The sequence below is a fragment of the Podarcis muralis genome, chromosome 8 (genome assembly GCF_964188315.1).
Source record: "Podarcis muralis chromosome 8, rPodMur119.hap1.1, whole genome shotgun sequence".
Lineage (NCBI taxonomy): Eukaryota > Metazoa > Chordata > Lepidosauria > Squamata > Lacertidae > Podarcis > Podarcis muralis.
This window is the reverse complement of record NC_135662.1, coordinates 41,402,690-41,546,868: the sequence shown is the minus strand read 5'-3', so window position 1 is coordinate 41,546,868 and position 144,179 is coordinate 41,402,690. Positions and strand designations below refer to the sequence as shown.

The 144,179-nt window shown below is 41.4% G+C and overlaps 2 protein-coding genes across 7 annotated transcripts in view; one reads left to right on the top strand and one right to left on the bottom strand.

Moving 5' to 3' along the window:
- The window catches only part of ASXL3 (ASXL transcriptional regulator 3), a 100,725-nt gene extending 88,315 nt beyond the window's left edge, over positions 1-12,410 (top strand). For all 4 annotated transcript variants that reach the window (XM_028737062.2, XM_077933066.1, XM_077933067.1 and 1 more), the window contains 2 exons: positions 1-1,417; positions 2,211-12,410. The exon at positions 1-1,417 is cut by the window's left edge and continues 492 nt beyond it. In XM_028737062.2, coding sequence (XP_028592895.2) covers positions 1-1,417; positions 2,211-5,858 — 5,065 coding nt within the window. In that variant the 3' untranslated portion in view covers positions 5,859-12,410. The remainder of the gene's footprint in view (positions 1,418-2,210) is intronic.
- Positions 12,411-36,410: 24,000 nt separating this feature from the next.
- NOL4 (nucleolar protein 4) lies at positions 36,411-143,958 on the bottom strand. 3 transcript variants are annotated; one of them, XM_028737061.2, is made up of 11 exons: positions 141,902-143,958; positions 108,751-108,900; positions 101,451-101,562; positions 99,935-100,047; positions 95,784-95,916; positions 71,205-71,488; positions 58,075-58,254; positions 57,172-57,363; positions 47,228-47,341; positions 42,165-42,345; positions 36,411-38,363 (listed from the first exon to the last, which is right to left on the bottom strand). In XM_028737061.2, exons 1-11 carry the CDS (start codon positions 142,184-142,186, stop codon positions 38,170-38,172), a joined length of 1,938 nt encoding a protein of 645 aa, XP_028592894.2. In that variant the 5' UTR covers positions 142,187-143,958; the 3' UTR covers positions 36,411-38,169. The 3 variants fall into 3 exon arrangements, with proteins under 3 accessions (XP_028592894.2, XP_077789191.1, XP_077789190.1); XM_077933065.1 differs by lacking the exon at positions 141,902-143,958 and adding an exon at positions 141,061-141,189; XM_077933064.1 differs by lacking the exon at positions 57,172-57,363.
- Positions 143,959-144,179: the final 221 nt, after the last annotated feature.

Genomic DNA, 144,179 nt, shown 5'->3' with positions numbered 1-144,179 from the left:
TCAGCTGGAAAACAGTTTATCACCTTCCCAGTCCGCTTCATCTGCAAACTCTCTCAGTAATATGGAAGAAAAGGATCTGGAATGTGCAAAAGACCTAAGTCCTCATGGAAAATATTCCCCTGTCCTCAATGGTTCTTTATTCACTGGTGGAAGTGTTGCTGTACATATGGAGCTGCAAAGTGACCCTGATGAACAGTCTTCTGAAAATGCTTGTATTTCTGAAAATTCATTTTCCTCTGAAAGTCCAGAGGAACCATGTGCCAGTATTGCATCTCCTGGAGGTGACACACAGTCAACTTCAGAGGAACCTTGCACACCAGTATCTCTGGAAACAGCATGCTCATCTGACATTTCTTGCACTGAAAACACTGAAGCTGATAGTCAACAAAAACCTATTGATGATCATCTAAATACATCTTTAATATCTGAAGTATCTCCCATGCCTGCCTCACCTGTAACCTCAGAAGCATCTCTGATGTCAAATTTGCCTCTGACTTCAGAGCCATCACCAGTTTCCAATTTACCTTTACCATCAGAAACCTCACCAATGTCTGATGTGCCCTTAACATCTGAAACCTCCTCAGTGTCTTCTGTCCTTCTAGCTTCTGAAACATCTCATTCGAATAGTCTGTTGTTACCTTTGGAAACATCTCCGCTTTCAGATTCGCCAATGAGTGAAAGATTTAGTCAGCAGAGAAAATCACCATGTTCATCTGAAGAATCCCTGTCACCACTGAAAGAAGAAGTGTCTACCATTGCTAATAATTCTCAAGAAGACGACCTTGCTTCACAACAGAAACAGATCCCAGGTGTACCTGAAGCCATGAAAGCTGTCACACCTGAGGCTTCAGCAGTGGAAGAGTCCCAGTCTAGAAACATTACTAACCAACCATGTAGATCACATACCGAAATAGAAAAATCTTTCATTTCTTCTGTGGCAGAACACACTTCTCCAGAAGTGATAAAAATTAGAAATCATGGTGCTCTACAAAGAACTGAAAAGAAAAGTACTGTCTCTCAGCTAGAAGTTTCTGTTCTAACAGAAACAGCAGGATGCAAAAATACTGAATCTCTTCCATCTAAATCACATGATAAAATATATACCTCATCCTCATCAGAAAAGTTGTTCTCGGAAGTGGGTAGAAGTAAGTCTCACAAACTTCAAGGGACTGCACAGAGTCGGTTTGAAAGTTCTTATTCAACAAAGTCATCAGAGCCTACAAAGTCGCCTGAAGTAAGAGGAGAAAATAGGGACCTGGAAATTCCAAAGAGGAAGACTGCTGAACACCATGGTTTTGGAATCTGCAAAGAGAAGCGAGCGAGAATTGAAGATGACCAGGTACATCGTAATACATCAGCAAGTTCATCTGAGAGGGAAGCACCACCCAGAGAAGAGCCCAGAGTCCCACCTCTTAAGGTAAACTGATAGGGGAACATTTAATGAAACAAAATTGACAGATAAAGGTTTCTGCGGAGTATACTGGATTTTAGGTAGGATTGCCATACATCCCTGGACATCCTTGGAATACCGTGGTTGAAAGCAGTGTGCAGGTGGAAATTAGCAAGGTGTCCTGGAAAATCCAGGCATATGGCAAAAGCTCAACTTGCCCGCCCCCCAAAAAATCTCAAAAACTTTTGTGTCTGGATTTTCACTTTTTGAAATATGGCAACCCTAATTTTAGGTAATTCAATAGAACAATTCCAGCTAGTGAATTCTTTCTTCTATAAGTTTATATTTAAAGCTGAAGATAAAAAAAATAAGTAACCAGCACACAGAGGAACAGTGATTCCAGCAACATTTTAATGGTCTGGTACACTGTATGTAGATTGAGGTCCCTGCACCCACCCTAGACTAGACTAACAAATCTGTGTCAGTTTTGTGCTCAGTTTCATAGGTGTGTTTGGTCCCAATTTTGGTGGCTTTTTTTAAAGCACTAAAAGTTTACATTTCCCCATAAACATGCGTTCTTGTATGCATTTTCCCTGCAAAACACACATCTTTGTACCCATTTATTGGACCAAAACTTCATCAAAAAAATTGGAGAAGCAGATAGTTCCCAGTCATCTGGGATTTATACATCCAGGTCTGGCAAAGAGGTCTGCTTCACTTTAAAATAAAGACAAAATTAATTTGTCCTCCATTCCTACAGTATTTAATAAATGTATGTACGTATGTATGACAGTTCTTTTTTTTTATTGTTTCCTTTTAGATCCAGCTTTCCAAAATAGGCCCCCCTTTTATCATCAAGAGCCAGCCTGCTTCCAAACCAGAACCAAGGGCTTCTACAAGTACATCAGCCAGCAGTGGGAGGAACACAGGGGCTCGAACCCTTGCAGACATCAAAGCAAGAGCCCAACAAGCTAGAGCTCAGAGGGAGGCAGCTGCTGCAGCAGCAGTTGCAGCAGCAGCAAGCATTGTCTCTGGAGGTTTAGGGAGCCCCTGTGAAGGGGGGAAGACCAGGACATTGGCCCACATCAAGGAACAGACCAAGGCCAAACTGTTTGCAAAGCACCAAGCGAGAGCCCACTTGCTTCAGAACAACAAAGAAGCCAAGTCTCAGCATGCCTCTAAGGAAGGTCCATCGGCCCTGGAGATCTCTGCTTCTTCTGAAACAAAGATTGAAGGTTCTACTGGTGTAATTATAGTTAATCCCAACTGCAGGTCTCCTAGCAACAAGTCTGTTCACCTTCGTGAAGCTACTGCTGTACTGCAGCAGTCGCTTAACGCCCCTACTTTACCAGAAACTAGTACTGACATCTCTGTTCACAATTCTGATGAAAATATATCTGTTTCTCATTTGTGTGAGAAAATGCTTTCATCTACCTCTACAGAAAGTAACAGTGTGTCAGTGCTATATAATAAAAATTCAGTTCCCATGTCTGTGTGTAGCACTACTATGTCGGGAGCAATTAAGGAACTTCCCTTTGCAGGCTCTCTGGATAAGTCCTCTGTTTCCATGTCTGTTGAAAGCACGGATGCAAAACCTTGCAATGTCAACATGCTGAAATCCATCCAGGGAGCTGACACTCCATGCATTGCCATCATGCCAAAATGTGTTGAGAACCCCACTGCACCAACCACAGTAGACAGCACCATCTTGTCCAATTCCATAGATGAGAAACGGTTGCCAAGCAACAATGCAAACAGTGCCATTTCCAGCCAGTACACCAGTGTGCCAGCTTCCTCCATTGCAAGTAATTTGCCAAATCACCTGGTTGGCAGCTCTGTTCTGATTCCTCCTGTGGGATCTACAAATAGATACTCTGATAAGATAGCCATAACTGGATGCGGTGACCCTACTTCTTTGTCAAATAGTAGTTCCGTTAGGGCAGCTTTACATTGCAGCGAGACACTTCCAGTAGTGGATTCTGTTGGCAGGACTTCCATTTCAGTGTTTGCCAGTAATATGATGACAGTAAGTTCTTACGAGAACTCCACCAAAATGAGTGCTGATGCTATGGAGAGAAAGTCTGGAGTGAGAAGCCGATTAGATCTATCTGGTAAATCTTCAGTGGGTTATGCACAGGCACCCATGAATAGATCTATACCTTGCAAAGTCATTGTTGACCACACAACAACAACAATGAACTCAAACTTGTCACTGGGTATTTCTGTTGAAAACTCAGAAAACAGCACAGATATGCAGAGCAGGCCTCTTAGGACAGAAACTGCCTCACAAAATATAGCATGTCCTCAAGTGTCTGTGATAAGCAGGCCAGAGCTGCTTACTAATGAAAATCTGGAGCACAGCACTGGCTTTAATACTGTTACAGGAAAGCAAGAGGGCAAACGTTTGCAAGCACCATGTACCAGTCTTCGAGAAGTGCCTCTCATGCCTCAAGATAAACGACTTGAAGCCGTTCCTCCCAGCCAAGGCTTTTCAGAACAGTTACGTGGCCCATTGGCTTTCAAAAGTGAATCAGACAATGTCTGTGCCAACCCATATAACCCTACTAGGAGAATCTGTTGGAATGATGATGAGGCAATGAGCACTGACCAGTCTGTGGTCAGTCATCTTAATCCAAATAAGCATAAAGAATATACCGAGCAAAACTGTTTAAAAAATGTCAAAACGGAGCCTTTGGGTTTTGCACATCTAAATGAGATGCATTCGAGGAATATTGTGACAAGCATCACCATGCCTGTTAAGTCGGAAGCGAATGAATCTGACAAATGTTTTCGGATGGACACGGAAGATTTTGCAAGGCCCGAAATGCCTCTCCAGGGTGCAGAAATAGCCACTAGTGCACAGCCAACACAAAACTCCAAGACATCTGTTACAGATTCCATGGAAAACTCTTTGTCCTTGACAACAGAAACACTAAAAAGAGTTACAAGTGCTGGAAGCTCTAGCTGCCGTTTGTCTTCAGTGGAAGCCAACAATCCGCTGGTGACACAGTTATTGCAAGGCAACCTGCCACTGGAGAAAGTGTTGCCACAGCCCAGGTTAGGAGCCAAGCTAGAAATTAACAGGCTTCCCTTGCCTTTGCAAGCTACCTCAGTATGCAAATCGGTGACATCTGAGAGGAATGCAATTGAAAACACTTCCAGTTCTCCAAATACAGATGGCAGAGGATTTACAGCAGCCACCATAGCCCCACTGCAAATCAGGAAGCGTGAGAACCACCCCAAAAAGAGGATGGCTAGAACAGCGGGGGAGGTTAAGTGTGAGCCTGGGAAGCCATCAATGGATGCAGTGGGTCCCTGTATCATCAATTCCAGCATGGGCCAACTTGGGCACGGCCAGCTGTTTAAACAAGAGTGGTCCGGCAAGCATGCCATTCAAAGCAGAATTGCACATAGCCCAGAGATCAAGCAGCAGAAGAGGCCTCTGCCCTCGTGCAGTTTCCAGCAGAACTTATTTAACATTGACAAAAATGGCAGCTTCCATGCAGAAGCAGGTACCTCACACAGGCAGCATTTCTACCAAATGCCAATGGCTGCAAGAGGCCCTGTTCCTACCACCGCTTTGATGCAGGCGACACTGAAGGCCCCATCTGGCTGCAGCACCTTTGCATTCAGCAGGCACCTAGAGCAGAAGGTTTTGGGAGAGGTCAACATGTCTGCAGCACCTCACCAACTGAGGCTGGCGAGTGTTTTTTCCCCCAACGTTCAAATTAAGGAAGGTGATGACATTTCTAGTGCCTCACAGACTCTGCAGAGTAAAACATTAGCGCATCCTCCTCCCCCTCTGCCCCCACCTCCTCCCCCTCCGCCACCCCCACCGCCCCCTCCTCTTCCCAGTGCAGAAGCTCCATCTGATCACAAACAACCGGCAGTTACCATGGAAACCACAAAAAGACTTAGTTGGCCTCAGCCGGCAAGCATCTGTAGCAATATAAAATCTGAACCCGTTTCTTTTGAGGAAGGTTTAAGCAGCAGCTGTGAGCTGGGCATGAAACAAGCATCTTATGATCAGAGCGAAGTAAAAGAACAGTTGAAAGCCTTTGCGTTGAAAAATGCCGACTTCCCTTCCTATTTACTTTCTGAGCCGCAGAAGCCTTTTGCCCAATTAACTGCTCAGAAAATACAGACTCAGCAGCAGCAGCAGCAGCAGCTCTGCGGAAATTACCCTACGATACACTTTGGTAGCACAAGCTTCAAAAGGGCAGCATCTGCAATTGAAAAATCTATCGGAATTTTAGGAAGTAGTTCAAATACAGCCCCGAGCCTATCTATTCAGAACACTCAGATTCCGGTTCAGAAATTTGCTGACAGCAGCAGTGCAGATGAGCTGGAACTGAAATGCTCTTGCAGGCTGAAAGCCATGATAGTGTGCAAAGGCTGTGGAGCCTTCTGCCATGATGACTGCATAGGTCCTTCAAAATTGTGTGTAGCCTGTTTAGTGGTTCGGTAGGATCCAAAGTAGAGATGCAGTATCCCTGGTTAGCAGTGGGGAAGGCAAAGGCAAGAAAAGGAGGAACTGGAATATTTTGGGCCATTTTGTATCTGGATACAAAATGTTTCTGGCGAAGCTTTGTTGAGAAATGAGTTATACCTGCTTGCATGGCTCATCCTAGTGAGAATGACCCCTTGGAGTAACGTGCACAAAAAAAGTTAAAACATACCACACTTTCGTTAAAGTACTTTGATAAAGTAAAGCAAAAAAAATTATGCATTTTCATTTCTATTTATGTGCACAAAGTGCTGAACATTATTTTTCCCCATGTATAAATGTAACATATTCTTCCAGTAAAAGAATTACGAGATCCATAATTCTCCAAATTTCTGTGCATGGAACAGTGCAAGAATACAGGAGAACACTAATCGACGAAGAAGAGACAACGAGCAGGAGGAATAATATTCTGCTATCACTAGCAGGCCATTATAGCTACTGCAACTTGGCAGTTTTTGTAACAATTACATTCCTGAAGCCACAGTTGCCAACCATGGTTGACTTAATACTTAGCAAAAAAAAAAAGGGGGGGGGAATGAGACACTTTGGTAATTTTGGTCCCTTTAGGCTGCTGTACTGAAGGAAAATTTATTTAAGCCAAGTGTTGAGGGTTACCTGTAACAAATTGGAGTTTGCATGATTTTAGAAGTTTGGAAGTGGAGGGTGGGGTGGGCAGGGCAGAGAAAGAATAACTACAATGATTATAATATATTAATCCATTTATCTTCCCCAAACCTCATCTATCAATTTATCCTGAAGGGAGATACTCAACTTATATGCATATATGGACCATATTATGTAAGCATCAAGCATGTTCTGAGCAATATCATTTCAATAGCCTAAAACTAAGTCTTCTTTGATTCTCTGTGTAGATCCAAAAAAAAGCAAAAATAATAATGTGTGATTTACAGACCTTTTAAATATGTTTACATCTTGATATATTTTTAAATATTTTACTAAATTTACTTGTAATCACTTTTTTGTGTGTTAGAGAGTTCACACCACAAATATTTTGTAGGATGGCTAGAGGAATGAAGAGATTTTAAAGGGATACTGCATCTTTTAGCTCTCAGTATTGTATTTAGTAGTGGTTTATGTTGATAGTTATATTTGAGACATATTGGCCACCAAACTAGGGGAGAAGAGCTGAGGCAAATTGCTTACTTCTCTTTATGAATAAGGAAAATATTTTAAAGGGATACAAATGTGGAGTTTGGCAAGAGGAGATTACTGGTTATCTTGAAAATGGTTTTTCTTTCTTACCATGGAGAAATATGTCATTCATACCCACACAGTATAAACTTACTGACCTAATGCCTGGCTGTCCATGCAAGAAAATTGACAATTCCTTTCTACTCCTCATGACAGATTTATAATGGCAAGGTGCTGCACTAAATTCTGCCCAGAACAAATATTTTAAAATTTGAAATAAATTGTGCTACATTTATGTTTTATTCCAAAGTATTAATTTAGTAAGGGAAATAAAACTAATATAAAATTAAGACATACTTTTCTGTTTTGCATGAGTTTAACTTTTGTTACTAAAGAATAAATTAAACTTTTCAGGCATATCTGCATGTTAGTGAGGTTCAGCTGTTTAGAAATTGTATTTATTTTCTTATCGGACCGCATTGAACATGAATATCTGCCATTCCCCTATTTTTATTTTTATTAAATAAACTGGAATAGGCAGGGCTTAACATTCCTTAAACCAGAGGTTGTATGGTTTGACTAGATTCCTGTTTTGTTTTCCTAGCAAGACCAACAGATTGTCTTGACACTCTTCAATATGAAAGGAATAGATAATCATAATTGCCTTACTGGAACTGGCAAAGTAACAGAATAGTGTAAATCAAAAGCACTCATTTGTAAGAGATAAATAATATGCAGATTTTCAGCACTTTCAGGTACCCTTGAAGAGATTTTGCCTCCAAAATGCCTATTTTAAAAGCATGTTTTTGTAATGTTCAAAATAGATGGCTAAATGGGGCCTTTGTTAAACATGCATGTGCTTGCATATTTAGTTAAAATTTAGAAGATTTTAACATTAGAATTGTGATATCCTAGTTAAATGCAGTGGATGAAATCCCAGTTCCAGTAAATTCCTAGGAGCGGTGGAGCAAAGGTCTACTTACTGTCTATCTTTTAACAAAATAACCATGGGCATCAGCTTTTAACTAGAATGTCTTCTACCTGTCCTAAGGATTGTCAACTCTAAAGAAAGAAGGAAAATTTACTGTGAAAATATACCACAGGAAATCTGGACACCATTCAGTGAAAGTTAAGCACTTAAAGCTACAATCCTATGCATTCTAACATGAGAGTAAACCCAACTTAATTTATTGAGGATTACATCCAAGTAAACCTACACAGGTCTCTTAGACTTACATGGAATTTTGACTACATCCTTTGTTGATCTATGCTGTGGCTAGCCTAATATTGAAAGGAGTTGCACGTTAATTATAATGTTGAAATAAGGACCAGGATGGACAAGACTCCAGCAGATGTCTTCATTTAAAACCTAGATGCTCCTCAATTATACAGAGGTCTGCTTTGGGGGCAGGAAAAGTGGCACATGTGTAAGGAGCTCTCAACCCTCCCCTGGTTCTGCTTCTTACCTTCCCATAGCCTCTGCTTCCAGGCTTACTTAACCAGAAATGCCTAGCTAGGAGAAAGGTGCTTCAGTGCATGTGTGCTTGGGAGACGAGCAGACAAAGGAAGTTTTAGCATTCCTCCCTACTGTGCCCCTTTGGCAGATAAAACACCTCTGCTTTCTGCACAACTGCAGTAAATCTGGCTCTATATACACAGATTTGCTGCTGTTGAATCTAGTTTGGCACAAAAGATATGGCTAATGACAGAAAATTTACTCCTCTCTTTGGGACTGCATGGATGCATGTGTGAAGGTAGGGTGGCTGTAGTTGGTTTACTTAGCATATGAGAAAGTGTTCTTTAAAAAAAAAGGCATGAGACAAAATGGTGCTAGACATTATTACATGTTTTTCAAAACTTCTCCCTAGTGGAGATTAAGCCACTATTCCCTGATGATCCACCTAGAACTCATTTGGCTTACTATTTAGAAACACCTGATGGTGGCAGTAGTGGTTTATAATATATATTTTATCTAGAAGAAAACAAATATTCTGTTAACTTTTTGTTATTCTGGCCTTCCTTCTCATTTCTGCCAAAATTTCAATAGCACTGGACTCTCCCGCTATCAGGCTGTTTGTGGCATGACGTTTGAAAGGTTTTATGCATTGGATCTGAGATGGGATGAGACCTCAAAAACTCACAACTGTGCATAAAAGCTATGTTTGGGTATGCCTGCATGAGCACCTTTTGCCACATTTTATTTCAGATCGTCCCAGTATTTAACCTTTATTCATTTCTTTTATGTATATGGATCCTTCCCCTCAGAATTATGGGCTCTTAAAGCAAAATTTAAAAAGAATACATGCAGCAATTCACACACCTCATTTTAAAACAATGAACAAAAACAAATGAGGTGGGAGGTGGGAATGACAGGCTGTCCCTGAAATGTTGAGGTGGCATGAGAAGGAATGGTATGTGAGAGTTGCCCAAGGTTAAGTAAATAAAAGAGTTCAGCTCATTAATTAGATACTTAGAGCTGATCAAGATGTTGATGCAGCTACCTAGCTCCCCTCAATTAACTGGCAGTGCTCACACTAGCCTCCTTGAGTATGCAGTGTAACATCAGAGAAGAGACTCCTGGAAGACTGAACCTCCATCTTCATAATTAGAAGAGGGAGGAAATCAAGATGGATTTTCTCTCATTGCAGAGGAGGACTAGAGATCTTCCTTGAGTCCTCTCCCCAGATGTAACACTGCTCAGCTGAGTAGGTAGTTTGCGTGAGGTTAGTTGGCTTCATTAACATCTCCATCAACTCTACAAGTCATTTAGCAATTCATACCAGTGCTGCACTGAATGTTAAGTTTGTTGTTTTTATGGAAAAAGTTGCTGTTTTGAGGTGAGGGGAGAATATATGTGGGGGAAAACCTTATTGTCCAGTCTTCTGCATATATTTTAATTCCTGTTCAAAGCTATTGTTTCCCCATCTGCTGCTGCTGCTTTCATCCTTTTTTTTTTTTTTTTTTTGTACTTGAAAGGACTTGGGTGATGCCAGCTAGTCAGAAATGTTACAGTGAATACTAGAATATCATGGTGCCATGTAGGCAATCAGATTTGGCTACTGGGTGATGCCACTGGGGGCAAAGATATTGTCCTCCCATATCCAGGCCTCTAATCATTGCAGTTGAAAGAATCACAGAATTGTAGAGTTGGAATGAACCACACAAGTCATCTAGTCCAACCCCCTAAAATGCAGGATTTTTTTTGCCTAAGGTGGGGCTCAAGTCTATGAGCCTGAGATTAGGAGTCTCATGCTCTACCGACTGAGTTATCCAATACTTTTACTCCTATCTAGCTCAAGTTATGCAAAGGGTGCATTTTGTGGGAGGAAATGATCACAAAATTTCCCATCCCATTCCAGTGTGGCACTAGTTTACAGGACAATACATATGAGCAACATGTTCACATCTTTAAATATCTGTGCACCTGCATACCCAATCCAGTTTGGGTTCTGAAGCACATGTCTATGGCCATTCAGGTACACATTTATGTCACTCATACTTTACAGGGGGTGAAAAGGCACTTGCCACATAAAATGTTGAGCTTCTGACTTTCACTTGAAGAAGCCAGGAAGAGGAGCCCTAACCAAGAATAAACTGAGATTGCTGTTTTCCATGACTGCAAAAATGAGCTTAGTGCAAAAATATCATGTATTAACCATTATGGGGAATGAAGTTTTTTTGGTAAATACCCACAAAGTTTTTTTCACCTTCATTTCAGCACTTTTTGAAGGAGAGAATCTTCCTCCTTGTGTTCCTCTATGTACTCTCATATATTTTACACATATCCCAGAAATCTGTACGTAATGGTGGGGCATTTGCTGTGTGCATTTTGTGTTCCTACAAAGAGTTTTCTAAACTGAAATACCCTTGTCCTGTTATGGACATAATGTAAAGATTTGGTGAAGGAGGCAATCCCCAATTTTGCATTCCATTTACCTGCTATGGTGTAGTGCATGAAATTAATCTGGGGGGAAGGTTGAGCCATAAAGCAAAGATGTATTCCTCTGTATTATAAATCTCCCTCTAAAAGTGGTATGTGTTGTCAGGGTGAGTTACTGAATTCTATTTCAGAACCATGGAATTTCTTGCTCAGTTTCTTCTAAACTGGTGCATATGGTGCTTTATAATGCAGTTTCTAAAGTGAAATTACCTTATGCTGCAGCCCTTATAAACACGCGCACAATTTCAGAGAAGTTGTTATAGTCTCTGGTTTTGCATAGTATGATGAAGGCCCAGGATCAACACTCAAAACAGCTAAAAAAAATGGCACCTAATGGGATCATCTTAGCTCACGTATGTCAGGCCATGTTAGACACTGAATGACTCTGGGTGGCAGCTTCAGTTCTCTACAACACTGGGGGAAAGGCCAGCAACACTTTTTCCAGTGGATTATCATGGACCTGTGTAGCTAAATGTTTCTGAATCTAAGGGGGAAATCCTGTCGTCTTCAGTCATCATGCTTCGTCATTGTAAAACCAACAAAATAGTATTTTTTGTCTAATTTAAAGGAGCTGCTTCTTTTATAGCACATATTTCGCTTTGTACTATATTTGATAGTTAAAAGATAACTTAGCTTGTAGAATACTTTGTTGTATTTGTACTGTTCATGAATGTTACAAGAAAAGTGCTTTACTTTGTTGCCATAATTCTCTTGTACTGCTGTAAAATTTATTCTTTCCTGCTTTACAAAAACCTAAATCAATTGCCATTTTTGGTACCGGGTTTTGTATATGTTATTATTATTTTTTTAATTTTGTCAGTATTTGGAATGTTTACATCTCTTTGACACTAGCCATTCAATGCCTTTTTTAGGGTAGTATTTCTCCTGCCCATGATAACAGCAATGTGAAATCAACCCATATCTGTCTTGCATGAAGAACATACATTGTGTGTGTGATAGGAAATCCCTACCATGCATAGATATTTTTCATCTGCATAAAGAAAAATAAAACCTCCTTTCAGTCCTCTACCAAAGAAAAAGAAAACTATTCCTATAGGACAAGTTCTTCAAATTCTCAGAAGGGGGAGCAGTTGATTTCAATGGCATTGCTATAGTTTACTTGTTATGCTTGCTTTATTACCTGACTAAATGTGACTGAGTGGGGGGAAAGTTTTAACTTTTTCTTTTTGTTTTTAAGAGGCAGTGTTTGGTTTAGAATTCAGGGATCATGCTCTCTCATCAATGGTGCTGTTTGTCTTTCTTTTTTAAAAAGAAAACCATTTGTTGCATACAAAAGTAAGCAAATGAAAATATTTGTTTTGTCTACATGATTGCTCTTTACCCTCCCAGTCCCCTGAAAATAACAATTTGGGCTTCAATATTGAAATATTCTAAAGAAAATAAAAACAAAAATAAATATAGTTTGTTTGTTTCCCTTGCCTTTATATAGTGTGCTATATGAAAACAAGCTCTTCATTGTATATGAGGAAGATAGAAACCATAAAAGGGGGGAAATATGCACATTTTCAAACTGGTAATCATTTGCATCTATGTTGTACAAACTATTTTTCTCCTGTTCTCAAAAACAGCCCCAAATTAACTTGTGCTGTAAAATGACGGCACACGAAATGGATCTACGTACCTATACAAAATGAATTGAAATGTGAAGTCGTCACATCCACACAGATTTAAGGTCACTTAGATATATGCTGAGGAATATATTGGAGAACATCCAGTAAAATAACACCAGTGTTCGCGCTCTCTCTCTCTCTCTCTCTCTCTCTCTGTGTGTGTGTGTGTGTGTGAGAGAGAGAGAGAGAGAGAGAGAGAGCGAGAGAGAGCTCTTCAATGTGTGACTTTGGCTGTTCAGCCAGTCATGCTGTGTGCCAGTAGAAATCCCATTCAAAATGTCACTAGGGAGATCATCACACAATTATGATGGAGATTGCAACAGTGGCCCAAGCCTGCTCTCAACACTAGGCAACATCTCTACTGTACTTCAAAATCTGCTGCTGGTGGTGGTGGCGAAAACTCACCAGCCAGCACAGTAGTTCCTTTAATATTAGCTATTAAATTAGAACTGGGGAGCGGAAGACGTTTTTGAGGAAGACATTGAAGCCTGAAGGTTTCTCCCCAAAATTAATTCACATACCTTCACATATGTGCTACATACAATCATTAAAGCAAATGGTTTGCAGAAAGAGTCAAGCAACACTAAAACCAACTCCTAAAAGTTATTAATAAGACAGCCAGTGTCAATTAAAGCATTGATTTAATTTCCAGAGGCCTATAGAAACAAACAATGAAGAACTTCTGAAAAGGCATTTCTAAGCCTTGGGGCTATCACGGAGAAGGCTCCTCTCGCTCTCTCAATTCTTCTAAACGAGCACATCTTAACATGCAGGGAAGCTCATATAAGAGGAGGAGTTGGATTTACTTACATGTCCCAGGCCACAAGGAATATTACAGCCAGCACAATGAATTGTGCTTAGAAACTATAGTGGTACCTCTGGTTACAAACTTAATTCGTTCCAGAGGTCCATTCTTACATCTGAAACTGTACTTAACCTGAGGTACCACTTTAGCTAATGGGGGCTCCCGCTGCCGCTGCACAATTTCTGTTCTCCTCCTGAGGTAAAGTTCTTAACCCAAGGTACTACTTCTGGGTTAGCGGAGTCTGTAACCCGAAGTGTTTGTAACCCGAGGTGTTTGTAACCCGAGGTGCCACTGTATTTGGCAGCCAGTGCACCTGTCACAATATAGGTTGGGCATGCTGTCACCTTCCCCTCATGGCATCAGGAGAATTGCATCTGCTGAAGTATTCCTATTGTTTTGAAGATATTGGAAATACTTGATCCTGCTAGTTACAAATTTATAGATAATACCCTCCTCTCTCAGAATGGAACACATATTGCTTCTTTAGCATACAGGTAGGATTTCCAAGGATTACCAGGCCCAAACCCTGAGAGACTAATTTAAAAACTACATAGAAGTCAGGTGCCATTTTCCTCAGCTTTGCAATGTGATGATGGGAAAAGCCACACGTGAAATTCTCCCTTCTGTGCAATTATTAGATACATGGAAGCTTTCAGAGGAATCCTAGAAAACAACAATCCTTCAGTGACAAGGGGAAGGGCCCACGTTTATTTGAACTGACCAACCATCATAGGATGGAAGGAGGAAGAGGAGCAAATTGTGGGCTACTCTGCTTAAGGCAGCCTCACTCCAATGAAGGAAACAAACGTGGTTTGGTGGACTGCAGCAGTGGCCTTGAGATCTACTTTAGTAGGAACTGGCTACTCCAAAGGCAAAACCCACTGCTACATGGGATAGGGCAACACTGACCTCTCAAATAGCAGCCTTAGGATTCTTTATGTTTATTGTTTTGCATATTTATAGATAACAGAAAAGCAAGCACATAAATTCGGGAGTGAGGAACTTATGGTCCTCCAGTTGTTGGACACCCAAATTCCCTTTAGCCCCTGCCAATTATGCAACAGGGATAGAGGGAGCTGTAGTCCAATAACATCTGGCACAGATGAACACATAAAAACCAAGGTATCCAGAAAATCAGGGTAGAATCATATTCTCCTAAAATATCAACAAACTCACAAAGCTGATAAGTCACATCATTAGAAATGATAAAGTTCCATTATTTTCCAGGACTTTCCATTTCTGCTCCAATAGCAAAATAACCTAAATACAATGAGAGGCTGAAAATCTTATCACTTCGGACCTACTAAAAACACTGGGAGGGTTTAAGCATATGTTCAGGCAGCAATCATATGTAAGCCTCATTGAACATAATGGGACTCACTTCTGAGTAAACAAACATGGGGTTGAATAATTCTCCCATTTTAAAATCAATTCAACTTAAAAGTGCTTAACTGCTTGGACTGTGTACATTGTTATCCATTGCTATAGCATGGTGGTCTCTGCTCCACTAACAAAAATGGATCAGCTTGTAAGAAAATAATTTTGTTTGCCTACATGGAAGTTAACTAAAATTTGTCCATTTTATTATTATACTAACATTATTATTCAGCCAGTGTTCGTTTAAGACATTTATATATCATTCACATTTCTAAGCATTGTACATCAAAACAGCAACAAAAATGACAGAATAAAAACTATTATAAAATGTAGCACTACTTTAAAATGTCTGCTGGAACAAGTCTTAGGGCTTATCCATACACTTTCATGCATTCCATGCATGATCTGTGCTTTAAAGCTCTATATTTCTAAGTGCCTCCCCCTCTTTTCTCTCTCTCCAGAGCTTTCCGTGTGAAAAATCTGCTCTTTAAAGCTGAATCTGAGCAAACAGTAATCCATAGAAAACCTGAATTGATGTTTGTGCAATTGAGTGCTAAAGAGCAGGTTTTCTTAGGGAGAACTCCAGAGCAAAAGAAAGAAGAGGAAGAAAAGCACCTACAGACATGGAGCTTTAAAGCACAGACTTGTACCTGGAAAGAGTGGGGCAAAAGGAAAGTGTGGATACTGCTTTAGACATGCATCTGAAGTTCAGCAAGGAGGGCACCTGTTTACTCTCGAGAAGAAGTTGCACAGACTTGGGTCTACAACAATGAATGCCCAGCTCCCATTAGCTATGCATTGTGCATTGATCCATGGGGGACCACCAACAGAGACTCCCGCAAATATCTCATTGATTGGGGAGGGATATAAGGGATCCGGCAGTCCTAAAAATATCATGGACTCAAGTTGCTAAGGTAACTTATAAGCAGCCAATGCAAGCTTATGTGCTGAGGATAGTCCCCATCAGCTGTCTAGCCACAGCATTTTGTACCAGATGGAGTATCCCAACCAGGAAGCGTTCTAAATTTACGTTGGCAGGACTAAGGTAAAGTCAATGGTATAATATATATTAATGAGGTAGAATAAAAGGAGAAATTGAATTAAATGGACATATAAGAATACGCAGGAATTATGGGAAAATTGAAAGAGGGAAGGGGAAGGAGGGAAGTGGTTGAATGTACAGTGGTAACTCAGGTTACAGACGCTTCAGGTTACAGACTCCGCTAACCCAGGTTAAGAACTTTGCTTCAGGATGAGAACAGAAATCATGCGGTGGTGGTGCGGTGGCAGCGGGAGGCCTGATTAGCTGAAGTGGTATCTCAGGTTAAGAACAGTTTCAGGTTAAGAACGGACCTCCAGAATGAATTAAGTTCTTAACCCAAGGTACCACTGTATTGCATTAATGAGAGATATGGATGTGGAAATATATATTTGAAAATTATAATACAAATTATTCAAAAAAAGAGGAAGTGTTCTAAACGTAAGTTTCTGTTTTTCAAGTGTTTACATTATGGTCAGCTATGCAGTTTAAGAATAGAGAATACTCCCCTCCCCTTTTTTTACATAGCAAGTGCAAGATTACTTGTTGTGGCTGTGTGGCAACAAGCTCAGAAAATGATTCCCTAGTCCATCTACATGCTTGTACATGAAGGTGGGTGGAGCTTTGAAGAAGAATAGGGATGCAGTGGGATGGTTTTGAGGCCAAGAATGAAATAATAAAGTGAGACTGGTATTTGTTTAAGTCCAAACAGACTGAGGTATAATCCTTGTTTTATTACTACCACAGCCCCCCAGTTCTGTGATTCCACTGGAAAAAGTGTTATTTCTCTCCCATCAGAAGGAGGCAAACCTGGCCTTTGCTGGACAACAGTGAAGTCAGTTTGTGTTGTTCTGGTCTTTTAATATGAGGCAGGTTTCCAGTATATTTGAAAACCAAGCCGGCTGGGTTCCAACAGTACTATTTCTTTTTTTTCATAAATAGCTGTTCTTTTGTCTACCCTGAAATATTCCCTGTTAGCTAGAATGGATGATAGGTTCTGAACCAGCTGTTTGCCAATATAAAAATACACTTTCTAAGGGCCAAATTGTATGTGAGGAGGGTGTTTTTTGTTCCCATGGTTGTCTTGTTCACGTATAGAGTGAGAGGAGAGAGAACAGAAGATCACATTTTTACTTGAAAAGGATTTTGTGGATGGTGGGGAGCTTTCCATTTTACTTCCCTACACTCCATCACCCCCAGGCATTTTTCCAGCAACCCAGCTCTGAGGGAAATGCCTGAAATAACAAACTGGGGAGATAAGGAGTATGTGTGGAATTTGTTCTGTTCACCCATGATGTAAAAATTAATCACTCCATATACGAATGAAGTAGGCATGTGAATAAACAAACATGGCTGCCCTCATCACATCCAATCTGGCTCTCAGTTAAGTAGGCTAATATTGAATTAGAATAGCATTTTATATCTTGAATAATGTATATACACTGACAGAAAAGCTTGGTGACTTTGAAATCACTGTATAATTTCCAACTTGAAATAAAGATCAGACACTAATCTTCTGGGGAACCACTTTTATGTGTCAAGTTAGCCAATAATTAATGAATAATTTAAAATTCATACCAGGCTTAGAGGATTGAAGCTGCCTAAGATGGAAATTAAGGGGGAAATTGAATTGGGTGTATTAGGGCATCCTCCTCCCACCCCACAATTTCTGCCGTTTCTGGCAGGAATTCCCAAGGCAATATGCTGACTTTGTCTTTGCAAGCTGTAAAAGGCATCTGAGTTAGCCCTAACTAGAGGAATCTTGGCTCATTTTAGCTCTTTCAAGACTACTGCCTCAATCTTTAATCCTCCTTTGAGAAAATGTGTAGATTTAAAACACCAAAGAATGAATTCTGTATTATAATTGCAAACACATCTGATTTTACCATTATCCAAGCTATAAAATTAATGGAGTTAGAGGAATGGAAGGGGAAATAGCCTAAGAATGACAGGGTATCCTGTCAAATAGCCTGGAAAACGAAATGTTACATTAGGGGTTTTTTTTAGCATAACAAGTTGTAGCTAAATATTCTTTCTGACCCACTGCCCAGTCTGAATGTTATTGCATGTGAAAGTTCATTATATTGTAACAGGAACAGATAATCCATGCTATTATAGGAAAAGAGAGCAGAGTAGTTTGCCGCCCTTAAAACGTTTATACTCTCCACCAGTTTTGATCATAAGTGCACATTTAAAACTTTTATTGATTAATCTCATCTAATGTATCAACTTTGTTCTGCTTTTTATCCACTGGGAATGCCCTGTGTGGCACTAATAATAGCATGTGTGCTGTCTCAAACACATTAATTTAAATTATCTTTATGCTTGTTTGAATGTTAATCAATTGAGGCTTGACATTCGTATTTTGCCATAGAAATAACTAATCAATATGGCCTGGTATTATTGACTGGATTGTTTCTAGTGTTGAGAGCATGAATATCAATATAAAAGGATCTATTCAAATATCTAGCTGAAAGCATGAAGATTTCAACTCAGTGTGCTAAGTGATGAGGAGGATATTAAAAAAGAAAATCCAGAAGGAATTACAGGTGGTTTGATTCTCTCTTTGAAGCAAAAATGGGAATATTGCTCTGTGGGCTGTCTTCTGGATAATGTAACTTTTAATTCTTACTTTATTTTTTAAAGAGCAACTGGATTTAAATGCATTCACAATTGCTAGTGTACAGATCTCAAGTATGGCTTTCCTCCAGCTGTAAAACTATGCTTCATGCTCCGGAACTGGGGGGCGGAGAGCAGGCGGGGGCGGGGCTGGCACGCATCATGGGGGCGTGGTGCGCTGCCTGCAGGGGCGGGGCACCCAGTGCGAGCAGGGGGGCAGCCGCGATGGCACCCTGCCGGGAGCTGTGCATTCCCCCCGCACACCTCTTCCTCCGCCAGTGACTATGCCCTGTCTTCAGCAAAGGAACCCATCCAATTTGTAAGGACAGGATATCACACAACAGGCCGTGGGTTGAGGCTAATGCGGCTATGTGGCTAAAGAGGATTCATTCTCCTAGAAAAGCACAACAGCCTGCATGGCTTCTCAAAACTGTTCCTTCTACTTGAGTGATTCAGCTGAACTGGAGAATCCCATGGAAGTTTGGAAGGTTAGGCACACCAGAAAGCCGCAATACAAATCTCAGTTGAATAACTGCAGGGCCCCCACTTCCATTTCTCCTATCTAGAACTTCTGCATGGATCCATATTCATTAAAGTTTATTATGATTCACAGACTGAAACAGACACAAATGGTCTGCAAGAAGGACCTATAGGGAGGTCTTTGAGTCATAGGTTAGATAGCAAGGAAGGGCTTCACATCTTTACTGGTGAGGAAAATTATGTGAGCAGTGACATGCAGAAAGTTGTATAATTTTACTGTCTTTCTTCATATCTCTTACAATTATCATTTAATTTTCCTTGGCTGTCTTGAAACAGGCCTCTTAAATTTCACTTTATCGCTTTTTTTCTTCTCTTTTCTGAATTGGTGATCCATTTTATATTTCTATAACGATTTTCTGGCTGATATTACTACTGATTTCCTGCTGCAATTCTATTCCCTTTCCCAACAGTTAAAAAAAGGTTTTTCAGTTCTGCTTTTCTTGTTTCTATTATTATGCTTTGTGGGGGGATGGGGTGGTAGGCTGTATGCCTGAGCTCCCTTCTAATTTCTGAATCCAGCACGGATTCAAATCTTGGAATAGCCAGGCTAGCTTCCTGGTGAAGTAATGGCCGAAGTATGGGTTGCTAAAGTTCCAAAATAAGTGACTCAGTGCCAGAGGGCTAATGGGCAGCACCCCCTCTCTCAACCTGTTGGTAGTTATAAAGACAAAGGCCAGAGCTGAGGTGTGTAAGCTAGAAGTTAGAAGAAAAGCTGCAGGCTGGGAAGCCAGAAAGATAATCATGCCTGATTTCTGTTTGGGTGTTAATGCTGTGAGCCCTTCCATTGTAGGCTCAGGTGGTGTGCAACACTATAATAATACTAAGTTGCTTACTATGTTTACAGTGATAATTATACCAATGCGCATGTTCCAAGAGCACAGGTTCCTTTTGTACATGAGAAACAACAGGACTCACCAGATTCATTATTTATTTGCTATCCAACCTTTCTCCCAGTGTAGGACCCAAGGTGTATCACAGCATAAATGAAAACAGATGCAAACTAGAGCGATCTTTGACTTCTGAGAGCAGCACAAACAACTTGACTGAAACAATGTACAGTGGTACCTCGGGTTACATATGCTTCAGGTTACATACACTTCAGGTTACAGACTCCGCTAACCCAGAAATATTACCTCAGGTTAAGAACTTTGCTTCAGGATGAGAACAGAAATCGTGCAGCGGTGGCGCGGCGGCAGCGGGAAGCCCCATTAGCTAAAGTGGTGCTTCAGGTTAAGAACAGTTTCAGGTTAAGTACAGACCTCCGGAACGAATTAAGTACTTAACCTGAGATACCACTGTACTGGTTCTCTGGATGAGAATCTCTTGGGCTTTTTTGCAGAATAGCATATCTAACCTCCCACTCAGGCTTTGCATCCCAAAGTGAAATCATTTTCTCCTGTTCTTCTCATGTGGCCTGCTAGCCAGAGGACTTGTGGGCTTGCTACTTAGAGAGGAAGTACTCAACAGTTTCCATCTTAAGCAGGTTGCAATTGAAAATTCAACATGGTAACCTGTTGGAAAACTTCCTGGAAGTGAAGATCCAGGTTTTACTCTTTACTCCAGGGTTTTCACTCTTTAGTGAGAGAATCCTAGCGGAGATTTAACATAGCAAAACATGCAACAAAGAAAGGCATGGAAAAATTGGCTTTAAAAAATAGCGTTTTCCAGTAAATTCCAAAGTACCCCACTTTAGAATCTCCTTCCAAAGTTTCCAACTGGGGGGCACACAGCTAGGCCACAGGTGTGGTAAGTTATAAAAATGGCTTACTTACAAACGCTTCAGAGGTCAGGTTCGGGTGCTCTTCCATACAGCAGTCAGAAAAGATGCGCAGACAGTAAAATGTTGCGTGGTTGCAGACTGGTAAAAGTTCCTAAACTATTGGTATAGGAAAATGCTAGTTTCAGACTCCATTCTTGTCTGAAGCAAAAGAGGCTGGTTAAGGCTATGTGGCTGGAGGGAGCAGCTCGGGAATCCTCACACCTGTGGACCAGGGAACAGCTGCTTGATTGCCCAGTTCCTCCCAAGTTGAGGGGAAGTGACATAGGCTAAGCCTAGTAGAACAGCTTACTCTATGGTATTAACCCCTTCATGCATTAATAAGATTAAAGCATGCTGGTTATGTGAGGATGGTTTAGCCTACAGAAACAACAGAAGGGGAGGAAAGGAATAGAAGGAGTGAGTTGGAGAAGAATGTACTGTTATTTCAGTTATACACAGGGGGAACTCACAGGAACTCAGTCCCGGCACCTCTCAGGTGAGTGCCAAGAGAACAAGGGAGGTGTTGAGTTCCAGCACCTTTTAAAAAAAAGAAAAATAGCACTGCTCACGACAATAAGGCAAGTTTAAAACCCTGCACCCACCAACATTCTAAAGAAATGCCCCCTGAGAATGAAGCAGAAACACTGAAAGCTCTTTTAACAAGGAATAAAACTTCTGTGAAATTGCAAGACAAATTTTCTAACCTGCTTCTAACCATATATTGACACTAGCTAGATCACTCTCCCACTTGTTTAACACACTCCATGATAAAGAACAAATAATATCCACCAGAGTATTGGATTGTGTTTTTATAGGTATGTCTTACTCAGAATATTTAACACTTGTCTCCTGTTACATATAGAGTTGCTAAGGATTAAACAATCTGTAAGAAGGAATAGGGCGGTGCATTAGTAAAGCAATTATATTTCAAATAATATAGCTCCTACGTTTTCTGTAATGCTTAATGTTACAAGATTGTTTTATATATCATTCAACCAGGAGCTAGCAAGCAGGGATTAGCATGTATCCGTCTAGCAGATAACCTTTTTCTTATTGCATCTACTGCAGATTTTTGCACCCTTTGAAGGATCAGTTTTCAGGCACTGGGCAAGGTGGGCTTAATCTGACATTTCTAATATTCTGAAGGAATCACAGTTTTATTCTCAGCAAAGCTCAGATGCCTTTATGTGGCTCTGAAATTTCACAAGGTGGTTCTCAATGCAATGCTAAAGCAGCAGGTTTTTGGGGAGCAGATCTTAATCTGATGCAAGTGAGTGTTTCTTGTTTTGTTGACTTCAGTGCCGATTTAATTTATGTTGTCTAAAATCCAAGGCTTTCGCCTGCTTTGCTTTTATGTAATAATATCTTTCTGGCAACATTTCAAATTTCTACACTGTGAGCCTGTGTGGTGTAGTGGCCCAGACTAGGAGCTGAGAGACCAGGGTTTGAATCTCCATTCAGCCATTAACCTCACTAGGTGACCAGTCACTGTCTCTTAGCCCAGCCTACCTCACAAGGTTGTCGTGGGGATTAAATGGGGGGGGGGACAACGTATGCCACTTTGAGCTCCTTGGAGAAACAGGTGGGATATAAATGATAATAGTGATAACTAAAAATAAGCAAGGATCCTCATGAAGATTTGCAGCTAAATATTGTTTCTGTCCTTATTACCATTTCAGCCTTCGTGTGTGTGTGTGTGTGTGTGTGTGTGTGTAATAGCAGGTGGAATTGGCCATAATGCAGAATTCTAATTAGTGGTGTTTTCACTTCTCTTGCCTGAATAGGCTTCTCTCAAGAGAGAGGCAGGGAAAATCATAGCAGAGAAAGGACAAATCAATGCTGATAGACTCCTACTAATCCCTGAGGCCATTGTGTGCTAGGGCAGGGAAGCAGAGTTACCTGGCTGTCACCTGTTTGGTAGAGAGTGAGGTCAGGGTTTGTTCAAGCAGGTGCAGAAGCTGTTGTTTACTTAGCAAGGTTAGCAGCTGCTGGCTCAGAGCAATTAAATAATATGTTCAGGAGGAGGTTGCCAGGTGCCGGCTGTCCTGTATGTTATGACAAGCAGGCCAAAATTTCATGTAAACACCTGCCAGCATCCCAGACAAACCTCAGTTAACGGACTGTTATGTACCTGCCATTAAACCATTTGTGGGTTTAGCTGACAGCTTTGTGAGTTCACTGGCTGTCATGTCAAAAGTTTCAAAGATAAGATATGCAGTGAAGGGTTTCCTTATTTTTCAACAGGTGTGAGAGGAGAATGTTTTTGAAATCCCATGGTAATTGTAGACTTTGCCATTTCAGTGTGATGAAGACAGATGTTCAGCTGGTTTGAGCCAGCCAAACACCATTAACTGGGGTGGAACGACAACAGTTTACACCATCTCTAAGGCTCTCAGCCATTTTCTTAATTTTTGTTCTACTAAGATCAATTTCTCCGCGCCCCCCCAAAACATATGCAGACCAGATATTGTTTCTTACTGCTTCATCGTTCTCCAAATGCTCACATTTTAAGACAAAGTCTCTTAGCCCCAGCTGCTCATCTGGATTATGAGGTAAATTGTGGCACTGAGTTCAAGCACTTATTTCTGAAATGATGTAAGTAAAGTGCTTTGAACATTAAAAAAGTAATTAATAACACTCATCAAGCCTTAAAAAGGGATAACAACAATAAGACTACCCCTCCACTTGTGAACCTTTTGCTTTGCATTTCACTTTTTAAAAGATTGTGTAAATAGCAATACAGCTATTTATTTATTACAATTATTCTCTCCACTGAAAGGCTATCGCCTTCCTTAATTAAATATGAAAGTAGTAGGAATCCATGAGTTGGGGTGGATCTGTGGAGCTACTCTCCCCACACTGATGTGGCTGCAGCTTACCTGGATGGGGAAGTGGGGTGTCAGTGGCATGTCTGTGTGGGTGCACCAGCAGAGCCACTACAGTGCACCCCCACATCCTTGACCTTGCCTCTATTCTGCCTGCCACCTCAGCTCCATCTGAGGAAAGCTGAGGTGGCACCAGTGTCAGGAGAGTGCCTTCACAGTTCTGCCTCACACAGCCTATGCCCACTTTGGTTTCTCATTGGGGATTATTGGGACTATTTTGCAAAGGCTGTTAGTATAGTTGGAGTAGACATTCACTGATCATCCAGATCAACCCTGATAAATCCAGTTTAAGGTTATACACCCATGAAAGCAAATCAAAGCTGTGATTCCTCAGCCTAAATCAGAGGAAGATCACTTACATTCCACCAAATGAGCAGGACTTCTGCTGATTAGCTCTTCAGGGATTTGTGATTTCATGCATTTCATTTTACACATCCTTACCAAATAGCTGCTTTGTAGCTTCTTTTATCAGACTAGAAAACCTGATTAAAAACTTTAGATAGGCACACAGATTATGCAATTCCCCCCACTCCCAGATACAGATGTCACCAAAAGCTCAAAAGAATTGGAGCTAACAGTTGAAGTCTTAACTATTCACACAGGCCTTTGGTCACCATATTGCTGAATGCATATTCTGACTTTATTTATGCTGATATGTTTTACAGTGGTACCTCAGGTTACATACGCTTCAGGTTACAGACGCTTCAGGTTACAGACTCCGCTAACCCAGAAATAGTACCTCGGGTTAAGAACTTTGCTTCAGGATGAGAACAGAAATCTTGCAGCAGTGGCACAGTGGCAGCAGGAGGCCCCATTAGCTAAAGTGGCACTTCAGGTTAAGAACAGTTTCAGGTTAAGAATGGACCTCCGGAACAAATTAACTACTTAACCCGAGGTACCACTGTATTGATAATGTGATTGTATTTTAGTGACATAGTATCTCACTTCGGTAGTGAAAAGTGGGTAATAAATTTCATAAATAATCAAACAAATATGAACTGTGTTAAGACTGAGGCCATTAGCCTAAAGACTCATTGTGCTTTGTCTCCTGGCAGTCTGGGGGCTTGCCCAACAGATTCAGAGACAGAGCACTTTCTATTAAGGAGGAAAAGCCTGACAAAGAGAATGTAGTTGCTCTGAAAACCTTGATTTATTCCTGTGGGCAACACCAAGGGAAACTTTGACTCCTATTCATTATCACTCCACATCACCCACAGTAGGAACTCAAACCACCACTTGTAAATTATTGCTATAAAATATACAAAGCTTACTATGAGACAGAAATCTATGTGTGTCACTGAAAAACTTCATTAAATACAAACCCAAATTATATGCTGATATAATTCGCAACAGCATTGGAACAGTTAGAGTGCCATACCTGGCTCTTTACTGTCTCCATAAATGTTTATAACAGCCTAAAGGCTGCTCTGCACTCTGCCAGATAATTGTTCTCAAGGGGGACACCCACCAGCTAAGAAGAAATGGAGCACAATAAAGTGTATTTGGCTACAGCTCCTCAATCCCAGCCCAGCTCCTATGCTGGATGAGTTGCATGGCTCGTTGGTCTAGGGGTACTGATTCTCGCTTAGGGCACGAGAGGTCTCGGGTTCAAATCCCAGACGGGCCCTACCTTTGGGTGGGTGTCGCTGAGGTCTGAACCACTGAGCTTCTTGGGCTTGCTGATCAGAAGGTTGGTGGTTCGAATCCCCAAGATGGGTGAGCTCCCGTTCTCTGTCCCAGCTCCTGCCAACCTACCAGTTCAAAAGCAGTGCAATTAGATAAATAGGTACCGCTGTGGTGGGAAGGTAAACAGCATTTCTGTGTGCTCTGGTTTCTGTCACCGTGTCCCGTTGCACCAGAAGCAGTTTAGTCATGCTGACCACATGACCTGGAAAGCTGTCTGCAGACAAACGCCGGCTCCCTTGGCCTGAAAAGAGAGATGAACATTGCAACCCCATAGTTGCCTTTCACTGGGCTTAACCATCCAGGGGTCCTTTGCCTTTACCATGGAGAAGTAGCTGATAGGAGTAGAAGATAATTTTGTGACATATGCTACTTAAACATACCAGACTGTTTTTACCACACCAATTATAGAAAATGTCTTTGGTTGCCATTCATTCCAGCAAGACACATTTGATTTCAACATTTGATGCAGATATTCATTATGTATACTGTTGCTGTTTGCACAATCTTTGGATGTACTAATGTGACACAACTGCTGTCTCCTGAATATATTCAGCCACTGCTGTTTGGGTGGCCTGTTTTAGCTCAGTGTAGTGATAGTTATTCACCAGAATCTGAAATCCAGCAAAGACTATGAATCTAGCACCACAAATTTAAAGCCAGGTGCCCCCAAAGCAATTTGCAGTCCATAAACAGATGTCATGGACTGGTTGGATGCAGAGGAAATGGTGGGCGGAACCAGCTGGGGAACCCCCAAGGGAAGAAGGCTCAGAGCCCAGGGAGTGGTGGTGGGACGATGATGAGTTGTCAGAGGAAGAAGACTGGGAGGAGGAGGTGTTGGAAGCTGAAGAAGTAACAAGGTTTGGTGGGAAAGGAGAATCTGTGGCAGAGAGAAGCCCAGAAGCAGAAGCAAGAGAGTGGGATGAGGGTGGCCGGGAAGGCTAGCGAGGAAGCACGCGTGTCTCCCCCTCCTGTCCTACCTGGTCTCCAAGGACCCAGAGAGGCATGAAGCTGGAGGAGCAGAGACAGGCACACAGGCGCAGTCTCAGATTGCTTGGGAAAACCCTGGGAGAGGAGGGAACTTGTGCAGGGAATTTATGGGGGCCTTCAGTCTCCATAACTGCCTAAAAGGGCAATTCTTCATTAGGTCTGGCACTCCTTTGCAGATCCTGTTTTATCGAATAAAGAGTTAACTTTACCTACTCCATGTGATTTACTGCTGGCTCGCTCCTGACAACAGATTGTGGAGGTCCAGATTTTTGGTATTTGGCATTGGGAGATTTCAAATCCATGACCTTAGTTACAAAACAAGTATGCTCATGCAAATTGGAATAATCTTTTTCTGTCTCCTTCAATGAAAGACCACTTTTAAAACCCGAAATCATGTAAAGAGATGGTGAATGTATATAAATAAACCTAATGACCTATGGATTTTCCAAGAGGGGAATTGATTTCTTGCATGTATTTATTATTTCGTATTAAAAGCACTTTTATACCACTCTGAATTTTCCAGAAAATACCAAAGAGGTTCCCACACAGCATATTTCAACAGATCTTAGCAATAATATCACAGTAACCAAAGACAATAGGAACCAGAGCTAGCAGACTTTAGAAAGCTTAGGTAAATGGATACATTTTAATTTTATGGTGGAAACACTTCACCTGGGGTGCCAGCCTAATTTCAGTACAGAGAGCATTCCACCTGATGGGTACTGGAATGGAAAAGGCCCTTTTCTGGAAGAACTCCACAAAACTAACATTTGTTTGTGAGGCAGCAGGAGTATTCAAACATGCAAAATATAAAGTCTGGAGAGTTATATTTTAGGAACGGTTTTCATTTGCAATGAGTTGTCTAAGAGCAGGTTAAACAAGCATTTAATCCATGAATTCAGTCCTTGATGTAGGAAACTTCAATTCTGGGTGTATGTACAATGCCGCCTATCACTGGAGATGAGCTTGGGTATCCTCTGACAATGACTCCTGGTTCCAGGGGTTGGAGAGTTAGGTATGATGACCCATGAGATCCTTTTGGCTTCCTGCTTTTTCTAGTTCTGTGACATTAATTATACACTACTGAGGATTTAGTCTTCTTACAGTCACACCACTTGACCTTGTTGTTGGCATCTGTCTGTCTCAAGAGACAATGGAGTGTGCCTCAAGGGGCTAAACTGAAATACTGTGGTAGCAGCTCCAAAGTGGCCTCCCTGGGATGCAAGCCTGAGCAATGTGTATGCATGCCCTGGGCTGCCCAGGCAACAAACTTGACCTGTTCCACAGATAAAAAGGTGTGTCTCTGAGTTCTGCATAGAGCAGCAAGCAGTCCAATATATATTTACCATCAAAGTTCATATGATCCAGTGCAAATTATGTTTTGCAGAGCTCTAAGGAAAAAATGCAAAAGGGTTTCTTTTGAAATATCTAGGGAAGAAAACGTGAGGTAAAGAGACAGTGCTTCCAATGCACAATTTACACAGCTAAAATGATCTTTGGCACTGTGACCAAAATCACCTTTCTATGTAAATGTTGCATACCCTGCTTCTGCCACCTTAGCTACAAAAGAGATGTACAACTGTCAGCTTCAAGAATGGCATGAAACGTGTCCGCTCTCTGTTGAGCGACTTGGCAAACTTAGGCTGTCATTTTCACTTCATACATTTGAGCATGGGCATTTCATTTTAGAAGGAAGGAAGCTCTACTCCTAATTGTGAGAGAAACTCTCTGTAGGAAGGATGGAAATTGGACAATCAAAGAAAATTGGCCTTTCAGCGCTGAGGAGGTCAAATCTGAAACTTTTCTTGGAGGTTTGTATTCTCGTGGTTGATTGAAATGTGTGATGTTTCAGAAGGAAACGTCAGTTCCACTCTACTATATGTTTATTTGTAGATGTACAGCAAAAAACAAAATGAAACAAAAAAAGCCATCACTGGCAGGTGTAAAAGCTAGCCATCAGAGAATAACAGCATGTCTGACAGCAAGTCCTGCTAGAAGTTAAAATGAAAGGAGAGGCTGCTGGTTGTTAGCTGTTGCAATGTTCCTCTGGGGCATCTAAAATGGGCTATAGTTTTGGTAGAACACGGTCCTATCATCAGGAGCAGATGAGGACCTCTGCCAAGAGCAATCTGCTCCTCTGCTGACAGCTTGCTCTTGCTGGAAGCAAGAGAGCAAGACAAGAGGGTGTCAGAGAGAAAAGAGGTGACCTGACCTACTTTTGGCTCTGGCCCCACCCATTGCCACCAGGCAGACCCTGAAAGGAAGTGGCATCTTTGCAGAATTTTTTGCCCCATTGCAGACTGAAATTTGATCAAGTTTGAGCTGAACCTCAAATCCCAGATCTGTTGCGAATGTACTGAAAAGCTCTAAAAAAGTGACAATTTCAAGTCTGTATCCTTATTTTTCAAGGGCAGTTTCACCTTTTACACATTTAGGCAGAACTGTTTAACGGCAATAATACCACAGAACTAGTCCCACATGTCCACAATCTTCCATGTTTGTTCATGTGATGGAAGTCTAAAGACAAGTTGCTCACTTCAAACATATATATATATGTGCAGGTCATGTTTGCAACAGGTCACAGAGCATAGGGGACATCTGGCTTGACAGCAGTACATATAAAAAGGATCTAAGGGTCTCAGTAGATTACAAGCTTAATGTGAGTCAACAGAAGCATAGTGCTCAAATCAAGGGAAGTAATGGTACTGCTCTATTCTGCCTTGGTCAGACCCCACCTGGAATACTGTGTCCAGTTCTGGGCACAGCAGTTTAAGGAGTATATCAACAAGCTGGAACATGGACAGAGGAGGGTGACCCAGATGATCAACAGTCTGAAAACAGCCTTACGAGGAATGGTTGAGGGAGTTGGGTCTATTTAGCCTGGGAAAGAGGTGATATGATAGCCATATTCAAGTATCTAAAGGGCTGATTTCTGCTGCTCCAGAGGGTGGTACCCTAACCAATGGATTCAAATTACAAGAAAGGAGATTACCACTAAACACCAGAAACAGGAAGAGCTGTTTGGCAGTGGAACGGAATACCTCAGAAGATGGTGGACTCACCTTCATTGGAGAATTTAAAATAGAGGTTGGATAGCCATCTGTCAGGAACACTTTAGCTGTGATTCCTAAATTGCAGGAGGTTGAACCAGTTTACCTTGGGGTCCCTTGCAATTCTACAGTTCTATGATTCTTGTTTGGCTAAAGCAAGCCACACTGTTGCGTGCATTTGGCATCAAGGACAAAGAGGAAGGAAGATCAAGCTTCTTACCATGTGATTTTGATTCAAGTTCTGCTCAGTTCATTCATGTTGTCTTGTCATTTCCATGGATCAAAGATTGTTAGTCTTATTTCAGTATCTGTTCTATGCACAGCCTCTTGGTTAGCATCTCTCTGGCCTCAGATGCCCCAAATCACCACTCTTCTCCAGGTCTTGGACACTGGCCTCACTGCTTTCAATGAAATTGTGCTAAAGCCAGCTAGGTGCTCAGCACCATCTTGCTTATTATGATGCAACTGTGATGTCACAAGGTGTCATCTCCATAGCAACACTCCTGAAACTCAGGAGAAAGTTATGAGAAAGTTGATCAAAGCATAAAATGAAATTGGCCTTAGCTCTATCTTTCTTAGCTGCCTGTCAAGTCAAAAGTAATTTTAATTTTAAAATGAAGTCTTGCCAAACCTGTCATTTGAAAATCAACATTTTGCTATCAGATGTCAAGTTTTGAAGCCAAAATCCGATTGTGTCTTTAAACTTGAAATGTGATGGAATCTGATTGAATGTTTCTTTGAACCAGCTCAACAGAGCAAGGCCAAGAGCACATGTCATGTAAGTTAATACTGGCTTTTGCTCTGAAACTCTAATATAGATGATTAGTATGAATACTGAAAGTGGTACCACAACCCTGTGATTTTAAAAAAGAGAGGCCACCTTCCTCTGCAGCTGCAAATATTTCTTTTTCTTCCCATTTGCCAAGTAGTATACAGTTTAGGTCAGCTTTTGTAAGATAGATTTCCTTTAGATGTGCAAAGTTGGGTCTTTTTATATTACTATTTTATTTTATTGGGTTTTATAAACAAGAATATTTTATTGTGCTATTTTTGTGATATACAAATGACATGAGAAAACTTGGTATACTTATCTGCAAATTTGGGTCTTTGAGAACCTGTCACCCCACATTTACAGGAGAAGAAGGAATGGGAGAGAATCTTGCTTCAAATGAGTCTACTTCTGCATTTGCCTTTGCTCCAGATTAATTTGCCCTTACGGTTCTTTCAGTAGCTTTCTTTTTCATAAATTACCCCTAGCAAGCCAATTCTTGGTGGACTAGTTTGGCTCATTCTGTTTACCAGAACTGCCATCTTTAGATAAAATAATACTCAGAAACCCCAGTAATTCAGTTATGCATATAATCATTGCTTATGTTGCGTTGTGTGAGTCATTTTCATTAAGCTAATCCTATTCTTTTGTATGGGATTTGCTTTGCTTTGAGTGTTTCAATAGTCTGTCTGTCTCTGCTTATATTCAAGTTATACACTGTAAATATGTTCAAATATTCCAGTCCACTGGAAGTCTTCTGAGACTCTTCCATTCAAAGGAAACCTGAGTAAATGCTACACCTCTAAAACCTTTCACTGCTTGGGAAAGGTTCTTTTGTTGGCATGTGTCTATCTCGAGAAACTGGAGTGCACCTCCGGGGGCAAAGTCAAACCACTGGAGAATCACAGCACTTGCTGTGGCTGCCGCCTCCCACATTGTTTTTGCTGCATTAGTAGCACTGAAGTGACCTCTCTGGGGCAGAAGCCTCGACAGCATGTATGAAAATCCTGGGCTACCCAGACCAGAAGACCTCCTCCACCTCCCCCAGCTTTGCTGATGTGATCCAAAAGAGAGCAGAGCAATATATTTGGCACCACCTTGGCTGCAGGAGTTGCTGGAAGGAGGCGTACAAGATGCCATCTAACCATCTCAGGGGCTCCACTTTGGCTTTGTGTAAAGTTTGCTCCTTAGTCATATCTTCTCCCAAAGTTGTCCCACAAGGCAGCAGGTATGCATTTTTCCCTCAAGATTTATTCCTGAAGCCTTTTTCACAAATGAATTTAGCTGCAAGGCAGTGGAGGTTTAGGATCAATATTCCTTCTCCTTCCCAGGTTGATGAGCCCCATCTGCCCCTCATTTCCCTCTACAGCTTGTGCTTCTTGAGCCTTGGACCCACTGTTTGCCTCATCTGCTCAATCTGCCAGAGCCTGTCTTTGCATGTCCCAAAAACACTGAAGGCTTGAGACCCATCGTCCACCCTCACCTGGTTTTAGTCCACCAGTCAAAGCCGTTTCCTGAGTGTGGCCAGTGATGCATGCTGACAACTTCTAGGAGCCACAGGTGAGAGCTGAGTGCAGGGTGGGGGTGGACTAACTACCCTATCTAGTCCAGCATCCTGTTCACACAGTGGCCAGCCAGATGCCAGCCAGATAACATGAATGTAATAGTACTTTCCTTACTTGTATTCCTTGGCAACTGGCATTCAGAGATGCACCACCTCCGACAATTGAGGGCGTGCATAGCCATTATCACTGGCAGCAATTGACAGCCTTGTCCTCCATGTCTATGAGAATCCTGGATATGAGAAGCAGTGTTGAAAGATTAAGAAAGAACATTCAGATAGTCACATAACTTCTGTCACTGTTAAAACTCAGTGTCATGGTACTTGAGACAATTCAGGCCTGCCCACACACCTGTCACTCAATGAAATGTTTTCGAGTGACTGTCCACATTTGCCAAGGGGAAATGTCATACTGGCAGCAGATTCCAGAGTAGGCATCACATAATCAGTTTATTAACACTGTGCAGAAAGTGGGTTTCCTGGAGTCTCACGACAGAATTAAGAGAGGCATGCCTTTTTATTTATGCCAGGTGGCTTTCAGACATACACATAGCAGAACTTGCTCATCCTTCTCAAAGTCTGCAACTGAAAGGGGGATGAGCAGCTTCCACCACCAGAAAGATAAAAAGGAAAGCATCTGGTGGGGTGATTTATTTGCTTCCACTAGGTCTCTGACCAGGACATGGGGAAGGAAAGCTCCAGCTACCCCTCCCTGGCTGGAGGAACCAAGAGTTAGAGATTCTTCATCACGAAGTAAACAACATCTGACCCAGCCCTTATGACCCTTTATGCATTTGAAGGGGTTCTACATGATCAAGCGGGAGTGGGATTATGCCACTGGCTGCACCTTTTAGGGTCACATTGATTGGCCCCTCCAGTGGTGTCCAAATATTAGACATGAATGTCTGTATTTGGGGTCTGTGGGGAGCTATACACATAGATTTCTAGGATTCTTTCACTGCAGACGTCCATGCTTAATTCATTAGTGCCGAAGGTGGAGCTACACAATATTGAGAGCAGGACAAGCATTGCAGCACCACTGCCCCTTAATCATGTGGAGAGCATTGGTCTTTGAAGAATTTAAAAAAATCTTCCTTCCATTCATTTTTCCCCTTGGCAAAGGCAGAAGAAGCCAGTCTGTTTCTCCCAAAACTTTTCCTTCACATGCCTCTTCAGTTTTTACCTTCTCTTGCCACTAACAAGTCTCTCCACCTCATTAAATGCCTCTGGGTGGGACTTAATTGGTCACCTAGGGTACAGGACCCCAGGCTGTCACCAGTTAAGAAAGCTACAGGTACACCACATATGCCAGGAGCTGCTGAAAAGACATTGGTTACACAGAACTAATCATGTAGAACTTCACAAAATGGCGCTTTACTTGACTTCAGTAGGCAGTGGAATAACTGGCCAGAGATTTCTTGCAGTATAATTGGCATATGACTGACCTTTGGAAATGCACAGAACATAACTTTAAATAAACATCTAGAAGTATCCAATGAAAGTATAATAGAACAAAGATTGTTCCAGCCAGTCAGACATTACACACACACACACACACATACACACACACACACACACACACAAAGATTGCAGGGAGCCAGAATTTCTGTCTTTGCATTTGTCTTCACTGTATAGTAGATTCCTGTGCCTGGACTAACTTTCTCAGGAAGGCAGTATGAGGAACAGAAGCAAGAACTCAGATGTGAAATTGCTGATCTGCTTCTTGGGAAACAGAAATTTAGTCCTCCTGTTTTGATTCATTGAAGGCTGAAAGAAAGGCATGAGAGTTTTTTTTACATAGAATTGCTAGAGAGAAAGCAGAGGAGCAGAATCATTTCTGTTTGTTTAGGTATGGATATCAGCAATTATTTCAAAAAGCAGAAGACAACAACTGAGACCTGGACACATTCTGGAGATACTGCTTCATCAGACATTGTGTAAGTAGCACCTAACGTGTCTGCCTCAAAAAAACACAAAAATGTCCAGACTCAGTGCATAAGAACATCTTAACTGAAATTGCTGAGGCAGTTACAGGGACAGTACAACTTGGATGACAGGAAAAGCTGGATATAGAGAACTACATTATCAAGAACAAATACTCTTATCAGTGTGTTAAAATTTGAGGGGCTGGCACAATACTGGACCTGCACAGAAAGTTATGATTTCAGGCACAATAGTATGGGTCCAAGAGCTTTTCACCATGCACTACTTATAAAATATTTTCCTTGGCTAACATGCTGTGTTGTTTTGGAAAGACCAGTACGTCATTATTGCACTTCGTTTCTGCAGCCAGTGGTTTGAGGGGCACAGGGCACACACATTACCAAAGTCTGCACCAAGCACAAAGACTTCTATGAAAGTGCAAGATAGCACTCACAAAGTAGATGGCATAATGGGCCACATGACGATACAGAACATGTCCATTGTACAGCAAGCACGAGAGAGGAAAATAAACAGAAGCTGTACTCTATAACATCAAACATTGTGTACTGTGAGTTGCACGACCTTGCTCTTCATTGTAAGATTGCTACTACAGATAAAAAAGATAGACGTTTTATAGTTGCATGTCGAGGCAAGGTATTAATTTTTAAAAACTGAAACTGGGGTAGAACATTCTAAGTACTTTAATACCACATAGGGACATTCATCAAATCAAGCTCCCCCCCCCCCCATTGCATCTGCAGATTGGAGAAAAAACATCAGCTGCCCAATTTCTTCTTGTCACAAAGCTGCTAAAGGCACGTACAGGAGCAGTTGACGACACTACCGCAGAAATGGGTAGAGACAAAATTTGATTAGATTTGCTATTCTTCATTGAAGGGCATGGCACCATTTTATGTCAAACCATTGTATTCTGAATTATAAAAAAACACACTATTTCCCAGCTGAGACACATACCTTTATTATCTTCTGATACTGTAAAGAGAAAATAATATGATGTCAACAATAATGCAAGGGGTAAGCTGTACGCCCAGGGGAAGATCTGCATTAGCCTCAGTGCTCTCCTTTGCCTCTTGTTAGAAGATAAGAGCCCTAGTGGAGGAAGCCAAAGCCTCATCTTGCCCAGCATCCTTTTCTCTCAGTGTCTAGTCAGATACCTATGGGAAGCTGGCAAATAGAACCTGAGCACAACAGCACTTGTCCTCCCTCCATAGCACTCTTTTTTTATACACTGGTAACTTAGAGGCATAAGCACTTTGCAGGCCAGTCACCTGGAGAAGAAAGTGGGCTTCTTGTTGCAAACAATGGTTAGTGCACACATGGCAGAAGGAAAGCTTGAGACAGAAGAGGTTCTCATTGAGCCTTATGCTCATACATCTCTGTGATGTGTAGCTCATCCCAAAGCATAGAGTTGCTTCCTACTGATTTTCCATTCTTGGTTATGTGGCTAAGTTAGAGAATGTAACTTGACTGCTGCAAATGTAGAATAGGATACAGTGGTACCTCGGGTTAAGTACTTAATTCGTTCCAGAGGTATGTTCTTAACCTGAAACTGTTCTTAACCTGAAGCACCACTTTAGCTAATGGGCCTCCCACTGCTGCCACGCCGCCGGAGCACGATTTCTGTTCTCATCCTGAAGCAAAGTTCTTAACCTGAAGCACTATTTCAGGGTTAGCGGAGTCTGTAACCTGAAGCGTATGTAACCTGAAGTGTATGTAACCCGAGGTACCACTGTATTTTACATAAGGAGGCCAAATAATGTGGATTTATCATTTGTGATGCAGCTACCAGTGGCAGTGTGCTTTTTGATAAGTTAGTTTACCTTTCTGATTTATGATGTTCTGCTCACGATTGGCAGAGGCCTTCCTTTGCTCACCAGATGTACTCACCGATCCACTCTTTCTCAGGGTCTTGCGTTTGCAAGTGATCACTGTCGCAGGGGTCTGGAGAGAATTGTGCTGCTGTATGTTTCTGGACTGGGATGCAGGTGTCGCCGTGGTCTAAACCACAGAGCCTAGGGCTTGCCGATCAGAAGGTCAGTGGTTCAAATCCCCGTTACGGGGTGAGCTCCCATTGCTCAGTCCCTGCTCCTGCCAACCTAGCAGTTCAAAAGCACAAAGTGCAAGTAGATAAATAGATACCGCTCCGGTGGGAAGGTAAACGGCGTTTCCGTGCGCTGCTCTGGTTCATCAGAAGCGGCTTTGTCATGCTGGCCACATGACCTGGAAAAACTGTCTGTGGACAAACGTCGGCTCCTTCGACCAGTAAAGCGAGATGAGCGCCACAACCCCAGAGTTGTCCGCAACTGGACTTAACTGTCAGGGGTCCTTTACCTTTACCTATATTTGTAGACAAAGCTCAGGAAAGTTTCAGCTTACCGCGAATGGCCAAAATATTGCTGCATCCCTAACATGGTAAAGGAACAGCCAGCAGGGACCAGGATGCTGGGAGTGTGTTATAAATGCATATTGCAGCAAAGCTCCTTACACCACGCTCTTGGCATATAGAAGGGGAACTCAAAATAGCCAGATTGAGTGGTCTTGACCTCAGCTAAAATGTAGACAAGATTGGCTGCAAGATTTATGCCAAACATGCCTCTAAATAGTACTTAACTAACCACTTTATCCACTCAGACACATATTTCTTTAGTGATTTTATCCAACTTCTCATCTAAATTGAATTTTAAACTGCAGCTTCCTGTTTTAGAAGACAACAGTGTTCAGAAAATATTAACCTTTCAGTATGCTAAAACATGGTTGCACAGGCCTGTATTGAAACACAGATGTTTGTTTATTTACCCAAACAAAAACAGAGGAATTTTTCCCAGCCCTCTTTTTTAAAAAATTTCATTTAAATTTGTGAACTCAAAGTCCACAACTTAAAAGAAAGATTTGTGTATTTAGATATCTCCAAAACACTCATTTCAATAGGCTTTTTCACATTGATATTCACCAACAGTATCACAAAAGTTGTTTTTTTAAAACATAACTGTAAGCAACAGTAATTCTAGAAACACTAAAGGGAAAAAAGCATAGCAATGTCCACAGTTACAAGAAAAAGTGCACATTACTTTGTCACAATCACAGTCATTACTTGAAAAACTATATGTAACAAGTAGATAGAAAATATCACTGATGCCTTAAACTCATTGTCAAAAACCAAATTACATAAAAATTGTACACAAAATAAGGCAAATTCAGGAATGCACAAGGAACTTGTTATTTAACAAAAACTAAACATCAGAACAGATATTACAATAAGCAAGAACTAAAATACTTCTCTCTAAATACATAAAAAATAAGCTTTCCTTAGCGCACAACAAAAACACAATTGATGTGTATTTGACATCATAAAATAAGAAATTAGGGGTTGGGGAAATCAGGAGAAGGGGACTTTGCTTAAGTGGCAGCTGCATCCTTTACAATTTTTGTACAGTTTTTAGTTCAGTGTTAACATTATAAAATCACATCAGAAGTGTCAATGGCCCTTTTCAGTTATGTATTCATTTAAAAAGAAATAAAGAAATAAATACACACAAGAGTGCAAATTTTCCGATTGTCACTTGCAACCTCTTCACATTCAATCATCTACATCCATTCACTACTAGAAGGACTTGTACAAGACAGCAGCAGCAGCAATCCTGGAGTTAAGTGAGCTAGCTTGTAGGAAACCACTTTTAAAAAAGAAATTTTTTAAAAATGATATGTCTTTTTAAAAACAACCCTCACATCTTTATTAATTGCTAATAAAGCTGCAACTCATTATGAAATGGAGGCAAAAATGGTTTTAAGTTCAGGAAATGTCTACTTCCTTTGGAAGTCACTCCAGAGATATTTACGTATATTGGGATCCACCAGGGAATGGGCTGCCCAGCACAAAAAGGTACTCGCTGTGGAACAGATGTGGATTGGAGCGGGGGACAGAGATTTCAGAGAAGAGGACTTAACAATAACTCCTCAAAACATTATTTGAAAAATCAGTGAAAAATTTACCAAAGTAAAAATGATCAATTTAGAATGAGAACCAACATTTTTGTCTTGTTTTTTTTCTATAAAAATTACATTTTCTTTAAAATACAAGATCCTTTTCATTGCAATTGCATCCTGTTAACAACAGGGCATTTGGCAACATTTTGCCATATAATGCAGCTTTGAGTCCACTGAGTCAATAGCACATTCCACTAATATTGCACTTGGATTTTGGACCAATTTTGAACCCCCAGCATCTTCTACTTCCATCCGTGTTAGAACGAGTTTAGCATTTCTAGCCACTTTTTGCTGTTGATGCTGATACACAAAAACAAACAAACATAAAGCAATAGGCTGGATATATTAAAAATACCTCAGAGATATCAGAGGTCCAAGTTCACTTGAAGAACCCTAACACACCAAGAACATCAAGAACAATGTGGCATTATGGTAATCAACTCGTCAACAAGACTGTGCAGTAATTGAAAGATCTGCTCTGGGAGATCAAAATGTCATTAGTGGAAATTCTGTGATAAAACTAGGTCAGCAGGATGCTGATGTCTCAGTTCTGCTGCAAAATAAGGTTTTCCAGTTCATCTGCAGAACGCAATAAAAATGCAGCTGATTCTCGGTATCCCGCAACCAGTTGCCGTACTGCATTAATTTCAGTTGGACTCAGCTGAGGTCTGGAGCTGCTACTGCTGGAAGATCCAGAAGTGGTTGCTAACTGTCTTTTCATACTGAGATCAGTTGGACCTGCAATTGACAAATGGAAGCTGGTGAAACATCAGGCGATCCTAATCGTGACTTGCTACTTGCTAGACACATCTCAGTAAGAGACCAAATGTACAAGCAAAAAGGGACAAACATGGCTTATGGTGCAGTTGTGTACATGCGTGGTAAGAGACAATTTGACAAAGGACTGAAGGTTAAAATTAGTGACTGCTTGATTGGCGCACTTATTGTGTTAACTTACAGTATTCCATAATAAATTTGTTAGTCTTAAAACCTTAAAATAGCCATGCTAGTCCATCAAGACTTTGCTCATTTTGTTGCAGTGGACTAGCATGGCTACTCCTCTGTAAATGGCAATTGGTGACTTGTTTCATTAGTTCATATATTAGTTTATTTAGCTTTTACATGAATACCCAACCTTACTGTTACAATTCTGTTATCAAAGTGATGATGCTAATGTGGTTGTGTACAAAACGGTCTTCTAGTTCCAGAAGTCTCAATGTTCAAACCATAAATAGAAGGCAACAAAGCAAACGTGCATATATGCAGGGGGATTCTTGTCTGGAGGGGGTATCGTCATACCCAAGAACAAACTTAAGTAATGCACCCCACATCATTGTCACTGCTCTTACTGCTTACATAGCACCAAAGTAAATGGCAGTGTATAGACAGACACTTGCTCCCTTCCACCCTTAGCCCACACTCACCCACTGTATTCTGAGCCAGAGGGCGTATGATGCCGCATTTATGAAGACAATGGGGTCTCAGCCTGACGAGTGCCTATATAGAAGAATGCCTGGAAACCCTATGTAAACTATTTAGAGCTTTCCATAGGCACAATGGGATATGATGTGAATCATCATAATAACAAAGGCAATGTCAAATAGATAGCATCCAGAGGATTGTTACAGGGTCCCCAGTTTCATCAAGCAGTAAATTTCTGGGCCAACCTCAGGGAATGCAGTTTTCTGGAGTCTTACAAAATAGCCCCACGTGGCTTCTAGTATATCTGCCTGTGATTTGTGTTTTGAGAATGTAAAGCAGTTTTTATTTTTGCATGGTTTGCATTTATTGTTTTTTATTTTAAAAATACTCCCCTCTCAAATGCGAGTTTTGACACAAAAGTAGAAATATGGGGCACCTGCAAAATCTGTTCTAGGGAATCTTCCTACCCTTCGGTGCAAATTTTGAGGGTGCACACACAAACAGCATTGGATACAACCCATAGTAATTTGCCTCTGCCTTACTTTCTTGGTGTTTGTGTGTGTGTATGTGGTTGCTGGCCTTGAGATCATTTAAGTCAATAATGATGACACATGGCTCTCAATGACACTTGAATTTATTTCCCCTTGATATTTGGTACATGTGTATGGGTGTGCAGGCAGAAAACTTTGTTGTAGCTGGCGGCATAGGGTAAAAAATCTGTAGCTCTATCAACTTCAAAAGTCACCAGCTGCCAGTGTTTGTTGCACATTTTTGTGAGTCAGCATTGCTTGCTCTCTCATGCGTACAGAAGTACAGTTTCTTCTAGAGCAGCAAATTAAACCTGATGTTAAAAAATCTTCCCTGTCACATCATTTCCAATGCTCACTGGATATCATTTCTCTAGCCATCAGTGAGGTGACTCAGTCAGTCATTTATTTTGTAACTTGTAACTGACTATGGTTTATGGATTCATTTAAGTTGCATAGACATCACATATTTTTGGAAGCTAAGTAGTTCTTGTTTTAACTAAATCATTCAAAATGCTACAAGCACTGCGAATCTCCTCCAAGAGCTAGACGTTCATTTATCATATTAGCTGCTGAGTAAATCTGACATTAAATACACTGCTGGACAAATGACTTGCAAGATTTAACATGAGGTAGTTATTGCCTCATAAATTACTCATTGGCAGCATCAATTACTTAGAATTCTAAAATGCAGGTCAGATATATGATACGGCAGCTTATTTCACTGATCAAAGCACTGATGGCTCATGAGTGGCAAAGCCATATGTGAGTTATTTCTGCAATAACCCACCTCAGCTCCTAGAATGGGACACCCAGTTGGATACTTAATAGTCTGTTGGAGACAATAGGCCCTGGTAAATCCAACCATTACCTTTAAGTTGATCATTAATATTATAGACAATAATTTATAACAGCAATAGATAATTCTAAAAAGTGCAAGGCTGTCTAGACACTGTGATAAGATGTAAAATAACTTTTTGGTTCTGGGAATTAACTGTGGCCAGGATCCAAAGAACCATGAAACTAGATTCATAAACTAGGGACCATTTACACCTTTCTTTAAAACAAGGGGGGAAAGCAGACCCCTATATTGAAAAAGGTGCATGTTGCTTATGTGTTCTACTTTCAGCTGAAAATGTTAGACAAGCAGGTGTTTGGGTTCACCTCCTGTCAGATGCTTTCAGGGTGCTTTGGGAATCGCAACCACCACCTTTCACTGTGTCTATGGAGAAGAATACAGGAAGATTCCACTCACTGCATTGCTGTTAATATCTTTGCAGGCCTGGCCAGGCTAGGAAGAACCGTAATAAAACTGGCACATTTCTTCCTCTTCTCAGCAGGGGCTGGGTTAAGCAGCTCCTATCACGCCTCCACTTAAAACCACAGTGTCCTGAGCTGCTTTTCATTAAAATTTGCGTAGTATGTATACTTTGTGTTTTCTTTTTAATCAGTTTCTCAATTAATGGATTAATTATAATCAGTAAAGCTGAAAAAATGATTTTTAAACTCTGTGCTTTTATTTTATTTTGAAACCAGCGTAATTATGGTACCTATAGTTTAAGAATACTAACAGTTACAGTATCCATTATCAAATTACACTGCCACTCATTTGTAATCCTTAGAGATGAAATTTTATTAATAAGTGTTGCCTTAGTGTTATAGTTGTTTTTACCAGTTGAAACAATGGTCTAATACATTTGTCTTTCTCCATTGGGACTGCAGTGCTAAGCATAATTGATGGGAAGGAAGTTCCATTAAACTAACTGCTCACTTCTGAATAAACATGTATGAGGATCAGGATGAAATACAGCAGTCATTCCAATAAATTGCTGCTTCAACTATTAGGCCTGGGAGACCAGGGTTCAAATTCCCATTCAGCTATGAAGCTCACTGTCTGACCTCAGGCAAGTAACTCTTGGCCTAACCTATTTCATAGGGTTGTTGTGGAGATTAAATGAGGAGAGGAAGAACCAGGTATGCTACATTTGAGCTCCTTGGAGAAAAAGGTGGGCTATAATGCAAATAACCACCACAAGGGGATTATAATCACTTATATTTGATCCTGTGCCAATCAGGCCTACGTCTTCATGATGCTCTCTGTGTGTGAAGTATTAATGAAAGCATACAAACAAGCCCTTTAAGGTGACTTTTCTCCATAAGTGGAACTCCCTGCTCCATGAGTTCCAAAAGAATCGAAACATCTTCTGGGAGCAATGCTTATCCTTTTCAATTTGATGTGAGTGAGCAGTGCATTCTTTTATGTGCATGCTTATTCTAAATACCAGTATATCCAATATCTTTAAGCTAGTACTCTCAATCCTGCATTATATAGAGATAGTTTTTTTCTCTCAGAGAAGGAATGGCTGGTTAAAATCATCTGAAGTAATTTGTGCCCATTAAGATTGTATTAGCACAGGAGTATTTAAGTCCACAGATATGGAATATATTGGATAATTGATAGTCTGTAACAAAAACATGCAATGTTTTTCATCTTAAACACTGCCAGGATTGGGCAGGGGGGGGGGGGGAGAGAGATTCATGCATGCAAATATAGATGCAGAAATCTGGTAAAAAAATAAATAAAACTCACCGCTGGTAGAAGCATCGCTGAGATTTAGCAAACCTCCTCCTAACCCTCTGTAACTATGGTAACTGTAGGTCCCATTTCCATTTATGTACAACACCTCCTGTGTGCTGGAAACAGCTGATGTTGAGTAAGTGACCTGGGTTGGTTCCTGTTTATATGGTTTGTCAGCTGGAGCAGTCTCATCCTGCAAGAACAATGGTTCAGCGGACAGTGTCAAATCATTGCTGCATTTTTCTCCTTGAATGAAGAAGACATTATATTGTTATTCAATAGACTTTCCTTGCACTACTTTGAAAACAGGTTAAAGGAAATGTGAAACAAGCACATACAAGTTTTTTAATTGACACTTTTATCTGTCGGAAAGAAAACATGAGAACTCTGGCAGGTTATAGATGTCTTATAGCAGAAATTGTCACTTATGGGTGTAGCTACAGTATAGTCAGCTCTATTCAGCCTATCAATACCCACAATCTTTGCTCTAAAAAGCAATAGTGGAGAATCTCTGGCTTGTGGGCCTAATTGAACCCAGCAGGATTCCTAATTTGGCCTGCAAGGCTGTTTTCCACAAGCCCCACCTGCCTGCCCTGTACCTGATAAGTCATATGATGTGGTTCTATGTTGAAAGTGGACTTTGCAGACATTGACCAGTGACACTTTGCCCATGTGGTTTGATTTCAAACTGAACAGGCAAAGGAAGGTTTGCAGGCATCACCAATCAGCTGATTGTTGGTGCCTGCAAAGCACTGTGCATTTGTTCGTACAAACTGATTTCAAAACCACATAGGCAAAGGAAAATGCTTCACCTGGTGATGTCAGGTGGCTGACATGGGGTAGACTCACTCCCGCCCCATCAAATTGGCCTGTAGGAAGGATTCTAGGGAAGTCAGAATTCAGCCCACCAATCCAGTTCCCCACTCCTGCTCTATGTTTTGTGTCATGGGAAACTCAGCTCTAAATGCAGATATAAGTGGTAGGCAAAGAAAATATATATATTATATTATTTTTTGCTGGAAGAATCAATTGAGATTCTTTCAATAAGCAAAAATTACTTTGGCAGCTAGAAAGTTCATCCCCATGGGTGCTAGGAAGTGGTAGAAAATAACGGTAGGAAAGTCATCATAGAATCATGGGTCTGTAAGGAACATGAAATGATCTGGCCCTCATGCCCTGTGACACACCAATTTGCTATCAGGGTTCATTGAATTTGTGAAGAGACTATGTGGGCTGGATCACACCTCCTTGCCCCCCACATTCAGCTGTATGTTTTCTGTGCCTGACGAAGGGCAAGAGTTCCCATCTCACTAAGGGCAATTCTCTACATTCTCCTACTCCCTCTTCCACGTGTTCATTGAATGTGGAAAGGCTCTTTCTAACGCCCGTAGAGATGGACCTCATGGTTCCGTATGTTATAAACATAAAGCTGGAGTGTATAAAATCCACCATGTCTTGAAAGCTTTGCACTTTAAGACTTCTTAAGGAGTGTATCTTCCTGTATAAACCCACTCACCAGTTGGTCTTGTTAGCAGGCCTTACTGTCTGTGACATCTTGGAGGCAGTTTTGGACAGTAGTAGCTCAAAATTGGGCTCTTTCAGCAACCACCCTATATTTTTCTCTTCCCTAAGGAGGTGGGTAACCAACCTCTGATGGTTTTTTGAAAGTGGAGTAAAGGCTTCTGTCAAGTTTTGGTAAACAATAATGCCATCAGTATTATTTTCTATGGTGGGTTATAGTCTGATATTGTTGCATTACAGTTGCATTCCATTGGTGGTGCCACTACTGGGGGCTGCTTGGTTGGCACTGATCTGTGACAGGGCCTTTTCAGTGGTGTCTCCCTAGTTGTATAATGCCCTCCCTAGTGAGGTGCACCTGTCTCTATCATTATTAGCTTTCAGGAGGATTTAGAAAGCATTCCTGTTTACCCAGATATTTGGTTGCTGAAGTATTGTTTTTGGCAACTCTGAGATCACTGCATGTGCTAAATTATACAGTAGTAATAATATGCTCCCTTTTCATATTTTTACAGTAATCAGCAAACAATGCAACTTACATAAGTATTATTTTTATTGAGATTTGGGTTCCCTGTAAGGGGAAGGCTGGTGCCATCTGTTTCTGCTTCCTGAACTAAGACTATGCAGGCAACACATAGCAACTATCATTGCCATCATTCAAATTTCTCTTCATACATATATGCATATTTTTACTTTGTTAAAAGGAACTATTTCCTCCCTCATGAAAACAGCATAACACCACACAAGAGAACAGCTCCTAATGGCATAACAGCTACACTGATTTCCAGATGTGACCTGAGGCTTTTTTTGAATTTACAGTTTGATATTTTTAATACACAGGGATGCGAATCTATTATCTCCATAGCAAAATTCCAATATGCTTACAACGACACCATCCTTTGTAAGTTCACCATTCTGACTGTCAGCTGATCATAATAAATTATGCACTTGCATGTGTTTGTGTGAATGTGCATTTGTGGATTAACACACCTGCCTGTATTTTTGGACTTTCATTGGGAGCATGGCTATGAACTCTCCTTGCACATATGGCTATAGGGCTGTCATTAGGAGCTCCTGCACTTAAAAAACTACCACTAAACCACAGGGAGTCATAGAAATGTGGAATAGACAAAATGCACCATCAAGTCCAACTTCCTGCCTAAACCCAACCTTATCAAAGATCACTCACCCTATTTTTTTATATCCTTGAATATGTGGCAGGAAGGATATGTGGTAACATTTAAGAGGTCTTCCATCAATTCTCTGGCCACAGTGAGTGCATACACCATCCTAAGCTAATTGCATCAATAACAGTCTAACCTGCTCTAAAAGATCTAAAGTAATTTGTTGCATAGTTTAATTTTGAATCTGTTCTATTAACAGCTGAATGAAATCTTTTAGATTCTATTTTAGATTCCAGAATAGACTCCCCACTCAATATCATTAGAGGAAGTGTGGTGTATTGTTTTGGAAAGTCAAAAAAGAGACACTGTATTTAGGAATTCTAAAGAAAGCACATCAGGTGCAAGAATTGAACTGGAAGGATGCATTTTTCATGTAGGTGGGAATGCATATCCTCTTCCAGTTCCATCAAGTATTGCATATTACTAGCTGTGTATAACTGGGACAGGATTGGGGGTATTCTGTTTAGTGTTTCAGTCTCATTGGACGGGGTCATTTTTTGCACATAAACTAGTAAAAATATCTTGACACAATCTTGTGTTTTTCATTAGTTTTAATTCTTCTGGGCTTGACCTAGTTTAAATTTTATGAGCAATAAACTTGAAAGCTCAAATTACGGAATAGTGTTTTGGCATATCATAGTGGCCAAGAATTCCTTTCAATTTCAATAAGGTTATAGAGTTGATGTGATCAGTAGAGATGGAAATTTTTATTTCTAAACAGGGACTAGATGCTGTTTGGCTCTTGTTTTGGTTCATTAAACCCCATTAACACTAAGTGTTCTGAGATCATTATCTGCTCCCAGAATAAAAATGCATTAACCCCACAGTATCGTGAGGCAGTTAAACTGAATAACTCAGTATATTTTGACCCATGTAAAATCTGCCCCACCCCACCCCACCCCCTCTTTTTTTCGAGGAGCCAACATAAATTGAGTTTTCCAGGCAAAATCATACTTGTTCTGGTTGCAGTGCAAACTTTATCTCAGGCAATTAGCCCACTTGTACTCATAAGTCTGGAGGTCTAGTGGTTTTCTCTTCTCATTTTCTATCAAACTAGAAGTAGGTAGGGGTGTGCCATAGTCCTGGCCTCATGGCAGCATACCAGGTCCCCTGCAAAGGTGTGTCTGCACCATCCCAGTACATGATAGCAATGCTTATGCTAGGAAGGCAGGCCTAGAGTGCCACCCCTCCTCACTGGCTGCTGCTATATCAAGCATAGCAAGATTTACTAAGGCATCTTCAAACAGGCGTTATACTGTGTTGTAATGGCACCCTGATTGTGTGTCAGCACCCTCAAGCCAAACCCCCCCCCCCCCATTAGAATAAAGATTCCGTTCCGGAGCCCTGTTTGCATCCTGAAGCGAATGCAATCCGCGTCTGCACATCTGCGCGTGTCACGATTCGCCGCTTCTGTGCATGCGCATGATGTCATTTTGAGCATCTACGCATGTGTGAGCAGCGAAACCTGGAACTAACGCTTTCCGTTACTTCCGGGTCACCGCGGAGCGTAACCTGAAAACACTCAACCCGAAGCTACTTCAACCCGAGGTATGACTGTACATTACTTCTCATATTACTGAAGAAGGCCATATTCCTTCAGAACAGAGGGAACTGGGGAAAAATAGTCCCCCATGCTTTTGGACACGAACAGAACTCCATCAATCACAAGACTGGGTCTAACTCATTATGAATTATGTAATTTTGAGGGGAAAGGGATTTAAGATACAGTATTGCTGAAAATATCCTTGAACTGTTCTAAACAGAAATAACTCTTTAGAATTACTGGATTGCTACAATTGCAAAAGTACATATGCACATTTGAGAGTTTTATTCTTAATAATGCTGTACATTATTATTGCTATATTATAGTTGTCCACTATGTAAGTTTGTGATTAACAAAAAATATATACCTGTTTGTAAGAAAACCTCTAAGAGGTTTACAAAAATATAAAACAAAACATTAAAATTCTTGATGAAAACAGTTAAAAACTGGTATTTATAAACATCAAAAGATGAACATTATAAAATTAATTAACAGTTCATATAAATTTTTTAAAATTTATTCTACCTTTTTATATAAAGTATGATCAGTATGAAGGCTGGAGGCAGATCTGATATAAAGAAGAGCTCACAGCATGTTCTTCAGCCATGCTACACGTTGGCATTCACAATTAAACTGACAGCTGAGCATGCCAGAAAACAAACATTTTGAAGCCCATCTGCCTTGCTACCACTTTCTGCTCTCTCTGCAGCCGCTATGGAGAACCTCTTATCTCTCCACAGAACACATTTTACAAAGTCTGTGATTATTGCTTGATCAGTCCACTGAGTCCTGGGTATGGATCATGAGACTTTCACCCCCCACGCCCATACCTGCTGTCGATCCAAGCGCATTCTTTTCGCAGCATTTCTGCTTTCGCTTTCACAGGCTGAAGCCAGGATACTCTCCGCTACTGCTGAAGTAAGGTGTGAGGGAATAGGCCGTGACTATGAAAGAGAGAGAGAGAGAAAGAGAAAGAAAGAAAGAAAGGGAGAAAGGGAATAATAAGAATTACAAGGATCATCGCCAGGTCAACAACAGTGCTTACAAGCAGCACATAGACTGGAGAGTTGGTTCATTGAAATGTATTTTGTTTCAACACAAAGTGGAAATGGAGGTTATCAAGATGAAAAATGAAAACTAGTTAGAAACGAAAGCTGCAGTTCAGCCACTGATCCTCAACTACATCCTTCCACCAATATTGTACGTGGGTATTCGTAAGCCGGGGTGGTTAACCCCATTTGGGTGGCCTTCCAGCCCTACTCAACAAAGTTTCCTATTTTCCCAACACCTCACTGATTTTGGCAGCAGCCAGGAAAGCAGGGAATTCAAGCAGACACAGTGCTGAGGTAGCTGCATATGGCCTTGGGGCCAAAAAAGGTTTAGCCATCCCTACTCTTAAGGATGCATTTTGAAGAAACACTAGTATATTCCCATGACAGACAAGATCTGGTGTAATATAGTGGATATGAGACTGAGCTATGAATTTGGGAGCTCCTGGTTAAAATTTCACCTCTGCCATGAACTCACCAGGTGGCCTTTGGTAAGTTATTCTCTCTTAGCCTCAGCCACCCACCCTCTGAATTATGGGTGGCACAACTACTGACTTACCTTTCAGTCTTGTTGTAAGCATTACAGCTGGATGATGAATGTGAAGTGAACACTTGTAAGTGCTATGGAAGCACTGGGCAGGATTCACCTAACCAGCGGCAGAAGCCCTGCACCAGGACTTCCAGTTGTGAAACAGGGCTTTCTTTTCCCCTTCTTCTTCCCTCATATGTCCCCTGAAATTGCCTTGGGATGTGTGTGTGTCATGAGAACCCACAGAGTGGTGTGCCAGGGAAGAAGAGATGGTATATTTTCATCTGGCAAGCTGGAATGCTTACAACAGACGGAACAACTGGAAGAGCACAATGCTGAATTTGGCCCATTATAGCAACATGCCTGATTTGAGTCTTATTTCATAATCATATTGGAATTGAAGAGCATGCTGTCCTTTTTACTTGAATGCATATCAAAGCATTCTCACATATTCTTTGTATGTATTTTACCTGGAGAGTTGTAATGATGACAGCCTTAGTGTTTAAGCAGTATGTAATGTTTATTCACCTACTTGATTGTGAATTTCCCCATCTTCAAAAGAATTAACCCCCCCCAAAGAAAAAAAATTAAGGGTGTGCATTAGTACTAGTCATCTTTATTATCATTCCACTATTGACTTGACTGATATACTTGACTGATAATCTACCTAGCCTGCTTTTACTTCTAAAAATGATCTATACAATCTACACATTCTCTGTTGTTTTATTTATTTATTTAAAGTGTACTGTTTGATTTTTGCTCAGTTAGCAACCCTGCAAACATAAACCTATGCTGAGCATACAGGACATAAATTAAGTAAAGAAATACAAACTCAGAATAAATAGTCTTAGATAAATACTCTCTTTTTTGTTTATTCGTGCAATTATATTTGGTTTGACAATACTTATATTTTGTACTATTGATCTTCAGTCACCCCTAAGCCATCCAGTGAAATACTCAATGTAGACCCATTGCCTCACAAATGACACTGTCTTATATCTGCTACTTGCATTTCACAAAAGAGTCAGTTTTCACATTAAAATGTAAATAACTGATCCAAAGGGCACTGAAATGTGTCTGAACCATTCCATTCACTTAAGTAGTGTTTAAATTATCTGTTGGACATAAATGATGGTAAATCAATAATCAAAATTACACTTAACTATTGAACATGATGTATAAATAAGATATTGTTTAAAATAATAATAATAATAATAATAATAATAATAATAATAATAATAATAATAATAGAAGACTCAATTTGTAATAAGCTGGAGATGTTGGAAGTGTACAATCACGACTGCTTATCAAAGTTTGGGACAGTAAATACTGTAAATAGAGGAAATTGGTTTCACAAATACAATATGTGAGATAAGAATCAGTCCAAATTAAATACTCTTAAGGCTCTTTGAGGCATACTCATTTAAATTGAAGCTTAATCCACCTTGGGCTGGATTGTGTGCTAAATAATTCTATATTTTAAATACAAATATTACACTATATTGCAATATGGTGAAGTGCAGGTAAGAAATCTGATGTAGTAGTAGTATTGGTAGCTACCCTTTTATTTCTGCTTTAAATTTAAACAGGACAGATGAGTTTTCAATTTTTTTGTATTTCAATTTTATTCTATAACTTTGAAAGATTTTTATTTTTTAAAATTAGAGCAGATGTTTCAGAGGGAAAGTCCATGTATTCCCCCGTAAAAAATCTATCAGTTTTACAGCATCTGTTGAAATGTTGTGCATATAGGGAAACATACAGTTGTACTCTCTACTTTAGTTCATTACTTTCATTTAAAATGAAGATGGTCAATAACAGTTCAGTCTTATATGTTCGACATGCTCCCAGGTTTGTATGTATGGGAGTGCAGCCTATAGTAGATTTGAGCACCCTCATGGCACCCTCCAGCTTCTTACTGTCAATGCCCATCACAAATATCAGCCTTGAGCATTGTAAACTGACGCTGGAATCCAGTCTCAAAGAACATATGACTCTGGTGGCTGATCACGATTTTACTGTGTTTTATTTTCTGATATTACATTGTAGTGGAAGCACAGTAAATCATGTGTTGCACCCTTCAAATGATGTTGTTTCATGCTGAGTCCACTAAACAGTATTTTAATTTTTTTAAAAAACCCAAATAATACTATAAGAAAGCTGATACTTTGATTCATCCAACGACATCTATTTGCATCAAAGGATCATTAAATAATATACCAAAAGTAACACAGATGAAACAAACAGTTATAGCCAATTTGACAGAAGGTCACTCAAGAATCTAAGTAGAATGGCACACATACAAAATTATAAAAATGCTGTAAACTGGGTATTTGTTTCAGGGAATTTCCTGCTCCCCCTAAAAAGAATCAATATTGCCTGGTGTTGTAGGGTCAGTCTGAGCGTCTAAATCTGTTCATTTGGCAGTGGTAATTACTTCCAAGTAAAAATACTTGAGATTGGGATGTAAGAATTTTTTATATAAAAGTCTCTTAAGTGGCAGCCAGGGAAACGTCTATAAAACATTTTCTTATTTCCAAAGGCATAAGGGAAAATACATAGATACAACTGACCTTAGATTGCAATAAAATGATTACATATAGGGCACCCATTGGTTGATGTGCTGCACATCAGACGCTAGTTTTAATAGCGAAACCTATATGGCATGTGTTACCTCATTTGCTTGAATGTATAAAATCATCAGCAAATTTCTACAAGTCATACTAAGCATTTCTTTTTCAGTTCTATATGTAAATGTGCTTGTGTCCAAACAGCACCATCCACTTCAAAGCAGTATTTCTACTACATGTATATTTGGGATCTAAACCTTCTCTCAAACCGCCAACATGTTCTTCAAAGGAACATTTTGTCCTTAAAATGCAGATATTTAGTGATTCTAGTTATGGAATACACAGTGGATCTTCTGTTTTATGCATAACAAGTACAACTTCAAAGGTCTAATAAAATACTTTGTCAATGAAACCAGAATACCTCAAGCAGAACATGAATATACTCACCAACATCTTGTTACAGAATTAAGACTGAAAAAGGATTCTTGAGAATAGAGGCATATTAAAACACTCTCTCATACTGTAAAGCATGCAATGTAAAGTAGCACAATGCGCATGTTTGAGCAACATTCTGCATTACAAACTGAAGAACAGCACTGCACTCTGTTGGATGTCCTGATATTGTTCTAATGTAATAAGCTCTCATATCCCCGGTAAATATATAAAAGGATTTGTCATTTTAAGACTTGCAGCAGCACTGCATTTTGACATCAGTTGTAATGCTTTTCATTCATTCTTGTCTGAGAATAAATGGAAGAAGCAAAATTTCAGTAACTGTTGGCAAAACCAGACAGGGAGTGGAGGGATGGATGAGGCACAATAGGTTATAGCATTATTTTGATGGAGGACCTACAATGCAAATTAATTAGAGAATACACGTTTAATTTTCAAAAAAAGAAATTTAGTTTAATGCACAATCCACTTTGCTTACAATTCTAATGTTCTCATTCCAGACAGTATTCTACTTATAATAGACCAAAGGGTGGGTGGGTGTCTATTTGCCACAGACATCATGTTTAGCACAATTATCTACGCTCTATATGATGTACAGCAGCAATAATTGCCCAAGATTACCATACAGCCAAAAAATGTAGTTACAGAAGGAAAAGAGGCAATAAACACATGTAGACCAATTAGTAATCTCTTTCCTGCTGCTGTGCATGTACATAATGCCAAATCCTGTCCCAATATATTCTTGCCTCAGTGAAATGAGTAGGGTGACTTGTAAAAGTAAAGACATACACAATCTGACAGGGCAAGGGCTGGATAATATGCCAGGTATATCTCCTGAGATTTGTGCTTTAGGATTTCATAATACGTTGATGTGATCTTTTCATGAGACAGATGTTCAGACAAGGCTGGTGGTTTGTAAAGGCAGGGAAGTGTGAAGAAGGGCTTGGCAAGCAGCCATCGTCAACAGGTAAATGAATGCAGAATACTGTATATATGGAGAAGGTTTGTATTGTTAACTGAGTCTTCCCAAGGCAAGCCAGAAGTCACATGTTCCTCATGGTTTCATTAAGTTAAATGAGATTTAGGTACAGCCTTGGGTAAAAGTGTTTGAGTGCATGCATGTGCTCTCTCTCTCTCTCTCTCTCTCTCACACACACACACACACACACACACACAAATGCACAGTTTGAAGTGAGTATGAATTTACGTTAGGCTGATATGTATTTTCCTCATCTCAGGAACAGCTCTGTCAAACTGTTGTGTTTCTGTTGTTGGTTGAGGAAAGGAAAGATCTACTAAGATGTTTGCCTTTTATTACCCAACAAATAGGACACCTGTAGCTGTACTGAGGCTGTGTTCTTTGTTGACTTTGTGTGAAACTATTTCAAGGTGGTATGGAAGCCCTTATCTCAGAAATTAGTTAACTCCTAGTATTGCCTACAGTTTCTATATTATCAATACTAGTGTGTTTTTTCTTAGAAGAGATTCATATAGATGATGGTCATCAGATATGAATGTGTGAACATGACATTCTTTTTTTAGGCAGGAAATTATAGCAGCAACAAAACTTTAAAGATACTTAGAGCAGATGTCATCCAAAAGGCACATTTTTTGTCATTTTCCCCATCAACTGCCTTAATTATTTCCTGTGAGATGGGCAGATACTAATGAGAAAGAAGGCCTTTAGTTAAGAACTCTCTTCCAGATGTCCCCCTGCAGGGGAAGAATAATGAGGCTATTATCTGAAGGCCAGATCTTATTTACCAGTTCAGAATAAGTTGCAGAATCCCCTCTTTTTTAGTATTACAAAATAATTTCTCCCTGGTGACCTGAAGATTTCAGGATCATTCTTTGATAGAGAATGTTTGAACTCTAGGCTGCTTATTGAAATGTGCTTTTGAAGAAAGAGTGAAAGGTTGAAGTTGCATTATTTGTTTTGAATTCTGTTCCTGAGACAGAACAGGAACAGATGAACACATTTTCTTTCTCAGAGCAACCATATATTTATCACCAATATCTGAATGGATATGGTAGCAAGATATTTCAGGCACAGAAACTGCAATTCCTTAATAACTATTAGAAGAATGATAAATAAAACTCTGCTAGGAATCTTTGACCAAAATAGTCTGATTAATATGTTAATGTAGGTTGCCTCTTCTTAAAAAGAAAAAAAAAGTTTGGACATATAAAACTCAACCTTCCAAGACCGCAACAACCAGGCCTTTGTCTAATGAAGCAATTTATGGCCTTTTAAACTGGGGCGGGGGTTTTGTTTTTACAGTTATGTATTTTTGTGTTTTTATATTATAAACTGCCCTGTGATCCCTGGATGGACGGTATAGAAATTTAATTAATTATCATTATAATAATGAGAAAGCCATGCACACTATGGCCAGTACTAGCCCCAATATTTGGTCCATTATGGAACTTGCTACTGCTTACCAAAGGAGTGGCTAATCCCCAGTTTGGGGCACTGATCAATTCCCCAAACAACCACCCCCAAATTTGGCAGAAGCAACAAAAAGTATAAAAGTAAAGACAGTAAAGCCCAGTGCACTAATGGGAGTGCAAGTTGACCCCTGCCTGGTCATTAGATTAATAGTTTGCTGAATGGTGAGGGAACTATAAGTTATTTCATCTCAGCCGATCTGCATGGGTCAACTGAGAAAGGAACCATCGCTGGTCTATCATGATGATCTGAAACCTGTGCTTTGACAAATGGTTCTGCAGGTTTGTTTCATTTCTTCAGATAGTTTTTGCATCCATTTTCATTGTGATCCTAATGGTGCCGTTCAAAATAAAAGCAGTATGATAACCTGTTGCTGTGTTATATACATTGACACCCAAAGAAATTGCTTCAGAATTTACATTATTTTATCCCTATTGTATTTCATAAACTAAAAGAAAGATGTATATTTTTCTACTACACTTGGTATACATGATATGGTTTGAGGTAAATCAGAGCACTTCCACTAATTAATATATTTACATCTTCCAGAGCGTCAAGTCATGGTGGTTGTTCCATAATTACACCTGAAATGCTACATGTCCTATAAACAATTTTAATTGTTCTGATATTTTCAGAAAGATTTATCAACTGAATCATGTGAAAAGTTGAATTTATGCCCAGACCTCTGTAGAAATTTCACTGTAACGCCTTACTACCATAATGATACAGTGATATAGTCACCATTCCGGCGTTTTAAGTGATATTAAATAAGCAGTTAAACAACTTTGCTCCTTGTATTCTAATTACCTTTCAGTTATGCCATTACAGTGAAACAAATTTAGATTACAATCTAGATAGCACCAGACATTTCAAAATGATATGTTTTACAAGCATGGAGGCCATTTAATTCTTTATTTCTTCATATTGACATATATTAATCATCAGGATTTGAAACAAGCTTTAGCTGATGAAATGTAATAACAAGTGAAAAGAAATACTATTCCTGTTTGTCTTTGCAGCACTGCCAAATCTATCAAATTGAAACTGACCTATGCAGACGGTTTGTGTAGTGCCCTTCAAATAATAAGCCCCTCAAGCAAACCACCAAAAAGTCTTTATGAAACCTAGAGAGTCTACGGAGGCCATGTTCACATATCACGCCAAGACATAAACTTCCACAGCACGGGGAAGAGGAGCAAAGTTACCCAATCAGCTTATAAGCCATGGTATAGGGCTTACTGAACATGGTCTCTCTGTCCTGACAGCAAATGCCTCAGGATGCAGCGAATGTGTGTTCAAACTAGGTTTCACTACCATTTAGAATGTCTGCCCATCTTCATCTTTCAAACTGGAAGTGACCATTCACATTCTATTCCACTAGTCTATCTTAAGGGAAGGACCATATTTCAATGCATCTTGCTTATAGAAGGTGCCAAATTCAATCCCTACCATCTCCGGTTAAAAGAACTTCAGACAATATGATCATGAAAAACCTCTGTGAAGCGTCATGGAGAGCCACTGCCAATCAGAGTAGACGATTCCGAGCTAGATAAACCAAAGGTCTAACTCTGGTTTCTCATACAGTCTCCACTGTTGAGGATCTGGTCTCTCAGCCTCATTTGCAACTGCTACTGTTATGCAATGATGCTGCTGAAATAAGGAACGTAAGACAGGGAGGTGTACACTCTGCTCAGGAGAAGACTTTGCTTGCTTTCACTCAACTATGGCAACAGCTTTTGGACACAGCTACTTCCACATGCATGAGGGAAGGAGATTAGTCCTGTGTTTTCATGGGGCAACAGCAGACCTGAAAAACTTGCTACCCCTACATGCTTTTTTATTTGGACAGGTATGTAGAGATATAAACAAGCACAGGCCTTTTTGGGATCATTCATGTTAGTAATTGTTCAGTGATGTGAACATGTGTATGAAATTTGGTCATATAAGACAGGAAAAATATTACTTCTTTGTAAATATATATGTATTATACTCCATCTGTACCGATATTAGAGCAGTGTATAAAGTTGTGAGATAAAATTAATCAAAGTTACCAAGATGAGACAGTTGCACAAAGACTTTTCATTTTATAAATAACTTAATTCAAATAAAACAAATGTAAAACTACACTATTTACTAGACTTCAATAATATATTGCCCGTCAAATATTTCAAAACACAATATAACTCAACAATCAGATTTTCAAAATCCGATATTTTTTCATGGTCTCTGCTCCCTTTCAATCTATAGTTCCCTTGTTCATAAGCTGACTTGACTTGCATCAATTGTACAAATAGGACTTCCTGCATTTTCACTTTTGTCCTAAGCTAGTGATTTCAGCAGATGTCGCAATTGGTTTTGAACACAGTCATTTAAGGTTCTGGAACAATGAATGGACATCAGAAGGAAGGAAGGAAAGGAGGAAGGAAGGAAAGAAGGAAGGAAGGAAGGAGCGACAAAATATAGACTGATTTATTGCTTTTATATAAAATACGGTTTTTTGGATGTATTTCTTAAAATGATATTTAAAAGGTAGATGATGTTTGAAAGTTATGAAAGGAAGGGTCTGAGGTTTGTTTTAGGACTTTTAATGGAAATGCTGGGATAATTTTCACAGGAGTTCTTCTTTTCTACTATAATGGGAAAGGATGCGTGTGGTGTGGTATTTTAACATTTAGTTGGTGTTTGATCATGGCAGCAAAAAAATGGTGTGTGTTTTTCATTTTTCTTTCACTTTCTTTGAGAAATTAGAAAGGTTAAAAAAGCTCCCCATGATATTAATGTTGCAATTAAGAAATGATCCCTTAAAATCTTAATCCTATAAAGCAAAACTTTATTTAGTAAATTTATATCCTGCCTTTCCTCCCAAAGGAGCCCAGGGTGACAAACAATGAGTAATTTTAAACAATTTTGAAAATGCTGAAAGCATATTAATTTGATCCTAAGTGTTTTTCTATAGTCTTACATTGCTTAGGCTACATTGATTTGGTAAAATGCCAAATGTAAGTGTGATTGTAGCATAAGCACCATTAAAAGCAGTTTTCGTGTCTCTGACAAATGTTGTAGTAATTATGACAACAGGGCAACAATTAATACGCCCATTCCAAAATATAGAAAGATTCCCTTGCTATATTGACTCACCCACCACTAATGGCTGGACCCATGATTCTCGCTGCTGCATCATGAAATATGTGCAGATCCCTGACGGCATGATCAGATCTGTCAGCTTGGAATGTGTATATCATATGCTTGGGAGGAAGGCCTAGATTGACTAGACTGACATTCCATCCTAAAGATAATCAGTAGGTAGCCATGTATACATGGCATGTCCAGTTTCACGTATGCATCCCACTACTACCAATGTGTACCTGTAGATTCAGGCCACTATATCATGTCTATAGGAGTCAGAATGATGACCCCGCAAAAATAAACAAGCATTATTTCTCTTTTGCTTGTTCCTTTACATCTCGAGGAGCTCTTCATTTTTTAAAATGAATTTCTATTTGAAATAACTGCAAACTGCATTTTTGAAGGCATTTCAAATGCACTGGAGAAAGGGAGGGGGGATCCAGGTAATATGAAAGGAGGAAGAATAACCTCTGACCTGACATTACCAAAAATACAAATAAAAAGAGACACTAAGATGAAAACAAAATAGTGTCATGGATTTACATATGGGGTTTTTGATGGAAACTAGGGCTGGGGGTTTTTTTAGATCAAAACTCACCATCTCAAAACCACTCCTTTTCATCCGCCTGCAGGACTTGAGGTAAGTACGTATACGCTTTCTGGCACGCTCTTGGTACTCAGGGAATTGTCGCCTGCATGAGTCAATGATAGCCTGGATCTTTTCTTTGGGCTGCTTAGAGATTGGGACCATTCGGTCCAAGTTTTCATCTACAAACAGCCTGACAAACATCTGTTGGCAAGAGGGAGACAGAGGAGAAGGTTTTGGAGGGGTGGTGTTCTCTTCTCTTTCTAAGCTTCCTGGCTCAGTTACAGAGAGGAAGACATTTTCTTTATTTTTATTTTTCTTTATTTACACAGTGAAGAGCTTTGTAATGGAAAGTCAGAAATGCTAAGCAAGCAAGGATTTTGTTTTAGGATTGACAAAAAAGAAGACAAGAAAAGATTAGGCTGTAGTGTATAGAAATTGTGAGGGAAATAAAACACAGATTGTGAAAATAGGCACTGTTTTCATGTCTGTTATTAACAATGCAGTAGGATGCCTACATTGTTATACTGAACTGCGTCTCTTACTCTTCCCCTGCTGTGAGCAATTTTTGCGTACGTTGTCATGCAAAATTATACAAATCTGGAAAATAATAGAAAATAGCTGGCCGCTGGAATACACTCCTGGAACTACACTGCAGCCCCCTAGTCCCTACTGCTGCTGTCCACTGAGCAAACATGCACACACACACAAAACACACAACTGAGGTAAATATACGTTAAACCTCTAAATCTGGTGAACTGGTGTCTGTTTCCAAGTGTTTCAATGTGTGCGGAGGGAGGGAGGTCCCCCTTCTAATAAAGTTAGTGTACCTCTTTTACTGCCACATATACCCATAATAAATGCCACAAATAAGGAAATAAAATTCTGAAGGGCATAAAGCTCCATGTAACTCACATTAAAAGCTTTCAGACGCTCCGCTTCTACGCCATCCGACTCATTGGCCTTCTCAGCATCTTCGTGTTCATCATGATCATCCTCGTCCTCTTCTCCACGGTTCAGGGAGAGGTCTTCTGCACCTCTGTCCATGCTTTCATTCTTGCCAGAATCATAGCTTGAATAGCTATGGGCAGGTGACTAGGAATAAAGGAAGCCATTTTGTAAAACGTGTCTGAGGAAATCACCTGCTTCAACCTCAACAAATCCTTGCCTTCTCTACATACTAACAGATTCCCCAAATGGACTTTCTTGAATAGAAATTGTGTTCAAGAACTCTTTGTATGGGGCTTTAGAGTAAGGCAGCACGTACCAGTAATTGTACAGTTCATAAGTAATTCTTTTTTTAAAAAAAAAGCACAATTTAGCCATAACATTCACTTCAGAAGTTGGGAAGAAGAGAGCCGATGTGATCCAATGGACAGGATGATTAATTTGGACTTGTTAAGAACTAAGTTTAATATTCCAGTTCTGCCATGGAATCAGAGTCCAGCCTAAGGTAAAACAGTATCTGGGAATTCTTCTTATAGCCAGTTGCTCTTATTCTTGTTTGATGGATTTACCTTCAAAATATATTCAAAATTTATACATGCCTGTGCTCTTCATAACTGTCATGATACGCCTGCATTTCATGTTCATGAAAAGGGTCCTTATTACAATACATACTATAAAAATGGCATTCCAGTTACATTTAGCGCACTCTCTCTCTCTTTCCCCTCCTATATAATAAAAGTGAAAAGTGCCTCAGATGTCTTCATTTCAGCTGCAATTTCCTCTACATGACTGCAAAGTTTAGAGTTAATATTTCATTTTCTGCGAAGTTAAATAGTTGTGATGTTGAACAAACATTCTTTTTCTTAAACAGGTGTGTGTAAAACAAAGAGAAATCTTTTCATAAGTAACTTCCCATCATGTTCAGTTAACCAACTATATCGTGGAGAAAACTGACTTATAAGTAGTATTTCTATGCTAATCCAATTTCACATGGTGTTTTCTTTTAGTATATAGAATAGTTTGTTTTGATAGCTTTCCCAGAATACTAATACGTGTGTGTGTGTGTGTGTGTGTGTGTGTGTGTGTGTGTGTACCAATTACATACATGAAAAAAACAAGGCAGAAAGAAGAGAAGCCATTCAATATTTCAATTGCTAATGACAATGCACACTTATTTAAGTTTCTGTAAACTACACTTAATTCTGGAAATTGTAACATGCAGATTGATCCTTTCATTTTACCAAATTCACCAACAACTGTAAATACTATAAGTTTTGTCACCTTCAAATTGCCAACAGTGTATATTTGTGTAACACTTGTAGTTGTTTAAATTGACTGTTTTAGTTTTCTCTTTACCGCATATATGTATTTTTATATACAAAGCAATATAGAAATATCCTTAATAAAACAAATGTTTAAAGTTGTGAGAGAGAAAAAGTAAAACATTTTGTTTTCTCTGCAATGCTTTTCATTCATCAGGATTCATAATTTCCTCTAGGATGGAATCAATAGCTTGCTGGATAAATCACATGTGTCCATTTCATTAAACAATTACTCACTCAGAGTGCCCAAAACTTGGCAACTACCAACAGAATCAGATACTACAGTTTTCCCCTAACAGATTTAGATTTTGGATGGAACTCTTTCTGTATATTTTGCACAGCAACCCAATACAAGCCAAAACACACATTCAATTCTATCAATATAGCTAAAAGATGCATATGTACCAATTGATGTGTTTAGAGAACATATAAAGTGGCTGCATCTCTGCCAGTTTATGAGATATGAACATCTGCGTGGGTAAGTTGCGATGATGTACAACCAAGATGAAGGATCTCCACTGCAGATCTGTGATTTGGGAATGGAACCACCTCTGGAAGGCTGTGCTGGAGTCTCACTGTGACTAACTTGTATTGGGCCTATTTGTATTGTACAGTACTGCGCCATTCCGTTAGTTGGAGGTATGATGCAACTTCTCAGCCCTCCTCCCATTTCTTGCTGCTCAAAGGCAAGAATAGGAGGCACAGAAACAGATTAAGTAAAGAGATTTTTTTTAAAAAAAAAAAAGTAGAGAATACTTGGCATCTGGAAATGAGGAGACTCTAAGTGCTCAGAATGGGATGGGTAGACAGGTTGTGGGTGGAGAGAAACAGGCCATAAAAACCATTCAGTTCTTTGCTCTTTTTGCCTCTTTGCATTTCATTTTTTTAACCTTCTTTCTCACAGAATCATAGAATTGTCCGAGGTGGGGCTCAAACTCACAACCCTAAGATTAAAAGTCTCATGCTTAACTGACTAAACTATCATGTTTTCCTTCTGTTCCAATTTCTAGCCTTTAACCAGTTATCAGCATTGTGTCTGCTCTGCATCCTCCTCCTGAACAGCAGAAAGTGAACTATGCCGAATCAGAATAACAGGAGGTAGTTCTCCTAGTTTTGTTTACACTAAAACACAAATGGATATGGGGAGCCTGAAGGAATGTGAGATTTTACTTGCTTACACCTTCCTAAGACTAATAACTGGAAGCACTATTTTTGTTTGTTAAACTTCAGTACTCAGTTGGAATCCATACAGGTGCTGGTAATGCAACAGGTTTATTAAACAGGCTGACCAGATGGAAGTGAGGCCAGCAAACCTACAGGTGTACCTTATTATAATGCAATCCATATCTGCTCATATGGCTTCTTCTACACAGCTATTAAAGGTAAAGGTTCTCTGGCCTCTTTTGCTTCAAGCCACCTTAAGGGGAATATACATTTGCCTGTCACAGCTTGAAATAAACAAGCAGGATTTTGCCTGGTCAAAGGGAAAAGTAGGGAGGAGTCCAGAGGCTTAAAGAGTGCTGCACAGTCAAAAGAGGATCATTAAACAGATCTTATATAATATACAATGAACAGTTTGGATTTTACAATTGATTTCTCTAACAGTGTAATCCTCGAGGGTTTGGATTAGTTTGCCTTTTGGCCAATTCCGTTTGTATATTCTTGGGTAAACAGTATCTACTGACAGCAAAAGACAACATTTCTTTGATAATATCTTGGTATATATTACTGTCAAAATAAATTCATGGGGAGAGGTTTTGTATGAAATATACTGAAATGCTTATTTATCTACTACAGTATCTACTTCTGTGTAATATTGACTTGTACAGCCTTCTGCTACATGTTTTGGAAAGTGGTTTGTTCGTCTGTCTCTCTGTTCTCTATGCATGACTGTTCCTGAGGTGGAAGAGAGAGCTTTTGCCTACATTTGGGAGCCATCAGGCACCATTTTGAACCAAGGTGTCAGACTTAAGTGTTCCACACTACACCAATTTGGGTGCCTTGGGAGATTTTGATGCCCGGTTTGTTCTGACAGCTCCCAAGATTGAGAATCAAGGTTTGGTCTATGCTTGGATACCATTGTGAGCCATTCTGTAGGCATCCCAAGATGCAAGTCCAAGCCAAGGTGGTCTCTGGTCTCTTAAGCAGACCTCAGCTTTTGTGGCTGGAGTCTGGGTTGTGGGTCCAGTGTGTCCTTGTGTGGTGAGTACGAGCACCTTTTTCCCCCTAGGTTTTTTATAAGGTTTTTTAAAACCCTAATTAAACATTGACTAAACCCAAATTGATTAGGGGCCGGCTATGGTCTAGTGTTATTGGGTCGGTTTGGGGCCCTGGGGCAGGGGGCAAGACTACACATAGCCTTGAGAGTAACAAATTACACCATCCATTCATAAATCTCAATAATTTTTTGTTTCTTAATTTTCCTGGGCAGACACTTCCAGCTTGTATTAATATAAATTACCGTACCCTGAAAATGTGCCCCTTTATTTTTCCAGAAATGTCTGATAATGCAATTTTTTTGAGTGTCTTCTCATTTTTATGCAGAGCACAATATAACACAGGACTGAAGCATAATCTTTCCATATTTATTTAATATAATTTCACTTCACAGCTTGATCGAAGGCCAGAAAAGCTAAAGTGATGGTTATATAAAATTTGTTCAAGGCATGAAATAACTCTTTCATGAAACTGATTTGATAGGGGGATTTTTTTAAAAAGACTTTTTTTGACTAACACAAATCCTCTAGGAAAAGCAATATGACTGCATTTGAGTGTGTTTTCATCAAGGCCAACAGGTATCCAGAGCTTCCTTGCATGTCTAGTCATGTGATATTAGAAGCAACCAGGATTTTTAATTACACACAATTCTCTAGTGAAGAACAATGGGTAACTACTAATTTAATCTTTGTCCCTTTCACATTGGATGGCCAGTGTTCAAATCTGTATTCTGTGTGATACAAGATAATAGCTGGCTACAACATTATCTCAAACTATAAACACGTGTATGCATATTTCAGTTTAAAATTTCTACCAATTATATTTTACATAAAGACCTTTTCATGGAACTCATTAAGGCAATTTCCAGGGAGTATCCATCTGCAATGGTGAGTGTTATTATTTGCACTCATAGCAAAGTGAATGGCCCTATACCAACCAGTATGGCCGCAAAGCACCTTTCTTCTTTCTGAATACAGAAGGGATATATTAGGTTTGCAGAAAAATACTAGAACTGCACATGGAACAGCGCAGTGCAGAGTGCAAGCACAGTCCCATCTCCAGCGACAGAACATGGAATCTCCAAGCAGCTGCCAAAGTCCCAACTCCCTAGTAGGCAAACCAGTGCTGACACTTGTGTTGAGCACAGTGAAAACGTTATGTTAGCTGCAAGTTCTCTGCTGCTTGCTTCTCTTAGCGATACTATTTCAAGTGTTTTACTGTATTTGCATACCCTCCAACTGTCCTGAAATTGCTGGGACCATCCTTGAGGAATTATGGGTTCTTATTTTGTCATGGAGAGTTCAGATTTAAGCTGCTCTTAAAGGGGCAATGGACTTGCATCTAGCTTTAATGGCCCCTTTAAGAGTAGCTTGGCTCCCCATCTTGTATCCACACCCATTGATATGTTTTGCATCAGGGAATTTTGCAGCCCAGGTTTGAGTGCACACATCGGTGTTGTAGGGTGTGTGTGAGTGAAGGTGTTTCCATAGCCAACAGCACCTAGCAGGAGAAGAGAAGAGCTTCTCCACAGATCCCTCACCTAATTAGAAAATTTTGGTTCTAATCTTAGTATTTGCCTTACATCAACAGTTTTATTATTCTTTCAAAACCTTGCTGCCCCAGTTCCAAGTAATACATTTTCTAAATTCTTGCAGATTCTGAAATGTTAGCCTCAGATTCCTTTTCAGTCATGCTTTACCAACTGCTTCTTTCTCCTTTGCTTATGAATTTTAAAAACCACTACATTTTTCTTCTTCCATAGTTCTACACAGACTAAACCAAAACCTGACTGCAAGAAAGCCCAAAGCAAATCTCTCAGTGACATCAGTGGGAATAACAGAAGACCCCCATCAGTCTCATGCACCAGCAAAGTAAATAATTCTCATTTCATTCTGCTTTTTTACTCTTCATACAAAACTCTTTTACATTAAAAAGAAGACATGAAACAAATGGCTCCAGGGTCACATATTTGTCCTCAGGCCATTTTATGCAAAACTAATGAATTTTTGTTTCTGTACATTTTTGCCATTGGCTAAAATGTTCCTTTTTAAATAGGGGTGGGGGGAGCTTTTTGGTTGACACATAATTCATTGCAACTGCCAATTACTGATGGGTACCGGGAAAAATGTTATGTTAACAGACAAATTTGTATAATCTTCTAAAAGACACAGTTTCTGTGTAGTAATATGCAGCACAATTTTAAGAGCATGTTTACTCTGAAGCAAGTCCCTCTGAGCTCAATGGGATTTACTGCAGACTTCATTTCTCAAATATATCACCAAGGGCTATGAATCATTTTTATCTTGTTGCTCTATTAATTTTGTGATTTGTTTTAATTGGAATATGGTCCTTAACAGTTTGGAAAACTGTCTTTATAGGGGGTGTGAGTAGCTTAACTCCTTTCATAAGAAAGGCCAGGAAAGAAAATATATATCCACTCTCAGTTAAATAATTCAATTGGTAGTTTAACAAATATATATGAATGTATGCATAGTTTTGGAATTCTCCCAGTACTAATTTGAACACAAATTAATAAGGGAAATTAGACAAATAAAGCAATGCTCAAATCATATTTTAACTGAGATTAATGGTTAGACTGCTCCCTGTAAAGTCCACAATCACATAGTGGTGGACCTTGACGTCTCAAATTTGAGTGGTGCCATGTGTGATGCTAAAATCCAGTGCCACCCCCCATCTTCTGTTGTATGTCATAGTTGTGGTGCCTCCTCAGATGCCCCAGAAGCTCTGTGCCCGGTGTGACCACACTAGTTGCATTCCCCTAGATCCACCTTTGCAATCCCAACAAGCTTATGCATTCAGGTGGGTCAGCTACTTTCCTTGTGCGTATAGCTCCTTTATTATTTTAACAAAATGCATAAGTCTTGTTCACACTGTTAATAGTGCACAGAGCAAGATAATAGCATTACTGGTATCAACCCCCCCCCCCCCATTTACAGTGGTAGCCTGTAAGCAGTGGCGTATTTATCTACTCACACTGGTACACTTTCTAACTGCTAGGTTGGCAGAAGCTGGGACAAAGCAACGGGAGCTCACCCCATCGCATGGATTCAAACTGCCAAAAATATGACCGCTGTATGTATGAGGAGAAGGATTGTACCTCGATCCTAAAAAGATATTCCTAAAAAGCTATTTAACAGAGATGGAATTGGGATCTAAGAACATCACAGGAAGCAGGTTAGTCCCCATAAACCATTCATAGGTGAACACATGTGCATAATTAGTTTGCTTAAGAAAACAGATTATGGCAAGTAAAACAGATTATGGCAAGCTTGTTTGTAGTCTGAAACTGTTCTTTTTTTCCTCTCTTTTTTTGTTTTTTTGCATCATTAACTCTCAGTGCCCCTTCAGCATAATGGTAGCATTTATGATGTAGTCCATTAAGCTACATTTTGGTATCTTGAAATGGTTTCAGGAGAGTCTAGAACTCTTCTCTTTTGATCAGATTTGCCTCCACAATTGGGATCATATTTCCTCCCACATCAAATGTGCTCTCAGATTCAGTTGCTTTCCTTTCAAACACAGACATAGATTTCCAAGACTGGAGCCTAACTTTTCAGATTAATTATGAATTGGCCTTTGGACTCGTTCATGCATCTGATGATTTAGATGCTTGAAAGAACTACAGGAACTTTTTATTGCCCAAATTTGGCCCATCCCGTCACCCCCAATTCCCATCAAAAAGGGTGTACTGTAAGTTCTTGAAGGCCTTGCAGGCACTGGCCAATGACTAGCACTCCCATTATGACCAGCATTGAATAACTGTAGTTTCTTGAACTCTCTGTTATTTTCTCTCCACCACCTACCACCTCCAATAAGCAAGTTTATTTTTCCTCTGGTTTGTTTTAAGTACATCCGAATATCATGGTACATATTTTAGCTGGGCTTTGCTTTTCATTTCAAGTTACAAATTGCTAGGAACATTACTGAACAGATAGGATGTTTGCCATGACAAGTCACAGCACAATAAAGAAAAGTAAAACTGCAGAATAGATTGTGCAAAATAAGAGAAAATATGTAAATGCACTCAGGTTGCAGAATTTATGAATCACAGAATTTGGCTCTCCTTGGTGCAGGATTTTAATTGCCTGGGTGCAAAATTTTAATTTGGGTTGTTGCTTTTATAGTACAGCCATGAATAAAATGCAAATGAGGCAATCTGCCAACGGCAGAGGTTTGATGTGGCAGCATTTTGAAGATGGTGGCAGAGAGTTGGATCATTCCAGATATTTCTGGGAAATATAGAAACTTGTTCCAAGCTACCATGGATTTCCCAGTATCTCAGCAATTTATAGCTGGAGGGTTGCTGCAGTTTTATAGCCCCTTTGGATTGTCAAAACTGTGCAAAGATATCAGATTGCAACCAAAAATACCCTCACAGAAATACAGCTCTGCCCAGATCTGAGCATTGATGTTATTTATATTTGTTATTATCATTATGATTGTTCATAAGCAAATATGGCAAGATATTTTTTACAATCCACCCAAATAAGCTGGTCGTGCATAAGGAAAATCAGACTTAGTGCTCACTAAGCATCAAATGTTTATGAATGTCTTTTAGAGTTCCCTTAATTTTAATAGAGTTCCCTTAATGCATTTTTAGGCTCACATGGGAGATAAGAATTGGAAAAACCTACATGGAGAGTCAGCATGAAAAGATCTAGTATTTAAATTATTAAAGAAGTGCAGTAGATATATTTTAAACTTCAACTATAGGGCTATCTTCACAGAAGCTTAAATTAATTAAATTTGTAAACTTCCCTTCATCCAAAAATTTCAAGGCAGTTCACACAATAAAATACAGAATAAAACCACAAAGTACATAATAAAAACAAAAACAAAACAATAACAACTCCCTCCCACAAAGACATTTAAAAGGGCATAGATTATTATCCAGCCAAAGGTCTGGTTGAAGAGGAATTTTTTGCCTGGCACTTAAAGAAGTATACTGAAGGTGCCAGATGAAACTCCTTTGGTGGAGCATTTCACAAATGGCAAGCCACTGCAGAAAAGTCTCATTCTTGTGTTGCCACCATCTGGACTGCTCATGGAGGAGGCACATGAAGAAGAGCGTCAGATGATGATTGCAGTGTTTGGGTTGGTTTATAAGTGGAGAGGTGTTCCTTGGGGTATTGTGGTCCTGAGCAGTTTAAGGATTTATAGGTCAAAACCAGCACTTTGAATTGGGCCTGGAAACTAATTGGCAACCAATGTGGTTGTGCCACGATCAGTGTAATATGCTCAAACTGTCTTGCCTCGGTGAGCAACCTGGCCACTGAATTCTGCACCAACTAAAGTTTCTGAAATGTTTTCAGGAGCAGCCCTATGTATAACATGACAAGAGTCATGATGGCTGCATACTATTTCCAGGATCAGTGTCACTACACCTCTAAACATAAGAGCACCCCTGCTGGAGCAAACCCAAAGGACATCTAGTCCAACGTTCTGTTCTCACAGTGGGCAACCAATGCCTATGGGAAGTGCATAAGCAGCACATAAGTGTAATAACACACTCCCACTTCTAGCAACTGGTAACTGAATACATATGAATACCAGTCACTGGGGAACAACAGTAGCAGAGCATGGCTACCAGAGCATGGACAACAGAAATTAGGCTGTCCCTGTCTGAGAGGTCAAGGATACATTTTCCCCATCTCTTTCCAGACAGAAGTCATCATTCAGGGCAACCAATGCTGTTTCTGTGCTGAAACCAAGCCTAAACCCCAGTTGAAATGGATCATTTTCTGGTGCCCCATCTAAGCTATGCTTGGTTCAATAGGATTTTGTAATTCTAGAGAATGGTAGTGCTGAAGTTCTCTGAAAGTCCAGAGAATATAAATCAGAATATATATTGGGGGATATATCTCTGATTGGGACCTTTAGCCATCTTGTTCATGGTTTCCTTCAGATAATTATGGATGGTTGTAATCAGACATGATATTAAACTATGGTTTGTGCTAACTTTGTAAGCTCTGAGCCATGTTTTATGTTCTAGAAAATCAGGCAAAATATATGGTCAGTTATGCAGGTACTTGAGGCTCACAGGGAAAGCAGGCATTAAAGTCTGAATTGAGCAGAAAGCATACAGGACCTTGGACAGCTCTAAAGTGTCCCTGCTTGCTAATGCAGCTAAAAGAGAAATTGTCTCTACAGGAAGACAGAGACAACTGAAGCCTTATGCAGGCTATCCAAGGTTGATGGGGTAAGTCATGCCTGTCTGGAGGAGCTAGATGGCTGGTTAAAGGCCTTTGCATTGTTTTGTAGTCTTTGATATCTGTGAGGCTTGGAGAGACAGAGGTAATGCAGAAAAGTTGCTAGAGAACAGTTAGAGCACCAGAGGATGGAGGTAGGGTTGTGTCCTCTGGCCAGGAGATCCCTCAATAAGTTACTATAGGTTATTCCCCTGAATAAGTGACTGGAACCTCATCTGGATTCTCCACCATGCGCTGCATAAACCCAGGTTTGGGTTTATGATACAATGGAATGCGTAGGTTTTCTCCCCCCCCCCCCTTGTTTCTCAAATGCTATTCCAAACCATTCAGTATTGCTCAAAGTGTAGCCACTTGGGGTACACCAGGGATAGTCAATATGGAACTCTCTAGATGTTGTTGGCGTAAAGCTCCCATCAGACCATCATTAATTGTTAAGCAACTATGAGTGGGTGATTTTAAATCTCCAAATATTAATGATCAATAACATTTGGAACATAGTGGGACCTGAGATGTAGATGTCATCTTTGTTTTGTGAAAACCATAACAGATACTGAGTAAAAGAACAAATGCACTTGAATAAATTTATGGGTCCCACTGAAGAACCTCTCTTCTGTTGGCATCTCTGTGTTGCAGGAGACAAATGAGGAGTGTCCCTTTGAGGGTAAAGTCAAACTGTTGGAGAATTTCTTTTCTCTGTGCTACTCCCAGCTGTCATTGCTTCTCTGGTTACTGCTGTTGACACGCAATCTGACTGTCTCTCTCCAGGAACTGCGATCATCTGCAAGGAATTTCCACATGGTGGGCTTAATTCTTCCAGCCTTTGTGTCATGTTTGCAGACATATTTGTAACACAGAGTTGGTTGGCCAGCAGGAACAGGCCTAGTGCCAGCTCCCCGTTGAGCACATCCTTGAGGATCCTGCCATCTTCCATGCTGTGTACATGACCAAGTCAGTGTAGATGTTGCTAAGATAGGAGCGCGAACATGCTGTGGGAATGTAGGCTTGGGAGAATACATATTTGTTTGAGACTCTGCCTGCCATGTGATGCCCCAAATCTCCCTGATGCAGTGCATATGGAAGGAATTGATTGTTAGCATCACATTTTCCCACACCCTTTTGGAGAGGTGAGTCATTGCCATAGCTGTTTTGCCAATATGCTCATCCAGCTCAGCATCGATAGACAGGTTGCTGGTTATGGTGGAGTCCAGGTAGGCAAAATCTTCTACCACCTCAAGTGTGAGGTCACCAGTGCTGATGTGTGGAGTGCTGCCAGTATCCTGACCCAGGATGTTGGTCTTTATCAGGCTGATCGCAAGGCCAAACTCCATGCAGGCATGGATAAAATGGTTTATGGGTCTCTGTAGAGCTTCCTTGGAATGAGCTGTCCAGACTGTATCATCTGCAAACAACATCTCTTGGATTAGGAACCCCCCCCCCCACACACATCAAACTGAAGGCATAGGAGAGCAAGAAGTGGGCATCCTATCTTGTTGAGCACTTGAAGAGTCTTTTTCAGCTGACCAGGTCAAAGGCCTTTGTATGGTCTATGAAGACAACGTACAAGGGGCACCTCTATTCTAGGCATTTCTTCTGCAGCTGACGCAGTGAGAAAATCATGTCACCTGCTGACCTCAGAACATTGTGGCTCAGGATAAACTCTGTCAGTGAGTAATTGCAATCTGTTGAGAATTACATGGGCGAACACTTTCCTCGCAGTACTCTGCAGATAGATTGCACAGTAGTTGTTACAGTCATGGCGGTCACCTTTGTTCTTGTAGAGGGTTCACAGTGCTGGGGTCACACATGTCTTGTGGCACTGATCCTTGTTCTCAATACTGCAAGAGGAGGCTGTGGAGGCAGTGGCATAGCGTGGGGGGTGCAGGGGGGGCCGGCCCCACCGGGCGCAACATCTGGGGTTAGGGCAAATCCACAGGTTAGGGGGCGCAAATCCACGGGTTAGGGGGCGCAAATCCACGTGTTAGGGGGCGCAAATTATTTGCCTTGCCCCGGGTGCTGACAACCCACGCTACGCCACTGTGTGGAGGTGTGTCATGAGGGAGGAATTGAGGCCAGCTTTCAGCATTTCTATGGAGATTGCGTCCTATCCTGGGACATTACCACATGTCTGAGAGTTTAAGACAATCTTCAATGGGAGGGAGGGACATCTAGCTCTTCCAAGACAGGCAGAGTTTGGATTGATAACTGTTGATTACTGTATCAGAGACTGTGTTTCCCCATTAATGCAGTTCCTGATAGTGCTCTGCCCATCACTAGGCCCTCTCTCGTTTTTATATTACTTTGTATATTGTAGCCTGTTGATTTTTCTGACTCCTTGAGTATTGAGTCCTTGATTAAGTCCAGCATTGAAAGCATTTTTCTGCTACTTTTTTTTAAAATAAAAAGATAGAATATATTTTTCAATTTCTAAACATATTTACATGAAGCAAATTACAGTGATTTCAAGATCATTTCAGAATACTCATGGAGTTCTCACATTATTCATGTTGGGGGGAGATGCAAAACCAACCAACAACAGAACACAGTGGCACTCAAAGCACTGTCAGGGTAATTTATGATATGTCCCTGATGGTATTAAAATCAGTGGAAGTATCTGGATCCTGTACTCAGTTTCAGTGGTATAAAGATAATAATCCAGTGGGTAATATCAGATTTTAAAAGGCTGGAGTTTTCAGTGATAGAAGCAGAAACAATAATTGCAAGAATTCTGTTAGATTAAATTCAACTCTTCATTCTTCTTACAGTACACATTCATGGCAACTGCCTTCCTATCAGACTAGCTATCTAATCTGCTGGATCTGTCTTTATCTACACATAGTCACCTTATTCTCTCCCAGCTAATACAATAGGAACAACCAGGGGTGCTGGAGGGAAAGTCGTTTGGAAATGTCAACTTCTTAAAGCAAAGTTGTTGGTTTCAATTCAGACATGTTTGTACATGTTTATAGATGGCAATGAAAGCTTTAGTGCCAACTCTGTTGACACAATAAGGATACTAATACATACTGATCATGAAACATGTGTGATTCATCCAACAGGAAGATTTCACAGGTCTTCTCAAAATACTGTATTTCAGATCAGAAATGAAAAACTTGCAGAATGTATTTCTGGTTGATAAAATATTGGTATTTGTTAGTATACTAATATGCACGTGAGAAATAGACAGTGTGAGCACAAAATAGCAGCAACAACTAGGTGTCAACAACTTTTCTAATTTCCTAATTTGCAAAGCCCTTGAACCGTTACAGTAGACTTTTCTTCTTCCTAATCTATGCTCTTGTAATATCTTGTGAACATGGAAGCATCTTACCTTGCTTCCATTTTCTTTTGCCTCTTGCTCCATCTTAAGATCAGATACTAGGATGTTCTTGTACTTGTTCTTTCCATCACTGCTTTGGTCATCTAACCTGTATTCTGACGTGAGCTGAGCAGAGAAGGGACTGTCACTCAGATTCAGCGGCTGTTCATCCGGTTCCAGAGGTGCTTTGCCATTACTGTTGGCTTCTGCCACTTCCCTGCAGTGTGTTCCCCCTGAAGCATTGGAACTGTGTCCTGCAGTCTCATTGCCGTTAAAACTCTCTGCAGCTGAATCATCTATGAAACACATGGATTTACAGTTTTTCAATGGCATGTCATCAACATTATCTTTATACCCAAACAACAAAAAATTGCAAAAAACCCTACAACCTGCTGCCACTCACACAACATTTCCAACAGTTCAGCTGAAAATATTTATGTGATTACCAGTCACTATTAACAGTCACAGAACAGTTAAGAAAATTTCAGCCAGAGCAGATTCTTTAATAACCTAGGCAGGTGGAAAAGGAAGGGCTTATCTTTCCACTTTATACGTGACATCATGACTCACTTGCTTAAGTTATATGGGGGGTGGGAATCTTTACATATCCCAATTATTATGAATTATAGTTCTTTAAACCAGCAAAATATACAGTATTGGAATAGAAAGTTCCCATCCTCTGATGGAAGGAGACTTCCTCCAATGGAAAGACTGCTTCTATTAGGGGATAATGCTCATTCCATCAGTTGGAAGGAAGGAACTATTATATTCATCCTATTGGGAAAGTTTGGGTGATCGTAGCTCAGCTTAATAGGCCAAAGCATGGATGAGCCTTTTGGCTGCACACAAAGCCTCTTGGCTCCTCCCTTCATGGCAGGAATAAACCAGGAAGTCTTCCATTAACTCTAGTCTCCTGTTTCATCCATACTGGGGAACCCAGGGTTAACAGCTTTGGAGGAAAGCAGACTACAGTATTTAAATCAACAGCAAATCATGACTTAATGCCCAGGCTTGTCACAAAGTTTTCCACTATAGTTTCCCTGTTTGGTTGAAATGGAAAACTATATTATCTTAAACAAAATTGTGTCCTTTAAACACTTTTTTTGTTCTGAAGACATTGTTGTAAATAAACATGGTATGAAAAGAAAGTGCAGGTTACTTCTGCCTCTCATGTCAATCCTTTCCCAGGTCAATCAAATAAAAAAATATCCAGCCAGACCAGAAGTTTCAGGACAGCATTAGGACGGTTACAGCAATAATCACAGCAGCTGCATAAAAGGTGGGATGCTGGAGGGTCAGACATGGAAATAGACTGAAGGACAGAATAGGGATTTACAAGTGAGGGAGAGGGTGAGAAAATAGTACAGAAAGAAGAGGGGTTGCAAGGGAAGCCAGAGAGGTAAGAGAGAGTGAGAATGCATGGAATTCACACCACTTGATTTTAGGTTCTCTCATTTTATTGGCTTTAATTTCAAAAAGCAGGCTCTTGTTAAGATTCTGAAATCAAGCAATTATTCAAATCAGAACCGTACTTTTGCTGAGCTAACCTTGCTTCCTGTACTAATTTTAGTATACAGTAATAAGAATAAAAATGAATCACCAATTAAGAACATATGATATAGTCTGGCTTTTGTTTTGTTCTTATGAGACGTTCTAAATCTGTGCTTTCTCCCCCTCCCCCAGTTTGCAAAATACCTTTGCCTGCTCGTGGAAGAATGGTTTCTGTAGCTTTTATGTGCAGTGCATGAATTTCTAAGAAATTTTAGAGAGGCTGACTTACCCTACAGTTTTATGGAGAGGCTGATTGGTCTTTCCCCCATCTTTTTGTGTTATTTTCCCCTCCCCCCAAAACTCATAGTTGCAGCGGGTGACAAGGATATCTCTCCAGCCTAGTTCTCAGAGAATATGAGCTAGTAAGAGGTTGGAAGGAGAGTTTGTTTTAATTGGGGGGGGGGGCTGCCAAAGGGAAAAAATGGGGAAAGAAACCCTCAATCACAAGGTAAACCAATCCCTACCCCTATCTCATACTCACATTCTAGAAATTCACAGTTTCACCTATCCCTGTCCCCCAATTTGTTGAAACAGCTCTTGTTCATTCCATTCATTCCATTCAAACAATGAATATTTACCATTCATTGGCCTCAATTCAAAAATAGTCGTAGAACCTGTAGCTGCATGTTACAATCTATTTTATCTGACAAATGGGAATGTATATTTCACATGACAGTTTGGATTGAAAGCACATTTCACTATTTACTTCAAGTAAGTTTTGCCTGTTAATATACCTGAGCTGCAACTGTTAAGTATGCTGTTGTGTAATATGTGACAACATAAATGATACTTTCATATGGTTAACAAGTTTCTTGTTCATGTAGAGTAGAATCTTAATAGTGACTTTAAAAAAGAAATCTGAATAAGAATACCAAACAAAAGCTAGGTGTGTTTACCCGAGTTACAAAATATTGAATGAAACACTTCAGCTCTCAATAACACAAAAGTTTGTCTGTGGTGGCAATGTGAACAATGGGCACATTTGAGGACTGAGGACAAGGAAGATAAGTGTATGCAAGTGTTTTGGCTATGTTCTGACCAATTGCTGTATTCTAAATATGGAGAGAGAGCCTTTTCTGTGGTGGCTCTTCACCTTTGCAATGCTCTCCCTAAGGTGGCTCACTTAAAGACCACATTACTATCATTTAGGTACAAGAAAACACACTTCTCTTTCTGATTTTAAGAAGGGCTTGTGACAGCATTCTTTAATTTAGTTGTATGATTTTACCATCTATTTAAATTGGCTGTTACTGAATTTAGCTTGTTGTTTAAAATTTTAATCATCATTTCTTTTTAGCTACCTTGGAAACTTAAGTCTGTGTTGAAGGAGCATGATATACACTATATAAAATAAATAAATAGGCCCTGATCTCATTAACCTCACATTATTGTGGCATGATTAGCCTGGATACAGTGGCGTAGCGTGGGTTATCAGCACCCGGGGCAAGGCAAGTAATTTGCGCCCCCTAACCCATGGATTTGCGCCCCCTAACCTGTGGATTTGCGCCCCCTAATCTGTGGATTTGCCCTAACACCAGATGTTGCGCCCGGTGGGGCCGGCCCCCCCTGCACCCCCCACGCTACGCCACTGCCTGGATAGAGACAGTAAAGCCAGGAGAATTGGGATTCAATAAATATAGCATAGATCTCCATTGCCCAGGCATCAATGGTCAGTGTAGTCAAGCACCGGCTGAGGGCCCACACCCTAGAAATAGGCCTATTGACAGAGTTGGCACCTGAGAAGAACCACAAAATGCCACCCCAGCCCCCTGGCTAGGGAAGAAGGGATCAGTGAAGATCTCCATCAGCAGTGGCAGATCTTAGGGTCTCAAATGTCAGCAGCAACCTGTGTGACACCAAAAATCAGTGCCCCCCCACCTCTTACCTTCTATTCTGCTTCAGAGTTGTGGCACCTGTTGCGGTGTCCCTGAGGCTCTGTGCCCTAAATCTGCCTCTGACATCAAGAGTGGGGGATGGGGGGAGAGAAAGGCAGCCTCTCCTATTTGCCAAGAGGCTTCTGTAGAGGTGGTATGGAAGGAAGGGGGCTGCTAAGGCAGGTCAGGCCTGTAAGGAGCACACCACACAGACCCTCCATGTGCCCCTATTTTCCAGGGACATCTCTGATTTAGAGAAACCGTCCCAGTTTCTGATTTGATCCCAGGAATGTCCTGCTTTTCCTTAGGATGTCTCTACTTTCATTGGAGAAATGTTGGGGGGTATGGCATTATCTAACCCCCCGAGCCGTCTAAAGGCGATCCTGTACAGTGGTACCTCGGGTTACATACGCTTCAGGTTACAGACTCCGCTAACCCAGAAATATTACCTCGGGTTAAGAACTTTGCTTCAGGGTGAGAACATAAATCATGCTCCGGCAGCACGGCGGCAGCAGGAGGCCCCATTAGTTAAAGTGGTGCTTCAGGTTAAGAACAGTTTCAGCTTAAGAACGGACCTCCGGAACGAATTAAGTACTTAACCCAAGGTACCACTGTATAGGGAAGTCTTTAAATTTTTTTAAATGTTTTTATATATGTTGGAAGCTGCCCAGAGTGATGGGCAACCCAATAAGATGTGTAGGGTATAAATAGTAAAATTATCATTAAGGAATGTGACGTCCCTATTTCCATCAGAGAAATGTTGGAGAGTATGCACCACAGCTGCAGTAGCATTTCTTGGGGGCTGGATCTGCTGTCCCCGTGGATCCCACTTGAGGTTGCCTCACCTTGCCTGATGAGTCAGCCAGCCCTGCCTCTTGGCAAAAGTACCCTAGACCTGCTGTGCTGAGGGTCTCATGGAACCTTCCAGAACCTGGAACTGACATTGCAAATGCCAGCTCTTGAAATCACTCTGCCTTCAATTAAAAGAACCAGCAGATAGTCACAAGTATTTGCTTTACACAAGGAATATGTGCTCATTGCAGGCAAATTATTAAATTCACTTTTTTTTTCATTATAAGCCACTATTCTAGATTCTTTCCACCTTGATGAAAGAACATTCCATTTAATAGAATACTAACCTTGACAAGGTTATTTATTCAGAAACAACTATTGAATGGGCATGTGACTGCTGGCAGAAGGGGGAAAATGCTTCCTCCTATGTTTATCCGTGTCATTTGTGTTCTGTGAATTACATAAGGCAGAAAAAAGAACATCTATTGGAACATATTGATGGCAGTGCCTAATTTCCTTTGAGAGAGTTCTTAAGCTTTTAAACATTCACCATTGGATCCTTTCTCTGCAAAGGTCAAACTGCATCTTGACAATGTATCAGCAGAACACGTGCAATTTGTTTGCATGGAAATGGGATGTGTTTACTGCTTCAAAATACGTTTTAGAAATTTAAACTGGCATTCTAATTAATACTGCCAATATTAGCCTTTAATAGAAGGAATCTAATAAATATTGTAAATTATTCGTAATGCATGTAAAAAGAAACATGCAATCTTGCCTAAATCTTCATTTACTATTATAGCAGAATTTAAATTCCATATAATGTACATTGCAACAATATAATTACTGTAGTGTTTTTCACTACAAACAAAAATCAGCTCATAATCCAGATGTTGTATTTTAAATCCTTCATGTCTCTCATATTGCTCATAAATATTTTAATCCAAAATACACACACCCCATGATAATCCACAAAACATTTCTTTTTTTTCAAGGTGGTTTGTGCCAAAGCCTTGGATAATGTTTGGTGGTTTACACCCATCTTTTTTAGAAAAATAAGGGGGGGTATTGATTTCAGAGCTTGCTATAAGGTTTATGGCAGAATGCCAAAATACTAAAACTGTTTCTGGGAATAGCAACAAAAACCAGATAAACATAAGGCACCTCTTTAGCCTAGACTTTATTTTTAAAATGACATACCAGGAAATTGTTAATGTGGGGACTAGTGGCTTTATTTGTTTTTTTAAACTAAAATGAATGTTCTGTAACCTGCCCTGGGACCTTACGGTGAAGGGTGGATAAGAAATCCAACCAACCAACCAATCATTTTTTTTAAAAAATGAACTATTAAAATACTTGCTTTTTATCCTACCACTAATATAATGGAGAGCTGCAGTAATGTTTACGTTATGTCACAAAAACATCACATAAGTCACACTGTCTTAATCTTATGGTACTTTTTTCTCCCTTTTTCATTTAAAAATGGCAAGGAAGATAATAAATCAATGCTAAAATAATGTATAAACTTGCATGTTCAAAATGAAATCTTCAGCACTTTGAGAAGTGGGAATTGCTTCAGTACACACAAATAGCTTTTTACACGCATTCTCACTTTCTTCTCAGCCTTCATGAACTTCAGGAATTTCCAAGTGTTCAAGAGATATATTGAAGCATTCAGTGTGTTGAATGCTCACTCCAGTTTGTAAAACATGCTCACTGCTGCTACTAAGCAAGCATTGCTAAGGTTTTCAGGTATACACCTTATGCTTTCCCTTTGTTTGGTGATAAAATAAAGCTTTACATCGCTATTGAAAATGCCACTTTAACTAGTGGATATATTCATATTTCAGGTGCAGGTGCCTGGTGTCATTTTGTTTGAGCATGGTCATGGGACATTCTTCAACAAGACTTAGAAAACCTTGATTCAATATTCCACTCAGGAGGAGCTGACACTTACTGTGAATTCTGCTCTTCAACTTAAATACCAAAGTCTGTGGCAGGCCAATTCTATCATTGCAGATACAGCATCCCTCGGGCGAGGTCCAACCTTTTTCTTGCAGTGCACCCAGGGATTAGCTTGACTTCCCCTACATTCTCTCCACTGCACAGTAAGAGCTAATCTTTCCTGCATGAAGCAAGAGATGGTGTTGCTATGACAACACATTCTAGCAGTGGGACTACTGGGATGAGCTGAAAAGATGACAGGGAGACATGCACTCAGCCTTCCTCCAGGGCTATGGGCTCCTTCCTCTAGGATTTAATTCTCCCATGTTTACTGACAGCTTGGGATGCTAATTATCTATGAATTTTGTCATTTGGAGATTAACTAGTTAAGACTATGGCTGAGTTATTAGAGAGTACTTCAGTGAAAATTGTTGTTTTTCAGTGTGTTATATGTTGAGTAAAATGTGGCCACTTTATAAACCATTATACAGTTCTACATCTTATCCCCAAATTAAGGACTCTCCATGTGAAAGAAAAATAAAGACACATGCCAAGCCCAGTCCTTCAGCACCTGCCTCCTCCATAATCTTCCTTTTTGAGTTTGCCTCTTACCAAGACCTCAATATAACAGCTATAACTGCAACATTTGAGCAACTAAATTTCTCAAGGTAGGGTCAGCAAATGCCAACAAATGCCTCATTTTTTACATGAGCTACTATAAGCCAAACCAAAAAAAGGTTAAGAGAGCCTTCCAACAGCAAGGGTAAAAGAAATCCAGTCATTCACACCATTCACATATTGTATGTGTAACAGACACTTCCAGAGGAACAAACTGGTTCTGTTTGCTTGTTTTGTTTTTTTTTCCAATATAAAGAGCCTTTTAGACTATTTTACTATGTTCACTTGTTTAATATTAAAAAATGGCTTAGCTGCTTTCTGGTGCTCCTGTCTCCCAGAGCACATTCCACAGAATTTTCATCTTCATTTGACTTGAATAGCCTTTAGCCATCTAAAGTATGGGTGACCATAGAGTTTGTTGCCTTTCTGGCTGGCTTTGGGCATTCACTGAAAGCAGTAATTAATGAAGCATGATGCTTCCACTAAGATTGCTTCTGGGATTTGTGCCAGTGATGGAAGGGAACATGTTTATATCCACCTTGACAAGATAGCATGTTCTGTCTATGAAAGAGATTCTGCATGATCCTGCTTTGCATAAGATCAGGAAACAGAAGTGTAAATTATGCACGATCCCTCTACCATTGCACCTAGCTATCCTTTATCTCCTCATTTAATGCTAAATGTTGAAATTGCCGCTACGTTTTCTTGCCTTCTAATGTGTGTTGCACGTGCTACTGTGATCATAATGGAAATAAAACAGCAAGTCTGTGTGGACCGCCATAGTTTAGCACTGGAATAGTTCATGTTTCTTATTAATAAAAATAAGCTCCCAGCAATGTGGGGTTCCAAAAATCAAACATTGTATTTGATTCAGGTCCCTCTGTGACTTGTACTTGTTGCTGAACTTTATACCTTAAATGTTTTGTTATTTTGTGACTTTATACCTTAAATGTTTTGTTATTTTGTATGAATACTTAGGGGTGTATGGAGTGTTGGAGGAGGGGTAGTACTTCAGGTGGGGGACACATCATCTCCTTCTGGGGTAGTTTGTCCACCTTTGGTTCCCTCATTGCACTTAGCTCTCACCTGTGGCTCCTAGAAGCTGTCAGCGTGCAACAGTGGTCACACCCTGGGAAATGTATTTGACTGGTTGGCTAAATCAGGTGAGAGTAGCCGATGGGTCTCAAACCCCCAGTGAGTTAGGGACTTTCCCTGCATGTGTAGACAGGGTCTGGCAGATTTAGTGGCCGAGACCAATAGTGTGTCCAAGGGTCAAGAAGGTGGTTACTGCATGCGCTGTTGAGGGAAATGAGGGGCAGATGGGGCTTGTCAACCTGGGAAGGTAGCCCATTTGGGGGAAGGAACACTCTGATCCTAAACCTTCACTGCCTTGTGGCTATACTCATTCATGAGAAAGGCTCCCGGAATTAACCCCAAGGAAAAATCTGTACCCTACACAAATCCAGAGTGGAGTACCTGAGATGGTTGTTTGGTGTCTTGTATGCCTCCTTCCGGGTTGGGACGCGGGTGGCGCTGTGGGTTAAACCTCAGCGCCTAGGACTTGCTGATCACATGATCGGCGGTTCGAATCCCCGTGGCGGGGTGCGCTCCCATTTCTCGGTCCCAGCGCCTGCCAACCTAGCAGTTTGAAAGCACCCCCGGGTGCAAGTAAATAAATAGGGACCGCTTACTAGCGGGAAGGTAAACGGCGTTTCCGTGTGCGGCTCTGGATCGCCAGAGTAGCTTCGTCATGCTGGCCACGTGACCCGGAAGTGTCTGCGGACAGCGCGGGCTCCCGGCCTATAGAGTGAGATGAGCGCACAACCCTAGAGTCTGTCAAGACTGGCCCGTACGGGCAGGGGTACCTTTACCTTTATGCCTCCTTCCAGCAACTCCTGCAGCCCAGCTGGTGCCAAATGCATTGATCTACTTTCCTTTGGACCACATCAAGGTTGAGAGTGTGGTCTTGTCATCTGGGCAACCCAGGACCTCCATACACACCACCTGGGCTTGCACCCCAGGGAAATCACTTTGGTGCTGCTAGTGTAGCAAAAACATGTGGGAGGCAGCAGTTATGACTTATTGGTCTTTGTAGTCACAGCAGGTGCTGTGATTCTCTAGTGGTTTGACTTCACCCCAGGAAGCATACTCCATTGTCTCTAGAGACAGACAGATGCCTCCGCCAACAACAACAAATGAACACTTATCTATTGGTTGTTCACCATCCTAAACTCAAGAATGGAGGAAGGCAGAATCTTGAATGAATGAATAATTGGCATGCCAGGGAGCCCGCCAGATATATGGCCTACTGTAACACACACACACACACACACACACACACACACACACACGGAAATATCCCTCTGTCTTGGGATGCACTGCTTAGCTTGTCCTCTCAGAGCCTTGATAGATCATCAGTAAAATTATGCCAAACTCTTAGATTTGCCTTAATTTGAGAATTGACATGCCTGCATACTAGGCATATACACAACATTTTTTTAAAAAATATTGGCTTTGATTGTATTCCCAGAGTTTGTCTCAAAGAGATTAGTATAATTCACAAAACAGCTATAGCACCTGCATTTGGTTTTTTTATTTAATTAGCATGAGGAATTTTTTAAAGCATTTTTTTCCCTACCCTTGTGCTCTGTAGTATTGGAAATAGGCCAAAACTTCAACCAACATATGATTCTGCAATTAGAACCAATGAACCAGAATTCAAAAGCATAGAGGAATTTATTTGCTAAATAGATTCCCCTCTCAAAGCACTATTTTACACATAGGCTTCTAACTGGAAGCTCTGGTGTAAAGTTCCAGATTTTTCCCATCTTGGTGTTCAAGAATGCAATACAAGGAATATTACTGAGCACAGGTCTGAGCCTTCCGTAGAGTAGACTGAAGAGGCCATCTCAGGTGACCAATTTAGGGTGCCATTAAGGAATGTCCCAATACCTGTGAACATCCCCAATAAAGTCCCCATAGTCTAGTACGGTTAAATGTTAATTGGGCTGTGTGCATCAGAAAACAATAAGCAAAAAATTGAACCCATCTCTCACAAAATTTGGGCCTGACTTGTACTATAATGGCTCACCCTGGTGCCAGTGCTCCTTGCCACTGCTGCAGGGTGTTTATTGATGCCAGTGAACCTGGGAAGTGAAGTTTTGGATGGCTTTCTGGTTAAGAGATTCAACCAGGAGGCACTGGGATTTCCATTTTGCACCCTCAACCACATCACCAACAATATACAGTGGTATCTCGTGTTAAGAACTTAATTCGTTCTGGACGTCTGTTCTTAACCCGAGGTACCACTTTAGCTAATGGGGCCTCCTGCTGCTGCTGCGCTGCCACCACACTATTGCTGTTCTCATCCTGAAGCAAAGTTCTTAACCCGAGGTACTATTTCTGGGTTAGTGGAGTCTGTAACCTGAAGCGTCTGTAACCTGAGGTACCACTGTACCTGGCTTAAATATTTTTCTGTCACTACTGAATCTCCCCACACCTTCCCTCCCAACAAATAGGATGTTTCAGAAGAGAGGGGGAGCAGGGAAGGCTGAGGGTGACCTCCACTGAGCATTGCCCTTCCAGAAGTCATCTGTCAACTACTCAGCATTTCTGAAGACCTCTGCTTGTTCCCTCAAGGCTCAGTACAGTCTCGAGTCTCTTAATATCTCCTTATTGTTTACTCTGTCCTTTTCCACACAACAGGGTCTCCTTTCTTCTCCCTGCCTCAGCCAACACAGATACTGAACTCCCTCTTGGCCTGCTGGTTATAATTAGGTTATAGTTTGGCAGAAACACCACCTGCTTTCCCCTTTTGTATGTTAAACGGTACAGCAGTTTGAAGGGGAGAAACAGGAAAAGAGTGCCATGTAGTTTTTTGAAGCATCAGAATGTTTGTGCTGATGCTATCAGTTGAAAACCTTGTTGGAACTTAAGGCAGACAAAGAGAAAAACACTGTGAATCCATTTATAATACAAGTGCAAGGCCTATTGTGGTTTCCCCTGATCTGGTATCCATGATTTATGGAAACAACTTTTCTGAGCTTTATTGTAGTCAAAAGTGGGAAAGCTGCTCCCTGTCTTATTGACAATATAAGGTGAACATTGTGAGCTTGGTTGTTGTTATGGCAACAAGAGTTGTTGTTATGTAACAATGAAACTGCTGAGCATGTGCAAACTGAAGCATCAGTTATCTTCACTGACCATGAGGTCAGTTAATTTTGATATAATGCTGTGCAACAAGGTCTGTAGAAAGCTTTTGGAACAGGTAAGAATTCTTCTGCTCCAGATATGAAATCCCATCAAGATTGCCGAGCCCCCTTGTCAGCACAGGGAAAGACACAGGGCCATTTATTAGTTTATTTGATGTATTTTACCCCACTGTTCTGAAATACCATATTCAAGGTGGCTAACAAAATATTGATTTATATTTCATGGGTTCAGGACAAATGCTATCATTTTAAACAGAATATTCCCCCTCCCACTCACACCACCTGTCTCCATTGTCTAAGTATTAAGTTTGGATGTCCTGAAAATAAAAAGGAAAACAAAGTAAAAATAATGAACTCCATCCACTCCCTTGCATTTCTTGTTACTGTTACTTCATTTACCCAAAAACAAAGCTGACCTACAGCTCTCCACCTTCCTCTCTCAAAAAGGAGACGAAATAATAATCCTTAAAAAAACCCAATTCAGTTCATAGTATGTCCTTTTCCTATCAGGTTGCCTGTGTAATCAAGCTGTACTCTATATATCTGATCACTCACTTCTCTGTTTCTGATTTGTCTTTCAGATGGAAGGCAGAGAGCAGGTCCTCCAGGACTCACAGCAAGGTAGTATCTGGGTCTCCTTAGCAGCCTCACCTTTTTGTGGATGGAGTGAGTCAGGGCTCCGTTCCAGGCCAGGTGGAAATTGCCTGCAATTTCTGTGGCCTCTCTGCTTGGAGGGCAGACCTGGGTAGAATTTGCAAACTGTCCTGGTCCCCTATAACTAGCCTGCTGCTTCAGATGCAGCAAGGTTGCTACCCTGTTATTACTGTTGAAGTGAGGTTCAACTCATTATTTAGCCAGCTCTGCAACTGGAGTGGGGTGGGGGATGGGGTGGACATCTTATCATTTATCTCAGGCAGCAAAATGTATTGGACCAACACCTATGCAGTGGACCAATGGGTGAGTAAGTCCCACTGAAAATTACAGTGGTGACTGTGCAATACTATACCTGTACAGTGGTTAAGTACTTAATTCGTTCCGGAGGTCCGTTCTTAACCTGAAACTGTTCTTAACCTGAAGCACCACTTTAACTAATGGGGCCTCCCATTGCTGCCACACTGCCAGAGCCCAATTTTTGTTCTTATCATGAAGCAAAGTTCTTAACCTGAAGCACTATTTCTGGGTTAGCGGAGTCTGTAACCTGAAGCGTATGTAACCTGAAGTGTATGTAACCCGAGGTACCCCTGTATTTTGAGGATACATGCTTAGGATAGAGCTGTGAGTGTAACTTTACTTTCTATTGTCCACTAAAATAAATTCATAGTGGAATGTATTATTTAGTGTTCTAGAAAGAGAATGTAAAATTAAAAACTGGGCAGAAAACAACTGCAAAGAAAATAGTAGCATTTTTCATTTGCATATCTCCCCCATTAAATGAGGCTGCAGTTATCCCTCAAAGAATCCATTGATAAATATTTGCCAGGAAGTGATGCTAGTTTTCTGTGGCCAATATGTTTGTATCTATGACTGATGAACAGAAGGTTGTATTACTGCTGTGTTTACTGGCCATGTGTTGTGGATCAGTTAAGGACGTCAGAAATGCTGTCAGTGAAAGTGCATTCTCCATTAGCAAATTAGTTTATTTGCAGCAACTTGTGACAGAGCAGTTGGAAAACTGGGGTCCCACTGTTACTGGTATCCCATGCCACAGGGCTGTCTCTAATGCAAAAGCTGCATTTATAAGCAGCTTTGAAAGGCCAGAGACAATTCAAACAAAAATAACTCTTCCTTGATGGTGTGGGGTGAGAAATTTATGACAGAGAGCTGAAAAGAGAGAGACTTAAAGTCCTGAGAAAGATGCCAGAGCCTGCATTTGGTTTGCCTATTTGTCTAATGCTTGACATTTCAGGCTTGACTGTAGATAGCTGGGGGAAATAGATGGTTTTATTCAACTTGAGAGAAGATGAAATCACTTGAGTGAATCAAATCACTTGAGTGAATCTCCTAACTAACATTATCCATTGGATTAGATTATTTATCCCGATACGATACTGTATAATTAATATAAATCCAAAAGTTGCTTTTGTTTTTACAAATGATTAAATACCTAGAAAGAATATTGGCAAGATGGAGGCAACTATTAATCCTAGCTCAGCAAATCCTCAGAATGTAGCTACCTGGAACAGGAGGAAACATTTGCTGAGAGCTTCAATTTTGTATCCTATCTGAAACTTTGCAGTAAATTGCCTAGCCAGCATGAGAATACTTCAGAGACTTTCCCACTGAGTGAACAGGAAAATGGGAAGAAAGATGGTGAAAAAATTTAAGTGAGGAAAAAGTGCAGGCCTTGGAATAACACAGCAGGTTTCTGAACACCTGGCTGTGTAAAAAAAAAAAATCTGTGTGGTGTTAGAGGGCATAATAAGCAGAATTTAGCAAATGCACCTGCCAATCACCTGTCCTTGAGTGTAAGTATATTAAAATAAGGATTTGAGGCAATAGTAATATTGGGATAATGAAAGAGTTGGCAGTTTTTTAAAACTGTAAGAAAATCATTCCTGACCATTGGCCATGTTGGCTAGGACTGATGGGAGCTGGAAAACAACATAATGTGGAAAAACACAGGCTGCCCACTTCTGCTTACAACTGAACAACAACACAGTTAAAGTTGTAGCATGCCCTCAGCTCCTTTGAATTTTTACTTCAGTATAATATCTATAGAAGGAAAATGTGTACAGACTCTTTAAGAGCCAATCCTAAGAGTCCCTGGGTTGCTACAGACCATGTGAGTGAACAGCAAGAAACAGTTTTATTTTTGTAGCATTATCCCCTCACGGGGCAAAAAAATCATGGGCCAAGATGGACTACTAGCCAGGGTCAGTTCTGCATTAAGCTGGAACCTTCAGCCAGGTATTCTGCTATGGGTTTTTATCAGTAAGTTGAAAGCAATAAATAGTTGAAATTATAGAAGAAGTCAGGTGTGGTGCTGTTTTCACAAATATAATAGAAAAAGACATAGCTAGATATAATCTGCTGGATATAGCTCACTTTCACTATGTTTTATAAAGTAAAGTGTTCCATCTGGCCTTTGCTTCAGATATAGAAAATTGTCATATGAAAGCTGAATGGCACCTCAAGCGGAACTAAAAGTGAGAAAATCAGTGCAATTTTGATTTACAGAAAATATGCTATCAATTATCCAAAATTTTACATCAAACTTGTCCAAAATTTTACATGAAAATTGCTATTTAATGGTATAGTAAAAGTATATAATAGTGTAATAGCTGGTGTTCTCAAGAATCTACATGAAAATACATTTAGGTACGGTAATATATCACTCTCTGAAATTGGCTCAAGTGAAAATATTCCCTCTCTTCATTAACGTCCTGGAGGACAGTAATCATACCGTCTTAACCTTGCCATCCTTTAACATAATAGGAACAATATAATGTGGGGCACTCAATCAAGTTGGAATATTCCACAGTTCTACAAACATGTTACAGTATTAAGCTATCATAGTAGTGGGAAAATGTTTTAAATAAAATTATGTTAATAGGCTATGGCCAATACTCAGTATTACAGCAAAGTGTGATAACTGTGTTGTCACTTCTTTTATAGCCCTAACGTTTCTTTGTCTTGGTTTCTCGAGGAACTTAGTGCAAACAAAACCAACAGAGATTTCTGCATTATTCCTTGAGCCCTGCTAACCTGCTAGAATCCAGGACCATTGGCTTTCTTCTTGAGTTCACAGGAGGCCATTGTATTTATGCTCCATTTGTTGACCCTGGGGCAAGTGGAAGACATTTGGGACTAAGGACACAATGGTGCCCTTTTACAGGTACAGAATGTGTCTGGGCTGACAGTTGTTGTTGTTTAGTTCCTTACTGACCCTTCACTGTAACATATCAGGCTGGGCTACAAATATGAATGATCCAATATTAAAATCATTTAAAACCAGGTATAATCAGAAGAACAGAGTGGGTCCTAAATATATATTACAATTTGTGCTGGTAATAGGACAGTCATGCAACATACACAGCCCTCGAAAAGAATGCGTTCCAGAGTCCGTTCAACTCCTGGAACCGTTCGAAAACCAAGGCGCGGCTTCCGATTAGCTGCAGGAGTGTCCTGCAGCCAATTGGAAACCACAGAAGCCGCACCACATGTTCGGTTTCAAAAAATCGTTCGAAAACCGGAACACTCACTTCCAAGGCATTTGGCAACTAAGGTACGACTGTAGGAGGAAATGGAACAGTCAGAGCACTGCCACAGCTGCCCCTTAGCACCTGCCACCTGTAGTGGTCACCTCATTTTGTCTAATGAGAGAGCAGACCCCCCTTCCCTCTCCCTCTCCCTCTCCCTCTCCCTCTCCCTCTCCCTGTGTTTCACAATTATATAGGAGCGAGGGCTGCCTCAAAACCTACAAATCAAGGAAATGTAGATAATTATACTGGGCATGAATTTTTTGCTGCATGTATGTGCACATAAGGGGACGCAGGTGGCGGTTCAAATCCCTGCGACGGGGTGAGCTCCCATTGTTCGGTCCCAGCTCCTGCCAACCTAGGAGTTCGAAAGCACATCAAAGTGCAAGTAGATAAACAGGTACCGCTCCGGCAGGAAGGTAAACAGCATTTCCGTGCGCTGCTCTGGTTTCGCCAGAAGCGGCTTAGTCATGCTGGCCACATGACCTGGAAAAACTGTCTGCGGCAAACATTGGCTCCCTTGGCCAGTAAAGTGAGATGAGTGCCGCAACCCCAGAGTCGTTCGCGACTGGACTTAACTGTCAGGGGTCCTTTACCTTTACCTTTTATGTGCACGTAAAGCAGAAGCACAAAGTGTCTCTAGTGTATCTAGCCTATGAAGTGTGCCTAGTGTAGAAGCCTGTCAGATCTCTTTACAGGTTCATTCTAACACTTGCATAAAAGTAGAGATGCTGGTATAATAACTTCAGGGGCATGTAAAAACTGTCTCAAAGAAGAAATTAACTTTACAAGCCCTGAAAATGCAAGCTGGAGAAGAGTACCCAGCCTTCAGAATTATCTCTCATACACCTGTTTGCAAACAGGGTTATAGCCACATGATCAGGAATTTCGAAAACACAGAATAGTGTGTCTGTTAGGAAAGAGTCCTGTTCACGTGTACTTGTACACATGTAGGTTGTAGGCAGACATTAAACTGTATGTGTGAATGTCTTAAACAGAAACAGTCTGTGCTATCTCTGCCACCCCCGTCCACACACACAATCATCATAATGTCTGCACAGGGCTTGTGTTTGAGGAGGCAAATTTTGAACCAAATCAAATAGCATTATAATGGCACCTAGTGATGGAATATAAGCATTGCCACAAACATCAGTGTGAGAAAGGGAAAGCACCCATATGTTCCAATTCACAGAGAAGCAAAAGTTGAAACACAAGTCTACACCTTAGTCAACTTATCAAAAAAAACACAAATCCTTGTTAACACCTCTGATTATGAGTAATGCTGGGGGGGGGGGGCAAAAATATGTATAAAATACTTTAGACAGAATTCACTTTGCAGAAATAAATTCACATTGCCTAAGTTTTGATATCAGCAGACCTCTAGTGGCTATTAATATAAATGTTGATTTCTATCTTTTTACTATTTTATGTAGGAAAGGCTGCTAAGTTTACAAAGAAAAGGAACAACTCATTCAGAAATATCATATTGAAAGATCATTTCAATAATTACTCACGTTGATGTATCTTCTGAAATAGCTCTACACTAGCATTAGTTGTCATAAAGTCATTTCCTAAGAGCCGAATTTCTAGAACATCACCAAAGCTACAGATGTGAAAAATGAGAATTCAGAACTGACCCAAAATTTTTTCAAAAGAGATTTTTCTGGTGTGAAAATCTTAGAATATTTTTGCCCTTTTCTGAAATGGAGGACAATGGGGGGGGGCTATTATCTGAATAGTCTCTGCGTCTAATACATAATGCCTCTTAATAATGCAAGGCATTGTGAGGGGTGCAAAGTGGTGGCCAGGCTACTAAAGGAAAGAAGCTGTGCCATTGTTGTTGTGCTGCCCTTCCCCATTAAAATATTGAAGAATTCCTGCTCCCACACAGGCTAATGGAAAATATTTGGTGAAACGATACCCTCAATTTTTCAGCTTTGAAAGCAATAATAGCCTTCTGGAGTGGAGAATTAAATCAAGAAGAAGAAGAAGAAGAGTTTGGATTTGATATCCCGCTTTATCACTACCCGAAGGAGTCTCAAAGCGGCTAACATTCTCCTTTCCTTTCCTCCCCCACAACAAACACTCTGTGAGGTGAGTGGGGCTGAGAGACTTCAGAGAAGTGTGACTAGCCTAAGGTCACCTAGCAGTTGCATGTGGAGGAGCGGAGACGCGAACCCGGTCCCCCAGATTACAAATCTACTGCTCTTAACCACTACACCACACTGGCTCTCAAGCTGTCTGGGATGAGGGATGAAAGGCTTCAGGCTTTGATTCTCCAAGCAACTGCCCAAGCTGACATTGGCAAGAACTGGTAGGTGTGCACAGCACATACATAGTGCTATAAGTGTGGATCAGGGGCCATGTTTCCCAATTGTTTTGCAAGTGATTGTCCTGTTCCATAATTTTATATGAACATTAATAAATCTGACCAAAGTAAAGTATACCTGTTTCCCTGTGATATCATTGAACACAACTATCCCTCAGAGCTTTCAAAAAGCACATGCCTCACATCTGTTCTGAATGGTGTGTATTTGTTGTTGTTTTTCTGGGTTTCTACTGTAGAAAATGGCAGGTGAATAACAGTCCTTCATACAGAGATGAAAACAAGAAGCAGATAGCTCCATGGAAACAACCTACAGAAGCCTCTTCCTACTCAAGACAAGTGCAGTCAACTTATTTTCTCACTTTCAATTTAGACAGATTTGAAATGTAATGATTGTGGATTGCATAGATCAGTGGTCAACATGCAGCCTGTCAGTTTGGGTCATACCCTTCAAGTTTGCACAGTGGAAATACAACACAAGAGAGTTCAATTTTTAAAAAAATGACCTGTCGTTTCTAATAATGCTATTATAGCATTGTCTCCAGTGTGGTAGATAAAGCTGCATCAGCATTCCCGTTATAGTATCCATAGTCAAGACAGAAATTTCTGTGGAATGTAGCACTGAACTATTTACTAGATCCATTTTGATGTCATCATTTAATTGTTTTTAAAAATCTATAGGTCATGATTATAGATGGGTTATCTGCTTCTAAAAAGCTATCTAAACTGCTTGCTATTGCATTGTAGATTCTACTGCCAGTCACTTTCAGTAGGTGACTTTGAGTCAGTTCTGAAGAGGGTGGCTAGTGTCCTGAATGTTGTGTGTAGTTCTCCATGAAGGAGATTCTTGCACATCCTTGATTTCAGTGTTCTGTTGCTCTTTTCTGTGGAGACAGACATGATTTCATCCTAGGTATGACTCTGAGTGGACATTGCATATAGAGAATCAGACCTCTGATGTCGTTCTCATTTGCAAACCAGAGGAACTATCATGAGCACACACACCACAATGAAACACATATCACAACCTATTCTATTGGCTAAAATAGAGCACTTCTTTCAAGCTTAATTTCAGCATAGGAAGGGAGAAAGGGATGGGACACTCCAGGCACTGGTGGAGGAAGAGGAGGGGGGGGGAGTGCACCGTCCCCGGCAGCCCGGTCCCGGTGGGGTGCCATTGCAGCTGCCACCCCCACCCCCACTGGGCACCATGCCCCTGCGGGTAGCACACTAGACCCCCAGGATGCGTGCCAGCCCCGGCCCCGGCTGGTCTCCACCCCTCAGTGCCGGGGCATGAAGTTCTGCCACTGACTCCAGGCACCAGAAAAGGTACCTGCAGGAACATGTGCAATAAAATCACTCATTTAAGCCTGGCTAATGTAAAAAGAAGAAAGTGATTGTGCTGAAGTGTCAAAAATATTTCTGTGTTGTTTACAGAGGGGAAGATAATTTTCATTCTGGGGTATTATTGGTTAAAATATTCACTTATGTAATTATGCAGTAATAACGAAGAAGTTGATTGTAACCAACCGTTGGTAGATTGTTGCTAACAAGTCAAACATGACAAACAATTTTGAAGCAATTATTGTCATTATAAGCCACATTCAATTGTTCAGGGCAGGAGTAATAGAAAGTGACAGTTGTGCAGCTGGGATAGCGGTGTGGAAAATGTGATTGTTCCCTCATCACGTTGGACCAGTCACAACTCAGCATTGCATTTGCTAAATACATAATTCATGTCTAATAACATTTTCATTTACTGAAAGCAAATTACAGAGGAAAGGAAAACATAAACAGGCACACCTCCCTCCTCCCCACCAAACCCCCCCCCCAAAAAAAACCAATTGGAAAAGGGATCAACAAGCATGTGCATTTAGAAAGTGTATGATTGTTAGCTTTTTTCATGTATTTTTTATTTTTTATGACTTTTCAAACTGCTTGGAGCAGCAGCCCATCTAGGTATTGATATGTCAAGAAGATCATCTAAAAAATTATCCTACATTTATTTGTTTTATTATACTCTTACACCACCATTTCTTCAAGAAGCTCAGGAGGGAAGGACAGTGCTCCCCATGCCAATTGCAGCATCACAAAATCTCTGTGGGGCAGGCTGGACTGAAAGTGGATTCTCAATGGTCTGTCAGTAAGCCTCATGATCAACTAGACCTTTGATCTCAGGTCTCTTCAGTTTTTGTCCAAAACTCATTAGCTACTAGGATCTTGACACATGGTCTTCTGCTTTTCTATCTAGCTGATTTCCCCTCACATATCCTGATTGTATGGAGAGTGAATGAGCAGGTTCCCTGAGCCCCAAGTCTATGTACACTTGGCTGTATAACCTCTGAGCAGAATCTAAGGGACTAGCAACTTGGGAGCTGTAACAGTAAGGGACTGGAAGCAGCACCAAAGCCTGCCCAAGAACAGAAATTTTCAGATCTGGGCAAGATAATGTGTAGACAAATGAAAATGTTAGAAAGTAACATGATAACTGAATATCTGAGCAGTGTCGCATAATGCCATCTATCACAATACCCATTTTGGTAATTCACTTCCCACAACTGGCTAGGTGCAGGCTGAATTAAATCCCTATCCAGAGTATCTGACTCTGCTGTCTGTTTTTCTTAGGATATGTTCCAGGTTATACTAGAACAAGCTGGTGCTGCCTGTTTAGTTGACTCTACCAGTCTGCTTATGCGGTATCCCTGATGAGGGATCTACTTCTGATTTTGTTCTGGGGAAGTCAGTACTTTGTTAAAGAGGTAAAAACATCCAGGCAATGCTTCTTATACTTTATGTTTACAGATTGCAAGGGACATTTTTCTTGTGAATAGGAATTTCAACTTGCTGGGCAGTCAAAGTACTTGTTTGTAACTTATTTATTGGCCTTGAAAGTACCATCCTTGCAAACTTGGAAGAGCTGGGGAATGCAACCCTTGGCTCTTTCAGAAGAAAGGGCAGGATTTAAATTCACTAAATAATAATTGTAAATAATGGCATAAAAGTAAAAAGGGAAGAAATGTAAGAAGGAACACGTGTGAGCACAGTGTAAGAATATGGGAACCTCAAAAGAAAGGAAGCATCCGCAGAGCTCCTTTCTACCATAAGCTTTTCTGTTGAGGTTGGAGTGAAATTTCTATATACTAAAGGCCAGAGGATAGCAAACTGCATCTCAGGAGTCCTACTTATCTCTAAGGACAAGCATCTACTTCTGCTATGGCAACTGACCTGATTCAAAGAGCAATTCACTCTTCCTTACAGACAATCCTTAGTGTTTTGTCACCAGCTAGAAATGTTGCAGGTTATCCGATGACTTAAATATCTAATGCTTTATCAGTAATACTTTATCTGTCTTCAGCTGAACAATCATTCCACTGTCACTGAAATTCCCTTATATTAGCCACAAAGAAATAGTTAAAGTGTCTGCAACATGTGCTACAATTGTGTTGGTAGGTGATAGTTATTTAATGTTTTCTTTTACAGTTGATATTAATTTGTGAAACTCACACTGCACCTCAGAAAGCTCAATGGACACTACTCATTTCTTTGAAGAAACTGAATATAATTTAAGTCAGTGAAGTAATGATATATGCCAGCTTCACTTAAATTATTCACAGGTGACAAAGGCATTAATTTTCTTCGACACAGTGATATTATTTACTCCCAGTATGAAGAAACTTTTGTGATGTTGCCATGAAAAAGATAACACTTCAATTAATTTTCAGTTCAGCCCTAAGGCTTATTCTGAGACATGCAGATGTAAATGTTCAATTTCTTTTTCTTTATTGACAAAAGAATTCAGTGCTTGTGAAAGGTGGCAGACTGACAATCATGGAGGCAGAGAATGTATTTTTATTCTCAGAGCTGGTGCTGCACAATAGAAGCAGGGAGATTCTTTACATTATTCTGCCAGCTTACTTTAGCCAAGGCACTTCATAAACTAGATTGTCTGGTCCGCAAATTTTAATGCAACAGAAGCAGCAGAAAGCCTAAATAACTATCTTAATTTTTGACACACACCATACAGTGGTGCCCCACAAGACGAATGCCTCGCAAGACAAAAAACTCGCTAGACGAAAGGGTTTTCCGTTTTTTGAGTTGTTCCGCAAGATGAATTTCCCTATGGGCTTGCTTCGCAAGACGAAACGTCTTGCGAGTTTGTTTCCTTTTTCTTAAAGCCGCTAAGCCGTTAATAGCCACTAAGCCGCTAAGCCGTTAATAGCCGCTAAGCCGCTAATAGCCGTGCTTCGCAAGACGAAAAAACCGCAGGATGAAGAGACTCGCAGAATGGATTAATTTCGTCTTGCGAGGCACCACTGTAGTTTGTTGTCAGCATAAGACATGTTATTTAGGTAGATTCCTCCCCCCACCTTCAATTTTTAGTGCTTGCACTACTTACGGAGTCACAAATACAACTGCAGCAGATAATAGGCAATCTGAAATGTACCTGATGTGTATAGAACACATGTGTAAATCTCAGGTTTGGAGAAGGTTTTCTTCAATTCAATGGAGAAGAGTTTTTATCTGATGCATAAGAACCCCCAAAGCTGTGTAAGAATGGTGCTTTGTTCTGATCAAACTGTTATATCACAATTCATATGGCACTCATTCATTTATTACAATTGGATTACTTCCTAAAACTAGGTATCTAGGAACTGCATATACCCAGCCTTAAACACGCTTTCATACATGTAATAGCATTTTCATGCACAGAGATATGTTTAGATTTGGGGAATTAGTGATTTTTTTATAATGAGCAACACATGTTACCGTTCCTCTCTAATCATAGGTGCATCACGGGTCTTATGCTACTGGTGACTTCAGTACCATTGGGATTTCTCCTGAAAGGTCTAGAATCCAGTATGATCACTTTTCAATTTTACGGCTTTCTTTGAAATTCACATAACAATAGGAACCTCTGACTGAATTTTCTACTTCTAGTAGGCTACTGCCCTTCGTCCATCCCCTAAATTTAAGAATCATCCCAACCTCTTTTGTGGATTCCGAGGAGTTAATAAGCTGTGCCTGCCATAACAAGTCAGAAGTAGTCAGAAGTAGGCCATAGACCAGGTGAGTCAACAAAAAAATATCTCTGCATCACTAGGAAGAACTAGAACTCTCTCAGAAAGTGTTATATTTTCAGAAATGAGCCCTTGGATAGGGAATTGTCCTCTCAAAGCACAGTTAGTTAGTTAGTTAGTTAGTTAGTTAGTTAGTTAGCTAGTTAGTTTTTTAAAAAAACACCTTATATGGAAAGTCTAGTAACTTTCCATTTAAAAACAATATAGTAAAGAAGTTTGTTTTCAGACAAACCTACTTTTAGCTTTCACTTTCAGGTAGCCCTAGTGGCTCTGACACACTAATATTGTGAGCTGGAATCCCCCAAGGTATAACAGAGAAAAGAGAAACAGAGCCCCAGCTGTTAGGCTGGAATGCAGCTTGTGAGTAAGTGACAGAGAATTCTATCAGAATGAATTAGTTTAGGGCAGCAGGAAAGGAAGCCACAAGGAGAATAGTCAAAGATTTAAGTAGATTCTTGAAGTGGGCATATTGTGTGCCTGCCACCTAGAGGGGCAGAAGTATAGAAGGGTGCACTGACAGAGCTACGACACTGGAAAAAATGGTGACAGCTTTAAGTGAACGCTAGGAAATGGAAGGAAGTATTCTAGTGGAGTGCATCTGTACACTGGTCTTAACAAATTGTGTTACACTATTCTCTGTATAACAGCAAAGAATTTAAACCTTCATACTTAGAGAAGTAGTCTTAGGCTTTATTATAAGGTTTCACTGCATCCTTGCATTTAATAGCCATTCCCATTCATTGCATTAAGAGCATTAAGTTGGGGAGTGAGATGGCACATGCTGTTATCCTTCCCAACCTTCATATATTCAGCTGAATTTCTGCATGGATGCTACATTCATAAAACAGTTTGCATCTAGGGCTTTCTTTGCATTATAGAGAACCTGAAACACAAATGACCTCACTTGTTTCCCTCTATACACATTCAGTGTGGCATGTGAATGGGGCTTCCCATTCATTCATATAGTTCTTAGATCTTGGCCTATCTCTGATATGGGATGTTACTAGGATGCAAGATAAAGTTCAAAAGGGTAATAGGTGTAGTCAAGGGCAGTCAGACACTGGACTGCTATATTTTAGTACTGTGGGGACAAGATCTTGCCTCCAATTGGACACTCATCTCCCTTAGATCACAGACTTGGAACCACAATTGCTTCCATTTACTTAAAATGAACCCTAATCCACTCCATGCCAACCTCAATTTTACACGAAAAAGACTAATAAAATTGTTGTCAGTATATTGTGGATACAATCTCTACTCAAGCAGACTCTATGTCAGAAGCAAGACTGAAAATCCTCTTTCTGACATCTCTGCTACTACAAGCCTTTTTTTCTTTTTCTTTTTCTTTTTCGGCTGAAGTCCTGCTTCTTTATTTTTCGCTAGTGTTTAGAAGGGAGACCTATATTTTTCAGTGATCTTGAGGACTCACAGGTATATGCAACAGGCTGTGAGGACTCTGTGGCCCTCATTATTTTGTTGGACCATCACTCCCATCACCCCTGACCATTGACCATGCTGGTTGGGGCTGACAGGTGTCGTAGTTCAACAATAACGGAAAACCACAGATTCCTTGGTGTACATTCAGTGCCTCTATGTATGGCTAGTTTTGCCTCCATGTACTGCAATGTCTCCATGTGCAATACTTCATATTTTCCCATAAAAATGAATGGTAGTTTACTTTTGTGAAAGAAACTAAAGGCGTGCACATTTGGAGATGCCATTGTCTCTTCATAATATATGTTATATATAAGGCTGAATATTTCTGCATCTTTGGGAAGTGTCACAAAAGTGAGCCAAGTGAATCATTTAGACACAAAACAGTACTTAAAGTTGTCTACAGACACAATAAATGTGCACAGATCAGAAGCATCATAATGAATGAATAGTAGCAGAAATGGCTTTATTTACTCCCCTATACCCCACATCATTGACAATGAACAAAAGAAAAAAGGAACTGATCAACAAAACTCAGCTTCATTTGCTGAAAAGTTAGCTTACCATCTTGCTGGCCCTGGAGATTCTGCGGACTTTGAATTCTTTCTTCGAGATTTGAACTGAGGTCAGAGTTCACAGCAGACATCCTGGTGGAGTCACTCAGATCAAATTCATCACTTTCTATAGAGCTTTCATCCTGAAAATATAAAATTCTGTATCACAAGCATATTAACAAATGTCAAGATAATTTTCAGGCACGGTGTTCATATAGATTAGGGCTTACCAAGCAATTACTTGGTGTTGTTCAGCCTAGAACTGACAACCTAGAATGCTTTGATTCTTTGTTATTTAACTACAAGATCTATACAAGAGTAATTAACTGACTGTTGTGCCCAGTTACATGTGCTTAACTCCAATTGATGAGTGTAAATAGACTCAGGATTACAGCTACTGCAGAGAAGGGCATGGGAATTTGAGTGAAGAGAAGCAGAATTTCTATAAGTAACTGAGATACTATAATTGATAATCAATGATTTAAAAAAGGCAAAATAGAACAGTTCCAGATAGCTGAGGTGCTCTCACCACAGCTCCCCCCATTTCATAATATGAAACAAGACAGTCTAAAGGTTTAGTGTCTCTGTACTGAACAACTCTCTTTGCACTGTGTAAGGACATGTTGCACTCTTTCAGTATATGAGCTTCCAAGAGGAATTCTGCTTCCCCATGTGAAATAAGTTCCTTCCAAAATTAATGTGGTTATCAAGATGCTTATCCCACCCAAAATTCATAACGGCCAAGTTTGGAGTCCAAATTAAGAACTTCTCCTCGTTAAGAACTTCCAAGCAAATTATGAGCTGAGCTTAATCCTCTAAAAAAGTTGGGCTCTGCTCGTGATTAATAAAGGCTTGGCTCCCGGCACCAGCCCTGCCCATTGACGCAGTCCTCTTCCCTTTCCCACTGAAACCTATGTTATGGCAGTATAAACAGTGATGTGAAGGGTTGCTGGAGATTCCTGGAGGCTAAAGTTTCTTTCAGCTAATGACTCCTTACTAGGGACCCATAAACCCCAGGAAGATGTTACTCCAGGGATCATGGAGCCAACAATACTGTTGCCACAATCAAGGTCACAACAGTAGACCTTTGCTGCATCTACCAAGTAAATCGTGATGGGTGGGGAAGGAAGGGAGTGGATTGGGACTCATCTGGAGCTTGTAGAGGCCTGCAGTCCTTGTTATATTCCTCCGGGGTGTGAAGGCCTTGTCAATCCCCAATAACACTATTGAGAGCATGCCAAACCCGGAGCCCCCCAATTCAAAGGAACAATTTTGAGTCCAATTTGAACCAAGACAAATTTATTCATTTTAAGTATGCCCTTTCTGAATCAAGCCCAACTCATTCATCAGTAGCAGTATTTTACATCATTACAGATGTTTGCAACCTGGCAAAGGGGACAAAATTCCTAAAAATTAGCCTAATTTACACTGAGCTGTAAATAGGCTCTGTACTCACAAAGGCCTTCTGGGCCAGTGTGCACATTTGGGAGGGGGGAATGGCTGCTATTGGGGCATGGCATGACACAAAATGACTACTTGGGGGGCTGGTGTAATGGCTGCCACATCTAAAGAGCAGAAAAAAAGAGAAAGGATCACAAAATGGTGTGGCCGTGCTCCCCCCGCCATCACTCCATCAATGGAAAAAGACACCTACATCGGCCACTACTATACTCATTTACAGAGGGAAGCGGCTTATAGCTGTTTTCAGGTAAGCCCATATCAGGAGGCCCACTAATATTGGAGGCAACCTACCAGAACACAGTTTACCAGAGGCCCCTTCAAACCTGAAGCTAGCCTTGTTAAGAATGGTGGCATATTTTTAAATAAAGAGTTGACTTTTTGTCTCTTCACATAGATTGCTCCTGCTAGACAGTGAGTAAGGTCAGAAGCTCTTGCATAAAACAGCTACTGGCTTCTGATGTCCAGTCAACTGTATTCTACTCAGAGTCACATTTCTCTGATACTTCCCTCTTCCACCAGCAGTATTCAGTTGTTAGATGTGCTCTATGATGATAGGATGCAGGAGCAAAGCCAGTAGAATTGATAAATAGGACCTGCAGCTAACCGTGGCAGTATGGAGTCATCATTATTCGGTTCCTGTTTACTGGTCCAGTTAGTCAGCACTCCTCCACAGTGATCTGCCCTAGGGGTCACCAACAGGGTGCTCTCTCTGATGAATCACTATGCTTGCTTTGGCTGATGAGACCTGGAGTCCAGCATCTGGAGGGCATCACATTGCTACTGGTAGGAAGGGAAGGAAATAGAGCAGGGGTAGCCAGTATGGTTGGCCTGTGCTGTTCACCTGACCTCCCTCTGGCTGAGTTCCAGGATGGATTCCAGGATGGAGAATTCCAGCATTTGAGGATGGAGAGGAGTGGGGGGCAAGGCAGTGCAAAGTCAGTGTGGATCAATTCCCCTAGGTTTCAGACCATCAGTATTTCGTGGTTATTCTTGAGATCTCCCCATTCAGGTTTTTACTTCAGATATTTTTGTTTACTTCTGCACTTCTCCCACACCCTGGGAAGCTGCTGATACCTCCCTGTTGTCTGTGAAAGGTGCCATTTTAACTACATAAGCAATGACACTCAAAGCCTGAACATATTAAATAGAAAGAATGGTGGTGGTATTAGAAGATGCCAGTCTACCTTGCCTTTCTTTCACATGTAGCAAAATCCTAGACACATCTACACTGAAGCTGGTCTTATTAAGTTCAATGGGACTTATTCTTAGGTAAGCAGGTACAGGAATTCAACTTAAGCCTTTCATCAACTAGCTTGCAAACATGAAACTGAACGGAAAATATTACATAATTCAATACTGTATGATCTTAATAACTGCAAATATCTTACATGACCTTTGAGACCCTGTCTAAGCTGCAAGTGACCCTATCCATCTAATTATTCTACTAAATTGTCAGATGGTTTAATGTAAAACAGAGAAAAGGCAAGAATACTAGATCAGTTTTCCTTTAATTCTCCCAGATAATCAGATCAACTCTTCATTATATTTCTTCTGCTTATCCCACTCAGAAAACCCCTACTCAGAAAAGCTTTAAGCATATTCTGAAATCCCACTTGCATAAACCCAGACTCAAGGGTTTTGCTATAAATTTAAGTAGCGACTCACATTTGAAGCTGCACTAAAGTGTTTTATTTGGCAGGGATCATTTAAACACATGCACATTAACATACACACTAACAAACCATGTGAACTGAATGAACTAGGTTCAAGACCTAAGCATGCTAGTTCTTAAGACATCTACAGAAGTTTCTGATGGACTTGGTTGATAATAAGTCCCAAATGTACATGCTCTCTCATACCCTTCCCAGGCTTCAGTACTGCCTCTGGCAATAGCTTTTACAGTTTCACTATACATAATATTAAGCCAAACCATGAATTTGCATGAATGAGCATGCTTGGAGAGGAGGTCACAGCTGCTTTGGATCTGTTCTAGTTCTGCTGCTGCACTGTGCTGAGTTAAGTCAAGGTTTGGCTAGTTGGTCATCCGAATGTGGGCTTGTGGTTTAGCTCTCCCAGAAATGCCAAAGTAGGACAAATATTGGCTAGAGGTCATGGTGTGTCTGGAGAGAGCTAAGCCCCATGTTCAGAAGACATGCTGAGAATCCTAAGGATCAGATGGAGAGTCCTGAAGGGCCACAATTGCCTTTCTGACCTCCCACTTCTGCCTTAAAATGGAACTCTTGAAAATCTGCCATCTAAAATATTTGAAGAATAAACATTAACATGAGCCAACAAAACAGCTCTTCCATACTTGAGTATTGTTAAGAAAAAGCAGGTCGTCAAGCCCAAGGAGTGAAGTGACCAATCCAGAAGAATGTCCTTCCCAAGTACCTTTCCCCTTCTCTCTCATTATTTGAGCATGAGGAAACAGAGCCATAGAAAACTCCATATGATCAGCTCTCAAGATTGAATATGTTGCATACTCTATGTAGAATCATAAACTATAAATAGCAAGGTATGATTTCCAACCTATGATTAAGTGAATGTTTTCCATTCCTTCTGTGTCATTAGAGCAAATGAAGTTGTAGCTTTAAAAATTACTCTTAATAGTAGACTAAACAAATTGCTAATGTAATAAGGTAACTGTAGATGAACGTAGTCCACCACTACTGTTACTGTGAATTAGTCTTAGGTATTCACCTCATCTTGCTGGGAATTTAATAGCTGTAGCTTCATGTGCTTCATGTAGGCCATTGTGATTGGCATGTTGTAATCAATCATGCTGGTAACCAAAGTTGGGGGCTTCCCATTATCTGTAAGAATAAACAAAGATTAAATAAGGTATGATTATGGAGTTTTTTATAAACAAAATAATTACAAATAAATGGTATATAGTACTTCATACTATGGGTGTGTTTCATCATGAAACACTGCTTTACAGCTGTCATGATGTGTGAACTGGGTCTCCTGAAAAAGTCCCATGTGACAATGTTTTGGTGGATTTTAGCACTTACTTATTATATTTATATTCCCCCTTTCTTCCATGATGACACTCAAAGCAGCAAGCACAGGGTTTTCAGGCATTATTTCATTCAGCTACAAGTCAATCCAGATATCTTTAGCATCTGTAAGGTCACCATATTATGTGCCAGAATAATATAATGGCCTGATTTAACTAGCATTCTAACTGTGCTAGAGAATAAGTCCAGCAAGGGGTAAGACTGGATGGAACGGATGGGGCAAGGAATGCTTCCTGTGTCGTTCAAGTACGAGAAAAGACTTCTGAGAAAATCTGCTCATTTATCAAATCTCTTTGGGATTCCCTCAAAATTTCTCCTGAGGAGGAATCGCCTCATTGCTCTAAAATGTTAACTTTAGTTGGAATTCTAATGGCAGTAGTACTATGTATAGGTTTGTGTGTGCATAATAATAATAATTTATTTATATAGAAGACTAAGAAGGGGATATTGTCCTTTGTCTCAAAATATATATTCAGTATAGGGCTCCTTGGTACCTTAAATGAGCCCTTATTTTTACTTTTCTTTATTTATTAAAATAATCTAACTTGCCTTCCTGGACATTCCACACACACACACACCCCACAAGTTGCTTCACACAAAAAATGCCCATGAAGTCATATAAACAATTTATGGAACAATCCCCGTTAAATGAGCAGCAGCAAATAAAAATGAGTAAGAAACTACATTAGTCTGATCTTCACCCTGCTGAGGGCATCAACATTCATGACAGCACGTGAAGGCCTTTACATTAGGGGTGATACAAGCTTCATTTGCTGGCATCTCAGGTTCCTGTAGTCCTTATTATCTTTGGTATTTTAAGTTGTTCCATCATGCTACCCTGACAGAAGGCACATGCATCTTTTTAGACAAATATTTTGAATTTATAAATCCAAAACATTGTGACTATTCATGCACGCTATCTCCTCCTTGGACACACAAAAGTGGACACACAAAAAGGAGGGGGGGGATGTTTCCCTCAGGTAAAATTACCATTTTAGCAGGAACATGGTATTACACATAATCCTTTGAGAGAATGCAGAAGACTACTATATTCTGACTCAAGTGAATGAGACAATATGACTTGTTGAACCATTCTAGTGTACAATGTTTTATGAGTCTTCATTTAAACCAAGGAAATATAAATGGGCATTATGAATAAAATTACTTTACATCCCACTCTTTGACACTAAAGTTACCTTTGTGATCTGCTCCATCTGGGTTTAAATGCATTCTTTTCTGGCACTCTGAGCAGCTCATTAGAAATCGTGTCACCGCTTCTCTTGGTAGAAAGGCATAGGTCTCTGAAATCTGAAATGAATAACAAAATATAGGCATCATATAAGTTGATTGAACTCATCATTGTATTTCTGAATAAAGTGTACATATCATAATTGCTGGAAGTAAAAAGCATGTGCTACGCAACATTTTTTTAAAAAACAACAACAATCCAGCATTTTAATCTTTCTGCTTATCAAATAAGGATATGTTTATAAACTGGCTATTCACAAAGCTTTCAGTTTTGGTTGAATTATTTCAGTTTAATAGGGGGCTTTCTAGAAGCTACCCTTAGAAAACCACTGGGGATACCTTGGACCCTTCCAGACATCCTCTTTAGTGAGCATTTGTGGTGATCTGTGGTCATGATGCTATGGGGACAGAGTGCCATATACTTTCAATACTGTCTGCACCTCTAAACGTTTTTGGGGTGGTCACACTGCTGCTTTTTCGTTTATTGCATATCTCGTAACTTTCTGCTAAAATCCTGTAACTTTTAATAGCACAAACACTCCACTTTAATTTTCTCCCACTTTTTGTGCTATAGCCACTCCAGACAGCAATAATGTAGTGTCCCTGGGGATATTAATAACTAATAAAGCAGAATAAGTCCACCAATGGTGCACTATTATTGTGTCAAGAGCATGTGGCACAATATACCTGCAATAAAAGACCAATCTTCAAGGGCCCCTTGTTCAGATCTTGGGGAAATGACTTGCTAGTGATATCATTCTTCAGGCTTCAGAACAAGAACACACACACACACACACACACACACACACGTTTCTAAAGTTAAAACTCCTGTGTGGGAGTCTCTCACACTCATTTAAATGGATTTGGATGAACACTAAGGTGCCATCATGCAATGCACAGTGTGATTTCACACAGCATATTTTGAACTTTTAATAGCATAATGCCGGGCAATTATGTTTTATAGCCTACATGTGGATCTTCAAAAGAATATTGGCATGTGGAGTACTCCTGTTCAGAATTACAGCCAGCCATGCCTTCTTCTAGCATAGGCCAGTCCATTCCCCCTTCCTACCATTTTGCACCCCAATAATCAGCATTATTTGTGCTCATTCCTCATGGGGCTACCTTTGGAGTTGATACCTTTAAGAGTTTTGTTTTCCTAAAGATTTTTTTTTGTACCTAAGCAAATTTTGGGGTTCTTCCTAGCCTTCAGATACCTTCGTCTTGTGAGTGGATGGTGTTGTTCGGTTATATCCATGGTTGCAGAATCAGTTCATAGTTAGTAAGTTGACTCCTTAACAAAGGGAACCCTCACCGCCATGGGTTTTAAAGCAATGAGATGGACAGTTTGATAAAGAATATAGCAGGTGAAGTACAGATTTTCACAGTGTGTAATGGGGGAAGGTGTGGGGCTTGCAAAGTGATCTTTGGTATGAGAATAGAGTGTGAACAGGATGCATAGATTTTCATTTGTGAAATACTGGAGGGCAGGGGCATTGTTAGAGGATGACCTAGTGGGCCCCAGGCCTGTATCTTTTGTGCCAGCCCCCAGAACTCCTGGCCCTTGCCCTCTTTTTAAAATTTATGCTTAAAATTATTCTTTTAAAAACATTATAACTGAGCATGTCACAACATACTGCCACTGAAATCCCACACCCACCCATCATCTTAATTTTCCCAGAGGCCTTTATTTTACTTTTAATATATTCAAAAGCAGTAGTTCTTGTCAATTGTGGTTTGGGTGGAGGGCTCAATAAACATACAGTGTACCAGAACCAGAAAGTCATGTTGGTACACCATAGCTCAAAGTAGGGCTTGACTAGCAATGGGCAAAGATGTCAATTTCAGATTCTCTTGGTTTCTTATTTTTCCAATCTAGGAATCTCCACATTTCCACATTTGTTTGTCAATAATAATAATAATAATAATAATAATAATAATAATATCCTCATGAAGATTAATCTGCATTTTAGTGTGAATTTCTTGTAATAGATTTGTTTTTTGCATTTTTTTCTGATATACACATTTTTGCAAAGCTTTTTGCCCAATGTAATGCATTTTTGTGTGCTGTTTTAGCTAACACGTACATTTAAATGCATAACATATAAATTTACCCTAGTATATTCATTTTTGTACACATTAGTTGATCGGAAAACTGCATTGCAAAATTCAGGGAAATGTGAATTTCAAAGAAAGGCTACGTTTCAGTTTCCATATTGTTCCAGAAAGTATGAATTAAGTAGGCTTGGCTTTAAATATTAACTGAGTCAAATTTCTCCCTCATCTCTATCCTTTTTTTCCTTTCTGAAAGCCAGCCTAAATTTTCATCTAGACATATAATTTAAACTATGCAAATATTATGCAAACTCATGCAGTGTCTTTTTAAGTACCTTACAATGCCCCTGTTGGAGGGAATGCTTTTTCTCATAAAATAAGAGTGTTACACAAATCTCTCTTTATATATTCCACTGTAAAAGTTCAAAACTGGAGACTGTCACTTTTCACCCAGCAACATTGACAATTTCATTCGCCATTCTTGAAGCTGCTGTTGACATAGCAATGGGGAGATAGCAACCAAGTAGGCTCCCATCCACCATGGTTGGACCCCACTCCAGCAGAGAACCCCCCCCCCCGCCCCTGTCACCCATCAAGCAAGCAATTTTCATCTTGATGCTGTGGCCGTCAGATGGAAGGAAGTCATGCACCCATTCACTCTGCCAGTTCCACACTCTGCAGCAAGGAACAATTGCACTAGATGCTGCCAAGCTGCTGCCAGGAAGACTAAATGAGTGAATATTTAAAATAGAGATTGAAAATAATTAGAACCCTTATACATTCTTTAGCAGCACTTTTCAGAATTTGGCTGCACCGAAATTAATGGAGCATACCTTTGGATTCATTAACAGTCTGGATTTTGGAAGAGAATGCTTCATTTATTTTAATGGAACATTCCTGTTGGGTTCTCAATCCACACCAGTAGGATAGCAATATTGCATGGGAAACAATAGAACTAAGTCTCTGAATTGATACTCGTCCAGTTCATTGAAATGTGATCTGACATTTCACAAATGCATGTTAAATTTGCCTCCATGGCAGAACAATTACACCTGATTCTCTGAGAATGGTGCAAAGAGAGGCTGTTTTGCTATCCTTCACTAACTACTCTCTCTTTAGCATAACATATTCACTTGCTACAGAGGCAGCCAGTGGAATTTGAGTATGTCTTCAGTACTGTCTGGTCATAACCTGCTTTGTTTCAACCAACCTAACAAACGCTGGATCATTCTGCTATGGATACATAACAAGAAGAATTGAAGTGACATTTCTCAACTCTCCACCCACACTCAACACAGCAGGTACAGTTGTACAAGATGTGCTTGTTGAGTCTTGCTAGCAGAACTAGTCACCAGATAAGAGAGTGGTGGGAAGAAAATGGGAGCAGAGGCAAGGTCATGCCTGCATCCATCTCTCTCTCTCTCTCTCTCTCTCTCTCTCTCTCTCTCTCTCTCTCTCTCTCTCTCCCCCCCCCCCCCCCAAGCATACAGGGACTCCACTGCAGGAGGTTAGCATGCCATGGAAGTGGATGCCTATTAGGACATGTTGTGCTTTTCCTCAGAAAAGCATGATGCTTCCCTGAAATTAAGGACTCAAGAGAACATGTGTTGTTTTATTTTCTGTTTCTTTTATTCTTGGTTTTCTAGGAATGTTACCCTTTTCATTTTGTATATTGGGTAAGACCTAGAGATCAATGATCATGTTCCTGCTCACAATAGGAAGGAAACTATTAGCTGTATGTGTATATTCAGAACAGTTACGAGTGTCAATGCCTTCAACAGGGAAAGTCAAAATTTGCAAAAAAAATAAAAAATCTGAAAAAATGTCAGTAAGTAGGGAATTCCAAAGCACAGGTGTTGCTACACTAAAAGATAAACTCTTCACAAATGTGGTACAAACATTCTGTGGCACTTGTAGAAGTGCAAGTTCTGCAGGTTGAAGTGGTTGAGTAGACACATGAGGCAGGGTGATCCCTTAAGGAAACTGGTCCCAGAATAAGGGTATACCTTTCCTTATCTTTAAGGAAATTCTTCTGCCACTTTAGAGTGGTACATATCTATGGCATGGTAAACCTGACCATAAGAAGCAGCTCATCTTGCAGTTGGAGTTATTTCTCCATACCAGAGCAAGATATTATCTTGTAACATTTGTGTTCATTTGGAGAACATGTCCCCAATATGCAGTGAGCGACACCATATAAACAGCTTAGCATATGATAACAGCCAACTGGAGCAATTTAGAACAGTTTCCATTCAACAGCCATAGCTAAGGTGCAAATACCTTTAGCTTCAGCACCACACATGTTTACAGGAAAGGCACTGTGGTTTTTGAATGCACTGTGTATTCTCAAAAACTTTTTAAAAAGAGTTCCTTCAAAAATGTGCACATTGCTCCTCATTTTTTCCTTGCAGCAACCTCACAAATATATTGAAAGGAGTCGACTCTTCTTGGGAGGAGCAACTAAATGACAGGTGTTTAATACTAGTAGATTTCAAAATCTGCAATTAGCAGGTAACCAGAATAAAGCATGTAGGTTGATATTAAACGAGGTTTTAGCTTTGCATGACTCTTTAAGGATTATGCAAAAGACCGTATCCACAAAACTGAAGCCTTTTTGTTTTCTTAAGAACTGGGCTTTCATATGAAACAATTTTGAACCTGTCAAATACAATTTTTACAAGAGTGCTTTAGATGCTATTGTGAGAAAGAAGGCAGGTTACTCATACTTTGGCTGCACAAACAGAAAAGCTATGCTGTTGAATAGAGCAGGCAAATTGCTAGATGCAAGGAAAGATGGCAGACAACAACTTACCTGTCACAAGCAGCATCCACTATGAATCATCTGTTTGACCACAAACTGCCCTACAGGAGTAACACCTTTGAAATGACTGCACTCTTATGACATATAGATTCCTCTCCCAAGTAGTTTCCCTATTTTACACAATAGTTGTAAGCACAGAATCACATCAGAAGGTACTGAGGGGCTGAGACTAAAGGCCAGAACCTATATTGGTATCCATGGGCAGGAAAGTGTGTACAACATAATGTGGAACAACTGCTCTATTTGCCTTGTGACACTTATAGGAGAACTAGAATTCATGCTGAGCTTGTTCACAATTGAAACCAAATCATGGTGTGGCATTACATGAGCATGTCTGAGGCTTATGCACTCAATCATCACCAGTTCTTGTGAAGTGCTATGCATAGGGCTTCCCAAGTACCATTGATCATTGGGTCTTGAAAAGTCCCATGTATCCACAAGTCTCCACAAGACCTGGTGATCAGCACATCATTACTGGGGAGCTCCAGTTCAGGTGGTTAAGATTAAAAAGACTACTCTCTACCTTGCTTCATGGCTCTGTCTCCCTCTGCTCTTCTGGATTCAGGTCTTCTGACCAATTCCTGCCTGTTCCTCTCCAGCACAACTGCTGCCATATTGTTCTGCTGCTGGTTGCTGTTCCTCCTTTGTTTGTTTGACAGCTGATGATGGGGAATTGGGGAGGATTGATGTTCAGAGCCTAGCATTTTGCCTAAGCAGTCAGCTTGTTTGGCCTCAGGCTGGTCAGACTCTAGACAGCTTTTAAGCCAACAGCAGCCAAAGGAAAGCCTATTATTCACCCTTGCCTACAAAGCCCTATTGTGATGTAACAGTACATCATTCAGAGGCATCAGAGTGTGGGGGTGAGGTAGGTAGGGAGAACAGAGTTCAAGAAAGAGACTGTGATTGGGAAGAGGAAAGCTGAAGCATTAAAGCTAGACCAGGGGTCTGCAACCTTTAAGACAAAAAGAGCCACTTGGACCCGTTTCCGAAGAAAACAACAACTGGGAGCCGCAAAACCATTGCGACATTTAAAACAAATATATCTCCGGAGCCGCGATCTGACAGCAGGCGGGAAGGTGATGTCGGGACGGTGCGTGACTAACTCACGCACCGCCCCCATGCGACGTCACAGCCAGTACAGTGCCCGCCACAGTGGGGAGTGTCGGGGCGCACAATGCGCCTCCTCCCCCTTGCTAGTATCCGCCCCGGAGCCGCGGCAAAGGTGTAAAAGAGCCACATGCGGCTCTGGAGCCGCGGGTTGCAGACCCCTGAGCTAGACCATCAGGAATGAAGTTCAGTAAGGGTCACAGGTCCTTTGCTACTTGGAAAATGAAAGAACCATGCGCTGAAAAATGTAACCCCATTATCCTAACTTAAGATTGTTTTCCTCTATATTATTTAAAACAAGGGAGATTATTTGAGAGAGTAGTTCATCAATAAAGGGGAAGGGATTTTGCCATATATATTCTTGGTTAACTGCTACCACAAATAAGTTTTGCTTCAAAAACATCAATAAAAATAAAGTTTAAAACCTATAGGAGTCAGTTAGATGCGAGCACATAAGTTTGTATGAGCATCATATATATTTATTTCTCAATCGCTTATACAGACATGACATATAATGCCTTCCTGAACACATGAGAATGTATAAGAAACAATACTGAAATATTTTTAGCCAATGATTTTTAATCTGCTTTGATCCTGGTAGGTAAAGGTAAAGGTACCCCTGCCCATATGGGCCAGTCTTGACAGACTCTAGGGTTGTGCGCCCTTCTCACTCTAGAGGCCTGGGGCCAGCGCTGTCCGGAGACACTTCCGGGTCACGTGGCCAGCGTGACAAAGCTGCTCTGGCGAGCCAGCGCAGCACACGGAACGCTGTTTACCTTCCCGCTGGTAAGCGGTCCCTATTTATCTACTTGCACCCAGGGGTGCTTTCGAACTGCTAGGTTGGCAGGTATGTCCTGGTATGTCCTCATAATTTCCACCACAGAAATGAAGTCAAGCAACTCACACAGTATTTGGACATAACATAATGTAGCCTATATAATTTCCCCTTAAAATTGGTAAGGAGGTAAAGGTAAAGGACCCCTGGACAGCTAAGTCCTGTCAAAGGTGACTATGGGTTGCAGCGCTCATCTCACTTCAGGCCGACAGAACCGGTGTTTGTCCACAAACAACACAAATTGGTAAGTACGTAGCCAGAGATATTAGAGCATATCTATGGCTTTTGTAAAAAATTTTAATAGAAACATATGTTATTAGGAATACATGGTTTGCTAAGAGTAGCTGACAAATTACAGTTCTAGTAAGGTAATCTTGATAAAAGATTAGAGTTGCACAAGTGTTTTTGTTTTGTAAGGTTGTTTACTTACTGCTTTATAAGTTCTTTTTTGTCCTGCATGTTTTCTGATTTGTTCTCCATTGGGCCCCGTTTCCACATGCATGGAGTAGATTATGTCAAAGAAATCTTCAACAACTGCTACCCGTCTTAAAGACAGTTTCTCATCTACGCCAACTCCATCCTAGGGGAAAAAATGATAGGGAGCACAAGATGAATAGATAAAACTACCAGGAAAACACATCCTGTTACTTAGAGTTGATTAGATAAAGACCCTTGGCACTGACATCTAAAGATCCCTATCCAAGAGTAATACTTAGCAGCTCAATCAATGACAGCAACATTATAATTGCACAATAAATAAAGAATTCTCTGAATAAGATTCTAAGTGGGGAGGAAAGCCTTCAAAAATGGATAATTTGGGTTATCTTAGCTTTTCACTGATGGTGATTTCCATGTAATTTAAAGCACTTCAAAGTTACATGAAGTTGATGCAAAATAAAAAAAAGCATTTTTAAAACTATGTTATAAACATGTTCACTAATTCTTAAGTGGAAAAACAATTGCTTCAGTTACAATGAGGTCTGGCCACAAATTTGTAAAAAAACAACAGTACCCTATTTGTAATATCATTCTGGTTATGAAAAGATATAGTTAGAGAAAAGAGACTGCATCTTAACTTCTGACCAGAATAAATATAAAGTATGCCTATGTATAACCACATTCTCACAAGGAAGAGGAGTTAGAAGGTTTCATCTAGCGTTTGTATGCAGAAAAGCTGCACATATATTTATGTCTGAAATAATAATAAATCATGTGGTCTCATACCCTCCAACATTCGTCAGATGAAAATAGGGACATTCCTCACTCCCCCCACAACTGACCCTCCTCAACCCGCCATTTTTTTTGTCCCCTACCGGAAGAGGATTTCCTGTCAGAAGAAGGGAGAGTGTCACCACCACTCTACCAATGGGACACAGCACGCACACACCACACTGTCCTGAGAAAAACCCCTTAATCTCAATTTGATTTGATTTCTTTGGTAGATTTACAAAAATAGTTTTAGAATATCAATACTCCTTGTACTCCGTTCTGCTCCCCTTTTCTTCCTGCCCAGGACAACCCAGCCCTCTGCCTGCCTCTCAAAGCTGGTACATCATGTGGGGCTGGGCGGGCCTCAGTGGCAGCAGCCTCCCCTCCTTGCCTGCTCTCCAGCAGCTACTACGAGCTGCCCAAGGGAGGAGGCTGGTAGCAGCAGCCACAGAGAGGCTCATCCTCCTCCCCAAGCTTGGCAGTGGCATGGGTGGCAGGGGAAATATTCCCAAGACATTCTGGGATCAAAGCAGAAGCCAGGATGGCTTTTGTAATTCTGGGCCTGTCCCTGATGTGTTGGAGGTTCCAGTCAATTGGGAGTTGACTGTCAGTGAGAGGAAGGCAGCTGGGATTTTGATGGCTGAGGGGTTGGAGGGAGAAAGTTGTGAGGAACAGCTAAGGGAAATAATTGAGGTATAGCCATTTGTTGAGCTTTTTTCAGTTTTGCCCAGAATTGTTGAGCTTTTTGGACACAATTGCACTGCCGACACAGGCTGCCATACATCCGGATATTCCCTGACATTTTCTACATTCCTATCTGGACACTACTGTCGACTGCGGTATTCCAGATATATCCAGGAAAACCCAGATGTATGGCAACCCTAGCTTTGGGGGTACAGAGACAGATTGTCTGCTGTAGCTGGACTGGGTTGTGGGATGGAAGTTTAGGGAATTCGGCTTGAGATGAAAGCCACTTAGAGGCTGCTGTCAGCAACAATGTCTCTTGAGTCTTCAGAAACTGTCAACAAGCACCTTTTAAGATCCCAGTGTATCGGTATTTTCTTATGTACATGGTATCCCTTTAATAAACCAGCAATCTTCATCCTGTCTATTTTATGCCTCTGCCTGAAATTCATGTTGCTAGGTTTTGAAAGCATTCTGAGTTGATGGCAGTGGAAAGTTAAAGTACAGATACATGAATCTGTGTTTATACAAAATGAGCCAGAGGGAACCTAGAATCCCAGATAGATAACTCTCAAGTAGATACTGGAGCTTAGATCTGTATAGAAACACCACCTTCTGATCTGGAAGCCCTCTTCCCAAATCCTTGGTGTGGGGGGACTCTTTGTCATTAATCACAAATTAAGCCCTGGCTTAATCTTCCTTAAAAATCAAGTTCATAAATGAATAACGCAATGTTCAGCACACCTGCTTCACTTACTCTCATTTTGAACAGACTGTTGATGTACATTTACAGTACCCATCTAGCCTACTTTTTCCACTGAGTTGTGTCACTAAAGCAGTGTTTATAAGTATCCACTAGTTGCTTTTACTGTGTGAGAGAATTTGACTTTATAGATTCCATAGTTAACAGTGCCACCTACATCTCAAAACCTTGCAACTGATGTTCACATCATTGCTAACCAACTAGCAAAGACACCTCTGAATCAACTTGTTTTTCTGTGACTTGAGTACTCTTGTGCAGATCCCATCCATATTTCACAGCACTGGCTAACATGCAAGGATGAAGGTGCATGCCTTCAAACAATGGTCCCATTTGACAATATTCTTTGTGGATGCTCTCATATTCAGTATTTCCTTACACATATATGCTAAATTCTAGCTGTCCAGCCCTGAGGATGGTTCCAGATAAGGAATTTTTTTATGTGTTTGGCTGCTAATATATGTACAGAAGGTGAGCAAAGTTTGTGCTCCCTGCCCCCCCCCCCATTGCATGTACTTACTTCATTAAAGAAATGGGATAAGTATCTTTTCCAAACCATTGCCTTTTATCCAGTGCTTTTATTTTTTTAAAAAAAAATGTTTAAGGGTACTTTCATTTTCCTACTCATATTGAAATACTACCCCTCAAAAAGGCCAAACTTAGATTCACAAAATGTTTAGGGGTATGCGTACCCCTGCGTACCCCCAGGAAAAAAGCACTGCTTTTATCTAATCCATGATCAGTGCCTGGATGTAATCATGGGCTAGATAAGGGCTAATGAACTGTAACTGAATCTTGACAATACAGACACCCTATGAATCAGTGGTTCTCAGGTAGACGAATTGGGTTGCATACTTGCCCTGTATGGCATTGCACTCTTTCCAAAGGAGCAAGTGTGTGGTTTGGTGTTGTTCCTAGATCAACCACTATCACTGGAGACCCAGGTGACTTCAGTGGCTTGGAGTGCCCATTGCTAACTGGCTGGTGTGACAACTTTGACTGTTCCTAGACAGGGATAGCCTTGCTGTAGGGGTCCATACATCAATAACCTCCCAATTAGACTACTGTATGTGGCTGGTATGGTTTATGTACTACAAAATATGATCCATCAAAGTCAGGTGGATTTACTTCAAAGCATATGAATTTAAAATCGGGCCACTGGGTCTCGTAAACCTATATAACCATATGCTGGACTGATCTAAAATTAATTTTAAAATCCATTCATACACTACAAAGAGAAGATAACATCTATTGATAATACGCAATGACTGTATATTCCCTTAAACTTAGTTGTTGGCATCCTTCTCTTTCAAGAGACAATGGTGTGCACCTCCAGTGAAGTCAAACTGCTGCTTGAGCAGCACCAAAGTGACGTTCCCAGGGTGCGAGCCTGGGCAGTGTGTATGGAGGTCCTGGGCTGCTTAGACAATAGCCTTGCTGATGGGGTACAAAGGAAAGCAGTGGAATACGTTTGGTGCCAACCTGGCTGCGGGAGTTGCCAGAAGGAGGCGTACAAGACATCAGCTAACCACTTTAGCAATCCACTCCAGATTTGAGTAGGATTTACTCCTCAGCCTTTTCTTATCCTGAAGATGTCCTGTGAGGTAGCAGAGGTTATGGGCCAGAGTTTTCCTTCTCTTAGATGGGCTACCTTCCCAGGTTGATGAGCCCCATCTGCTCCTCACTTCTCTCTGCAGCACATGCAGAAACCGCCATCTTGGCCAGTGGACCCACTCTGGGTCTTGTCTGCTCAATCTACTGGAGCCTGTCTGCATGCAGGGGAAGTTCCTAACTCCCCAAGGGTTTGAGACCCATCGACTACACTCGCCTAGTTTAGCCATTCAAATCCATTTCCCAGTGTGTGGTCACTTCTAGGAGCCACAGCTGAGAGCTGAGTGCAGCATGGGAACCAAAGGTGGACAAACTACCCCAGAAGGAGAATGACATATACCCCTCCCCTAACACCCCATACACCCCATTAAACATTAACTATAGATTAACTTGGGGTGTGAAACAGGCCAGTTTAAACATCTTAAATAGTGCATTAATAATAATAATAATAGAACTATTCAGTAGACAGTCCTTAACTACCAACATGAATTTGACGAAAACTGCAGGAAGCAATGAGGCCAAACTTAGATTCACAAAATGTTTAGGGGTATGCATACCCCTGTGTACCCCCCAGGGAAAAAAACCACTGGTTGTCTAGTTAGGTGGATTATTCCCTGAGACAAAAAGATGAATTGGAGGCATCTTACCGTTACTTACTTTTGGTCACTTATCCAACAATGGAAAACTACAGCATATTACACATGTGTCAAATCTGAAATTAATTTCTGAAATTTTACAAGCTAAACCAAAAGGCAGGCAGAGTGACATTTATACAGCAGAGACAACCCACCCAAATGGAAATGGGGGAAGGGGATTTGCTCATCCTTAATTACAATATCCTACTACAAGCTGGATCTGATAACCTATGAAGTCTCTCCCAGTTCTGTGTTTTTATGATTCTGTGTTATTCCATCCAGAGTAGACAAAAAACAAGTCTAACTATGGATGTAAAAATTTTCAGTATGCCATCTTGCTTTTGTAACCCATCAGCATTTTCAGTAAAGTGTTGAAACCAAAAAAAGTTGTGAAAATAAAGTGTATTCATTTCCCCTTGCTTCAAAAAATATATAAAATAAAATAAAAAAGAAGCAATAATGCTATCTACTGCTCACGTGTCTGTTTGAAAATAGGTCTCTTGAAAATTCTCTTTCATCATGCATAAATGTCATTTTGGAAACATTTGTAGGGTTTCAAACTATATTCTTTAAAAAATCACGTATTACTTTAAAGGGTTAAATTGGACTGATAATTTCAGACTTCTTATGCACCATAATATTTTTAGGTCTGAAGTTACATATTAAAAAAAATAGTCAGCTGCAGCATAAGAGCATCAGAAAGCTCACTAATCCAACCTTATAATGTTTACCCTACAAAATATAAATGGCAAGCATGTTTTCTCTATATTAGAAGATAATATTTTCATAGTAATGGAAAAATCAGGCAATGTTCAGTGCTGACCCACTTGGTTATTTTTACTTTTCCCACCATTTAACACTGCAAAATCATGACAGAATCATTGCACTGAGCATGAAAAGATGATGTATTTGATGTTGGATAAAGAAGTAAAAATGGAACTTGTTGAAAATTCTATATCTATTGTATTTGCACACTTCTAGAGAACGGTTTGATCCACACTTAGTCTTACTTAAAGTACAAGTATTGAAATCTACCCTAAGTATAACTCCAATCCAATATGTTCACACATGTATGTGCAACATACATGACTGAAATCTATTTTTGAATATCTATACTCAAATGTGCATTTAATAACTTTATTGAGGTTGTAATCCTAGTCACAGTTCCCCGAAGCATGCACCATTGAACATAGTGGGACTTACTTCTGAATAAACATCCATAACATTGTGCAGTTAAGCATATTGACGCACAAAATCTTTACACTGATCTGCAGAATTGACAATCTCACCTATCCACAACCAAAGTGTCATTTAAAATTATTTGCACTTTGATGGACTGAACTCTCAAGGCATAGGTAACATAGTACATAAAACTCAAATTAAAAATATATATTATCGCTTTTTGCAGTTTTTAAAAGTCAAGCGGGTTTGCCAAAGGATCTGTTCGTCTGCCTCTGTATTGATACCAAAGCTGATCCAGCTGGGAATACAAAACATCAAACCACCATTAACTAGGATTTTATTTCTTCTATATGTGCTGAATGAGGTGAGAAACTTGTGAAGCAGTAACTCTCCACAGGAATCAGAACTGTATAATAAATGTGATAAGTCTGGAATTTTATCAGATTTATATTAGTATAGCCCATCCCAAAAGATAACACATAGATAGAACTATGCATTTACTGTTAGATCTTCAGTAGGTATGAATCAAAGTATCCAGGGAAATCAATGGAGTTTGACAACTCATGATCTGTCTCTTCGCCTGTGGCAGTTAGATAAACTAGACCTGTACATCCAGATTACAGCCTTGAAGTCCTCCAGTTAGATAGCATCACCTGTTTCCATCCTTGGTTCAATCAGAGACCTTCTAAAATGGGACTTGACTTGATGACCTGACAGAATTAGGGGAAATAATATATTTTATTTTCAGAGTACAGACCTTGCTTCCTTGTTATGACAACACTGTTTGCCCTGCAGTTTTCTCTGCATATCATGCCTGAATAAAAGCAGATACAGTATACGATTATGGAGAGGAATGCTAGAAAACTGGTCACACTAGTCAGGATTTCTTTCTCAGATTATGATAATACCTTAAAAACCAACAGCTCACAACCACTGGCAGGTAGAAAACCATATATATATATATAGGATGATAAGTAGCGGTTATAACTGCAAATGTAATAAAACAAATATAGGAGCTTAAATAAGGAGAAATGAAAAATGAAATTTTTGAAAGTGAAAACATAGTAACCATGTGAGCTAAAAAGAAAGCCGTGACAAGCATTCCAGAAAAGTGGTTAACAATTTAGAAAAATAACAATGTGAAAAAAGAATTTAAAATACATAAAAGTTTTGCACAGAGTAATCAATATAAATAAAAGTTTAAAGCAATATTGAAATGTTTTATTAAAAGAAAAAGGGTTAGAATATGGCCACACCAAAAGTAGGAACAAAATATACAAACTGCAAAAAAAAAAAACCCCACCAAGATCTGCGCACCCTCAGTTCAGCTAGTTCATTCTTTATTCAAAAGTTATCAGAAGTTTGAAAGAGGATACAGCTGCTTGTCAAATTGTCAGTGGAGAAGACCTTTGACTGAGGCGCTGGTCCTCATGTCTCCTATCATAGACAATAAATTACATTTTAAATTAATGCATTGGCACTGGCTCTCTGTTACTGGTATCAAATTCTCTCCTCTGATCCAGCTCCGTAGCTAAATAACTTGAACTTTCTGAACCAGATTGTGGTAATAGCAAGTCGGGTCTCAAACTTCTACATGACAGGTTTGAGCTGATTCTCTTTCTCTTACAACTTGTGGCTGTGCTGGAGGCATCAATCTTGTAATGTCAGCACTAGATGACCTAATCGTCTACATCTATGATTCTGCAATGCAGCAGCTGTACAGCAGTTTGTTGTAAACAGGTTCATTGTCTCCATTCTTTTCCCAGTGGGCAACCGTCTCTTTCCCAAAACCATTGCAGTAACAAACTCTTAATTGGCACCTTTGCTAGCAGTCTCAAAGAAAGCAAAGGGCAGTTCATTAGGTCCAGCAGTCCTGTACCAATGGCAGTTGAAGCGCTAGACAGGCAAAAAGCCCTTGATGACCTTTTGTCTACTTTGTACATCTTTGCTCCTGGCCCTCTCAAGCCCACCCTCAACACACCTTTTTGGGTTGTTGTTGTTGTTGTTGTTGTTTTGCCATTGCTACAGCATGGATCAGTTCTGGTAATTTGCACTCAGCTGCAGATTGAATGGGACTATACTGACAAACAGGAATCACTGGCAAATCACAGCACATCCTGGATGTAATCCTAATTGTATGGTATGGAAGGAAAAAATAGAGTGTCAAAGTAGGCACCCCAATAGCCACTTTTGAAAAGACATGGAATCTCAAATCTTTCCCCTCTTGCCCACAGCATATTTAGACACATTAGCAAGTAATAAACAGCAAAGCCTAAATACTTTAGGTCAGGTTACCTGAAGGACCATTCTCTCCAGTATGAACCAACCTGCCTATTAAAAAGTTCAGGAGAAGCTCTCTTCTGCATTCTGCCCACATCAGATGTGCATTTGGTATAGATGCTAGAGAGAACCTTCTCTGTGGCTGTGCACAGGCTCTGCCATTTCTGTCCCTCTTTGATGGCATTCCACTTACAAGAGCAGACATTATTTCAGCAGGCCTTTGGCCTGTTGAGTTAAATATTCTGTACCCTGCTGCATTGACCTCACCCCCCAAAGGCACACTCTTCCATTGCCTCCCGAGACAGATGGATGCCAGCAACAACCATGCTGCATTGACTACTGGCTTTCATTCTTAACTGGCTAGTGTTTTGTGTGTGAGTGAGTTTTATTATTGTTAGTCACCTTGGGCATTTAGCATGGAAAAGCTGAGTATGGTTTTTTCATAGTTAATGTAATCAATACTGATATATATTGATATATATTGCTAACAAAGATGCTATTAGGAACTTTGGTGCTGTCCTTCTCTAACACATGTTGTCAGGAACTCTGAAGCTAGACACCCCTCACATATCTGATATGATTTATACATTGTGCACTATGCATCATATGTATGCGAGGCTTTAAGAAGTAGTTTCTGGTGGATGTTAAAAAGTAAAGGTTCAGAGAACTCCTTTGTCAAACAAAGCCCTGCCCGTGTTCCGGTTGCAGGCTGATACTGGCTAGAGAACCCTGCTCCAGAAGTGACTGAATCTGACTGTTTATAACTTGAATTCTATTTTTTACTTTCCCACCTTTCTACACTCAGTATCCAAAGCAGCTAAGAAGGTAAATGAAAACAATGCAAACAACTGTCCAAGATTAAAATATTATATAAAACAAATTAAAGTAGCGAGAGCCAAAACTGGATGCTAAACTGGGGAAGGAGCATAACTTAGTGATAAAGCACATGCTCTGCATGCAAAATGTCCCAAGTTGAATCCTTGGGAAAGACCACTCTGAGAACAATGTAGTTTCAAAGCTTTGGCACGGCTGAGGGCATATCCACACTTTCGTTTGTCCTGTGTTTTCTTTCACGTGTTGCAGAGCAAATTAGTACCACCACAAGTATTGTCCAGGATTCTGGGTCCTCATGCCACACCTCAGTCCATACTTTTTCAAGGAGGCAACCCTGAAAATATGCAATATCCTCTCCTTACCTGAGTACACAGTGCACACCGCTAGTGTGCTCTTTCAACTCCTCCTGTTGACCTGGAGGCGGAGGAGGAAGAGCTGAACAGCAAATGCTCATCAGGGGAAGAGGAGTTCACAACCCTGCCCAGTTTGGAGATAACATTTTGGGTTTCCAAATGGGTGCTAGCTCTTGAAAAGTTGAAGGCCATCAGTTGTAACTCAAACTCATAACAAACCATCAATATTAGCAAATGCTGTTTGCAATGGTGGGTACTGTCCATTGGGACTGGTGGGGCATAAGGCAGCAAGTCAACAATGATTGCAGTCAAAGCCACTGACTGATGCAACCACAACCAAAGACAGGCAGAGCCAACTTAGTCTAGTTTTGTCCCCATTCTCCTCCCTATTGAGTTGTACAAGGGTAACACTAAGACTAAAAATGAGGAAGCTGGCAAACAGTTCCACACACTGGATTGACTGTAAGAGAAAGCAGGTAGGTGGGGCTGGCTGAGGGCAGCCTGAAATTGCTGGGGCAGTGCCCCAGTCATTCTAATAGACCAGCCTCCACTGTTTATCTCTTTGAACACACTGTCTGCACAGTGTGAAAATACTGCATCTTTTTAATGACCCACACCTGCCACCCAAAATAATACTTTAGACCCTGGGCAGGTGGTACTAAGCAGGTGGTGTATGTAATGGCAAAGAAAGACATCACTTTCACAAGGAAATAATTAAATATTTTCAATAGAAGGTGTTGAAAGTTGGTAACTTTGTGACCTCCAGTTCTGAATGATACCACATTAGGCCAGCTTCAGAAGAAGGCTCTTTTAAATAAAGCAATAAAGATATTTATTCGAACAAACAAAAAATTAAGCTGACTGAATAAAGAAAGGGGTGTGTTTGTAAGTAGGCAGTTAACTAACTGGCAGCATTACTGTTAATACAATGTGCAACTTAGTCAATGTATGTTTGCTTAAAAAATATTTGCCCAAACACAGTTTTATTAGTTTACCCAAACTGCATTGGTGATAAGGAAATGTAAGAAAATGTTCTACCAAAGAAAATAATTTTAAGTAGTGTACAAGAAAAGGCTTCATAGCGCTGTTTCATCTGATTTTGCACTAGAGCACTCAGTTGATCTTATTACAAGATGCATAACAGCAGAGTTTACCTTTTCTCTGTTATCCTACAAGAAACTTCCAGTAGAGGGAGTTGGACATTTCTACTGAAATTTCTCTGAGGGAGTTTTCACTGCGATGAAGATCCAGAGATCAGCAAGGGAATGGGTGTGGAAGTGTAATGCTTTTCTGAATGCCATTTAAATAGTGCCACAAGATAAAACACATGCAAGGTAAGCCATATATATTCCAACCTACAGCTTGCTTTAAGTGTTTTGCAATCTATCAGCAATCCAGTCTTCTGCACGTTTACTTGGGAGTATGCCTAATTCTCTTCTGTGAGGCTTATTTCCTAAGTAACTGCATGAGATTGCAACATAAGGCAAATGGATGCATTAACCACTGCAATGTGGGAGCCAGTTCCTTGCAATTTCCTCCACACCACTTTGTTAATGTTTCGATCCAGGAACTAGAGTGGGTTAATAGCATGATTCTTTAACACCTAATCATCAGTGAGATCAATGGGTGTTTGAAGGGCTAACTGATCTAAACCCTGGACCAGCACATTGCAGGGATTAAGGACTGTGGAAGTGAATGAGTGAAATACTCTCTATGGGAAGAGAGCAAATTGTTTGTACAGGAGGGGAGGATGTAACAGTGCTCATCTCTCCTCTAGGGACCTGTAATTTCCTTGAGCTAGAATTACTACTTTTAACTTGCCACACAGTCTTTGCTGATATTTAATCCTCATTTCATGTATAAACTTGATTGAAGCAAGGGAGGCAGTCACAAGTGGGACACAATGTGCTTCTTTATTAGGGACAAGTCCAATGTTAATGGGGCATCTGTATGCTGGGTGAGGGCATCAATATGGTCCAGGGCCCTGTGATTCTTACCTCTTGGAATGATGCATTGAATAAAATGAGTGTCTAACAGCTGTACATCCTGGTCTATGGACAAACCCCACCTGCCCAAGTGCTTACCCCTGCTTCAGAACCTATACACTATGAAGAAATGCTGCCCAGCCACACCCCCTGAAGTTCTGAATGAAGCCACCTCATAGACTTTGCCCTAAAGCTTGTCTCCACACTCAGGACCACTTTAACACCCTAAGGTTCCATTAGTCTGTGTTTGCCTAGTGTCAGTGGCAGATTAAAATGTAAAGGTACCCCTGCCCATTCGGGCCAGTCTTGACAGACTCTGGGGTTGTGCGCCCATCTCACTCAAGAGGCCGGGGGCCAGCGCTGTCCGGAGACACTTCCGGGTCACGTGGCCAGCGTGACAAAGCTGCATCTGGCGAGCCAGTGCAGCACACGGAACGCCGTTTACCTTCCCGCTGGTAAGCGGTCCCTATTTATCTACTTGCACCTGGGGGTGCTTTTGAACTGCCGTGGGGATTCAAACCGCCGACCTTTCGATCGGCAAGTCCTAGGCGCTGAGGCTTTTACCCACAGCGCCACCCGCGTCCCAGTGGCAGATTGGGGGCTCTCAAATTTCAGTACACTGCTAAAATTTGGCACCCCTGCCTCTCACACTCTGTTCTACAGCATTGTTGTGGCTCCCCATGCAGCACAGCACCCAGTGTGGCCAAACCGGTTGCACTACCCTAAAACTGCCTCTGCTAGTGTGGCCATGTGGTTTACTTTATAGATGACAGTTCTCTGCCTGAAGGAGTCGTCCGTTTGAAGGGGTGTCTGGTCCAACTCTAGTTTAAAGATAAAGAACTATAAGCAGAGCAGGGGCCTTGAAGTTGTCCATCAACAGTTAACACCTGGACAGCAGGCTGAGCAGGCACATAGGTCATAGTCTTCCCTACAATGGTAAAATAAAATGTAATTCTATTTAAACCATGAAAATATATGCAAACATTACACAAATCTGTGTCCTCTTTTGCCATCTTTTTTGGCTATGTATAAGCTGGCACTCTATCAATTAAGTATCAAGATTTCAAACCCAGGACCCTTCTCTCCCAACAGATCCTATTATTCTCCCAGTGGACAGGATCTGGGGTATAAAATGCCAGAATTGAAGGCTCTAAGGAACTACATCCAGAAGTACCTTTAAAAGAAAGTTTTTCAGGTGAATCTACTTCCCTAGCTTGGCCCCTCGATTACTCATAGGGGGATTTGTTCTTTTTGGCTAAGCATATTGAAAACATCTCCCTGTTGGCTGATGTGATTATGACATCAATGGTCTGTTCTTCCAGATACTGTTTATCACTCTACAGCTATTGAACTGGATTTTCACACTCCTGCCTTCATTGATTGCTGTCACCTGGCAGGCCCCCAAGTCCTTGTCATCAGCATGAGAAAGCTGCAATGCTTATGTGGAGGGAAGATGGGAAAATACTTTCTTAGGGACCCTGATGGAGGCTGAGTTTTGTTTTCTGTTTTTTAGCCTTTCCTCCTTTTGCTGTGGTCCTAAGCCAGAGCTGGCCTCCTGCACCTGCTCCTTGCATTGGATGAAAAGCTCCAGCTGTACCCATGGAAGCATTCCTTTCTATGTAAATTGATTTAGAGGACACAATCCAGATTGGGATTATAGCAGGAGGGCAAAGGATTAAAGCTGCCAGCTCTTCCAGAATCCTGGGATGGCTTCCCCCAAACTCTCACACCTGCAATTTACCTTGGGGGGGGGGGACCTAATTCATGCAATTATTGGTTCTTTCAATATTGGAATGCCTAGTTTGACTTTCAGCTGGATTTTTGCTGTCTCTCTCCTTTTGCTGGGATACTAACTGGGACGTAACATAGGGGACACAGCTTGCATGTGCTTAAGGAGCTGCACTGGCTTCCAAACAATTTCTATGAACAATCATAGTCCTTATACTTATCTTTAAAGTTCTATGTGGCTTAGGACCTGGTTACCTGAAGGACAGGGCAGCCCACCCATGAAGCAACGTGGGGAAACTGCCTCAGGTGGCAAGATCCACAGGGGCAGCAGATCCAGCCTCCAAGGAATGTATTGCTTGCTGCTGCTGCTGCTGCTGCTGCTGCTGCAGTGGCAGCAATGACTGCAGTGTGTTCCTTGGAACTGGATCTGCCACCTCATCAGAGCCCCCAGTTCCACTTCTACAGTGGCCTCTCAGTGAATAGAAGGTGCTGCTAGTCTCCTCCCACATACAGGGAGGAAATAGTAGGGACTGCCCTCTGTGGTCTCAGCTGACTGGCACTGCCTTCATGTTCTGCTTTCAGGAGGGATCAGCTACTCTCAGGAGCTCTGTCTGGGTGCTCCAGAGTAAAACCAATCCCAGTGGGGCTTGCATTTGGTGCCAAATTTAAAATGTTCCAAATACAAGCCCTGTTTGCCAAGGGACAATCAGAAGTACGTTTCATGCTTCCAGCTGTTCCTTTGCAGCTGCCTCTTTACCTGTTCTGCAGTTGACATCATTTAGGATATCAGGTGTGGGGTGTGTGGGGGCTTGTGGAAAACAGTTCCATGGGTCAACCTGGGACCCACAAGTCAGAAGTCGTCGTCATCCCCCTGTTTTAACACCTGCCTATCTGTGGGCCTTTTTGGGAGGGGGTTACTGACATAGAAAAGAATCATAGAACTTTAGAGGTGGAAGGGACTTTGAGGGTCATCTAGTTCAACCCCCTGCATTGGAAGTAGCTTTTGTCCAATGCGGGTTACGAACCCACAATCCTGTGATAAAGAATCTCATGCTTAAATACTCTTATTTTAACACTATAAATCAACTTGGAAACTCTTTTGAGGGCTGAAACGCATTATAAAATAGATTTTTTATATAAACAAACAAACAAACAAATGAAAATATGGTTGGAATCTCAATAGGTATAGGTTAACAAGCAGACCAGTGATATCAGAATAGTCATAGTAATGTCAGTCTCACCTGTTTCCAGCCAAACTTTAAAAGCACATATTGTTGAAACTTCTAAGAACTATGGGAACAAATCTTGTTCCTCTAGCTATTAGGTATGTAATTGATCAAATTATGGGATGGACACTGAAATCTGAGAGATAGGAACAATCTCTATCAGAACCATTGCTGGTGGGAAGCCTTATCCTTTAGTGCAATTATAACTGAAGCGATTAGGCTTATACAAATAGCACTTTAGAGTGAAAGTATTAAATCGGTGGTAGTGAGAACAGCAGTAAAAGTAGTATGAAACTGAGATTCTGACATACAAGATGGGATTAATAATAAAGGCTTAGGGTGCAATCCTATACCCACTTAACCTGAGAGTGAGCCCCACTAAACTCAATGGAACTTACTTTTGTATAGGCATGTATAGAATAGTTGCCATACTAAGATGACTAATAATTATTGAAGTAGATGCTGCAATGGTACTTTGGGCCATCTTTTTCTGGTATACGCTTCTATAGTTCAGCTCTTCTGTCAGAGCGCGATAGATTCTGAATGAAGAGAGAGATTTGGCACTTGCCTTCATAATAACCTTGCACTTTACAGCTACTCCCAGTAAAAATAAATAAATTGGCAGTTTTGTGGATAGTGTCCGAGGTTGTGCTCAGACTATAAACTGAATTTGAGTCATGCTACGCTAAGATTGAGTCTTGGAGCTGTTTTCAGCAGATGATCTAATAAGGAATAGTAGTTTGTGCAGGTGCAAAATGCTATTTCCTTACTATTGATTAACCACAACTGCCCCCACTCATCTTAGTTTGGTGTGGGCTTCCAGATCACAGGGTCCAAATTAAGAGCAAACTAGCCCTAGTCCTTTTTATGTCACAAACTAAACACTTCCAGTGCAACAGAAGTGACCCAAACTCTTTTTTTATTAGTTTTATTTAACTTTCACTGAGAAGTATTCCACTTTGTTCAGTATTCTGTGTGTTTGTCTATGTATCAGCAGTACCAACATATACAGTAGATCTGCATTTTTTTTATGTATGTACATCTACATAAGAAAAATTAACAACACTAAATGAGAAAACTTTGGTGTGGATAGTATCAAGTCTCTTCTGTGTTTACAGAATCGTAATGTTATAAGGGACCTCAAAGACCATCTGGTCCAATCCATTGCTGATGCAAGAACTTTACTGCTAATTAGTAGCCCATCCAGCCTCTGCTTAGGAACCTCCTATGAAGAAGAAGAGTCCACCACTTTTCAGGGCAACCTGTTCCATTATCAAATAGCTCAAAATAAGGATGCTCTTCCCAACATTTAGTTGAAATTCTGTTTTTCATAATTTGAAGGCATTAGTTTGGGTCTGTGAAGAAATCCTGTTTATTTGAATTAAGTTTTAATAAGTATCATGTAATGTGTTATTACATTTTGTATTGTGACATACATTGGTAATGTATTGGATGTGTGTGTCTGGTCTGGAGAAAGTCAGTTTAACAGTAGCTTGGGGCCTTAACCGACAGCTGTGAGGAAGGGTTGCTGTTAGAATTCTCAGTGTGCAAAAGAATGAGTAGTAGTAGTACCAAGTCATAGAATCATAGAATCATAGAATCATAGAGTTGGAAGAGACCACAAGGGCCATCGAGTCCAACCCCCTGCCAAGCAGGAAACACCATCAGAGCACTCCTGACATATGGTTGTCAAGCCTCTGCTTAAAGACCTCCAAAGAAGGAGACTCCACCACACTCCTTGGCAGCAAATTCCACTGTCAAACAGCTCTTACTGTCAGGAAGTTCTTCCTAATGTTTAGGTGGAATCTTCTTTCTTGTAGTTTGGATCCATTGCTCCGTGTCCGCTTCTCTGGAGCAGCAGTCATGTTTGTTTGTATCACATTAGTAAGATAGTGTGGACTCCAATGAAAAAGTGGGCGTGTTTTCTCTCTGTGTTTGTGTTCCAGTGTCTTTCTGGGTGGTGACATGTCAGGGTCAATGCATATGAGAGCATATTGAGCGGATTTCCCCCTGATGTATTTTATATCTCTACATCAATAGATATGTGTATGCCCATCACAGTCTGTACCAGCATCATTTTCTGTTAGTATAAGAGCCATTTCACATATTGCACTTTGCTGAATTAGACCACAGACCCCCAACCCTAACCTCTTCCCACATTATCCACATGCTCCTAACCCCAAGGTTCACAAATTGAGCATGAGCACCTGAAGGAAGCAAATGCATGGAGAACAATTGTGGGGAACCTGAAACCTTTTAAATGCTGTCAAACTCCTATGCCCAGGGGCTCCAGCAAACATGACCAATGATCAGGATTGATGAGTTGTAGTCCAACATCTGGAGGCTTGCCGGTTCTTCACTCCTGACATAGAGCTTCTACACATGTAGAAGCATGTAAGCTTCTACACAGTCTGGAACTCTAATGCCACACGGTTCCAGAGTGCATGGAAGCCAAGCAACCAGAATTCTACATGTGTCAGATTCCCTGCTCAGATACTCTCCATATGTCAATGTTGGGGGTTGGGTTGCACATCATTAAGGGTGGAGGAACCAGCAGTGTGTCGATCGCTGTTTATGAGGATAACATGTGAAACAGTTTCCTTCAGCATTCCGTTTCCAACAGCAACCTGCCAGATGCCTAGAAGCTCACAAGAGGTACATGAAGATGACATGCAATTCCTGCTGTTTGCTCCCAACATCTGGTACTCTGGTACATCATTGCCTCTGAGCACCAAATGTCCATGTCCACACCTGCCTTTCCATGCAGGACTCCACAGGCAGGTTATCCCATGAGGTGATTGTATTGGTGTTTGTGTTTTGCTGGGCATACAGATGTGTGTGAATCACACACGCGTACAACCAGCACATGGGACAAGGAACACGTGGGATGGCTCAGTTGGTAGGGCATGAGGCAGTTGATCTCAGGGTCGTGGGTTCGAGCTCCACGTTGGGCAAAAGATTCCTGCAGTGCAGGGGGTTGGACTAGATTACGCTCGTGCTCCCTTCCAACCCTACAGTTCTATGATTCATGGTCCCACCTCCCCCCCCCCAACCGCAACGATTGTTAGAGCGTTCCGTGCTGCCAAAGCATGCATTGTGACGCAGCGCTGATTCTGTCGGCTTGTGCTCTGTTTGTGCCACAATCCTTGGTTGAGTCAATCTAGTTGCAAAGCCATTCTCTGGTTTGGGATGTGTCAACATCACCAGTTCTCGGGGCGGGGAGCACGAGAGAGAGCGGGAAATTGAGGAGGGGGCGACCGCGTGCCGGCCTCTTCTGTTGGGTGTTTGGGGTCGGCACGTGGGCGTGTTTCCTGTCAGCCAGCGCCTGTGGCGGCTGGGCTCCGGCTCGCTCGCTGCCCGTCCAGGTGCCGCTCAGCTGGCTCCTGCAGCTCGCCGACCCAGTCGCCATGGGAACTCGGCGGGCGGAGGGGGAGGGGGCGCGCTCTGCCTTCTGCTGCCGGGCCTGCCCCAGCGCCGCGCGCGCTTCTTCCTGCTCGCCTGGCTTCGGCTCTCCTCCCCCTCCCCCCTCTCGCCTCCGCCAATCCGGAGAGGAGCCTCGGAGCCCAGCTATGTGTGTCCTGGAGGTATTTCAGGGTTACTATAGGAACGGGAAGGGAGAGGGAGAGAACGAAGGCGAGGGGGAGAAAGCTGCCCCCCCCCAGCCAGCGCGTGTACACACACACACACACACACACACACCCCGCCCCTAACCCCACACCCCCATCCTTCCCATCCCGCCCCTTCTCCCAAAACCCCGAGTCAGGTGCCAGGCCATGGCTGCGAAGTCAGGGGGAGGGGGGGAGCAGGCAGCCGGGCTTGTCCTCCGCCATCCTCCTCGCGCCGTCCCAGCCCCAGAGCCTCGCTGCTGCTGCTGCTGCCGCCTTCGCCTGCCCTGCACGCGGCTGGGGACTCCTCCTCGCAGACCCGCGGCCGCGCCACACGCACGCGCGGCGGGAGAGGAGGAGGCGGCGGGAGGGGGTGAGGAGCGTCTGTTCTCGGCCCTTCCTCCCTCCCTCCCTCTCCGCCCAGGGTGCTTCTGTTCATCGCGCCGGGAAAGATGCTACAGTTGGGCGAGAGGAGCCTGGCAACGCCACGGACCCTGCGGATGCCAGAGCTGCAGCCTGGCTTTTTGGGGAAAGGGAGCGTCGGGCAGGAAGAAGGGGCAGTCGCATCGAATGAAGGGCATCGAGGTGTGCGAAGGGGACAAAGGCACACAGTGGTGTCACCCGGTGGCATGGGCAGCTTCCACCCCCCCATCCCCGCCCTGCGGTATGCCAACTCCCTACAGCCCGATCCTGTGCAGAGTGTCTTTCTTTCTCCTGTAGTAACTCCGGCCAACGGGACTTACTCCCGAGTCAGTGTGCGACACAGGATCGCAAGCCGGCCCTCATTCCTCGTGGCCAGGTTTGTGTCAATTTGTGCCCCCAAGCGCCACTAAGGCTGCTTTCGTTCTCCTTCACTCCGCTGCACACTTCATATAGGAGAGTATTCCACATCTCATTTTTGCCATCGTTCTTTCTTTTGTTTTGCCAAGGCCCCTGGGAGGCTTGCAGTGGGTCAGGCCGGCCTAGGGAAACTACTAGAGCAGCCAAGCACAGCATATGGCCCCCTTCTAAGCTGCCAGCAATAAGCCCTTTGATTCGTCCTGTTGTGCATCTCCCCCAAGGTGTATGCTAAGCTCAGGGTGTGTGAGATATTTTCCTACATTTTTATTTTAATGTTTTAGGCAAAACAGGTGGGATGTGGGAGACAGGCATTTTTTTGCAAGAGAAATCAAAGAGAAATTGGAGGTCCAACAAATTATCTGAACTATAGTGTTGAAAGCCCTTTGGGGGTTTTTGTTGTTGTGGTGGTTGTGGTTACAGCATATGGCTTATTGACTGAGGGTGGAGAGAGAATTGTCTGCCACTTGCTGAACCAATAGTAGGCAGGCAGGCAGATTTCTCAAAAAAATAAATAACCTGAAGTTAAATGTGAAGTGTGTGTGAGTTTGCACACACATGCACATACCACATATTTTAGCCAGCACAGAGGTTTTGTGGTGTTTTTGACTATAAGATTCAGTTCTTATATAAGACTAGCACCACAGTATAAAAGGCTGCAGTAAACATATTAGACAAACATAAAAGTCTGGTTTCCAAAGCAGCACTAAAGTCCAAGTATCTATTACTTTATTTCCTCCACCCTTAATTTGCAGAATTTTGGATGGCCTTCAGAATTTTTATTTGAATCTTGTTTCTGTTAGAATGTATGCAGATTGTGTATTTATTGAAGGAGGAAAGCACAGTGTCAAGTGCTAATTAAAATCGGGGTTATAGAACTTTTGTTACTGAGCTAAATGTGCCCCTCTTTCCATTTCCACTTGGCCTGTGGCAACTCCTTCACAGCCTTAATTAATATGCCCCCGCTTGGTATTTGATCTGGTCCCACTCCCATTTCTGTGGGAATATAACTGGAAGACCTGGGCAATATACAATACAAGAAGTCTTTGGTTTCTAGGGGAGAGATAACCAAAAAATGGGAAATCTCTTCTTTCCTCCAGTCTCTGCAGCGAATATATTATTGGAGTTGTTCCACACAGTCCCTAATCAAGCCGGTGCAGATGAAGGAGAAGGGAAGGAGGGAACATGTGTGCCTGTGTGAACAATTCCAGAAGGATAATTTGAGAAAAGTCATTTGTGTCATTCCTTGTGCTGTTGCCTGGTAGTCCAAAGAGTAGATCTGAGATGTCAGCACTATCATTGCAAGGGGCACAGTCTAAACTGCGGATTGTTGCCCAATATGACACTAATCTCTATGTGTTGGGTGGGGGTGGGCAGATAAGACTTCTCACATTTCCCAGGCATACAATCTGCAGTGCAGGGAGCTGCCATCTTGATGCCACATCCAATACTGTTTTCAACTAACCGCAGTTTGTTACTTCATCCAGATTCAGACAAACTATGGTTAGTTATAATTAGGGCTTGTCGAAACAAACATACATCAAACAGTGGCTGATGATGAAAACTACCCACACTTCCTGGTTCAGACAAAATGACAAACTGGTTGGTTGAAAACGGAGGTGGCTGCTTCTGATTTCCTTCTCACTGTCCCAGCAGCACCAGCACAGAGCACCAGAGGAGAAGAGAGGATCAGGTCTATGCATATTAACTCTGATTTAATATAGGGGGCAGGGACCCTGTGGCCCTCCAGATGCTATTGGACTCCAACTCCAATCATCCCTATTGCCCATGCTGACTGAGGCTCATGGGAGTTGGAGTCCAAGAATGTTTGGAGGGCCGCAGGTTCCTGAACCCTAGATTACCATTACATCCAGACCAGACAATTAATTAATTAATTAATTAATTAATTAATTTTATATTCTGCCCTTCATCTGAAGAACTCAGGGCAGTTCAGAAGATTAAAAAAAATACAGGATAGAAGCACAAAATAAATAAAGAATAACCCCGCCTCCCACAAACACATTTAAAAGGCCATGGAATATTAGAATATTAGTCAGCCAAAGGCCTGGTTGAAGAGAAACATTTCTGCATGGTTTCTAAAGCCCCCCCTTGGGAGAGCATTTCACAAACAGGGAGCCACTGCAGAAAAGGCCTGTTCTTGTGTGGCCACCCTCCAGACCTGTCATGGAGAAAGAAGGGCCTCATATGATGATCACGAAGTCCAGCTTGGTTTATATGGCGAGAGACAGTTCTTGAGGTATTGTGGTCCTGAGCACTATGCTAGCTTTGCCTGAACCCTAAGTCTGATGAACAAGCATTTGATCTTGCCTCCATCCATGTGAATGGGTTATGTTTGGGATTAAATATTTTGCTTCATTCAAGATTCCGCTTTGGGATCAGCATGTCTATGATTTGACCAGAATAGTTATTTCTTTATTCAGTATTTGGTGTTTCAAATTTCAGTGGCGCACTGTGTGAGGCCAAAGTTTGGTGCCCTCTTGCCTCTCACCTTCTGTTTGGCTCAATTCACCATGTCATAATTATGATGGCCTGTGGCACCCACTACGCTCAGCACCCAGTGTGGCAGAACCCTAAATCCGCCTCTGGTATACACAGCATATCTCTTGCTTTGCTTTCATCAGTTGGCAAAGAGGTTTGCAGGTTTTTGAAGCACTATAAAAAACATGAATACCCAGCTTGATCAGAATAAAATAAATTGTCTACATACTATGAACAATCATGGCTCTGTCCTACCACTTTCAGCTCCCTCTCTTCTCATCCTCACTATTCTCTGGCCCCAGCCTTCAATAATAACCCAGAAATAAAATAATTTGATTACTCTGTTACAGTTTTCTTAAGTCATCTAAAGTTTTGCTAAGAGAAAGATGAAATACTGCTACAGATTGCTGTGGGCGGACTGGACCTTATGGGATCATATGATAAGTGGTGCTTTTATTTTACTGTATTCCTGATTTAGAATTTTTTTTTAAAAAAAAATCCCTCATAGAAAGTTTAGATTACATCTCGTTAGTTGCAACTTAATATGTCCCCCTAGGCAATGATCTAACAATTAGCATTCAGCTAGCACTATTGACAGGCTGGTTGTTACTGCCTGTTGATTTGTATCCTGGCATTTGCTTTGTATTAAGGAACAACTATTATATACTGCGTGTGCACATGTATGATAATATATGTAACACCCTTTGTCTTAGAGTAGGCTCATTGAAATCATTAGGACTGACTTCTGAGTTGGCATGATTTGGACTACATTGTCTGAAGCTAAAGGCAGAAGAGATGTGAACCTATAGACATTTGCAGATAAGGCTTTTGTTTGTAACATCTATTGGGTCCATTCACTATTCATTCTCTCACTCACAAACCATTTCACACTATTCACACACTCCATTCATGTCCCACTCTGTCTAATCTATAGCATCCACACATTCGGTTGAGTATCATTGTGTTGGGCCTGTCTTCTCTGCACCCCTTTTCATCAACAGTTCCATCTGCTTCTAAACTTAGGGAGAAGTTGTAATGTTCACAAGCATTTCATATAGCATTTAAATAGCTGAACTAATTTCTAGGAAGATCTTGTTTCAGTATGCTGAAGTTAGAATTCTTAACAGCCAGGAGCTGTGCTGGGTTCAGTGTCTTTGAGCTATGACCCCAGGCTCTTCTTTGGTCATGTATTCGTGATTCACAGTCACGTTCTATGATTTAGATTTAATATGTCTCTCTAAATGTGAAGCAAATTACGCAAAATTTTGTTTTGATGTCCGAAATAGATATTCTTATTCTGTAATGGCAGACACATTTTATTACTAACTTCCAAACATTAAGCACCTAAATCCACAGTAATAACAATTAAATGCAGTGATACATAGATGGCGGGAGGCCCATTTGTGTTTATATGGATTTTTTTCCCTTGACTTTTTAAACATCAGTACATTCTCAGTAATCACTGCAATCCTCCTGTACAGTAGGTCCCATAATCTAGGCGTGAGGATGAAGGACTACTATTTTTCAACCAGTCAAATTCAGTTGAGTTAAAGTGAATCAAGGGTATGCAGTTCTCAGCTCATTCTCTTAACTGCTGTGCTACTGCATGGGTGTATTGAGAACGAAGAAGGACTTTATTCAAATTGTAAAAGTTCTTTCTGAAATTTCAATATTTATTTCTGTCTCCACTAGCTTACAGGGCTTGTCCTGTTATTTGGCAGAGTGAGGGAACAGCCTCAGGTGGTGTGTGCTAGGAGGCAGTGGTGCCCCTCAGCTCTTCCTCCTGAGCTCCCTGACCATACTCTCCTGTTGGGAGAAGAGAGCTGTGTGTCATGCCTCTTGCCCTCCACCTTTATAATTACCCTGCTGATCTCTCTCAGGGGCACTGCAGTGCTCCATTACTAATATTGAAGTAAGATTCACTGCTATATGTGGCACAGATGCATGTGTGTGCCATTTTGTCCTTTGCCTCGGGTAGCATAATATCTTGGGCCAGCCTTGATAGCTTGCTTTTAATCTTATTTATTTATTTATTTATTTATTCAGTCAGTCAGTCAGTCAGCCAGTCAGCCAGCCAGCCAGCCAGCCAGCTTATCTTGTCACAGGTACCCCAAAGCAACTTACAACCAGACAGTAAACCCCACATAGATAGCTGTACATTAAAACCAAGAGGAAAAAGAAATACCATACATATAAAATAATCCACTCACTTCTAAAAGACCACAGGTTATGGAGGAAAGTTTTTGCCTGGCACCTAAAGATACATGTGGCGCCAACCTTCACAGCACTGCATTAGCACACAGAGTGCTAGCCCATTGAAAACTTGAATACTTTAGCCATATTCTGGCATTCATCACTCCACTGTTGAACAGCATGTGAACAAGGAATAGGTCTGCATCAAGTAGCCCTTTCTGTGGTGTGGCATGCATCTAGGTTGCAGGTTCCTCTCACCATAGACATTTATACCAGAGGTGGGGAACCTCCAGCCTCTGGGCCAAATTGGACCTGATACAGACACCAGTTTGACTATGAGGCCATTTCCTCCAAACCACAGCCATCTCCCCCATGTCTGACATCATTTGTGATATCAGGTGTGAGGCAGGTAGACACATGGCTTCCACGGAAAAATTGGGAACCTTGAAGTGTGTTCTAATTGTTTCTTGGCAAGCAAGCCTTGCTGTCAGCACTGATCAATGGTGACACCAACCGTAGTTGAGATTTGCTGTGCTATGGAGTTCCTGGCTGGGAACCACAAAATTCCCCATGAAGGGGCCAGGCACCCACCATTTTTGGTGCCAGGGCCATGTATGCTGCATGTCTCCCACACCCTGGGCACCCACAGTCGCGGGGCCAAGCTGGCACTTCTGCTGTAGTGCAGCCAGTCCCTGTGCAAAATGGCCTTGCAGCAAGTATGGATTTTATTCATGAGCCACCTTGACTTTGTTTTCAAACCCTGTAAAGCCAATGCCAGTCAGCATGGATAATACTGGCTAGATGTTCCTTTGTTCTACCTTGGTATAAGGCAGCTTCCTACATTCCTAACAGTGGGGAGGGAAATTGGCACTCTGCAGCAAGCAGGTGAAGCAGTGGTGGAGGCAGATGGAATCCTTTCCCGGGTAGTGTTGCTGCTCCAGTTGAGCCCAGCAAACACCAGTTGTAGAAAAGGAGCCCTTCAACAGTGCTCAAGGGCTGTAGTGTGGAATCGACCCTTAAAAGAGAGCTACAAAAGTCATTCAAAATCCCAGGAACCAGCATAATATTTTGGAAACTCAGCCTCAAGTTTTAAGAAAGAGTCCTGCAAAAACCAAGTAAGTATTACAACATTCTTGTACTATCATCAATTTTCTAGGTACCCAAGCAGCTGGATTTCCTTCCTACCTCACCTCCACCTACAGGAGAAGTGGCTACATTGCTACCTTCTAACTTGATGGATGGTCAAAAATTGAGTGGGGCCACCTCACAGTTGGCATGCCATACATTACCCCCACCCACCCACCCACATTTTGCATATACATCACATAAACAGCAGAGCAAGCGCGCATAGAATCGTAGAATTGTAGAGTTGGAAGGGACCACAAAGTTCATCTAGTCCAACCCCCTGCAATGCAGGAATATCTTGCCCAACAAGGGGTTCAAACCCACGACCCTGAGATTAAGAGTCTCATGCTCTACCAACTGAGCTATCCCAGCAGGATAATCACATGCATATTGCGTACATACTAGGGAACACACATGTACCTACAGAGAGGGGCACATTATATACAATGGATGAATCTGGTGAGCAGGGAGGGAGAGATCTGTATCCCAATCTCTCTCAAGCCCTTCAGAAAGTGCTTGCTGAATGCTGCAGAGGTGCTCCACAATGAGGAAGCAGCAGAGAATCAGATGGTGAGGGTCAGGGGTGGGGGCCTGTCATTGCTACCACCACCAAATTGTGAAGCGGGGAGTGAAAAAAGCCTTTGGGGGCTGGATATGTCCTGGGGGCCATAGGTTAGTCATTCGTGGCCTAGAGTATCACTAAACTTCTGTAAACACTCTTCAATGGTGATCTAGAACAAGTGATTTGTGGATAATAGTTTGTGGGTGTTCTGTATAATACACTAAATATTGGCTTTCTTTGGTGGCAGTATGTAGAAAAACACGGGTGGAGAGAGAATAAATATTTGGGTCAGTCAATGAACAGAATTAACAGGTGATCACAGAGAACAGGACCCATAAGAACTCAGTTTGCACAGTTGATTAATTTGGGACCATAATATAAACACAAAAGCACAACTTTTTGCACTGACAGAACACTAGTTCACAGTTTGTGTAGAAGAGATAAAATTCCACACTCACTTCCGCTGCCTTGAGCAATAGGAATACTGGTTTTGATAAAGTTCCTTCCATTTGGAAGAGTAACCACTGTAGATGTGTGGTGTTCTTGCACAAATCTGCTTATTTTAACAAGTTTTACAAGTAACTAGGTATGGGGAAAAGAATACAAGGAGAAGGAAAAAAGATAAACCAAAGCACAGAGATGAATAATTTCACTTGCTTGTTCTGGTGATAGTGTCATCAGTGGTACAGGACCCCTGTCTCTTGGCTGTTTTCCTTCTGCTTAACCTTTTCACTGATCACCAACTTGTTACGCACTCGCTCAAGCCATATTTTCTGCTTAGGCCTTTGCCCCTGTGGTGAATGATCCTAGGAATGCCACTGCCTTATTTTTCGGTGAGAAAGTGAAAGGGAATCCTGGAATAGTAAGGACTGTCTCTGTCTACAAGGGAGATAACAGAAACTGGTGATTTATGGTGCTTTTGGTGTGGAGCACGTCCCTACACACAGCTGAGCTGAAGTGAAAGGAAGCTCTCTTCCAAAGTGATTACAATTGCATGGGCCATAATGTTGGTGGCATGCCTGCTAGCCTTATCCCTGTAGCATTAGTGGCCTGGTCACATTGCTTGTCCACACACTAAAGCTGAAAGTCTGAAGTAGGGAGCCTAATGTGCGTGTGTAGCCTCCCCATGTGATTTAGAATCCCATGCAATCAAGGTTCTAAATAATTCAGGGAATCTACATGCATATAGCTGACGACTTTAGTCCCAATACATGGACAGTAGCAGGGTCAGGCCATTGAGGATGTGCTGAGGGGGGCAAGCCACGTGAGTGTGATCCTGTTTCCCCCTTGACTGTAATCATGTGAGGGCTTGAACATCTGAAGAGGCTTTCACAGGGTGTGCATTCAGATATCTATCATCTTCCTTGCCTCCCTCCATGGCAACAGCAATTCTTCTCTCATGTGAATGGAGGCAGAAGGAATGAGCTGAGCCACAAGGATCAGCTCTGCCTCCTGCAAGGGAAGTATAGCTCTACCTTTTCCACCCCTCAGTTCCCAACATGTCATCACACCTCTAACCAAAGACAGGAGCAGCTTGATTCTCAAAGTCTAGGATTACTGGAATCACTGGAGGCAGGGGTTTGTGAATGATGGGAAATTCCAAATGGGCACTGAGAGCAGATTAACTGAGAGAACCACCAGCAGTATAACCACAGCCCTGCCTCTATTACTTCCCCTCCCTTTGCTGGTCACCTACACTGGAGACCCAGAGCCACTGAGTGTCTGAAGTGTAGTCACACTGTTATACAGAAGTCCAGAAGCTTTGCTTTGATGGTGATTTGTGCTAGTAAAGTGCTTCTTATTAAGAACAAAAGAAGAGTCTGGCTGCTGGACCAGACTGAAGGCCCATCTAGTCCATCCTATTCTCTCAGTGGCCAACTAGATGCTTATGGGAAGCCTGGATCCAAGTGCAGCTAGTATTCAGTGACATACGAGGTGGTACTCAACTAAGTTTTGCTCAGAGTACAGGTAAAGGTAAAGAAACCCCTGACCATTAGGTCCAGTTGTGACCGACTCTGGGGTTGCGGCGCTCATCTCGCTTTATTGGCCAAGGGAGCCGGCATACAGCTTCCGGGTCATGTGGCCAGCATGACTAAGCCACTTCTGGAGAACCAGAGCAGCGCTCGGAAACAACGTTTACCTTCCCGCCGGAGCGGTACCTATTTATCTACTTGCACTTGACGTGCTTTCGAACTGCTAGGTGGGCAGGAGCAGGGACCGAGCAACGGGAGCTCACCCAGTCGCGGGGATTCGAACTGCCGACCTTCTGATCGGCAAGCCCTAGGCTCCCATTTAAATCAAGAGGGCTAATTTAGTCATGTTCATTAATTTCAATGGGCCTGCTTTGAGTAAAACTTAGCTGAATAAATACCACCCCCAATGTGTGTGGGGTGTGTGTGTGTGTGTGTGTAAATAAATACACATGTAAATAAAAACACATGTAAAAATGCATGTAGATAAAAACAAAAAAACATATACACGCGCATGCACACTTCTGCATGCCAGTCATTTAATTGCTAAATGCAACATAAACATTCTTCATGAGGTAAATGTATTGTGTTTTCTGTCCAGAACCCCCTTAAGCTCTAAGTTCAGTGGCAAATATTGACTGTATTTCCACATCCTCATATTGGTTTGTACTTTGACCATTCCTACCCACTTTCACTTTCACTGCTAATTTTGAACCTTTGAAGAGGGATTTAGTATATACATGTATTTACAAAAGTCTATCCTTGTTTTCTAACATTCTTTGGAAAGCTACATCCTAAAATATCGCAATTACCATATTTTTTTTAAGTACTGCCATAGATAGTTTTGTGGCTATAATTTAGCCATGTAATGAAGGATTTTTCTTATTTGTGAAAATCTACATTAAAAATTACCAGTTAATAAGCCATGCCAATATTTAGAAGAGTTTTACATAACTGAACAAGTTTGACATAAAGATGAGGTACAAAGCATAGCCAAAGTGAAAATATTATTCCATGGAATTTTAAGATTAAAGTATAACTTTTATATAGAGAGTGTGCAGAACACAGAGTAGCTATATCCTAATGCTTTAACTTTTTTAGTTAACAAGTGGCACATAGACACATTTTACTCCTATCATGAGGATTGATTATTCTAACACACATTAGAGACTAAGAACTCAGAAACAGAGAGTGGTAATTATTAGGAAGTTGCCTTGTACACTGATAGCAGCTTTCTAGAGATTCAGACTGGAGTCTTTCCCATCCCTGACAGGATATGCCAGAAATTGACCTGGAACTCTGCCTCTATTCTACTACTGATCTATTGTTGTAAAATAATAGGAACCCCAAGATGCATATTCAATAACATTCCCACAATTGTATTGTTGTGCTGACACTTGTGGCATGTTAAAGTCCTGCATGTTAATAGTTTTCTTTATAAGTATTTCACAAACTTCTTTGCTCTTTACAGTTAAAGGGGAGAGTTTATAATAAAGATACATTTTTTTAAAGGAGCATGGCAGTCCAATTCTATGCATTTGTGCAGATGGTGTGTCTGCAATAGCATCATAATATCACCACAACTCTTGTGTAGTTGTACTGGCATAATTTTTGACACCCCACATCTTAAGCAGTTACAAACTGGACTACTGAATCATATCCAACTTAATTTCCTTTTAAACTCAAACAACTTTTATGCTAGGGTAACCAAAATATTGGTCTGCGGAATCCATTAATTAGACCTTCACCAGCACACACTTCTGAACTAGTGGCATAACATCCACATAGTTACTTACACAAAAGATAGCAGGATACAAATATTTCTCTCAAATAGGGATCAAGAGGACTGTCTGCTTTCATATAGTATTTCACTTGGCCCTCATTGCTTATCCTGAACTACTGATTTGTGGCCCCACCCCTAACTAATTCACAAATGTTTGAACTCTAGCAGGCATGGCCAAACTTGGCCCTCCAGCTGTTTTGGGACTACAATCCCCATCATCCCTGACCACTGGTCCTGTTAGCTAAGGGTGATGGGAGTTGTAGTCCCAAAACAGCTGGAGGGCCAAGTTTGGCCATGCCTGCTCTAGACCATAGACCTGAATTCACATCCTTGGCACATCATTCTGTACACATGAGAACATTTGATTTCAAGCCGGATACTATAATTTGTACCATTACCACATAACATCACTGATGTTTTTCATTCTTTCCAATTTTATTTTCAAACATAAATACTAATTTAGTCAGAAATCTCATAGAAGCGGTTCATAAAATTATCTGTAGAATATCAGTCACCAGTCACACTAAGGATAGTGTTATGTGTTGCTAAGTGACTGTGAGTATCAAGTATAAAAACTTTAAACTAATTATTGTCAGCCATTTGGCATATTTCTCTGTCTTATGCTTTCAAGTAAAGCCTCTTGATTAGGCATATTTCACTGTTCTCATAAACTGCAGTTTGGGCTTCATGAAAGAGAGCAGATGACAAAAGAACAACAGTGGGAAGAGTTAGCAGAGGTACAGTATATTATTCATTGAGCTGCACATATAAATACTCCACTGTGTGTTGTCCCACTGTAGACCTAAAATGGCCGTATTGCCGGATGTTGTTGCCTGGTGACCAAGAGTGCATCTCCTACACCACAGAGGGATGTGAAAACAGGGAGACTGATTTGCTCCTTTTGCTCTCCAGAAGACTGAGACACTGAAATAAATTAAATCAGCATTCAACAAGCTAAATATTCCCTTTCTCTGCATGCTGTTTAAACTGAATGAGGCCCTGGGAGCCTGAGGTGTTCACCAACATGCAACAGCAAACAAGATATAATATATGTTCAGGCCTTTGTATTTCATTCGCTGTCCATGCCATTTAATAAACAGATAAGGGCATTGCTACTGTATGCCTGCAAGTTATTCTTGCTTCAGTGAAGTCTGTGTTGCTTGTCTGGTCTGTTCCGGTGCAAACTCCCACCTGCTATCAGTCTCTCTTTCTTTCATTAAAATCAAGTAGTTAATTAGCCCCAGCCTGTCCTCTCCCCTTCTCTCTTTCCCTTTAATGCAGCAGTAATGATGTCTAATTACCAGCAGCAGTGGATTACAGAACCTTCAGGAGCAAATCTCTCTGCCTGACAGCAAAGCTGAGCAACAAACCTTAAAGCTTCAAGGAGAGAATAATTCTGGACAATGAAGGTGGTTTGCATATTAATTTTTCATCAAGCCAATTGCTTTGATATTAAAAATGTTATTTTGTGCATCTGTTAATTCTGTACTGACTTATCAATAGTGTTTGATTTTTTTAAATGAAATACTGTACACTACAATGACTTTTCTGGTAGTGGGAAAAGTTTTTTGATTATATAGTATGGAAGTTACTGTCTCTGTGCACTGTAGCAGCAGATATATATGTGACAACATTGTCAAGTGTATGCAGCAATCAGACAGAAGAGTTAACAAGGAGTGATAGTATGTGATTAAACTCTTCTATGGCCACTGGATATACTGGGATGAATGAGATGCTACGAAACAGAGTGAAGCTTCTGTCCATGGTGCCAGTGAGTAAACTTGAATGACTTCACAGAAATGTTAATAGCAAAGTGAAACTGAAAACACTTCCAAAGTCAACCATTGATATGTATCCAGCTCCAGCATGCCCAGTGCTTCAAAAGGAGTAAGATGCTATCCCATATCTTTTCAGGCTGCCTCCAAACCACCTTATTTCTTCCAATGGATGTTATTGAGTCTGGCATAATTTGAAATGAAACCATTCCACTTCACTTCCACTTTGAGCACTGAGTGCACATTAGAAAAAATCTGAAGTTGTCCTTAAACAATTGATGCATCCTTGTGAATGGGGATATGAAGTTTGAGGTAATCATGATTCAGTAACATCTGTGCATGCTGTTTGAAATTTCTGTTATGGAGCGGATTTAGGAAACTAAATATTTGCATGCACTCAAGATTGAATATTTTACCAATGCAAGGAATGCTGTTAGATTTGAATCATAGAATTGTGGAGTTGGAAGGGACCCTGAGGGTCATCTAGCCCAACCCCCTGCAATGCAGGAATCTTGCCCACAGCTGTCCTTGGGTGGGTTCAAACCACCAACCTTCTGGTTAACAGCCAGACACACTGTCCCATTGTGCCACTGATAGTACAGAGTAGTGTGTACTGGGCACAGTCCAGTGCACAGACATGCATGGGCATATACCAACCTGCATTGGATTTGGGCCATTTTATGTAATATAGAAATGTGATGGGCCTTTTTATAGTTTTGTTCCCCCATTACTGCACTGTTGTAGAGGTGATCATTTCCAACATTGTTGCTGCAAACCTACACACACCTGGGAGAAAGTTTCACTGAACTCTTGAGTAAAGGATTGAGTATAGGATTGTTCTGTGCTTTTCTGAGCTTTTCAAGCAGACAAATGCTTAGGTGAAACTATGTTTAGTAGGTGAGTATATCAAGATAAATTATGGGCATCAAATTGTGACAGAAGCATGAGCCAAAAGAGTGGGGATATGCAAAACCCTTTAGAAACAGCACAAATATGGACTTAGTTAATGCAGATGTATGTCATTTATACAATGCAATCCTATATATGCCTACTCAGAAGTAAACTCTGTTGAATTCAGTGGTACTTACTCCCAGATAAGTGTGCATAGGAATACAGCCATAAAGTCCCAGAATAATGCTTTATCTTTACAGGTAAACTATTTTTTCTAAGGCTATCCAAGAATTCCATCTTCCTTCAAACATGAGTTTACCTGTAGCTTTCCAAGAAAGATGCTATGAGACATAAAGGATGCTTCCTGCAACGCTAATCCAGTTAATCAGCATTAACTGAATTAATCAGCATAGATACGAAAGTATATTAGTTGAGCTTTTCTTGAAATTTGGTTAAACTTTATTTTTATGAGATTAGGTACTTGAACCATAGTAAATAGTCTGGATACAGGTTTATAGTGGATAAAATCCACTTTTGAAATAAATGGATTTATGCAGGAGTGCTCAGTGGAGTGTCCCAAAGGTACAAAACTTTTACAAAGTAATCCCAATAGGTAGCTGAAATCCTGAAACCATAAAATAATAAACACTGTATAAATTATTTCCCATTACTTTAAGACATTTAGTATTATTTCATACTTATTTCATTAACCATGGCCACTGGCATACAAATACTGTATCTTGATTTGCTGCTGGTGATTAAAAAAAGCACATGGAATCCTAGCATTCTACAGCCACATCTTAAATACATTCTACAAAATCTTTCACAGTGTCAAAAAAGAAAAAGGAGAGCCAGGACACTTTTTCTTAGTCCAACAACAAAAATGTGTTTCATTAACTCCGAATGCCAAAGGTAAGGTTTTTGCGATTGCACACACTTCCACAAACCAGAGTAAAAGGCAAAGCTTGGAAATCAAGAAAAACTAAAGGAAGGAGAGGAGAATGCAAACCTACTTGTAACCAACAGTTCCCATCTTCTGAACCAGGAAATTCTGTTGCTCCTGCCGCCACCACTACCACCACAACCCAGCATAATAGCACTTCTGCTGTGAGATCTGCAGCTAGCTTTTCAGCCTCCAACCTCTGGAAGGCTCACAATACTTCTGGGCTGGCATCAAGTGAGACTTGAACAAGCGGGGAGGACCGGGGGGGGGGGAGAGAGACCAACCAATTCCCCCATTCGGTCATGTGCAAAAGACTACAGCTCTTTTGTTGATTCCCCCCTGCCCTCTGCTTTCTGCAGTGAGCCGAGCACATCTCCCCGATGCTCAGAGGGATATGGGCTAACAATGAAGGGGGAAAACACAAGCTGCTATCCCAGGGAAAGCCCCAAGCCAAGGGCCGCCCCGCTTTGTGCCAAGAAGGACCCGCGGTGCTTTCTCGCTCGGAACTCGTCTCAGATGGGAAGCGCGGAGGCGTAGGACACGCCGCCCCCCCCCCCACGCCGCCCCCTCTCAGCCCCGGGAGGCGAAGGGAAGAGGCCGCCCCCAACAACGACAGAAAGGGGATCATGGCAAGGGAAAGGCAGGAGGGCGATCGCGCTCGGGGTGTGCTTGGTGCGTTGGCTGCGCAGGGAAAGAAGGGAAGGGAGGCGCACAAAGCCCAGAGCCTTGCAGAAGGTGCCAGGCAAAGGCAGCGCTGGCTGGAGATTGGGGGGCGGGGGGAGGAGGAGGGGGCGGAGGGAGGCGAGCAGCCGGAGCCCACGGGTGGCCGCGATGGGGCGGCAGCTGCTGCTGCTCGCCACTCTCCCTCCCCGGTGCGGCTCCCAAACAAGGCAGGCAATTTCTCGACTCACCGTGGTCTTGACCGGCACGTAGAGCACTTGCTTCCCTCCGCCGCCGCCGCCACCACCAGCGCCAGCCCCGCTGACCTCGTCCGGATGGCCGAGCTGGAAGCCTTTGGATTTGACCCAGAATTTGAATTTGGCGTTATCCGTGGAGCTGCTCTCGGAGCCGTTCAGCAGCTGGACAATCCGCTCGTATTTCTTGCGGGTCACCGTCTTGGTTTTGCCCGAGTCCCCGTAAGTCCGGAGGCACCAGTCCTGGAACTGGCGGTACATGTCCCGGTCGCCGCTCTCCATCGTCCCCGGGCGAGACACACACCCCCAAAGCGGACCGGGGCACCTGTTCACCCCGGGCTCATGGAGGAGGAAGATGCAACCAGGAGGAGGAGGTCCCGCGACAATCACACCCTAGAGAGGGCTGAGGGGTGGGGGTGGCTGGGGTGTGTGCGTGTGTGTCTGCTGGGGGGGTCGCCTCCCCCCTTTCTTTGCTGGAGGAGCGATCGGGGTGGATGAGGGGCTGGGCGATCAATTCCAGAGTGGCTCAGCAGTCCTGATCATTTTTCAACTTGATCATCCCAACCGCCACCCCTCCTCCCCACATCTACCAGGCAACCAGGTCTTGCTTCCTCTTGCTTCCCCAGTACGTGATCCGTCCCTTTGATCTCGTGGCCGGCAGGACTATCCCAGCGTCTCCAGCAGCGCCTCTCCCCCCACCCCCGAGGGTTGCGCCTTTATGGCCCCGAAGACATGGACCCTAGCTCCGCGAAGAAAAAAGGAAAGGGAGAGCGAAAGGACAGATCATGGAGTCGGATTCTTCTCTCCCGGGCATCCGCTTCAGCCTGGATGGTGCAGGTTGGAGGGAGGGGGGGCAGAGAGAAAAGCCCACCCTCCACCCCAGCCAGCCAACCCTGGGCTGCCTTCCTGTGTCTGTCCGGGAGGACCCTGCTTCTCCCACAAGCAGCCTCTCCACGCAGGATGGAGGAAAACGCTGAAGGGCAAGCGGGTCTCTCTTCTTCTCTTCTCCTTTATTCCATCTTAGGGCTCCATGCTTTGGGTGGGAAGCTGTTGGTGGGATAGAAAGTTCTTTCCTGCCTAACAAATCCAGGGTGCATCACCGAGAGAAATCTTGACAGATCATCCTCGCAGGCTTTATTTAGCTATTTTTTGGGGGGTGGGGAAATCCCACTAAACCGAGTAAAAGAATAATGATGATAATAACCTCGACCCTTCGGAAGGTATAAAAATTAGGCTTGGGACCAAAGGAGGGCGAGCTGAGTTCTGGGAGGATGTTGGCCGGCGGATGGCGGCCGTCGGTGGGGCTGCGCATGTAAAAACGGTTTTTCGCCCATTTAGCGACTCGTCCAGCCGAAGGTATCTGGTGGTCTCCCCCGGCTGCGAGGCGTTCGAGGAAGTTTGGCGTCCGGGTGCTTGATGGAGAAGCAGCGCCGCCCGTTTCCTCGCCGCCGCCGCCTGCTTCCCTCCCTGCTCGGAGCAGCCTCGATTATTGTCCCTGCCTTGGCCCCCGTTACCCCTTGAAACCCTCGCCGCCTGCGGGCCGCGCCGCCGAGCCCCCTCTCCTCCTCGGGAGCCCCGTTGCCAGCGCCTCGCGACGACGACCCTCCGAGCTGGCGAAGGCAGGCGGCAGCTGCTCCATCCGACACCTATTCGCCGCCCGGGAAAGGGAGTTCCCCTCCTCCGCCTCCGCCTCCTCCGCCTCTCCGCCGCGCGAGCCCAGACACACTCCCACTCTGTCTCTCTGCGCGCGTCTTCTCTCTCATGGCTCCCGGACCCGTCCAGTCCTGGCTCCTCTCTCTCTCTCTCTGGTCACCTCACACGCCAATCCCAGCTCCCTCTCTCAGACCCTCCTATGGCTCGTTGCCGTGGGGGCTGAGGGGAAGGCACCGAGCTGCTCTCCCTCCCCTCTCCACGGCTCTCCCTCCATCCGAAAGGCGCCGTGAGGTAAATGAATGGGCCGCCTGGCACCTTGCGCGCGCGCCGCGCCTCAGCCTTGTCCCAGGCAGGCACTTGCGAAATGGACAGTGCCCGCCTGCCTCTCCCGCCTCCTCCTCCTCCTCCTCTTCCCCCCTCCTCCCCCCACCCCGCTCGCTCCCTCAGTCTCTCTCTCCCTCCCCCGCCTCCCTCTCTGCCAGCCGCTCTCTCTGCTCAGCGGCTCTACTAGAAGGTCTCGCGGCGCAGGAACCGGGACTGACAGCCGGCAGCGCGAGCCGAGCGCGAGCAAGAGCTCCTCGCCAAAGCCCTTCTCTCCCGCGTCGGCTCCCCGCCTCCCCTC

Coding starts and splice junctions, on each gene's coding strand:
- NOL4 (XM_028737061.2), bottom strand. CDS start 142,186: ATGGAGAGCGGCGACCGGGACATGTACCGCCAGTTCCAGGACTGGTGC. Junction 108,901..141,901: donor ACGTGCCGGTCAAGACCACG/GTGAGTCGAGAA, acceptor TTTTTCCCCTAG/GATGGAGTTGGCGTAGATGA. Junction 71,489..95,783: donor TCTCCAGGGCCAGCAAGATG/GTAAGCTAACTT, acceptor TGTGTTTCATAG/ATGATTCAGCTGCAGAGAGT.